Source organism: Rhinatrema bivittatum, chromosome 6 (genome assembly GCF_901001135.1).
Source record: "Rhinatrema bivittatum chromosome 6, aRhiBiv1.1, whole genome shotgun sequence".
In the NCBI taxonomy this organism is placed as follows: domain Eukaryota; kingdom Metazoa; phylum Chordata; class Amphibia; order Gymnophiona; family Rhinatrematidae; genus Rhinatrema; species Rhinatrema bivittatum.
Genome location: NC_042620.1, coordinates 249,218,953 through 249,363,131, shown reverse-complemented (window position 1 = coordinate 249,363,131; position 144,179 = coordinate 249,218,953). Strand labels below are relative to the sequence as shown.

General features: G+C 46.3%; 2 protein-coding genes across 5 annotated transcripts; both read right to left on the bottom strand.

The window, feature by feature from the left end:
• Nucleotides 1-5,526: 5,526 nt before the first annotated feature.
• On the bottom strand, nucleotides 5,527-6,320 carry LOC115093273 (claudin-9-like). Its single transcript, XM_029604933.1, has one exon. It carries the CDS (start codon nucleotides 6,209-6,211, stop codon nucleotides 5,549-5,551), a length of 663 nt encoding a protein of 220 aa, XP_029460793.1. The 5' UTR covers nucleotides 6,212-6,320; the 3' UTR covers nucleotides 5,527-5,548.
• A 23,432-nt stretch (nucleotides 6,321-29,752) lies between these two features.
• Nucleotides 29,753-143,103, bottom strand: LOC115094075 (sulfotransferase 1C4-like). Of its 4 annotated transcripts, none has more exons than XM_029606764.1 (8): nucleotides 142,280-142,553; nucleotides 121,505-121,680; nucleotides 104,013-104,141; nucleotides 83,637-83,734; nucleotides 53,258-53,384; nucleotides 52,018-52,112; nucleotides 43,653-43,833; nucleotides 29,753-30,043 (listed from the first exon to the last, which is right to left on the bottom strand). In XM_029606764.1, exons 2-8 carry the CDS (start codon nucleotides 121,674-121,676, stop codon nucleotides 29,931-29,933), a joined length of 915 nt encoding a protein of 304 aa, XP_029462624.1. In that variant the 5' UTR covers nucleotides 121,677-121,680; nucleotides 142,280-142,553; the 3' UTR covers nucleotides 29,753-29,930. The 4 variants fall into 4 exon arrangements, with proteins under 4 accessions (XP_029462624.1, XP_029462622.1, XP_029462621.1 ...); XM_029606762.1 differs by lacking the exon at nucleotides 142,280-142,553 and adding an exon at nucleotides 142,791-143,103 and having other exon boundaries at nucleotides 29,755-30,043; XM_029606761.1 differs by lacking the exon at nucleotides 142,280-142,553 and adding an exon at nucleotides 123,653-123,757 and having other exon boundaries at nucleotides 29,755-30,043.
• Between the last annotated feature and the right edge of the window lie 1,076 nt (nucleotides 143,104-144,179).

Genomic DNA, 144,179 nt, shown 5'->3' with positions numbered 1-144,179 from the left:
TCTGAAGACCAAGCCAAGGGGTTGATGGTGCCTATCATGGTGCAAGAAATCCACCTGGCCATCTCTGAATTACCCAAGGGTACCCTATTAAATTTTTAAAAAATGTTTTGCCTGATGTGCAATTTTTACATCCAATCTATAATAATATAGGTTTGTTGCGTGAAATGGCTGATGCCACTATTATCTTAATACCTAAGCCCTGGAAAAATGCAGCATTATATGGCTCTTATCGTCCCATCTCCCTCTTAAATTCAGACATAAAAATATTGGCAAAAGTATTGCAACTACGTTTGGAGAAAATATTACCTGGTTTAATTCGCACTGATCAAACTGGTTTTATTTAAGGGAGGGTATTCACTTCTAACACGAGGTGTTTATTCAATATTCTCCACTTGGCAAAGCAAAAAGGTATTTCTGGCATTGTACTATCCTTAGACACAGAAAAGGCCTTTTATAGACTGCCGTGGCCCTTCCTTTTTATTTTATTTATTTATTTATTTAGACATTTTTGTATACCGACCTTCCTCACGAGACATCAAGTCGGTTTACAGTACAGAAATAAATATCAGTACCTCGTATACATTAAACAAATAACTCTAATTAAAATACAATAAACATAATCTAATAATATAAAATCATAATTACAATATAAAACCAAATCAAATTAAAACATACTTTAACAATAAAACAGTACTAAACTAATACTACGCATGCCTTTCCTTTTCAATTAGCTAGCTAAAACAATTTTTACTAGTCTCTGATTTGACCCTTTTCACCAGCTAAAAGATACTAACCTATCTTTTCTAACTCCCCCCTTTATGAAATCTTCTAACTACACTTTACTCAGTAACCTAAAGTAGTAACAATAAATGCAGGACTGTATAGTGATTAACGGCTAGCCTCATTTGAGTCATTAAAAGCCTGTTCAAATAACCAGGTCTTTAGGAGTTTTTTAAACTTCTGAATGCATGATTCTGATCTAATCTCAAATGGTAATGCATTCCAGATTTTAGGTCCTGCCAGAGAGAGAGTCCTCTCCCTGACTGAACTCAAATGAGCAACTCGCGGGGAAGGGATTGTAAGCAGGGATTTCCCAGATGATCTCAAATTACGTGCTGGGGTATGAATACGCAGAGAAGCATTTAACCATTCATTATTACTGCCATATACCGTTTTATGCGTTAGCATTAAGCATTTGTAATGGATCCTTGCATTAATTGGCAAACTTTTTGAAGTTTTGACTCAAGTAGGCATACCTAATAGCGAGAATCCAGGCAATGAACCTAGGTATAAAATGCCTAGGGCTCGGTTGTTGGTTAATGGTCACCTCTCTCCCCTTTTTTCGATAGGTAGAGGCAGTAGACAAGGCTTCCCCCTATCACCACTTCTTTTTAATTTAGCTATTAAACCCCTTGCCAGGGTGGTCAGGCAAAATCCACTGATTTGGGGTATGCGATTAGGAGGACGAATGCATAAAATCTCCTTATACGCTAACGATGTGTTGCTTTATTTAATGAAGCTGAGAATATCCGGCCCAGTGCTACTGGCTATTCTTCAAGAATTTGATCAGCTCTCAGAGTATAAGGTTAACTATGACAAGTTGTTTTAACATTGGATAATAAATTTCCTCTGCCAGCCTGTCTGTAAAGTTGAAAACGGCTTTACCTACCTTGGTATTCAGGTTACTAAAAACCATCAAGATCTTTATCATAAAAATTATAGTCCCATGCTTAATAGCATCAAGCAGGATGTGATGGATTAGGAACATCTATCAGTCTCCTGGGTGGCTCAGATTAATTTGTTACAGATGTCTATGCTACCAAAATTGCACGCTCTCTTTCAACATCTTCCCTGCTATGTGCCTGCTCAAGTCTTTGTTGATCTGCATAAGGCCATGGATAAATTTGTCTGGAAACAACGTAAGGCCCGACTGAGGCTGAACGCTTTATGGCTTGCCAAATCTCAAGGTAGTATGGCTCTGCCCAATATTCATTTTTATTACTGGGTGGCTCGGCTGGCGGGAATGCATGAATGGTTGCACGGTGGGGATGTGGCATGGTTGGGTTTGAAAAAAGAGCAAGCTGAATTAGTCAATCCAGCTACTCTTCTGTTCTTGGCTTCTGCTTCCCCGTTACATCGCGGAATCAGCAGGCCCAGTCCTATTATTGCTCATACTCTCAAGGTTTGGGGCCAGATCCAGAAAGGTTTGGGTATGGACAGTGAGAGGTTATCCCCTATTTGAGAACCCGGTTTTAGATCCCTGTACTTTTTCTTCAAAACGGGTTGATCCTTCTCTCCAATTTATGGGATGATGATATCTTTATGGACTTCTCTGAGCTTGAAAGTGAATTTGAGCTTTTTTCAGTTAAGGAGTGCCATTTCAATCTGGCTGAACCAGAATAGTGTGGAGCAGTATCTGAGTGACTCTGGTGCTAAGAAAAGGGGCATTGTTCTACTATATAAGGGTATTTTGGTGGGTAAATATGGTCTTACTACTTCTCCTGCCTTGATAGAGGCCTGGAATGTAGATTTGGGGGTAAACTTAGACGCAAAAGCCTGGAAAGCAGCACACCGTATTTCTATTTGTGTGAGATGTACCCACTTGATGATTAAACTGCTTCATAGGACGTACCGCATGCCAACATACTACTCTAAGTTTATACCTGAGGAAAATCCTCTATGCTGGCAGGATGTAGAGACAGAGACTCTTATAAACCTTTGTGGTGGTCCTGCCCACAATTACGACTGTCTGGTCACAAATTACTCAGGAAATTGCAGATATACTGGGGCTCCCAGTACGTCTTACACCCTCATTGGTTCTATTGGGGAGATGGACGGGTTTGTCTATACCTTTGAAATGTTGCAAATTAGTTGCTCAGTTATTGCTGGCTGCTAGATATACGGTTGCCACTTTTTTTTGCCCCAATATAAACCATTGGAGATTCCAGGTGAAAGTAGTGGCTGATTTGGAAAAACTCTGTTATGTGCTGAAAGGTCAGACCTTTAAATATAATTTGATTTGGGATATTTACCATCAGTTTGACAGGGAGATCAGTGACCTTAAACACTTCCTTTCAGATGTGCCAAATGTCTGAACTCAGTGTCAGGGCTACACGGTGATACAGTGGTTGAAAAAGTGTGAAGAAGCACTTCTGAGCACACTGAGGAGGCAAAGAGAGGCAAAGCTTGTTCTTTCTCTCCCGGACAGGCCTGTGGGGCCTCTTGTGGAATGGGAGTCCTGGGAAGCTGCCATGATTGCACCCACCTAACGCTGGCCCAGGTTCCCCCATGTCACTACTGAGTCAGTTCCCATCTGAGACCCCAGGAGCCACCATGTTCATAAATGTCCCTCTGATATCATGCACTGGTATCTGATTTGTGACATCGTAGCAGATACAGATTGATTGCTTACCAGTGCATGATGACATTTGTGACTGTGAAATGTCACCTTTCTGTCTGAGAAATCAAACCCTTTTAGAGCATTAGGCTGGTCAGATATAGAAAGATTTGTGTGTAAGCTGTTTCAGCTGTTGCCAGCTAGAAAATCCCATTCCATTTCATCTAGAAATTAAGGATCCAGTCCTGGTTTCCCTAACTGTTCTCCCTCATATTGGAAGAAGGGTTTGATTTAGTTATATAGTGGGAGGGAATTTAGGTAAAAAAGTAAGCTCCACTCATATTTTCTAATTTTGTAGGTTGGAGAAAATACGTTTTATATATTCATACTGCAGAGTGACAGTGGATTGCATAGCCTAGTAGGTGTTTATTCTGAAGCTCATGTCATCATACAATAATCTGTGACATTGATAGGCAATGATGATCCTACTGCATTCTGAGACAGGTATACCATTTTCATTCTGTAGTATCAGAGTTATGAAAAAAGGATTGTATAACTGATAAACTGAAGTAGATATGAATTAGAAGTGACATAGTAGCATCACCCAGAGAGTTACATATATACATTGATATCTCATTAAGGGGTCATTTATCAAAGTGCTATATGGTGTTTTCACATGCAAAAAACACCTTTAATTTATGCAAAAACACCATTAACGTGTGCAAAAGCACCATAATGCATGGTGTAATACAAATGAGAAAAAGGGGAGGATATTTTGGCCAAGTGGGCTGGGGTCACAGTTTTGCAAAGCTTTATTGCACAAAGCCACATGATAGGGCTTGATGGGGGTGGTTTTTGTTGTGGTTTTTTTTTTTTTTGGGGGGGGGGGGGGGGGGGTGCCTAGCCATAAGGCCCTGAGCCTAGATATGTATTTATATTTGTATGGGAGGCCCACCTAGTAACTCGAGGTGAGGTTTAGGTATTAGTGTAGGGGTTAGGGGCCACTTTGACATTCAAAGTGAGACGTACAAACAGAACGGTGCTCTCTTGTGAAGATTTGTTGACCTTCGGAATGAGGAAACTCACCCAAAGATGAGATTTGTGCAGTGTTCTTTCAATCTAGCTTGATGTTACCCAGGTAGAGCATCATCAAGCTAGGTTGAGAGAACATTGCACAAATCTCATCTTTGGGTGCGTTCTCTCTCTCACTCACTCTCACTCAGCTTTAAACTACTAAACATGGTCCCCCCCAGTAGTTGTATGTAGGAAATACAACAATTCTGGCACTTATCGCAAAGTGCAAACTAAGATAGCACTTCACATATGTATTTGCATAAACTGTCTATTACCATAAAACACACCCCTTTTCCTATCGCATGCAATATTTAGTGCATTTTGATAAATCCAGGCCTAAGTAGATACTTATTTAGTAGAAGATAAATTAATCTGTAAAAGACAGATAAATGAAATAAAGCCTCTGTTATTTATTGTAATAACTTCAATTTTACAGAAAAAAAAACATGTGTATATTTTAGTATTATACTTTGCTCTGCAGTTGCCAAGAGTTTAAAGATGGGAGTTTTAGCCGGTGAACTGAATATACATGTGAACTTGGAGTCACAGAATAGTCAGGTATCGCTTGAAGGGATCATTTTACAAGTGCACGTTTGTCATCAGAGAAGGGCAGTTTAAGTTGCTTACAATCCTTAGTGAAACCAGAAATGGAGTGCAGAGCAAAATCCCTTCTTTTTTCATAAAATACTCTTTTTCAGCTATGCACAGTGACTTAAAGCTATAAGAATTATCAGCAACAAAATACGCATAGACAGATACATACGCACAGACATACAGACACATCCACATGCTGCACAAGCACAGATAAAAACTGACACACACACTAAAATGCAGGGCAAAAGCACAGGTGAACCAGGTGCCATGTTTCAATGGTCCTGAGACATAAACACAAGATACACACATTGAAAACAAAACTTCATTCCAGCCAAGCTTTAAAACCTCTTTTCCCTTTTCTTGTGCTTATATGTTCTGTATGTTGGAATTTAGTTTTTCAGTCTATAAAAATACCAGTCAGTGCCGCGATATTGTTGGTGGGGGTAAAAGCTGTAAGAAAATGCTTTGCATCTGTGTGATCCATTGTTTCTTCTTTCTCAGCGGTTTGTTTTTTTTTTTGGGGGGGGGGGGGGGGTATTTTTTTCACACGTAATCCCTTTTTTCAAAGGCACTGGGAGCTGCAGACCGTACGGTGCCAGCTGCAGCAGTGTAACCTGAACGTGGCTGGTACCGTTGTCCGTTCTTGGGCGGGCAGGAGCAGCAGAGGAGGGCGCCTCCCAGGAGCAGCAGCGCGGAAGCTGCCCACCCAATGTACAGCGAGGCTCCTAGCTCCCTTTTCAGGGCCTCCACCACCATGGGGTTGTAGAAATCCTGGATAATGGAGTTAGCAGACCAGCAGATGGGGATAAGGTAGAAAAGCCCTGAGAGGAGGAAGATGATCCCAGAGGTAATCATTACGCGGGCTTTCGCTCCTTCGTCATCCATGCAGTTGGTGCACTTGGCTCCAATGATGCTTATAAAGAGTCCCGGGACAGCAATCAGGATAGAAATGATGGTGAGGGCCCGGGCAGCCTGGAGGTCCTGTGGTAGGGCCAGCATGGAGTCATAGACTTTGCACTGCATCTGCCCCGTGCTCTGGACGATGCAGTTCATCCACAGCCCCTCCCAGATGATCTGGGCCACAACAATGTTGTTGCCAATAAAGGCCGTCACCTTCCACATAGGCAAGGCACAGGAGACAATGGAGCAAACCCAGCCCAGCACAAAAAGGGCCATGCCCATTATCTCCAGCCCGGCAGAAGACATTTCAGGTTCCAAGAGGGGCTTGTGGTGAAGATGCTGTAGCCAAAGGGAAGAACCCGCAACAGCTGCTCTGGTGGTCTTGTAGCCTGAAAAGCTGAATCCGGATTAGCCACCTGACGAGAGGAATGTTTCAGTGTCTTCTGCAAAAGTTCCTTAACCAAGACAAATCCAGTGAAGTACTTTAGTGTATAGCGTTTCTCTCTCTCTCTCTCTCGTTTTGTTCTTCCTTCAGACAGGTGCTCTCTCCGGAAGGGTTGTGCTCTGGGGATCAAGTTTTATACTGTAGGAGGATGGAAGGGAGGAGCTGAATGGACGAGTTTCCAACAGCAACCGGTATAATAATTCCCCTTTGTGTTTTTTTTTATAACTGGGTTGGCTGATGGCCCATTGCAGTAATGCCAGACAGAGAAAGAGAGAGAGAGAGATACAGGGAGAGAGGGAGAAAGAATGTGGAAGGAAAAGAAAGAGCGTGAGAGACACTCTCAAAGTCTTTTGTACTCTGCAATTCTTTTCTTTTGACACTAACTTTGGCCACACAAAAATTATCATGCCCAGAAAGTTCCTTGAATCTGAATCTGACAGAAAGAGGAAGGGGAAGCATTAATGGAGACAGAAAGCGAAGAGACTGTATGTGTGAGAGAAGGGGACAGAGAAATAGAGGGAAAGAGATACAGATGGAGGAAGAAAGGGCAATAGAGAAAAACAGACGGACAGGAACAAAGGGAGAGAAAGAGAAAAGAGGCTGATGAGAAAAAGCAGAGGTAAGGATAAGGGAATATGAAAGAATGAGAGGAGAAGAGTGATGTATTTTGTATAATGATGTTTATTGTTTGAATGTGCTGTAACATGCTTTGAATACAGTTTATAGAAAGGCATAAAACTAGTGAGATAGATTAGAAGGATGGCAAAATACTAACTGACCTGATCCTTAGCTTTGTTATATCGCAAGTGGATTTTCTTTTCCTTTTATTTGTTCTAATATAATTTATTGGGGGTCATATTCAGTAAGGCAGGTAGCAGACAAGTTGACCGGCTAAATTTGGCCGGATAACTTGTCTGGGATTTTCGGTGGGATAAATGTCCAGTGCTAACCTAACGTTATCCGGCTACATGTTTCAATATAGCCGGTTACGTTTTTAAATTCTCCATCTTTGTGTGGCCTGATATCTTTAACAGATATCTGGCTTAAGTAGCACTGTCAAAACCATCCAAAAAAAAAAGGGGAATGAAAGGGGCAGTGGCCTCATCCCCTCCCCCTTTAAATAGTCTCCGGGTTTGCAGGCCCCCACCACCTCCACCCTGGTTTTCACAACCAAGGAAGATCATCGGACTGACCCCCTTCCCTCCCCCGCCAACTGCAGTGCTGATACGCGAGGCCATCCCCCCCCCCCCCATCTTCCCCCAATACCTTACATTTTGCTGCCGGAAGTGAGGGGCTCACTTCCCCCACTCCCAGTATTTCCAGAGAGGTTTTGGAGGTGTAGAAAGCACGGCACTACATTGTATTTTTTTTTTTTTGCTGGGGGGGGGGGGGGGGGATTTGGGCCGCTGGCCCTTTTATTTCTTTTTTATATTCTTGTTGTTGTGACAGCGCTGCTTCGCCGGATATCTTTTAAATATATCCAGTTTACTAGCTCATCATCTGGCTGAGTTAGCTGATTAACGTTGAGTTAATCCCCGTTACGGCCACGGAATGCCCCTTTTTTTCATCCAGCTAAATTATAGCCGGATAACTACTTATCCGGCTATAGTTTAGCCGGCTATGTGACTCAATATGCCACATTTTCCATTTACACAGATAACTTTTGAGTTATCTGTCTAAATGGCTTCTGAAAATGGACCGCTGTCATATTTTTGAACCTTCTAAAAGAAAAAGGCGTGCAGCTTTTCTTACAGCTGTGTGAACCCTTTAAGTCCCTTTTCAGCAGGCCAGCGAGCAGCCAATATTCAGCGGGATAAATCTCTCATGGAATGCACTTGGCTAAAGTTATCTGGATAACATTTGGAGGAGTAGCCTAGTGGTTAGAGCAGTGGGCTATAAACCAAGAGACCAGGGTTCAAATCCCACTGTCTCTCCTTGTGACCTTGCGCAAGTCACTTTACCCTCCATTGCCTCAGGTACAAACTTAGGGGCGGATTTTAAAAGGCGCGCGAATAGCCTACTTTTGTTTGCGCTCCAGGCGCAAACAAAAGTACGCTGGATTTTAGTAGATACGCGCGGAGCCGCGTGTATCTGCTAAAAACCTGGATCGGCGCGCGCAAGGCTATGGATTTTGTATAGCCGGTGCGCGCCGAGCCGCGCAGCCTACCCCCGTTCCCTCCAAGGCCGCTCCGAAATCGGAGCGGCCTCGGAGGGAACTTTCCTTTGCCCTCCCCTCACCTTTCCCTCCCTTCCCCTACCTAACCCACCCACCCGGCCCTGTCTAAAACCCCCCCTTACCTTTGTCGGGGGATTTACGCCTCCCGGAGGGAGGCGTAAATCCCCGCGCGCGAGCGGGCCTCCTGCGCGCTGGGCCGCGACCTGGGGGCGGGTACGGAGGGCGCGGCCACGCCCCCGGACCGCCCCGGGCCGTAGCCACGCCCCCGTACCCGCCCCCAAAACGCTGCCGACACGCCCCCGAAACGCCGCGACGACCGGGCCCGCCCCCGACACGCCCCCCTCGGAGAACCCCGGGACTTACGCGAGTCCCGGGGCTCTGCGCGCGCCGGGAGGCCTATGTAAAATAGGCTTCCCGGCGTGCAGGGCCCTGCTCGCGTAAATCCGCCTGGTTTTGGGCGGATTTACGCGAGCAGGGCTCTGAAAATCTGCCCCTTAGATTGTAAGCCCTCTGGGGCTAGGGAAATACCCAGAGTACCTGAATGTAATCTGCTTTGAAGTGCTGAAAAAAGTATAAAAAGTCTAAATAAATACAGATAAACATACCTGGATAACTTTAACTCTACCCAGCTATATTCAGAATATTTATTTATTTTTAGTTTTTTTATACCGATTTTCCTGCATAAAATGCATATCAAACCGGTTTACAATGAAACAGAATAAGCAGGAAGTAAAATTCCTTAGTCTAATACATTTAAACATCAATAATGAAATAATTTTAAACAAAGCAAAAAGCTAAATAACGTTAATAAAAGTTAAATTCTTAACATAAACATAAATATAATTATATTAGAAGGAGCACAAAGGTTAGCACGATGGGAAGCACATCTCAGTTCATTTTTACTATTTTTATGTGTCTTTTTCTCACAAGATGTAGTTTTCTTTAAGTGCCCGATGGTAGTGGGCTGCCCCTCTATAACAGCGCCTGGTGGAATTGCGCTGTTAATCGGGTCGCCGCTGGCTGGTCGTCATGACGTCAGGGGGGGCGGGTCTTCACATTGCTGATTTTCTCTTTTAACATAATTGGGTAATTAAAAAAAAACATTTCTTCCCGACCAACAGACCAATCCTCATCAGCCCTCCCTCCCAAAAATTAAGTTAAAATCATAATAGAATAATAGAGCAAAGTGCACAAACCTCTCCCCCCCTACTTGCCCAGCCAAAAGAAGTTGCAGACAATAGTAGCCTCAGAATCCTTCTCTCACCCACTCCTTGCACCTTCTCTCTCACCTGCAATCCCTATCCCCATCCTTCCATCCCACCCAAAACCTCCCACGAGGCTGCTGGGTACGTGGTATATTTGAACGGTTCCCAGCAGGGACCAACATGGCCCTGAAAGCGCAGGTAGCAAGAGAGGAGATGACGTCATCGGACCGGGCAGCAGCCTAATCTCAGAGCTCCTCTGGCTAGAATAAGAATTCCATAAATATCTCAGGCATCAACATCATTTTCGCCCTAAAACTTACACCATAACTTTAACAAGAATTGACAGATGTCCATGAGACAAAAATCTGTGGAGTTTCATCATTTCTCCTATAAGAAAATGGAGATAGAAAAGGAGATGATTCCAGCCAAGATGGCGGCGAAAGAGGGCTTAGACTCAGAGCCTGACTGAGTAGCATGAGCTACCCGATACGGAAGCTCCAACACGCTTTGAATTTCGCAACTGGTTCTGCAAGATTTGAAAGCTCACAAACAATAGATAATGGAACTGAACAGAGACGGGTGGATGGAAACAAGATCCGGGTCGATGCTCATATAGAGGAAATGGTGCACCTCCGCAGCAATTGTGCAAATCTGAGAGCAGACTTATCCTCAAGGTTAGAAAAACTTGAAGACATAGAAAATAGAACTCGGTGTACCAATCTCCGCATCCGTGGAGTACCGGAGGCCTCAGACTTTTCAATACTGAAACCGTGATTCAACAAATTTGCCTATTCATCCTCCCCACGCATCACCGCCATCAGATCTAATGGCCTCGGATATTGAAATTGAGCAGGTTCATCGTACACTGGGAAAGAGAAATGACAATAAGCCACGAGACAGAGAAGGGCGACCAAAATGCTAAAGGGAATGGAACAGCTCCCCTATGAGGAAAGACTAAAGAGGTTAGGACTTTTCAGCTTGGAGAAGAGACGGCTGAGGGAGGATATGATAGAGGTGTTTAAAATCATGAGAGGTCTAGAACGGGTAGAATCGGTTTTTTACTCTTTCGGATAATAGAAAGACTAGGGGGAACTCCATGAAGTTAGCATGTGGCACATTTAAAACTAATCGGAGAAAGTTCTTTTTCACTCAATGCACAATTAAACTCTGGAATTTGTTGCCAGAATATGTGGTTAGTGCAGTTAGTATAGCTGTGTTTAAAAAAGGATTGGATAAGTTCTTGGAGGAGAAGTCCATTACCTGCTATTAATTAAGTTGACTTAAGAACATAAGAACATAAGAACATGCCATACTGGGTCAGACCAAGGGTCCATCAAGCCCAGCATCCTGTTTCCAACAGTGGCCAATCCAGGCCACAAGAACCTGGCAAGATAATAACCACCGCTATTACTAGCAACGGTAACATGGAATAGACTTAGTTTTTGGGTACTTGCCAGGTTCTTTTGGCCTGGATTGGCCACTGTTGGAAACAGGATGCTGGGCTTGATGGACCCTTGGTCTGACCCAGTATGGCATGTTCTTATGTTCTTATTATAACCTGTTTCCATAGCTTTGCGATGAAGAAAAGAATTTAGAACATGGCTTGCAAGCAGGAGCAGTGGAATTGGCAAGGGAACTCTATCTCCTTCTTTTCAGATCTCTCCCTACTCACTCTGCGCAAACGGCAAGAGGTGCACCTGGCCACATTACAACTGTGACAGGACAACATCCGCTATAGATGGGTTTTCCCATTTGGGCTGTGGTTTGCCGTACAAGGAGTGACTTACAAGGTAAAAAACATCGTAGAAGCGAATGAGGCCTTTATCAAAGCAGGGCTCACAACTATTCCTACCGCTCCAGTTGCGCAGGCTAGAGCCCTGACAAAGGATGACTCACGAAGATGGCAGCACGTTGGGAAAAGTGGCAGCCACCTCAGGAGGAATTCGGATGGTAACAGCACTGCAGCAATTATTGGAACATGAATGGGTTCGCAACGAACTTATCTGTGGTTCACTATTTGACTCACTAGGGTGAATATAAACGACAAATTCTTAATTTCGTTTTTTCTCTTTGGTAGCTCAGAAGACGGACTTTTTATTTCTTACTTACCTGGGAAGATATTGGCTTTGCCTTCTATATACAAACTAAAATCATTTGATTTTCAGGCAAAAAGATACATCTGGCTGGGGGAGGCTCCCAGACGGCCGTTGACCTCCTCCACAAAGACATATGGGTCTACGAAGCTGTTTAAGTAGAACATGTAGGATTCACGTTGAGGAGGGAAAACCCAGCATGTTGTTTTTTTGATAATGATGATAAATGGGCTGACTATAATTGAAACTAACTGCGCTGTGCAATATGTTGAATTTCTGTTACTTTGTTTTCAGTTGAATGGTGTGGGTGTTCTCTGGGGGTACTCCCTAATTATAGCAGTGCACTGTACCTTTGAAGGTAATGGCCTCAATTAAGGTTCTCTCTCTCAATGTTAAAGGCCTGAACTCTGAAAGCGGAAACTTCTTTACAATGACCTCTAGAGCCAACAGATTACAATTGCAATGCTTCAGGAAACACGAGCGGCTAATATGTAACCCCCTTTATCCTAAGCAATACTGGGCAACCCTGCTCCAAGGAAACTAAATATATGGGGGGGGGGGGGGGGGGGCATTATTTTCCACAAAGATTTCACCTTTCATTTAAAAAAGTGTATTAGGGACCCCAAGGGACCGCTACATTATCCTCATTATGACAGTTGAAAAGAAGACCTTTACCTTAGTCTCAATTTATGCCCCTAATTCCCAGCAGGGAGTCATTTTTCAGAGGCTTGATAACCTCTTGCAAGAAACCTCTGAGGGGTCAAAAATAATAGGAGGAGATTTCAACACAATATTAAATCCAGATTTGGTTATCTCAGCTAGAGGTTCCAGGGATCTCAGGGGAGGTCGCAACGAATTAAAGTGAGTTATTGAATATCACTCACTTGTTGATTATATGGAGGTCTCGCTTTCCGAGATCCAGAAATTAAACTTTTATTCTCATCCCCACCAAAAGTACTCGCGCATTGATCCATTATTAATAGACAGATTTCTTTCTAACAGAGTCTCACAAGCTGATATAGAGGCTATAAATTGGTTAGATCAGTCACTGATCTGGTGTACCTTACAATTAACTGGTCTTAACAAAGGCTATACTTATTGGAAATTAGATGATAATTTATTAGAGGACACTAATTTTTTTAAGATGAAAGAAATTATCCAGAACTACCTGAAGTCCAACGAAACACCTGAAATGTCACCAGTAACTATACGGGAGTGCTTGAAGGCGGTGTTACGGTGTGACTTTATTTCCCACGCCTCTTACAAGAAGAGGTTGCAGACCGCAGAGCGCAAAAACCTTTTGACCAATTGTGCAATTATGAACAAGGCCATAAGTTACATCAAACTGCTAGCAATTTATATAAATTGCAAAAGTGCAGGTCTCAAATAGCAGATCTAGACAAGCAGCAATAGCTTGCAGTCTGGAATTGACTAAACAACAATTTTTTGAGCGCAGCAATAAAGCAGGCAAACTATTAGCCCACAGGCTAAAACAAAAAATCTCCCAAAATAATGTAACCAGATAAAAGATGGTTCGGGCACCATGCTAACAACTAGTCAAGATATTAGGCGTTGATTTTTAGACGGCTTCACTCCGCCTACCTTTCTTTCTTTGCGCCTCCTCTCGCTATGGATGGATGCCTGGCTGCCGCGGCGTCTGCCTGCCGTCCTTTCCGGCGTCCCTGGACCGGCTTGGGCGCTGCCTCCCGCCATGCTCTGCTGGTACCTTAGGGTGCATGCCACACGACCCTCGCTCTTATTTTCTACTTGGCGCGAACCTCAGGGGCGTCCCCCTGTGATGACATCACGCTGCCCGGATATTTAAAGCCTACGATGTTTGCTAGCCTTTGAGTTAACAAGGGGGAATCTTATGGATGGGATTCGCTCTCCGTACCCAGCTACTCTGCTTCTCCAATTTCCCATTGGACTCTTAACACTAATGGGGTACCCACTCCTCGGGGGACTCACTTGCTTTTCAGGTCGCTATCAGGAAACCGGTACTCGCTCCTCGAAGGCCCATGTTCCCTAACTCGCTACCTGCTCCTACCTTCTCTTCTGCCTGGAAGGATTTGCTATCTTCAACACTACCATCTTCACCTCAGAGCTGTTCCCTGGAACCAGGTACTCGCTTCTCGAGGGCCTGCCTCCGTTCCAGCCCTAGTGCCATCTCCTACGTGGAACCGTTGTGTGAGTACATTACCTTCAAGCCTCTCAGCTCTCAGGAATCAGGTACTCGCTCCTCGAAGGCCTGCTCTCCCTATCCTGAGGTTCTCCATACAGGGGCTTTGTGCATATTCCACTGTACTCATTATTCTCAGTTCTTTCCACTACAGCACTGCTACCGGAGGAGTCGCTGTTCCAGCACCTGAGGGATACTAGCCCAACCAGGCAACTTCTGCTGCTCACCACTGCCACCTCTGGTGGCTTCACCACATTGTCTAATAAAAGATCAATCTCTGTGTTAGTGTGTCCTAAGCTGAGCCTGACCTGTGGCCCCTCACGGGACTTCCCCCCGTGGGCAGCTGCCACAGTGTCTAAGGGTCCACCCAAACTTCACTAATTATAACAGATTGCTAACTCCATGGATCCGGCACAGCTCAATGCCTTGCAGGTCATTCCAGTCCTGGCCCTGCGCATTGTTAAACAACAAGACGCTTTGGAGAAACTCACTTCAGCGTTTCATCAGCTACAAGCACAGAAGACGCAAGGCGCTACTTCCACTAATGTAGGTCAGTTACCTGAAGTAACTATAAAGACTATGGTACCTCTGGCTGCTCCAGTTTGTTTTTCTGGAGAGATTCAAAGAACTAGAGGTTTCCTAAACCAATGCTGCATGCATTTCGCATTGCAGCCTGCACACTTCCCCACAGCCTACTCCAAGACTACTTATATTCTATCTTATCTTGATGGAAGGGCCTTGTCTTGGGCTTCAATGCTGTGGGAATGTAAGGATCCAATCCTGCAGGATATTGATGGATTTCTAGAATTATTTAAATCCGTTTTTGATGATCCTGCTCGAGTGACTGTTGCTGGTTCTGACCTGGTGGACCTGAAGCAAGGCAACCGACCACTGACTGATTTCACAATAGAGTTCAAGACTCTTGCTACAGAATCATGCTGGGAACCTAGATGCCTAAAACCTCTCTTCTTCAGAGGTCTGAATACCCACTTGAAGGACGAGCTTGCCGCTCGTGAGACACCTGACTCGCTGGATGAACTAGTGGCTTTGGCTACTAGAATTGACCACTGGCTTTGTGATAAGGTGAAAGAACTCAAGCCTACTAAAGACCAGTTCAGAAAGAGACTCATGCTAAACTTGCACTTCGGATGGTTCCAGCAGTACCTGTTGCCAATGGAGACAAACCGATGCAACTAGGTCGCAGTTATTTGACTTCAAAAGGGAGAAGACTTCGGAAGAGGCATGGCCTATGTATGTACTGTGGACAAGCTGGTCACGATGTCCCAACATGCCCTATTTCGTTCGGGAAACGGACGGGCCTACGTCCTGCAGATGGACTGTTCTTAGGCCTTACCACGCCTTCTCCTCTGCTCTCTCTACCAGTCTCCCTGACTTGCGGACCGTCTACAATCCAAACTCTTGCCCTTGTGGATTCGGGGGCAGGAGGCAACTTTATACTTTGATGCCTAGTGGAACATTTGAGGATTCCCATTACTTTAGAAGCTCCACTACTCTTGTCATCTATCCATGGAGAGCCTTTGCCCAGTGATGTGACTTGTCACACTGAACCAGTGACTCTTCGCACTGGAACCTTCCATACGGAGACAATTCCCTTCTTTGTGTTAGAGAAGGCCATGCACCCTATCGTTCTGGGGTTACCCTGGTTGCAGTTGCATCAGCCTCAATTCGACTGGTCCTCCTTGGAACTCTCCTGCTGGGGCCCAGGTTGTTATGGCAATTGCCTCAAGGATGTTTCTCCTGTTCTCTGCATGCCTACAACTCCAGTGATGGCAGGACTGCCGTCTCAATACGCATCATTCAGTGATGTGTTTTCCAAAGAAGCTGCTGACATCCTCCCTCCACACAGATCTTATGACTGTGCCATTCGGCTGAAACCAAAACTGAACCTCCTAAAGGACGTGTCTATCCACTCTCTGCAATAGAGAATAAGGCTATGTCCGAGTACATCGAGGAGAATTTACAGAAAGGTTTCATTAGACTATCAAAGTTGCCAGCCGGCGCAGGATTCTTCTTTGTGGGGAAGAAGGACGGAACCTCATGTCCTTGTATCGACTATCGAGGTCTGAACGAGATTATGATTAAAGACCGTTACCCCCTGCCTTTAATCTCAGAGCTGTTTGACCGGCTTCAGGGGGCCAAGATACTTTTGAAACTTGATCTGAAGGGGGCCTACAACTTAGTCCGGATTCGCAGTGGTGACGAATGGAAAACGGCTTTCAACACTCGAGATGGTCAATTTGAGTACTTAGTAATGTCCTTCGGCCTGTGCAATGCACCAGCTGTGTTCCAGAACATGATGAATGACGTTCTGCGGGATTTGTTGTATAAGAGTGTCGTAGTGTACCTAGATGACATTCTGATATTTTCTCAGAATCTGTCTACTCATCTAGAAGTTGTCAAGCAAGTTCTATTAAGACTCCGAGAACACCGACTCTACGCCATAGACGAGCTAGATAGTCCTTATTTTTCAACTGCTTTGACAGCGTGCTCAAATATCGCCCCGGAGACAAGACTACCAGAGCCGATGACCTATCACGCTCCTTTCTCTCGGAGGATATTCTGTAAGAGCCGCAGCACATAATCGACCCGAAGAAAGTCGTCTTAGCGGCTATTCATTCTGTGCCCGCTGGTAAAACCATCATGCCAAAGCATCTCAGAAAGAAAGTGCTCTATTGGGCATACGATTCCAAGCTAGCTGGCCATCCTGATCAATGCCGTACCCTGCTGAAGCTACAGAAGTATTATTGGTGGCCAACTATCAAGAAAGATACACTCTCCTATGTGGCATCTTGTGCTAACTGTGCCAAGCACAAACCTATTTCTGGCCAACCATGTGGATTGCTGCAACTGCTCCCAGCTCTGGAACAGCCCTGGACGCATATCGCTACTGATTTTGTAGTTGATCTACCACTTTCTGGAGGTATGAATACCATCTGGGTCACAGTTGACCGCTTCAGCAAGATGGCCCACTTCGTGGCACTACCTGGCTTACCCTCAACCTCGGAACTTGCGAAGCTCTTCATAGTCCATATCTTTTGCCTCCACGGCCTACCGAAGCACATAGTCTTGGATCAAGGATCACAGTTCACGGCAAGATTCTGGAAGGCCCTGTGCAAACACTTCGACATCTCTCTAGATTATACATCTGCCTATCATCCTCAATCTAATGGACAAACTGAATGGATGAATAGGACCCTGATACAGTTCATTCGGGCCTATGTGAGTTGCCGTTAGAATAACTGGGCCGAACTGTTACCAAGGGCTGAATTCACCATTAATTCTCATCCAGCAACATCAACTGGATCAACACCATTTGAAGTGGTATATGGACGTTCCCCATCACCGCCACTTCCACTGAAGCTCTCAGTGATGTCCCCAGCAGCTCAATCCACCGCTGAAGAAATCCATCAATTATGGACTCAGATGAAAGCAATGCTACTCAAAGCGAGTGATCGAGCCAAAGGTTTTATGATGTTCATCATTCCCAAGTGCCTGTCTTTTAACCTGGTAACAAAGTCTGGCTATCCACTAAGCACCTTAGACTGAAGTTACCCTCCTCTCGATTTGCTCCTCGCTACGTTGGGCCATTTCCAATCCTCCGATGTCATGGCAATGTTACCTACAGTCTGAAGTTACCACCTGGATTGAACATCCATAACGCTTTTCATGTTTCACTGCTGAAACCACTCATCATCAGTGAATTCTCTTCTAAATCTCAGGAACCATCTCCTATCAATGCAGAAGATGACCTAGAATACAAGGTCGAAACCATTCTTGATGTCCACAAATGAGGCAAAACCTGGGAATACCTTCTCTCATGGGAAGGTTTTGGCCCCGAAGAAAATTCTTGGGAGCCTCTGGCTAATATCCTTGACAAAGAGATACTCCATCAGTTTCATTTCGCGCATCCTTGGAAACCAAAACCTGGTACCCGCAGAGGAGATCGCCCTTTGAAGGAGGGTACTGTTGCAACCGTCCCTTCCCGACGGCTTCACTCCATCTACCTTTCTTTCTTTGCACCTCCTCTTGCTATGGATGGACGCCGGGCTGCCGCAGCGTCTGCCTGCCGTCCTTTCCGGCGTCCCCGGACTGGTTTGAGCGCTGCCTCCTGCCATGCTCCGCTGGTACCTTAGGGTGCATGCCGGGTGTCCCTCACTCTTATTTCCTACTTGGCGTGAACCTCAGGAGCGTCCCCCTGTGAAGACGTCACGCTGCCCGGATATGTAAAGGCTACGATGTTTGCTAGCCTTTGAGTTAACAAAGGGGAATCTTATGGATGGGATTCACTCTCCGTACCCAGCTACTCTGCCTCTCCAATTTCCCATTGGACTCTTAACTCTAATGGGTTCTTAACGGGGGCCTCACTTGCTTTTCAGGTCGCTATCAGGAAACCGGTACTTGCTCCTCAAGGGCCCATGTTCCCTAACTCGCTGCCTGCTCCTACCTTCTCTTCTGCCTGGAAGGATTCGCTATCTTCAACACCAGTGAGTACTACCATCTTCACCTCAGAGCTGTTCCCTGGAACCAGGTACTCACTCCTCGAGGGCCTGCCTCCGTTCCAGCCCTAGTGCCATCTCCTATGTGGAACCGCTGTGTGAGTACATTACCTTCAAGCCTCTCAGCTCTCAGGGATCAGGTACTCGCTCCTCGAGGGCCTGCTCTCCCTATCCTGGGGTTCTCCATACTGGGGCTTTGTGCATATTCCACTGTACTCATTATTCTCAGCTCCTTCCACTACAGCACTGCTACTGGAGGAGTCGCTGTTCTAGCGCCTGAGGGATACTAGCTCAATCGGGCTACTTCTGCTGCTCACCACTGCTACCTCTGGTGGCTTCACCACATTGTCTAATGAAAGATCAATCTCTGTGTTTGTGTGTCCTAAGCTGAGCCTGACCTGTGGCCCCTCACGGGACTTCCCCCTGTGGGTGTGGTCAGCTGTCACAGTGTCCAAGGGTCCACCCAAACCTCACTAATTGTAACAGCTAGACGGCTACACGGCTAGATTTTACCAAAATTTCTCTGCACAATTAATCCCTACCCTCACAAAAATGTTTAATTCATTACGTGGCTATCATTCATTTTCACCAAATTCTAATATTGCTGGCATTACTATTATAGCTAAGCCTGGCCGAGACCCTATGGTCTGTGGATCTTACCATCCCATATCCTTAATAAATATCAACCACAAGATTCTTGCTAAAATTTTAGCAAACAGACTAAATACAATCATGCCCTCCAGTATCCATCCTGATCTGGCTTTGACTCTGGTAGAATGGCCCAGACAACGTGTGAAAGATTGCAGATCTGATGTGGTGGATTAGGAAAAAAGGGGACCCCTTCTTATTGCTCTCAGTTGATGCCGAGAAGGCGTTTGATCTTATACATTGGCCATTTTTATTCAAAACATTAGAAAAAATGCAGTTTGGTCATACTTTTACCCACTGGATTAGCAAACTCTATGAATCTCCTCGGGCTTGTATAAAAGTAAATGGAGGTTATTCAGATTTATTCCGGGTGGATTGAGGTACCAGGCAGGGATGTCCCCTTTCATCCCTCCTTTTTGCCATATTTCTAGAACTGTTTACTAGTAGGGTGAGAGCTAATAAGGCTATCACTAGTGAAACCATAGGGACATTCTCATCTAAAATGTCACTATTTGCTGACAATGTTTTATTTACCCTGACCGATCCAGTTATCTCAGTCCAAGCAACAGTGGTAGAAATGATTAATTACAGTACTGTCTCTGGTTTTACTATAAACTGGGACAAGTCAGAAATTCTTAATTTCACTATTGGTGAGTCTTAAGCATCACTGCTACGATCCTTATACTCATTCAAATGGGCTAAACACAAGATCAAATACCTGGGGGATATATATAGGTAACACCCAAGATCTTTTTCAATTAAATTATACTCCCTTACTAGCCAAAATATACAAAGAGCTAGAGGAATGGAACAGATATTGCATTTCTTGGCTAGGAAGAATAGCGTCAATTAAAATGAACGTATTACCTAGAATCTTATATCTTTTTCAAACCCTTCCCATCTCAATCCCTCTCCATCACATCAAGAGCTGGCAAAAACGAATAATGAGTTTTATTTGGAAGGGGAGAACACCAAGGATTGCCCGCTGTATTTTCTATCTATCTAGAGGGAGTCCCCAACCTTTTATGGTACTATGCAGCCACCCGTTTAAGAGGCATAATAGATTGGCACAAAACCGCCTCCCCAGCGTCTTGGGTTCATCTTGAATAGACAATGATTAGACCAATGCCATTGCATGCTATGCTCTGGCAGCCCAGAAAGATGTGGAGAACCTTGGAAATGGTTCCCCTCTGAGTGACCTCCACACTACAGTTCTGGAAAACCACTTTGATAGGAGACAGGATTTATCATTATAGCTCCTCATTATATTATAATATCTCCTTTGCCCCCGCTGTAGACTCTGCTTTGTTCCACTTGTGGAAGCGAAGGGGGATCACTAAGTTTGAACATATATGGGGGCTGCAAGGTTTCCTAGATTTTAGGGAGTTGCAATGAATTCATGACCTCCCTCAAGAGGCAATTTATACTTACACACAACTTAAACATTTCTTGCATGACTCCATTATTATTGTCAATTTACAACAGGGAGTACCTATGTTCAAATCCATGTGCCGGAGTGCTGACAAGATGGGGAAAATTCTATCGAAGATTTATAGTGTGCTAAACAAGGATCCCCCTTTAAACCTAAGCACCTCCTGAATTGGGAAAAGGATTTAGGTTGCATTTTGACAAATGAGGCATATTTGTGGATGTGAGCAGGGGTCTTAGCTCAGCCTCCCTGATAGAAACAGGCTACAAACTTCTACTAAGATGGTATCACACCCCGGAGAGCATTCATCGCTTTTATCCTATCACTAAAAATGCATGTTGGAAAGGATGTTTAGGGATAGGTTCATACTATCATATGTGGTGGGATTGCCAATTCTAAATAAATAAATAAATCCAGGCATTCTGGCAGAAAATATCGGATTGGCTGAATGATATACTCGCCCTTACCTTTACTCTGCAACCTGTAAATGCATTTCTCAATGGGCAAATCCCGGTGGGTGATCGCCTTCAACAGAAACTGGTACAACAAGCAATAGTGGCATCTAGAAATGTCCTAGCCAGGTTCTGGAGATCGACATAAGTAGTATTAAGTACCGTCCTTCTCTAAATAGATTTCCTACATTGTATGGGAGGAATATATGCACATAACCGTAATTTTGCTGATACATTTAAGAGAATATGGGCACCTTACATGAGGTGGAAGGAGAAAGATACCTAGAGAGACAGCACCTTAATTTTAATGTTGCAATATACACTGCTAAGTTTAAGTTGAAACAGGAAGCTGCTACTGGAGAGTTACTACACCTTACATTTATTTTAGGTTAGGTACTTTATATTGTGCTATTGATATACAATTTATGTTTTCACTACGAATTCAACATGCATATATTAGTCCAGACTATGTTGGCTAAGATTGAACTCATATAAAGCATGTATGGGAAAGGGGAGGGGGTGTAGAGTTACAGTTATGAATAACACTGTAAATAATGGTGAATTAAGATATGATGCTTCCCCGAGGGGATGACATCTATACATGCTGTTACGTAATGTGATATTCAATAAAAATTATGAATGGAAAAAAAAAAAGGTAGCGCAGGCAGCATATGCTACCAACGATGCTGTGAGAGTATTACATTGCAGAGCAATGCTGGATGCCGCTAGAAGTGGTACAAATGTACTGCACTCCCAACAGTCTTAGAGATTTTACTTTTGTGTGTGGGGGAGGGGGTTAGGAAAGGGTAGGGATTAGAAGAGGTTTTTATATTGGGGGATGGGGAGGCTTCTTAGGTCACCATGACCTTCAAATTCTATTAATTCTTTTGTAGAATTGGGGGTGGGACTTGGATGCTATCCCCAATATGATTTTAGGGGACATGTGCCAAAAATATTTTCAGTTTGGTTCATTCATTTGTGTCATTTGCCTTAATGATTCTTTTAATTTGGGCCAGGGCCAAAAAATATATTCATATTTTCATGTCACTTGTTTCTCATTAAGGTCAGTGGGCAAAGGCATGCTAGGTACTTAAGCATGAGCCCATGGCCTTGAGCTCAATAGTCTCCCCCTGAGATTTTAATAATTACAATCAACAGTCATGAGCAGCTGATTCCTTTCCCTTCCCAGTCCCACCACAGAACAATCCTGTAAAAACAAGGGTCACAAATGTTACTGTTAGGGTTGTGTTATGGTTATTGGTGTTTGGGTGGATCCTTGGACACTGGGGCAGCTGACCACGCCAACGGGGGGGAGGGGGGAGACAGTCCTGTGAGGGACCACAGTGTCAGGCTAAACTCTGAGCAGCAAACACAGATTTGAATCTTTTATTAAACAGTATATGGAGCCACCAGAGGTGGCAGTAGTGAGTAGTGGTTGTAGAGCCCGGCTGGGCGCGTCCCTTACAGAATGCTGGAACAGTGGATCCTCTGTAGGCAGTGCTGTAGTGGAAAGAGACTGAGAGTTATGAGCACACAATAGAATTAGCATTCAGAGTCCCAAGTAGAATAGGCAAGCTCCGAGACTGGGAGAGCAGGCCCTCGAGGAATGAGTACCTGATCCCTTAGAGCAGAGAGACTCGGTAGCGTTATACTCACTGGCAGAGATTGCACTAGACGAGAGGTCTGGCACCGGAGCAGAGGGCAGGCCCTCGAGGAGTGAGTGCCTGATTCCGGCGAAGCAGTACTGTAGAGAGAGATGTTTTCTGTATTCACTGATGGTGACTGTAGTTAGTCCTTCCAAGTAGAAGGTAGAGGTTGCAGGCAGCAAAACAGGGAACGTGGGCCCTCGAGGAGCGAGTACCGGTTTACTAACAGCACCTGAAAGAAGCAGAGAGACCCCTGAGGAGCGGGTACCCCGTTAGTGACCCCGAAGGGTAGTAAGAGTTCCAGTTAGAGCTGGAGTAGCAGAGTAGCTTAGGAGCAAAGAGCGAATCCCATCCGTACAAATTCCATTGCTAACTCAACGAGCTAGCAAATGTAGTAGGCAGATATACCCTGGAGTCATGACGTCAGAACAGGGGGATGCCCCCGAGGTTCGCGCCAACGTGGAAGTAAAGATGAGGGCGGCATGCACGCACGCGCCCTAGAGGTACCTTGAAGGAGAATGGCGGGAGGCAGCACTAAAGCCAGTCTGGGGACGCCGGAGAGGTCGGCAAGCAGACGCCACGTCAGCCATCCGTCCAAGGTGAGTGGAAGGAGCCGCAAGTAGAGAGAGGTAGGTGGGACGAAGCAGTTGAAGACTGATGGACGCAACAGTATCCCCCTTCAAAGGATGGCCTCCAGCCCTTTAACCAGAGTTAGGTTTGTGTGGATGCATCTGATGAAATTGAAGAAGCATCTCTTTGTCCAGGATATTTGCCATCTGCTCCCAAGAATTTTCTTCGGGGCCATAACCTTTCCAAGACAGAAGGTATTCCCAAGTTTTGCCATGTCTTCTTACATCCAGAATAGCTTCAACCTTAAATTCAAGGTCTTCTTCTGTGGAAACGGAAGTTGGTTCTGGAGATTTGGGTGAGAACTTATTGAGAATGAGTGGTTTCAAAAGTGAAACGTGGAATGTGTTCTGGATTTTCAATCCAGGCGGTAGCTTCAGACTGTACATAATGTTGCCAAGACATCGGAGAATTGGAAACAGTCCAACGTAGCGTGGAGCAAATCGAGTAGAAGGTAACTTTAGTCTCAAGTGCTTAGTTGACAGCTAGACTTTGTCACCAGGTAGAAATACAGGCACTTTAGAATGATGAGCGTTGTAAGATTTCTTTGCTCGTTCACTTGCTTTGGTTAGCATGTCTTTAGTCTGAATCCATAATTGATGGATATCATCAGCAGTGGATTGAGCTGCTGGGGACGACAGGTAGGTGGTGAAGGTAGTCATCCATAAACCACTTCAAATGGTGTTGATCCAGTGGATGATGCTGGATGTGAGTTAATGGCGAATTCTGCCCATGGCAATAGTTCGGCCCAGTTATTCTGATAGCAACCCACATAGGCACGAATGAACTGTTTTAGGGTCCTATTCACCCTCTCAGTTTGGCCATTTGATTGGGGATGATAGGCAGATGTATAATCCAGAGAGATGTCAAATAGCTTGCACAAAGCCTTCCAGAATTTTGCCGTGAATCGCGCTCCTCTATCTGAGACAATGTGCTTCGGTAGGCCATGTAGGCGAAAGATGTGGACAATGAAGAGCTTAGCAAGCTCCAAGGCTGAGGGTAAGCCAGGCAGCTCCACGAAATGCACCATCTTACTGAAACGGTCAACCGTCACCCAGATAGTATTCATTCCTCCAGAAGGAGGCAGATCAACTACAAAGTCTGTAGCAATGTGAGTCCATGGCTCCTCCGGAACTGGCAGTGGTTGCAGCAATTCCCAAGGCTGACCAGAAGTAGGCTTATGTTTGGCACAGTTGGAGCATGACGCTTCATAGGAGTATATGTCTTCCTTGATAGTAGGCCACCAATAGTACTTCTGTAATTTCAGCAGGGTACGGTGTTGACCAGGATGGCCAGCCAGCTTGGAATCATGAGCCCAGTGTAATAGTTTCCTTCTGAGGTTCTTCGATCCAATCGTTTTACTGGAAGGCATGGAATGGGTGGCCGCCAAGATGACTTTCTAAAGGTTGATGATATGCAGTGGTTCTTCAGGAACATCCTCAGAGAGAAAAGAGCGAGACAGGGCATCTGCTCTGGTATTCTTGTCTCCAGGACGGTATTTGAGCACAAAGTCAAAAAATCAATCAGATTTATCTGACAGGACCTTTCCCTGGTGAATCCATGCTGCCTTAGATCCAGCAACTTACTGAATAGTAGATAGTTCAGTATCCATTCTTTCAGCAGCGTCTCCATTAATTTTCCTATCAAGGTAAGGCTAACCAGCTTGAAGTTTCCAACTTCCTCTCTACAATCACTCTTATGAAATGGGGCTACCACCGCTCTTCTCCAATCTTGCGGCACCACTCCTGTTTCCAGGGATCTAATGAACAGGTCATTTAGTGGACCTGTCAGGACATCTGAATTCTTGTAGTATCCTGGGATGTACCTCATCTGGTCCCATGGACTTGTCCATTTTCAATTTTCCTAGCTCTTCTCATACATTTATTTATGTATTATTTTTATATACTGACATTTGATCTGAGATATCACATCGGTTTACATTCAGGTACTGTAGGTATTTCCCTATCCCCAGAGGGCTTATAATCTAAGTTTTGTACCTGAGGCAGTGAAGGGTAAAGTGACTTGCCCAAGGTCACAAGGAGCGACAGCAGGACTCGAACGCTGGTCTCCTGGTTCGTAGCCCACTGCTCTATAGCACTCTATAGCACTAGGCTATTCCTCCTCCTCATATATACTCTTCTGTAAAAGGAGTTGTGTCTAGCCCATTCCCTTCTACAGTCTTGTCAACAAACAACTGTCCTTCTCCAGAGGCTTCTTTAGTGAACACCAAACTGAAGTATTTATTTAATATTTCCGCCTTTTCCTTGTCTGTCTCGACACATTGCTCCTCGTAACCTTTCAATTTCACTATACCACTTCAGGCCTCCCTTCTTTCTCATATATCTGAAAAATGTTTTGTCACCTCTCTTTATCTCTTTGGCAATCCTTTCTTCCACTTGACTTTTGCTTTTCTGATTTCTTTCTTTGTCTCCCTCAATTTTACCAGGTATTGTTCCCTGTGTTCTGCTTTTTGGGATCTTTTATACTTCCTGAACGCTGATCTTTTTGCCTTTATTTTTGCAGCCACCTCCTTTCAGAACCAAAGTGGTTTCTTTTTCCTGTATTTTTGTTTACTTTTCTATCATACTGATTTTTTGCCTCTGTAATAGCTTGTTATAATTTAGCCCACTGTTGTTCCACCTCGCCCACTTTCTTCCAGTTCTCCATGTACATCCCCATTTTGTCAAAGTCTGTATTTTGAAATTCAAAACTCAGATCTTCGTGCGACTTCTTTGTATCTTATTCGTGATATCAAACCATACCGTCCAGACATTGAGGAGAAAATAATTTATTGTGCCATCTGCAGCTATCTTATACAGTAAATGTAAGTTTGGACACTAACCTAGTGTGTCTAGCGTCTTTATTTGGGAACACAGCATACAGAAAGAGAAGTGACCTCTTTCCCAGGAAGTTAGCCACCCCTGCACTGGGACCCGAAAGGACACTTTTCTTCCCCCAGCCAAAATGATTCACACCCTGGAGAAGAGGCTTCAGAGAAGAGCTAGTCATGGTTCCTGCCCCAAAGAACTTACAAATACTTGTATGGCCCCACCCATGCAGGACAGGCACACTGAGGCGAAGTTGCATTCTGGTTTGTGTGGCTAAGTAGCAACACTTGCCCAGATAAGTCTGAAAAGCACTACTTGTCCATCAAAGTAGCACTTTTTGGACTTATCTTGGTATGTAAGATAGATAAGTCTAAAAGAAAGTGCTATTTATCCAGATAAGTTCAAATATGTCTGTCAGAATTGAGCCATATAAGTGAGCGCAAATGATATACCCATGTATGTGTACTTCGAATTTTAAAGGGATATGCGACTAGATTTTATTTGCATTATTTAGATGCATTTATCCCCCATAAGTTGTCTTTTACTGTCATTTCACCTGCTATGCAGTCTTTCCGTGCCAAGATTCAGCCTGCTGCACAATCATCCCTCCACCAGGAGTCCTCAGTGAGCCTCGCTCCTAGCTCTGCCAGTTACCTTTACACTGATTACACAACACCCATTCCTCAGCCCTATTTAACCCAGCCTGTCCAGTGCCTCAGTGCCTTTTCATTGAGTCACTTTGGCTCTCTGACCTGGCCACTCTTTCCTTGCTATTCTACCTTGCCTTATGGCCCTACCACCTTGCTTTGTGGCCTATCTTGGCCTCTTATCTTGGTTTGTGACCTCTAGGCCTCTTGCCTTGCTTTGAGCCCTTCCAAGCCTTCTGGCCTTTCTCTGCGGCCTCTCAGGCCTCCATGCCATGTTCTATGTCCTCCTGGGCTTTTCTGTTTTACCTTGCAGCCTCCGGGCCTACTAGGATAACCTTTGGCAGCCTTGTGCCCTGCTGGGCTTTCTTATTTCCTGTTGCCTGTCTAGTCCTGTCCATGTCTGGTCCCTATCGAGTCTTGTCCTTTTCCGGTCCTTGTCTAGTCTTGTCCTTTTCTAGTCCCTGCCTAGTCCTGTCCTTGCCTGTCCTCTGTATCCAGTCCCAGCCTGTGTTCTGTACCCAGCCTTGCCTTGCCACCCTGTTGTTCTACAGAAGACAAGTCCTCAACCTGAGCAGCTAGGATTGGTTAGGCAGAAGACTAGCTCCAGTCCTGATCTGCAGCTCTGTATCGCCTTTGTGGGGGTGCTCCCTAACTCCGGGATGCCAGTCCTTGACATTTACATGCGTAAGTCAGTGGATTTTCTAACATGCGTGTAGCAATGAAATAACCAGTTTTACCAATTAGTCTACCAGTTCACCTAGCCCCTCTGCAGCTCATAAAGACCCTCCTGTCTCTTCAGCCTGAAGTCCCCCCATTTCACCCAGGCCCCCCAACCAATCCTGCTCAATACCATGTTTACACAAGGTATTGAGCAGGATTATACGCAAGTAAAAGACTTATGCATGTCACTTTGGTAGGTTGTAAAATGGCAACTTATGCGTGTAAATGTTGGTCCCTCCCTGGAATGCATCTGGCCACCCCTTTTTTACGCGTGCAAATTTACTTACAGTCCCTGATTTACACACATATATTGCAAGTTTTAAAATAGGACATACTCAAGTATATGCTATTTTACGCATACATGTGCTAGTTTTTATGTGTGCATTTGCAAAATGAGCAAAGCTTCTAGACTGGCTGGGAGTTCTATCTGAGCCAGGTCATCTTTGATGTGGGCTGCTAGACCTCATCAGAATTGTGCACACAGGGCCAGTTCATTCCAGTTGATATCATCAGCTAACTGGTTAAAATCCATGGAGTATTCAGTCATGCTCTGCTGGCCCTGTTTAAGCCCTGATATCTTATTGTTCCCCAACTGAATGTGATTTAAAAAATTGGGAGACGGCAGACACAAACAAGTCTATTCGGTTCAGGATTGGATCAACTCATTCCAGGAATGGTGTTACCCATGCCAGAGCCTTCTTTGTGAGCAGGCAATCATAACTCCACTTTGAGTGGCTCCAGCGGATACAAGTATGGGTATAAATGAAACTAGAATTTGCACCAATACAGAAATCCTTGCAACGTGCTCCTATTGTCACCACACTTTTCAGGAAGTGACAATCGGGGTTTGGGGATGGTGGATCCAGTCCTGATTGCTCATCTTCGGGCCGATACAGTACTATTGGACACGCGTTTTCGACGTGCTAGCGTTATCCCTTATTCAGTAAGGGGCCGAACATGCGCGTCCAACCCCCCCCAACCTAATAGCGCCCGCAACATGCAAATGCATGTTGATGGCCCTATCAGTTATTCCCGCGTGATTCAGTAAATAAAATGTGCAGCCAAGCCGCACATTTTGCTTTCAGAAATTAGCGCCTACCCAAAGATAGGCGCTACTTTCTTCGGGCACCAGGAAAGTACACTGAAAAGCAGTAAAAACTGCTTTTCTGTGCACCCTCCGACTTAATATCATGGCGATATTAAGTTGGATGTCCCAAAAGTTACCAAAAGTAAAAAATAAAAAAAATTTGAAGTCGGCCCGCGGCTCGCGGGTCGAAAACCGGACGCTCAATTTTGCAGGCGTCTGGTTTCCAAATCTGTGGCTGTCAGCAGGCTCGAGAACAGACACCGGCAAAATTGAGTGTCTGCTATCAAACCCGCTGACAGCCACCGCTCCGGTCCAAAAGGAGGTGCTAGGGACGCGCTAGTGTCCCTAGCACCTTACTGTATCGGCCCGCTTGATTGGTGGTAAGGCCTTGCAGAGTTCACCCTTGGCTGATTAGCATGAAGCTGAGTCTGTATCCCATGTACCGCATCCATATGGGTTTTCAAGAATTTAAGGTCTGCATGAGACTGCTCCATTCTAACCAGGCCTCCGTTTTGGGCTGGTCCAAGCTGTCACAGTCCACTCCACTAAGGGCAGGGAGAGGGTACTGCGCCTGGGTAGAAGCATACCTTAGAGAGGCTAAGCAGACTGGAGCTGATGTCTTCTGCCTAAATCAGTGACTGTTCCCTGCAGGTTGGGCCCTTGGGTGCAGGCAGCCATCAGGACTTACCAGGTGGAGTGAAACTGGAGGTGGAGCAGGATCCAGAAGTGGAGCTGAAGACCAGAATCAAAATCAAGGATCCACTAGGTACCAGGAATATGCAGGAAAAAAGACCAGGCCACAGGATATCAAGGAGCAAACTCTATGTGGACTGTTGGACCAGCAAAGCTGGGTTAGGCTAGTGCTGCTTATCTACAGCCCTCTATTTGGGACAAACCTAATGTTGGTACAATGGGAGTCTCTGGGGGTAGGTCTACCTAATGCTGTTTCAGCTTTATGGTTTCTTCAGGACTATTGCTGAGCCAGAGGCCCTGTGCTCCACTGCAAGATGTCTTGGCCTTGAATACCTGGAACTGCAGGTTTGACTCCACTACCCCTGACACTTATTAACATGTTTTTGCGTATCATTTAACTCATTTACATTTTAATGTGGAAATCCATGCCAATGCTGAGTTAATGAAAAAACAGTATTCACTAAATTTGGTGCTTTAATGCATATTAACACTGTTTTAATGCATGTTAACATCTGCCTTAGCACTAATGCAGCATAGTAAATGGGCCTAAATCCTTTGGAAACTGACCCCAATGTGACTCATGAGAGGAACCTTGCACAAACTCCATTCTCATCTTTCACTAAGAAGGTGTTGTTACAGCTGAAAACGAAAAGTCAAGGAGGTGTCTGCCATCTTCTGATGGTAGTATTCATCAAAGATCTCGTTCTGTGCCACAGTAAAGTGCTCTTTCCAGTTCCCCACTTTGCCTGTGATATAAAGAGGAAAGAGACAAGAAGCAGATGTTAGCAAATTTGGAGTTGTCCAACACAATGTTAATACAATACAAATTCAGAGCTTAATTAAATCAACCATTTGCTAGCACCAGGTTGATATTAAGGAAGGACATTTTCAAAACTGCGTAGGTAGGTGCAAAGTACTTTTGCCAATGGATTTGCCCCAATTCTCAAAGGGAGAGTATATGCATACATTCCCTTTGAAAAAAATTACTGCAGGAAAAAAATGATATCATAGAGATTTGCACATTCTTTTTTGGAAAATTGCTTCCATGTATGTTGGAGCAGATGAATTAACTTTTTATATAAGTAGGATAAGTTTATAAGTAAGATTTATAATTTTAATAAAATGCTGATTAATCTGCCCAACAGCATGTTGTATATAGATATTAACTATTTTATTTGTTACGCTATTTTTTAAAAAATTTTGATATGTTATTTTATGCTGCATAGCTCTAACTCACTCCTAGTGAAATGGTGGATGGGGTTGAGCTATGTGCTAAGGTTATCTTTTTGCATTTTTTTAGGACTGATCCAAAAGTAAAAATGAGATGAAGACTGTTAGGTTTTCCGGATTTCCACTATGAATAGGCATGAGATCTAGCTACATGTAATTGAAGTAAAGCATGCAAATAGATCTCATGCATGCACCTTTGTGCGGGGATGAGTGCTGGGGTGATGTTATTAAATGCTGGTCACTTTTTAGTCAATATGCATTTAAAAACTTTGGGGTAGATTTTCAAAGGGGTACGCGCGTATGATACGTGCGTACCCCCCGAAAACCTACCCCAACCCCCCCCTGCGCGTGCCGAGCCTATTTTGCACAGGCTCGGTGACGCACGTAAGTCCCGGGGCTTGCATGGAGGGGCGTGTTGGGGGGCGTGCCACAAGTGACGTGGCGTTTCAGGGGCGGGCCGCGAGTGACGCGGCGTTTCGGGGGCGGGCCCTGGGGCGTGGTCAAGGCCTCCGGACCAGCCCCCGGGTCGGGTGATGGCGCACGCAGATTTACGCCTGCTGAAAGCAGGCGTAAATCTGGCAACAAAGGTGGGGTGGGGTTTAGATAGGGCCAGGGGGGTGGGTTAGGTAGGGGAAGGGAGGGGAAGGTGGGGGAGGGCGAAGGAAAGTTCCCTCCGAGGCCGCTCCGATTTCGGAGCGGCCTCGGAGGGAACAGGCAACGTGCGCCGAGCTTGGCGCGTGCAGGTTGCACAAATGTGCACCCCCTGCGCGCGCCGACCCTGGATTCTATAAGATACGCGCGGCTACGCTCGTATCTTATAAAATCCAGCATACTTTTGTTCGCGCCTGGTGCGCGAACAAAAGTACGCCCACACGCAAATTTATAAATCCGGCCCTTTATGTTGTGAATATACAGATATTATTAATATTAGCTAGTTTGTTGAATATTTTGTTTGAGGCAGGCACCAGGGGTATAGTGAGCTTGTCTATTTTAGACTTAGTACCAAATAGCACAGCATATATTTCCTGTATGAATAATTTAATTCCAGTGATTACTGGAAGGGGTCACTATGGTCAACTGCTGACTGGCCCAAAGGTTGGTCCAGGGTTAATTAGGCAAAGGTGTTTTAGAAATGTGCAAGTTGTGGATGATCATAGTTTGTTGGGTTTTAAAGGGACACCTGCTACATTGTCTCTCTTGTTGGTGAATGGACAGGAGGTTTGGAGGAATGTACTAATATTGTTGGATCTATTAACAGTTACCTCCCCAGACGTTTTCTGTGTAACAGAATCTTGGCTTCTTTCATCTGATTCAGCATATTGACTGATTTGGCATTACTGAATTATGTGGTGTTTTCTAAACTATATAAATTTAAACGGGGAGGGGGGGGGTGTCTTTTGGTGATTGTGAAAGAATCGCTGCAATTATCTGTAGTAGACATTGATGTACCGATGCCTTTAGAAATGTTCTTTCTTTCTTCATCTCTGGACAAATATTTGGATATTCTGGTGGACAGGTTAATGACTCTGAAGGCTGATGTTAAAAATACAATATTTCTTGGGGATTTTAACCTTTGGATGGGCTGTAGTTCTTTACCAAATGTTTGTCAGGATATGCTAGATGCCTTACAGGTATTGGGATGGGTGAAATTAGTAAATTCCGTATGAGTTATTAATAATTCCACATGTTAGATTTAGTTTTTGTGCCAAATAACTGGATGGGCTCCTTTTGTGAGGATATTAGTGACGTACCATGGTTGGATCACTATCTGATTCATTGCAAGCTGTCTCATCCTAAGTTACAATTAGATGGATCAGCTAAAACATTTATTATTGCTAGAAGAGCTCTAATAGATATAGAATTATTAAGAGAAAATTGGATACTACTTCTTTCAAACCCCATAACTGAAGAGGCTGAAAGTTTAGTGGACCATTAGAAACCATCTTTACAGACATCTTTGGATAAGTGGACCCCAACTCAGACTAGAGAAGTTAAGAGGCAAAAGATCAGCTTTTTGGCATTCTCCTACTTTGAGGAGTTTAAAACAGGAGTTGCGTAAGCCGAGTGAAAGTGGTTGTTGGGTTTGTGGCATATTGTGGACTCTTGGTCGAAGTGGCGATGATTCTTCCCACAGGGAGGGGCCCCGTGGGGAACCACAACAATAGGCTAGACTCTAGTAAGCAGACACTGAAGAAAGAAAGCTTTATTGTACTACTGATGTAAGTTGAATTTTGCTTCAAGGAAGGGATAGTACTGTACTCCAGCGATATCACAGTAAGCTCAGACAGTCTCTATGATGATGGTCTCACCCGAATGTAGCAAGGTTGGGTAGTGTTCCACAGTGCGGGATAAGCCGAACCTGAAGGGTGGAATAAGGAGAGCAGGAGCGTAGCGATACTCATAGAGTGGCAGTGCTGGCAACTTCCTTGGTAGAAGAATGGAGAGAGGGAACCAAGGTCCAAGGTCCGAGGTGCAGGATACCCTGAGCAGGATAGGCTCTTGAGGAGCGAGTACCTAGGAGCGCCGAAGGATCCTGGAAGAAAGTAGATAGGACTCCCAAGGAGTGGGTGCCCTAGGTTAGGTAGTTGAACCCCAAAGGGCAGATAGAAGCGAAAAGCCCCCAAGGAGCGGGTACCCAGAGTTTCTGTAGGAGCGAGTTACACCAGAGGGTAGAGAGAAATCCAAGCGAGCAGTTTAGAAGCAGTCAGAGTAGCAAAACTGAACTCCTTGCTAACTCGTTGGGCTATAGCGGAATGGAGGTTTAAATACCCGGAGATACTGATGTCATGCGGGGGGGACGCCCCCGAGGTTCCTGCCGTGATGTATTCAAAGTGTAGGTGGCGTGCTCACGCGCGCCTAGGAGACCTCAGGAAGAAGCATGGCGGACGGGGACGCCCATGCTGTGTCAGAGACGCTGAGAGTTTCGGCAATCAGCACCGGAGGCAGCCATCCTTCCCAGGGAGGAGGAAAAGGGTAGAAGAGAGGTGAGGCAGAGCAGTCGCAGCCATCTGCGACCGACGGACTCAACAGTGGTGGAAGCATAAATCGGAAGAGACTATGAATAGATATCATGTTAAGTTAAACAAATATAGAGAAAGTATAGATCAGGCCAAACGTAAATGGTACTCAGATCACAAAAACTGTTTGACATCATACAGACAATATCAAAGGTTCCAATCCAAAATCCTATAGCCCACACGAAGGAATCGTGTGAGAGATTTGCGGTATTTTTCTCTTAAAAAACAGTTGACATAGTTAAGTCATTGGAGGATTTGTCTCAAACAGATCCAGAATATTCAAAAGATGTCTTAGTATCTTGGACAGAATTTACCCCAGCGGCACAATCAGAAGTGTCTGCTATATTACGTAAACAAAAGGGTAACTTCTGTAAATTAAATTCTTGTTCCCCTGCTATTATAAAAAGTCTGGACTCTGAGGTTACTCCTTTTATAACTAAATTGATAAATGCTTCATGGGTAGAGGGCCATATTCCTATTGAATTTAAGAGTTACAGTATATCCTTTAGTTAAAAATATGAGTGCAGATCTGCGTGAGCTATCAAATTATCGTCCAGTCTCTATTCTACCACTTTTATCTAAATTGTTGGAGAAAATATTATTTAATCACAACACAAACAGCCCACTGAACTGGAAACCAAAAAGTAGCAATACAGACCAAAAATCAGGTTGTCCAGAGTAATAATGTAATTCATATACGCCACATCTATTCAAGAAATATATATATGTTGGACGGCTGCCGTCTGGATCTGCTAATCAGTCAGACCCACTTGCGGCAAGGTCACATTAATTTATTTAATATATTTTTTTCATTTTACGAAAAATATTGCCTTGGGGAATAAAGAAGCCACACCGGGCTTTCATCACTTAGGTTTAGGCAGTAAAAATCTAGTCACCAAAAATGATAGCTATACTTAGCTTTAGCGGTAGAGATTATAGTCCCGACGTGATCACGTTTCGGACCCGATGGGTCCTGCTTCAGGGGTCGGTGTCTAAATCCTCCAAAGTAGCTGTGCAATGTTAATCCCACGCGGCAAATAAGACGGCGTTTTCTCAAATAATTCCTTGCAGGTCCGCCGCCAAGGAATTATTTGAGAAAACGCCGTCTTATTTTATGTTTAAAACACAGCAGAATTTGGTGACCCTATGTATTTCAGAAGCAGTTGGGGTATATCAACCTAGCCATGTAGTTCGATCAGCGAGTAAAAATCTTAGAGAAGTTTCTACTATAAAAGTAGCTCGACTGACAGAATGTAGAAATTCGATATTTAAGGTGGCAGGGCTTTCTTTATGGAATAATTTACCTGAGGATATTAGGAAAGAACAAGATTTAATGCATTTTAGAAAAAAGTAATTTTTTAAAAATACTTTTAAATGCGATGTTTTGTTTATTTTAAATGTTATGTTTGAATCAATCATTGTCTGTAGTTTTGTATAGACGTGTTTGTTAACTTAAAGAATGTATATGTAACTATGTAATCTACCAAGAGTTTTAGATTGGTGGAATATAAATACTCCTAAATAAATAAATAAATGCATATTCTTTGTGGAAATCCTGAAAACCCGACTGAGTTGCCGCTCTCAAGAACTGAGTTTAGGGACCCCCCTGTATTAAAGTTAATGGGGAAAGCAAAGCATGCATCATACCTAGCCACATCTCCCCCCTCCCCCCCATGGGCAACAGGAGTCGCATTTACCCAAACATCATCTCCTGCTGCCGCAGGGCCAGTCTCATGGCTCTTACCAAGAGCTCATCCCTGCAGCAGCAGGAGATGATGTTTGGGTAAATGCTACTCCTGCTGCTGCCCACCCCACAACTCAGTGGGCCATCACGGAGCCTGTCCTGCAACTCTGAAGAGAGAGATTGGACGCAGTAGCCACTAGCGGACCTCATCCCACTGGCAGCCAAAGAGAGAAGAACGCAGTGGCTGCCAGTGGATCCCATCCCGCTGGCAGCTGAAGAGAGAAGAAGGAAGTGGTGGTCACCAGTGGACCTAATCCTGCTAGCAGCCAAAGAGAGAACATAGTAACATAGTAACGACGGCAGAAAAAGACCAATTGGTCCATCCAGTTTGCTCAGCAAGCTTCCCACGGCAGTAAATGCCGCTCCGTGCAGGTACTCCATGTTTATGTTTAAGGGTAGTAACTGCCCTCTGTGCAGTTTGCCTCCATGATTTGCTGGCGGCCGAAGAGAAGGAGGATACGATGGCCGCCAATGGACCCCATTCCACTGGTAGCTGAAGAAGAGGTCAAGGCCCAATGTGTGTGTGTATGGCTGGGTGACTGCTTCTGTGTGAGTGTGTGTGGAGAGGTGACAGCCTGTGTGGGTGGATGCCAGTGGCTAGGTGAGTGTGGCTGGGGAGTATGATGGGGATATATGCATGTTTGACTGTCTATGTGTGTGTGGATGACTACCTGGGTAGGTGGGTGAGAGCCTGGATGGATGTGTGGGTGAGATATGGTTGTGTGTGTGTGAAAAAGGCTGGATGGAAGTGGGTGGCTGACTGCCTGTGTGTGTGTGTGTGGTTGGGGGGTGGGGGGGAGTGGCTGCTTTTGCGTGGATGGAGGGTGAGAGCCTGGGTGGATGAGAGGCTCTGTTTGTGTATGTGGCTGGGTAAAAGCTTGCTTATGTATGTGTGACTTTGTAGTTATGGGTGCGTGACTGCCTGTGTGTGTGTGTGTGGATGACTACCTGGGTGGGTGGGTGAGAGCCTGGGTGCATGTTTGTGGGTGAAATCCTGTGTATGTGTGGGTGACAGGCTGTGTATGTGTGCGTGTGTGTGAGGAGGGGTGGGTGGTGACAGCCTGTGAGTGTGGGGGGTGAGAGCCTTTGTGTATATGTGTGATTGCCAGTGTGTGGATGACTTTGTGAGTGTTTGTGTGGGTGAGAGCCAATGCATGTGTGTGAGTGAGAGGATAAAGTTTGAACAGCATACCATCCTCCAATCCACAACAATCTCAGAGTGGCTGGAAATCAAAACATCCCAGATATGAAGAGAGGGAGATTTTAAAAAGCCTTATTAGTTTCATTATTGGATGTTATTTGATATGTTTGCTGTTTTGAAATATTATATTGGTATTTTGGGAAATTTTATAAACATTTTTTATGAGGTTTTAATTACTGGGTATTCTATTCATCAGTTTTATAAATATGTATTCTTTTTATTAGCATGGCTTTTCTTTTATAATTGATGTTTTATATTTATTTTTTTGTTGGCTGGTCTCTTATTTTGCCTTTGTTAAGGGTCTGTCTGTGTTCTGTATGTATGATCGAGGTGGGGGATTCTGGGCACTAGTGTGTCACCAAACACCGGCAGGTGTTGTGTCCTGCGGCCGTGGCACTCCACGACCACGGCCCCCTACCTGATTCGCGGCGCTCTCTCGCCACGGGAGCCCTGGGGGAGGGCTCCGATTCGGGCTGCTGCGCCTGTGCAGCCTCCAATCCTGCTCGCTGCAGGGGAAGCCGTCCTGCTTCCCCCCTCGCAGCGTCTCCCCTCCACGGGGGAGATTCAAGATGGCCACCGCCATCCTTAGGCGCGAGGCCGCGCCTCCTCCACTGATTTAAAGGAACCTAATCCCTTTAAATGCCTTCACCTGTTCTCTATCAGGCAGAGCAGAGGAAGTATAAAAAGTAGCTTCCTCTGCTCATCCAGCGACTTGGCAACGTCCACTAGCGCTGTCTAGTCTGCTTGCTTCAGTGAGTCTTCAAGCCTTGGAGCTTGTTCCTGTTCCGTCTTGACGTTCCCAGTTCCTGACTCCAGATTGACCTTCGCTGATTCTCTGACTCCTGACTTCGGATTGGCCTTCGGTGATTCTCTGGTTCCTGACTTCGGATTGGCAAGTGGTGATTCTCTGGCGTATGACTTCGGACTGGTGAGTGACGACCCTCTGGCACTCGACCTAGGCCTCCTTCAAGACTACCGTCTCCAAGGGCCCACCTATGTCCCAGCGGCCCAGGTCCCTACGGCTCCTCCTGGGGGGACCGCGGGCTTCCAGGGTGAAGCTCCAGTCAGCCCTTGCACCGTCACCTGACCTCTCAAAGGTCCACCTAAGTCCCAGCGGTCTGGGCCCCTACGGGCTCCTCCTGGGGGGACCACAGACTTCCAGTGGTGAAGACACAGCGTCTCATCCTGTCTCTTCATCGCCTTCGCACTCGCCTCAGTCTCCAGTGCCAAGGGTCAGCTGGTCCTGTTTCCTGCTCTGCCTCGCCACCCGACGAGAGACCCTACGGACCCTCCGAAAGGTATACCATCCTCCCATCAGCCAAGGGTCCACAAGCCAGAGCATAACAGGTGTGTCGCGTTTCCCGGTGTCCCACTACCCCATTCTACTTTCCTTTTGTCTTTTTCCAGCCCCCGCAGGCCAATTGGAAGCCTCCTTTATTCCTACCCCCATTGCCCAATCGGAAGCCTCCTCCCTTCTACCTACCAGTGGGAGTAGGAAGAAGAGAGGAAGCCTTTGATTGGCCGGTGAGGCAGGCATCAGAATGCCCGGGGGTGGGGTGGGAGGAATAGAAGTTTTGAACTCCGACGAAGCAAGGCCGCCACGGGACTGTGGCGGCGAAGAGGAAATCTGACCCTGACAAAGCAAAGCCACCACGGGAGCCCATTCCTGTGGTGGCGAAAAAAAGAAGGCCCGCCGGAGTAAAGCCGCGGCGGAACTGGAGCCCATCCCTGCAGTGAAGGAAGACGTTTTTGGTGAGAACTGGTGCATCTGTGTGTGATTGAGTGCCTGGCTGAGAGCTGGTGTAAATGGATGCCTGGGTGAGAACTTGTATGTGTGGGTGCCTGGGTGAGAGCTTGTGTATGTGGGTGTGAATGGATGCCTGGGTGAGAGCTTGTGTGTGTGGGTGTGAATGGGTGCCTGGGTGAGAGCTTGTGGGTGTGAATGGGTGCTTGGGTGAGAGCTTGTGTATGAGGGTGTAAATGGATGCCTGGGTGAGAGCTTGTGTGGGTGTGAATGGGTGCCTGGGTGAGAGCTTGTGGGTGTGAATGGGTGCTTGGGTGAGAGCTTGTGTATGTGGGTGTGAATGGGTGCTTGGGTGAGAGCTTGTGTATGTGGGTGTGAATGGATGCCTGGGTGAGAGCTTGTGTGTGTGGGTGTGAATGGAAGCCTGGGTGAGAGCTTGTGTGTGTGGGTGTGAATGGGTGCCTGGGTGAGAGCTTGTGGGTGTGAATGGGTGCTTGGGTGAGAGCTTGTGTGTGAATGGATGCCTGGGTGAGAGCTTGTGTGTGAATGGATGCCTGGGTGAGAGCTTGTGGATGTGGGTGTGAATGGATGCGTGGGTGTGAATGGGTGCCAGAGTGACAGCTGGTGTGAATGGGTGCCTGGGTGAGAGCTTGTGTATGTGGGTATGAATGGATGCCTGGGTGAGAGCTTGTGTGGGTGGGTGTGAAGGGATGCCTGGGTGAGAGCTTGTGGGTGTGAATGGGTGCTTGGGTGAGAGCTTGTGTATGTGGGTGTGAATGGATGCCTGGGTGAGAGTTTGTGTGTGAATGGGTGCCTGGGTGAGAGCTTGTGTATGTGGGTGTGAATGGATGCCTGGGTGAGAGCTTGTGTGGGTGGGTGTGAAGGGATGCCTGGGTGAGAGCTTGTGGGTGTGAATGGGTGCCTGGGTGAGAGCTGGTGTGAGAGCTTGTGTGTGTGGGTATGAATGGAAGCCTGGGTGATAGCTTGTGTGTGTGGGTGTGAATGGATGCCTGGGTGAGAGCTGGAGTGAATGGGTGCGAGAGCATTTGTGTGTGATTGACAGCTTGTATATAAGAGACCATGAGTGTGATTGAGAGAGAGACTGGTCAGGGTGGTGATGTATTTCTGTGTGAGAGAGAGAGACTAGTCAGGAAGATGACTGGTGTGAGAGAGAGACCGAGACTGGTCGTGGGGTCTAATTGTGTATGTGTATGTGTATATGTATGTGTGTGTGTATGTGTATGTGTATATGACCGGTTGTGGGCGCTAAGGAAGGAGATTGAGGACAGAGCTTCAGCAGCCCTTGCTGCTTCTGGTGAGTGCTATTGGCCTGGAAGGGAAAGGAGTAGGAGAGATGCTGGAGAGGGTAAGTAAAGGTGGCTTTTTAAATTTATTTTTCTTGATTGACTGCCATTTTAATTATTGGGTATTATGCGATGTATGCTGTTTTGAAATATTTTATTAATATTTGGACATGTTTTAATCATTTTTATGAGTTTTTAATTGTTGGATATTATTCTGTTCAGCAGCTGTTTTGTAACATTTTTATTATAGCTTTACAATTATTTCTGTGTGGCTTATTCTGTTTTCCCAATAGGAAATGTATTAGTGTTTCGGGCCTGGTTTAATAGTGTTATTTCTTAGATAGGGTTGTTACTGTTGAGTGTGTTCCATAATACAGGTGTACTTTGTGCGGGTTAGTTTGTGTGCATTATTGCAAATCCTGAGAGTCTGTTAGGGGCTATATTTCTCTTTCCATTTCTCCAGGTTCGCACTGCATGCAGAGTGGCTTTTTTGGTTTTCCATTCCAGTTTCGGTCTCCATATTTATAATTTGTGGTTTTTCTGTACTTGGTGAAGGATGTGTGACTGAGGTGAGGTATTTTACTAGCATGTAGGCATTTGTATCAATCTTATTTGTTGTCTTTTCTCAATAGGATATGCATTAGAGGTAAATTACTGTCTTTTCATAAGGAAGGCTATTTTGCCTGGTAGTAAAAGGAGTTTATTTTGCTTTTACTGAGATGTCATCAGAACCAGAATCTCTTTTTTGTATGGCGAGTTGTACAGGGTAATGCCCTAGATCTGCTCTGCACTCATTGCTGGGGGGTCGAGGGGATTCCTGTGGATGCAGAGTGCAGTTTACATTTAGCCCTGTGACGGTCACACATGTTCAGTGTGTCACGCATGTGAGAACCATCTGTCAGGTGTGTCCCGGCCAAAAAAAGGTTGAGAACCACTGTACTAGTTTATAGTTTCTAGGGGGGTCTATAGCAGTCCATCTTGTTCTGTTTTCAATAGGAGGTTTATTGGACTTCTAGGGCCTGATGTAATATTTGCAGTGCTGCTCTTTCCTGGGTAGGGTTGTTGCTGTTGAGTCCTGGGAGTTAGTGTTGTGTTGAAATGGCAGGTTTATCTCTGGGGTAAACTGTATTCTTGGCAGGCTGTGATAGCTTTTACTGGAGCTACATAAATATTCTCCACGTAAGTTACCGAGACAATATAGGTCCTGTCTTTAGATGTGAATATCTCTGATCTGACATCTGAAGAAGGGACTTATGTAGTTTTGAATGTTTTTGCACAATATTTTTAGATATATGTATTTTTTTATTTTATTTTACAGGTATTTTAGGCAGCCTGGCTTGTTTTGCTTTCTAAATAGGAGGTATATTGGTGTTTTAGAGCCTAATGTAATATTTTCAGTGTTGCCTTTTCATAGGTAAGGTTGTAGTTTGAATGTTGGCATTTGGTGCTGTTTTTAGTATGGGAGGTTCACTAATTGTAATTGTGTTTTTCATAGATTTCTGGGGATTTAAAGAGGATCAGCTGGAGGGATGCAAAATGGGCTAGAGGGGATAGGCTAAGGAGGTGAGTGTAGCTGAGGGATCCCTCTAGAAGGGGTGGAGATTGAGAGAGAGGATCTGCTGGTGTATTGAGAAGGGGGGGGGAGACTGACCCCCCCCCCGTGAATGTTTTAGTGATCATTTGAGGATCATATACATTTTCAAGTGCTAGGATGGGGTCACATTGGCTAAAAATGTGGGAAGTCTTGAGTTAGGTTATATGGGTAAACCTACCTGGATAACTTTAGACTTGCTCTTCACCATGACTAGACTTACCCACCTAAACTTAGCTGAGTAGTGCTGAATATCAGCTAAGTTGAAGCCTCTCCCCCCTCTCCCCCAGAATGCCCTGTATTGCCTTTAGTCCATCTAGGTTTTAGCTAGGTATGGTTGTGGCTGGATCAGTGACAATGTATGATTATTGCTATATTTTTGTGATTATAACTCAATTCCCCAGGACTGTACCTCAGCTACTTTTAAAAACCCTTGCTTCTCCCCAGGCCTGGATTTGTCAATAGGCACACTAGGCCTGTACTGAGGGCAGCAGAAATCTGGAGGGGGAAGAAGGCTAGCTAAGGATTTGCTGCCTTTCAATAAAAATAATATAAATTATACTCATAAATATAGTGTAAAACTATTTTAGTTTCATAATGTTTGCCAATTTGCTTCCAAATTTTTAAAATGTTTGCCACAGGATCTACCCCTGAACTGCCCCAGGAAACTAGGGGGGGACTGTGCCTTAGATCTTCTGCCTCCAGTTGTCCAACCTTGGGAGGGGGAGGAAAGAAGGGGATGACAGGGGGCAACAGTGCCTAGGGGCGCCAAAACCCTAAATCCGTCACTGCTTCTCTCCCAGCCCTCTTTCCCTCCTTCTCTATATACAAATTCATCTACAAACTGTTTACATATTGATATTTAAATTTCTCAAGGCTCCTTAAGAATTGTAGTCTAAATACTGTTCAATCATTTCAGATCCAAGCATGAGGTAAGTAAATGCGAGATATGACTGAATTATGAATGTAGGTGAAAGACGCATGAATGGACAGTAGTCTGGGTTGCAGCCTTGACAATTAGTGCTACCGCTCACAAGTTTCAAACTTGGGCTAACTTGACCCTTTTTTGTGTCTGTAACCATGTGTACAATATAAGGTGAATTTTAAAAGATAGGCACGTGCCAAAATCGGGAGATATGCGTGCCTTTAGCATATGCGCGTGTCCAATCGATTTTTTTAAGCCTCCCACAGGCGCGCACAAGTACCGATGCACTAATACCTTGCATTGGGGGGAAAAAAGGGGTGGAATGTGGGCAAGGTCAGAGAGAGCAGGAATTAGGCCTGTGCCAGCTAAGAAAAGTAGGCCCCTATGTAAGGTTCTGATGTGATACTTAAGAGAAATCGTTTTCTAAATTTCCCAAATAATTTTTATTTATTTAAGAAGGCTTTACGAGCTTTTTTGTTAGCAAATTCTTCAATTACAATTGAAATTTGTATTTATACATGTCAGAAATAGATATATTTAGCCCAACAAAAGTAGGCCCCTTGACCATTGTAGGCCCTAGCCAAGTGGCCATGCTGGCACCCCCTCTCTCCTGGAGTGAATGTGGGTGGGCGTGGGTATGTGCGCAATAGCCTGGGTGTACACTCAGGTATATTTGAGTGCAGATTTACTTCTGCTATGGAGGAGGTGTGAGTCTTTATAAAACTAATTTCCAGGCATTTTCAAAGTGTTTGAGGGGTCTGGGTAAACTGGGCGGGGATGCAGGCTAAACAATCAGGGGCGTTTGGAGGACCTAGCTCTAAACTGGGAAAATTGGTGGACAAACTAGTGAAATTGGTCATGGCCTGGATGTACATCTGTTATAAAATTCTCTCACCTGCGCATCCCAAAGCCAACTTATTCAGCTGTGTGTGCACAAGCTTAAAATAAGGATCACACATATGCGTGCCAGGGCTATTTTATAACATACGCGCAGGATATAACATTGCCACATATCTGGCTGCACACTCATATACACATGTATATGTGCTCCTGCAAACCCATTTGAAAGTTACCATCCCTATGCACATGAATTTATCATATACACTGTAGACCCGATATAACATGGCTCAATTTGAAGCAAAGACTGGCTCCCATTTTTTCAATGTTAAAATACATATCTTGTTATTTCATGAATTTTTAAAATTGATGATAGAGTGTAGGTGTTTTTGTTTTTATTGATAAATTTTTTTTCCATGAAATCTGTATTTCCAGCATTCAAAAAATTATACAGTTTCACATCTTTATTATCTATTACAGCAAAATATATAAACTCGATATAACGCGGACTCACTTTATAATGCACACCAACTTTTTGGACCCCATCACCCGCATTATATCGGGTCTACAATATACTATGTAATTATGAATGATTTAAGCACTGAATTACAGCCATGGAAAATCTACTCCTAAATCTATAGGTAGAAACAGTAAATTATAAAACAGAGTTTGACTATTATAACACAAGTTTTCCATGAAAATATTAGAGCTCAATTTACTTACAAGAATGCAACAAAGAGAGCCTATTCTGCTCTTCCTTACCTTTCCTCATGAATGAAGATACCTTAGGGTCAAAAAGAAAAGTGGGGATGGTACTGTAATTGGCCATTGGATTCTCCTTCATGACTTCAAATGATGTGTGGTTAACGATTCTATCCAAGATATCTTCATTGAGATCCTTCCCTAGAAACTGGGACAATTTACAAATTTCTCGCTTGGGGTTCTGTGAATAGGAAAAGAGTTGATTAGCTACTGAGATTGTAAGATCTTTGTAGTAGCAACTTCCCTTTTATATTATACTTTTGTAATTTCTGTATGTCATTTATTGTAACTTCTACTGATTTATCTGATCCTGCCCCAACTACAGAATCCAACACTCAATGAGAACCCCAAAAATCATCAAATCCCACAATCTATATATAAACTCAGAAAATGTTTATTTAAGAATAAAACATCCTAACTAACACATATCTCTATTTAACCAACCATTCACCCTCATTCACACATTAAAAAAATCACAAATGTAAATAACATGGGCATAATTGTAGACAGTATCGCTCACATCAATACTCAAAATAATTTTACAATCTGATCTATCACTTTTAAAATATATTGCACTCAATTTTAAATATATTGCACTCAATTTTAAGTATATTGCACTCAGTATTGAATATATTGCACTCAGTATTGAATATACTGCACTCTCGATATCTCCTGTCGCAATTCAAAAGGTACTCCAATACTGCATCCTTTTCCGTCATCCACTGCCACAATGTTAATTACTCAAGATCAATCCCTGGTCAAATCTCGATCCCAACGAAGATCTCCGTTTCACCCGTCTAGCGGGCTTCCTCAGGGGAAACCTTTTCACCACCTAAAATTCAAAAACGATATACTAATCCAACGAAGATCTCTGTTTCACCCGTCTAGCGGGCTTCCTCAGGGGAAACCTTTTCATCACCTAAAATTCAAAAACTATCAAAAGTGATAGATCAGATTGTAAAATTATTTTGAGTATTGATGTGAGCGATACTGTCTACAATTATGCCCATGTTATTTACATTTGTGATTTTTTTAATGTGTGAATGAGGGTGAATGGTTGGTTAGATAGAGATATGTGTTAGTTAGGATGTTTTATTCTTAAATAAACATTTTCTGAGTTTATATATAGATTGTGGGATTTGATGATTTTTGGGGTTCTCATTGAGTGTTGGGTTAATTGAATATTAGAGAACCTGTTTGTACATTTTGCCCTAGTGTTGTTTTACCAACTACAGAATCAGCATTTAAATGCCATATTAGAAGCAAACCCAGAACAGCCTCAGGAAGGATAAGAACTTTTTCTGTCCACATTGGTCTCCCCATCTGCTTGTAATGCATCTTATAGCTGTTTTTGTATAGAACTTGCACTTTAAGTCAGTTTCTTGGAAACAGGGCCTAGAGGCCCCATCTACTTCAATCATCTGACCAGTTCCAACTACAGAATTGGCATTTAAATGTAGGTGGATCACCAAGGCATATATGAAAGGAATGTTCCCCTTTGTGTGATCCCAAGTAAGACCCTAAGCATGATTGGAAGATATAACTTCTAGTTAGTAATCCTTGAATTATACTGTTGTTGGGCTAGTTTGAGTAATGAATATCCTGGACTATCTTAATTCTCTGTAAATAGTAAATGATTACTTATTTGAAGTGGTAATTGTGTAATGGTTTTCTGTGACTTATCAATATGTGTTGGTCTAAATTGAAAAGCAGAATGAGTTTTGAAGGAACATTAGATACTAACATTTCTGTAGTTATTGGGTGATGAAATTTTGTCCCATTTAAATCTCAAAGGTCTAAAAGGTGAATTTTAAAAGGGATGCACGTGCCAAAATCAGGAGATGTGTGCACATGTAAGACATACGCGTGTCTACCCAATTTTAAAAGCCACCTACATGTGTGCACATTTCTGAAACATGAATATCTCACTTCAAACGAAAAAGGGGCGGGGTATGGGCATTCAGGGGCAGAGCCAAGAGATGTAGATGAAAGTATCTACATGACTGGGCATGTGCTTAGGTCCACCAGAAAAAAACGTTTCAAAATAAGCAGCTGCAAGGAGAGATCACACAGCAGCCAAATCGCAGGGCCCGCCAAAAATCTCAATACCAGATTAAGGTCCCAAAGAGGCACCAGTAGATGTAAGGAAGGATGTAGATGCTTGACTCCCTTTAAGAATTTAGACACATCTGGATGGGAGGACAAGTGCCTTCTATTAATCTGCCCTATATAGCATGCAAGAGCTGCCACCTGCATCTTCAGGATGTTTAGGGCCAAGCCCTTAACCAAACTCTCCTGCAAAATTTCCAAAATTAGTAGAATCTCTACTCTAAGAGGGTGAGAACCTCTCATCCCATACCAGCTCTCGAATACTCTCCAAACCCTAATATAAGCCAGAGAAGTAGAACACTTTCTAAAGCGAAGCAATGTAAATATCACTGCCAGAGGAGCCCTCTCAAGGGCCAAATTGTAAGACAAAACCAACCCAGATCATCATGCACAATCGGCTCCTGATGCAGAAGATCTCCCTGATTGGCAGCTTTATAGAAGATCAGTGAATCATGGTCTCCATGGCCAATCTGGATCCACCAGAAATACCGTCTCAGTATGATTCACAATCTTCTGAATTACCCTGCCAATTATTGGCCAGGGAGGGAAACATATAACACCCCACTACGCAGCGTTCTCTGGTCTTTTATGTGACTGTAGAACTGTGGCATCTTTGTGTTGCTGTGGCTCGCTATTATATCCAGGTATGGCCAATGAAACACTATAAGCTAAAAAGCTTCATCCGCCAGCCCCCTACTCTCCTGGGTCTAAGACTGCCTGCTGAGAAAGTTGGCCCTCACACTGTCCTTCCCAGCAATATGAGAGGCGGATAATTCCTGAAGATGTTGCTTTGCCCACACCATGAGTGTATCTATTTCCACTGGCACCTCATGACTTCTAGTTCCGCCCTGATGATTTATGTACGTGACTGTCCCGGCATTGTCCACAATTATTCTCACTGCTTGACTTGCCAACTGCTTGGTGAACCATAGACATGCCAAGCAAACTGCACGTGCTTTCAAACAATTGATTGTCCTCTATAGTTCCTTGGCATTCCACCAATCTTGCGCCACCCACTCTTGACAGTAAGCACCCCAACCCAGAAAGCTCATGTCTGTCATTAGCCCCAACCAGTCTGGTGTCTCCAAGAACACTTCTTTCCTGAGGTGGTCCACTTGTAGTTACCACTGCAACTGCTCGCCCACTTCCATTGGCAAGTGGAGCCTTACTGTGAACTCCTATGATTGCAGATTCCACCAGGAGAGCAACACACGCTGAAATGGTCACAAATGCGCCCTCACCCAGGGTACTACCTCTAACGCTGGACAAATAGCCATCCTCAAGGACTGGACTTCTCTGGCAGGGACACTCTACCCCGCTCCATATGGAATCGCATTCAGAGGTATCCTTGGGTCTCTGTCAGCGGTAGACTGCTTTTGGCTAAGTTCACTACCCAGCCTAGCTCCTGAAGTAGGCAGATCACTTTTCAAGATGCCAATTGACTCTTCTCCACACTCTTGGTTTGAATCAACCAGTCATCCAGATATGAATGGATTAGAATGTCCTCCTTGCGCAGAGATGCTGCTACTACCACCACCATGACCTTGGAGAAAGTTCAGGGCACTGTAGCCAGACTGAACGGTAGAGCTTAAAATTGATAATGGTGCCTTCTGTCGAAAGGGGATATGTAGATAGGCTTCCTTCAGATCGAGAGACATAAGGAATGCCTCTTTTTGTACTGCCATAATTACGGAGCATAAAGAATCCATTCTGAAGTGAGTCACTCATAGATGCTGGTTGACTCCCTTCAGATCCAGGATCAGTTGGAAGGAACCCTCTTCCATTTCAGAAACTACAAAATAGAATATCACTCCGTATTTTCCTTCAGTCTGGGAACTGAGATCTATCAGCCTTCTCAATGTAACCTTCGCTTCCACTTTCTTCGTTAGCGAGTTGCATGAAGAGACCAGAAAGGCATCCGGAGGAATTTGGAGAAATTTTAGAGAATAGACATTTCTTATTACATCCAGGACCTGATTTGGACTCAACTGAGATAAAAGCGAGATAGATATCCACCTATCTCCGAAACCGGTAGGTGGGCCCCTGTACCTTCACTGCAAAGATCGAGATGTTGTGTTCCTGGAGCTTGCATCCTTATGTGGATTCTTAGGCTGAAAGGACTGAGATCTTCCGAAGGGACACAACTTCTGAGTCGATGCCCCTCTGTAAGGGCGAAAACAACAGGAATCCCTGGAGCGGCCTTTTACATCATTCCCCTATCATGGAAGCTACATCTCTAGCTGCCGTATGCACCAAGTCACAGCCCACATCAGCTAAAAATGTGACTCCTGGTTCCATCACCAGCCTGCTGTCAGCTCCCACTCCTTGAGCCTCCTGAGACAGACACAAACCTGTTCGTGTACTAAGCAGCAGCAAGAAGCTATTTGCAAATTCATTGCTATTGCTTCAAATGTCTGCATGAGGATGGCCTCAGACTTCTATCCTGGTGTGATGCAGCACAACCCAGCCAGGGGTGAGAAAAGCCTGGGTGTAGTAAGAAAAAGCCAAGTTGTACCAGAGACAAACCGCAGAGGGCGATATGAAAGGCAGGGAGAACTACAACTCCCAGGTTTCTAGAGCCACCACCTGACCCTTGGGCTAAGCAGGAGCTGAAACAGGTGTCAGAATTGAGAGGTAACGATTCTGACACAGCTGAATCCATGGAATTAGAAGAGGAGGGCGTGCCAGCGTGGAGGCAGTGGCCAGATAAATCTAGCCCCTCAGAACAGGAGGAGGAGGAGATGGAGATAGGCTCTCTGATGCAGCAGTTCTCCAGCTTTTGGATGGACACAGAGTGAATAACCCTAATGGGGGATGGTAGAGAAAAGTTTGTTTAAAAGGATGTTTTGAGTTTATACTGGAGGACTAGTTAAACACTAGCTTTTTGGCATGGGAAGTCCCTAACCATTGCACAACAAGAGCGGAGAAGGGGAGTGTTGTGTTTTCCCACGAGTGGTAGTGGTAGTGGCTGGCTAGAGTGAACACAGTGCTGGAGGACATTGTTTTGGGAAGCTGTTCGCTGAGCATGAGAGGATAAAGGAACAGCACTGTGGAACTGCAATATAAACTGTTGTTCTTTCAAACTTTGTTTTGTACTGCTTGGGAGTGACGGGGCTAGGCCTTGTACTCTCATTGAGAGAAACCTCAAGCCCAGATAGGGGGCGGCGGGGCTGAGCCAAGTCCTGGGCAGCCTGGTGGACCTCAGGACAGCGTGGAGAAAGCGGTGTGACTCAAGTGGGAGGTGTCTTGGGACCGGGATGAGCAGCAGATTGGCGGAGCAGTGGTGAAGGGCCCTTACACCAGAGCATCCTTCAGAGCTGCTTCCTCTTTGCCCAGGATGGTGGTTCATTTGGTGACAGTGCACACCAAGGCATCAACCTTTGGGAATCACAACTGCTCCCTTGCCTTCAGCCCACCAAGGAACGCCCACATTTAAAACTCGCTTCCGGAGCGTTCCACTCAAGGTCAGTTAATCTTACACTGTTTCCAGGAGGGGAAAGAAACAGGAGACCTTGTACAAGGTAACCAAGATGGGATCTTTCTTTTGTACTCCTGTGGTGTCACCCCTGTTTATTCCAAGCGTTTTCAGGGTCTGAGTCAACAGACCTGGCAACTCATCCTTGTGAAAGAAGCGGAGTAGAGTCCTAGAGTCTCCCCTTTTCTACAGATGTGGAATCAGTCAGCACTAGAATCATCCGAGAGGTCATGTTCCTCATCCTCCTCTACCTCATCAGGGACAGCTATCTATGGCGCGTGCCCAACTTGAACACCAAGTGGGAAAACCTATGCCATGTCTCCTACTTACGGGGCTGCTTCACCTCCTCTGGAAACCCTTTCAGAAAGGCCTGTAACCCCTGGAAAAACTTCACCCAGGATGAGGATTAATCTATACTAGTTCCCATAGGAATGAACATGGCACTCTTTGAACCCTCCCCTGGGGATGTCCCTCCCATCAGGAACAAGGGGGAAGGGAAACTGTCTATTGTATCACCTCAAGTGCCCCCCTCCACCAAGTCCTCCATCAGTAGTGAGGATGACCCAATGATGGCAAAATTCATGGGAGGTAAATCACCTTGAGCCTCCAGACAGAAAAGTGAGAGCAGCGGCTGGATTGTCCTTATGTGGCAAGCTGCACAAATAGCAAGGTGCTTAGAATTTTTAGTCCTCGGTGCCATTATCTATCACCAAACAGGCCACTCTCCTTCCATGCGATCTCCTGCATGCGTATCAATGCACATCAATTATATGCTCAAACCTAGGCTGCAGGCTTGCGCACATACATGCACACGTATGTGTGTGCCTACTCTAAGCCACAGCCACACTGCATGTACTTGTGCATGGGAAAAAAATATCCGCTGCAGTCTAGCCACCCACCAAGCAGCTGACCGACAGGGCCTGCCACTTGGGCTAGGAGCGAATGCTGCTGTACCCGCTGATCTGTGCGCCTCCACTCTCCAAATACTCCCCGGTAGTTTGTGTGTATGGGGAGTTTAGTTCTGAGGGAGAGAAACAACCCAGTAAGGAAAAGGGAGACCTAAATACTCTCTCTATTTTATCTGAGTTCAGCCCTTCCCTGGCTGAAAGCACAATCGGGTCAGTGGCTACGGAGGGAGAGGGACAAGCCTTCACCACCGAGCTCTCCCTTGTCTTGTCCTCTGATGCTCTCTCTTGTTTTTTCTTTTTGAAGCCTAAGCCTGGCCAGACATTGAGGCTTAACCACTCAACTGAGGGAGGGACCAGCCTGGTGTCATCTCAGGAGCTCATCTTCTCTCTTTTTTTTCTTCTACTTATCTTCTTTCCTTTTTTTTTTTTTTTTTCCCCACATGGGCAATCCCCACTAGGGAGATGCATGTCTCCCATCTGCTGGAGACAGAGAATACTGGCAGGTTGATGTTGGGGCAGGGCTATATGTCTGTGATGCCAGCGAGTCAGTTATCTCCATCTGCTGGTAGGAGTGCATATCCCACCAGGGTGGACCGGCCTGCCTGAGTGCAGAGGAATCTTTATTTTCCTTACCCATGCTGAAGAAGGCCCTTACAAGATTAAGGATATGCTGATTACCTCTATGCCCTGATCAGATAGGGTTACTGGATCATCAGGTAACCTTAAAATTGCATAAAGTTCATCTGACCAGCGATTTAGACCTTTCGAGTTTCCAAAGAGCATTAGGGCCTTTCCCTGAATGTTACACTGCTCTGTGGGCTGCAAATCTGGCTGCTAATTGGAATGCTGATGTAGGCTCCGTGCTAGTTAAATCTACTCCATTGAAGACAATTAGGATTGGTCCAAGGTAGCCTTCCCTATGGCTCTTTGTGGCCTTGCAAGAGCACAAGGGGGCAGATTAGAAAGATACTAGTGCAAAGAAAAATCATTGGAGTCCAAAACTGAATGAAGGAACCACCACAGAGCCTAATCTAAAGCAGTTACATCAGATAAACATGGCTTTATAGACTAGCTAATTAAGGAGGCCCAGAATAGGCGGAAGGAGGTCTAATCAGCAGTTCAGTGCCTGTTAGCTAGGTCAATTAATTCCAGCCTTTCCGTTGCTTTCTGTAATGATTTCACTGTCCACTTTGGTCAGAAGATGACGTTGATAGTGCTACTTTTGAAAGATCTGAAAGATGTTATGTTTCTCAACAGAACCTAGAAGGTCAAGGTGGGAATATAAACTCCCCCAGGTATGTTACCCTTATCTCCGTCAGGATGGTAATTGCCAGTACCTGATGCAGGAACATGTTGTGCCATCCCCTGCTCAGAGTAGCTGGGAGATTGCATGCTGGTTTGGTCACGAAAAAACAGAGGATTGTTTTTCCAGGGTGTCAGAGGGACGACGTCTTGACATTTTGAAGAAACTGAAGCCTTTCTTTTCTGCCCTTGACATGTGTAACATTTTTATTAAAGGTTTCCAGGTAAGGTTGGGAAGGGTTCAACTTTTGATGAATGTTTTTCTGTCTGCTGGGGTTTTCCCTGATAGATCTAAGCAAACCTTTATAAGGCCTCCTCAGAAAAAAACCTCTCCTGTCAAAGACAACTCCAAACCTATTTCTAACTTTGCCTTACAGAGAAAGTAATTGAAAAGCTTATGGCTGCCCAGATGGTTGATTTTTCAGACAGTAGGTCCACATATGTATTGCTATTTTATTTATTTTTTTAATAAAAATATTTATAGTCCTCTAGATCCAATTAATATTCAAAGCAGCTCACAAAATCAAAACATCTAACATAATATATCAAACAGCAAAACATCACTGCTTACCTCTTTCATATCTTCATAGAACAGGTAGAGGATTTGATGTTTATCCTTCCCTGACCACCAGCCCTTCACATGGTCAGACCAGGATCCCCAGGCAACTAGAGGAAACAACATCTTCTTATCAACAGTATTACTATAATCCTACTGCAAATTTTCACTGGAGTCTCACTGAATAGTATCAGCTCAGTCTCCCTGCATATAATTACTGCATTTTAGCACCACAGTCTTACTGTAAATTATCTGCACAGATCCACTGTATTTTACTATATCATACTGAATTACTAATACTGTATATTCTATCTGTAAATTACTTTGATTCCATATATAAACATAGAAAAATGATTGCAGAAAAAGATCACATGCCTTCTCGCCTGCCCAGATCTACAATCCCTACCACTCCCTCAGAGATCCCCAATGTTATCCCATGCTTTCTTGAAATCAGATATTGTCCGTGTCGAATCATCTGCACAGAGGTTGTTCCATGCCTCCACCACCCCTTTCTTTTCTGTAAAGAAACATTTCCTTAGATTGTTCTGAATTTACACCTTTCACCTTCATCCCATGACCCCCCTCATTCCAGAGCTCCTTTCCCTTGAAAGAGGCTCACCTTCTATGCCTTGATATCAGGTGTTTAAATGTCTCTAACATATCTCCCCTTTCTTGCCTTTCCTCTAGAGAAGTGGTCCCCAACCCTGTCCTGGGGGCCCACCAGCCAGTCGGGTTTTCAGGATATCCACAATGAATATGTATGGCCCCCAGGACAGGGTTGGGGACCACTGCTCTAGAGTATACTTGTTTAGATCTTTTAACTTTGTCCCCGTATGCTTTATACTGAAGATCACTGATCATTTTGGTAGTTTACCTTCTGGAATGACTCTATCCACTTTCATATCCTTTTGAAAGTACAGTCTCCAGAACTGTACGCAGTAGTCCAAATGAGGCCTCACCAGGCATTTATGCAGGGGCAATATCATCTCTTTGCTGACCATAACCTCTCTTTCTGTTGACCATCACTACAGTCTAATTACATACTTATAGTCTCTTTGTATTATAACATAACCATGTGGCTTTTTATCATATTGTCTTATAAATATTACATTCAGTAGTCTCCCTTTATATTATCACCACAATCCTACTGCATGTTATCACCACAGTCTTGCTTCATGTTATTAACATAGCCCCTTTGGATGAAGCCATGACTTCTTGAAGATTTGGCTTATCCCATTGTGCAGGCCTTTCTTACCATTTCCTGCCATAAACTTCATGATGTACTGCTCCCAGGTCCCTGGGTCTGGCTGCTCTTTGTTCATAAGATCAAAATGGTAATAGGACACCAGGTTATCCTTACCATTACGGGCAATATAAATAGCCTGGAGAAGAAAGCTAAAAGTAAATAGTAGTTAAAAATAAACTTTGCAAGTTTGAATTACAGTAATTTAGTGTGGTTTGAGTATATCTTTGTATGCTGGGAAGGTGGGTTACAAGTTTGAATTAATCTTGTATGTTGTTTGTGTGTACATTTGTGTGCTGGGAAATAGTTTATAAATTTGAATTAATTCTATGTGCTTTCTTCTGGAAAGGTCTGAGAGCTGGTTCCTAGACAAGTACTCAGTGGTGTTTAATTTCCACCCACCCCAGTCACATTTTTTGATATATAGAATGTTAACCAGACTTAGAAGGAAGCATTTTTTCACAATAAAATCCAATTAGGAATTTACATTAATGTGTAATTAATCCTGATTTTAGTAACTGATCAATGACAAGCTAACATAAACACATCTAAATTTGATGACGTAAACCCATTTCTTAAATGACTTTAAATAACTAACAACTCAGTAACTTTAAGATGAAAACAGAAGTCAGCAGCAAGAAAGGAGCTATCAGTTTTTTTTGTACCATGGTGAGAGGTTGTTTGTGTGCACTTGATGCAAAGAGCTCCTAGCTCTCAGATAGCTAGAATGATATACGAGGCCTGGAAGAGATGAGGAAAACAGAGGTATATAGAGAAGACCTTCAGTGATAGAATAGAGTAGTCCCAACTCCAGTCTGGCAGTCTCTGTGCTACTTTGGAGGACCAAAGTCACCTGGAAGTAGACCATCTTGGTGTGGCAATAACTAATCTTGTAGATAGGATCTGCCTTCCAACTGATGCCTTATTCTCTTGCTCTGAGGATGTTTCTCCAGGCGCATGAGCCCATGAGGGAAGGGTTAGGATTGCCATTGCAGTTGATGATTCAGTCATTAAGAATGTAGATAGCTGGCTGGCTGGTGGGCATGAGGATCTCTTGGTAACTTGACAGCCTGGTGCAAAGTTAGCAGACCTTAAGCGTTACCTAGATAATATTTTAGAGAATGCTGGGGAGGAGCTGACTGTTGTGGTTAGGGATGTGCAGAGGGACGCCATACGTTGCATTCGGGATTCGTATTCGTCGGGGGGGGGGGGGGCAGATACGTTGCATTCGGCAAGGGGGGCCCCCGATACGTTCATGCGTTAATTCTTATTCATTTCCCGGCTAAAATTGAATTAACTACAATCCCCCACCCTCCTGACCCCCCCCAAGACTTACCAAAACTCCCTGGTGGTCCAGTGGGGGTCCGGGAGCCATCTCCTGCACTCACACCCTCGACTGCCGGTATTCAAAATGGCACCGATAGCCTTTGACCTTACTATTGTCACAGGGGCTACCAGTGCCATTGGTTGGCCCCTGTCACATTGTAGGAGCACAAGATGGCGCTGGCCATCCATTGCTCCTACCATGTGACAGGGGCCGACCAAGGGCACTGGTAGCCCCTGTGACATAGTAAGGGCAAAGGCTATCGGCGCCATTTTGAATACTGGCAGCCGACGGCCCGAGTGCAGGAGATTTTTTTACATGTTACTATTGGGAATTCTCAGAAAAGATGCACAGACATTTTCCCCCCACTTTTGGGGAAAAAAAGTGTGTCTTATGGAGCGAAAAATACAGTATATACCCCTGCACTGACATCAGCCCACCAGTATTCTCCGTCTTTAGCAGATGGTGGATGTGCATCTCCCTACTGGGGATTGTTTAAAAATAAATTCAGAAGGAGAAAGAAAAAAGAAATTAATTCGCCCTGCTCTCCTGTGGTGATACCTTATGGTCCCACCCTCGGTCGAATTTTCTGGAGGTGATATCTGCGGATCCCTCCCTCAGTAGAGTGCCTTGGTCCGGTAGCTGGTTTTCTGGCATGGACTTAGCTGTAGAGAGACAAACAGCTGAGAGGCTAGCAGGTGCAGGAAGCCAAGCGTGGCAGTGAAGGCCTTTGCCCTCTTAACCCCACAGCCAGAGACCGTCTCTGTACTTGGCTGGGGCAGGCTGAGCTCAGGAAAAGTGTAAATATATAAAAAGAAGAAAAAGAAGGGGAGATAATTTTAGGGATTCTATTCCCCTTCTGGTCTTCAAACTTAGTGCGCTGATCTGACGTCTGTTCCCTTCTCCGGAGGAGCTTAGGAAGTCTTGGCAGCTTAGCGTGTTGAGCTGCCTTTTTGGCTAGGCCCCGCTCTCAGGCTTCGCATAGATGCTCCGTGGTAGAATGCAATGTCATTCATGTGCTTTTCTACGCACAAGTCTGCCACTAAACAGTGTTTGATGTTGGTTTGACGGGTGTTGCTCTCAGGTGGGTTCCTACCTGGACCGTTGTTGTGTCCGTCGGTTCCCGACGCCCTCTCTCCGCCCTCCTTACCTCTTTGGCGCCTCCCTCTTTTGTCCACGGGAAGATTGGCTACCACGGCGTCCTTCTGCCGAGGTCCTCCGGTGTCCCCGGACCGGCTACACGTTGCAACCCGCCATGTTTCCTGGAGGCCAAGGAGCATGCGCGCGGCCCCGACAGAAGTATCGGCAATGGCGCAAACCTTGGGGTGTCCCCCTAAGATGACATCACCCGCGACGGATATTTAAGGTCTTGGAAAGTGCTAACAGATTGAGTTAGCAAGGATAAGGATTCGTTCTATCTACGCTACTCTGCCTCCTCGGACTAATCAGGGGTACCCGCTCCTCGGGGGCCTCGCTCTCTCTTACTTTGTAGATTGCAGTCTGGAACCGGTACTCGCTCCTCGAGGGCCCTTGTTCCCGGACTTCTTTGAATTCACTTCTGCCTGGAAGTCATCGCTGCCTATTACATCTGTGAGTTACCATCGCTCTCTCAGAGCTTTCCCTGGAACCAGGTACTCGCTCCTCAAGGGCCTATAAATTCCAGCTCCTGGGCTCCTATGAGACATTGTGTGAGTGTTACCATGTGGTTCGGTACAAGAACTCTGCATACCCTGCCTACTCACTATATTTCAGTTTCTCTACAGCTCAGCCTCCAGGGATCGCTGTTCCAGTATCTGGCATTCCATCTCTACTGCCACCTCTGGTGGTTCAGTATACTGTCTAATAAAAGAACTAGTGTGTGTCTGTCTCCATACTCTGAGCCTGACCGGTGGTCCCTCTCGGGAGTCGTGATCCCAGTGCCCATGTCACAAGTAAATACGGGCCAATATTCCATTTACTTCATTGTACCCAAGAAGGAGGGTTCCTTTTGCCCATACTGGTTATCGAGAGAGTCAACCATCATTTGCAAATGACTTGTTTCTGCATGGAAACCTTACACTCTGTGATAATGGCAGTACAGTCAGGGGAATTTCATATGTCTCTAGATTTGTCAATGACATATATGTATATTCCCATCAATGGTTTCTGCATTTCACTGCTTTGGGGGTGACATTATCAGTTTTGAGTGCTATCCTTCAGCTTAGCCACTGCTCCCAGAACCTTGTCCTAGTTCATGGAGGTGGTAGCGGCAGTGTTGAGAAAGGATGGCATTCTGGTCTACCCATACCTAGACAACTGGCTAATTCAGATTAAGAGCATGAAAGGGAGCCTTAAGGTCTTGCACAAGGTGATCACCTTGCTACAGGAAGTAGGTGGGTGGTGAACTTGGCCAAGAGCAATCTGCAGCCATACCAGACACTGGAGTTTCTCAGTGTTCATTTCGACATGAAGCAAGGCAGCGTGTTCTTACCGAAGAGCCACATTCAGAAACAAATGACACAGGTTTGGCTATTGACAGAAACAATACGCCTGATGGTATAGTGTTACCTACAGGTGCTCGGATTGATGGCAGCCACCCTAGAGGTGGTTACATGGGCAAGGGCATATATGCAACCTCTTCAGCGCACACTGCTTGCACATTGGAGTCCACTGTGTCAGGACTACTCTATACGGCTTCATTTTACCAGTGGAGATCAGCATCCAACTACAGTGGTGGTTTCAAGTGCATCATCTAAGGTAGGGCATTCCCCTTCGAACACCGGACTGGCTATTACTAACGAAGGATGCGAGCCTCCAGGGTTGGAGGGATCACTGTCAGGAGTTGACAGTGCAGGGGCGCTGGAGCAAAGAAGAATCTCTGTGGAGCATCAATCGGCTAGAAGCCCATGCCATTCATTTGGCATGCTTGTGATTCGTTGACCGCTTGCAGGGTAGAGTGGTTCGGATAATGTCAGACAATGCAACAACAGTGGCCTACATCAATCGCCAGGGAGGAACCAAGAGCCACAAGTGTCACAGGAAATAGCCCAACTCAAGGAATGAGTAGAAGTACATCTTTAGGAGATCTCAGCTTCACACACTGCAGGAAAAGATAATGTAAGAGCCAACTTTCTCAGCAGACAGAGTCTGGATCAGAGAGAATGGGAATTGTGAAACGAAACATTCCAGCTCATAATGGGCCACTGCAGCCTCCTGTTTCTAGTCTTGCTGGCAACAGTTGCAGGCAAGATCTGAAGTCTTTTGGCATCGATGCCCTCATGCAGGAGTGGCTGGAAGGCAAGCTTCTATATGTCTTTCCCCCGTGGCCCATGTTGGGCAGAGTGATTCAGAGGATCGAGAGATAAACGGGGATGGTGCTTCTGGTGGTGCCAGATTAGACCAGGAGGCCAAGATATGCAGATCTGTGGAGGCTCCTGGTGGACTCTCCTCTCCGATTACCAGTCCACAAGGATCTGCTGTGGCAGGGGCCTATTTTTCATGAACATTCGACTTGATTTTGTCTTACGGTATGGCCCTTGAGAGGGCTCGGTTGCTGAAGCTTGGATACTCCACTGCGGTGATTTCCATCTTGCTTCGAGCACAAAAATTATCTACTTCTTTAGCCTATGTTCAGGTTTGACAAGTGTTTGAGGCTTGGTGTGAGGAAGTAGGGGTTCATCCTTGTTCGGTTAAGGACCTGCTCATTTGGGATTTTTTGCAGAATGGGTTGATTAAGGGTTTGCCCTTTAATTCACTGAAGGTACAGGTGGCGGCTCTTGCCTGTTTCCGAGGTCAAGTGAATGGTGAATCCTTGTCGGCCCCTTCAGATGTGGCCTGGTTCTTAAAAGGAGTGAAGCATCTTCATCCTCCTTTGTAGCTGTTGGTACCCTTGTGGAGTCTTAATCTAGTTCTGGATTTTCTGGCAGGTCCCACCTTTTGACCATTGCGTAGCCGCTCCTTGAGGTTATTTACTTTGAAGATGATGTTTCTGATGCCAATATGTTCTGTGCATAGAGCTTCCGAACTGCAGGCCTTGTGTTGCTGGGAACCATTTCTATAAGTGACTCTGGGGGCGGTACATCTGTGAACTGTTATATTCTTTTTGCTGAAGGTGGTCTTGGATTTTCGCTTACATCAATCAATTTCCTTGCCGACACTGGACAAGGAGAAAGATATGGAAGAATATCGCCTGTTATTGGATGTCAAGCAGCATATCATGAGGTAATTGGAGGTTTCTAAACTTCTCAGGAAGAAAGACCGGCTATTTATACCCATGGTGGGAGTAAACAGGGTGAGCCGGTGTCGCAGGCTATGATAGCCTGCTGGATTAAGGAGGTTATCATGGCACTGGCTGTGTATATGGATGCTGAGCAGCTGTTGCCTAGTCAGGTTAGGGATCATTTCACTAGGGCTCAGGCAGGGTTATGGGCAGAGATCATTTTGTTGTCTCCTGTCAAGATTTGCAGAGCTGTGACATGGTCCTCCTTACATACCTTTTTCAGGCATTACTGCCTGGATGTGCAGGCCCGGGAGGATGCAGCCTTTGTGCGTTCGGTGGTGATCAGACCACGGGCCCCATTCCTGCCCCATTCAGGAGTAGCTTTGGTACATCCCACAGATGTGGATTAACCTGTCTGAATGCTAAGAAAGGAGAAGCTACTACTTACCTGATAATTTCCTTTTCTTTAATGAAGACAGGTTAATCCACCTTCCTGCCCTTGGCTGCCGGATGGTGGTGCTATTGTCCTCCTGTGTGGCTGTGTTTCCGGGGATTACTGGTAAGTGTCAGATCCAGTCCCTAGATTAGTGATATTACACTCATTGTCTGAGCTCATTGTTTTCCTGTTAACAGAGTGCTTGAATGGTTTTCTGTTAATAGTTATGTTCATGTATTATTTAGTTGTCCACAGTTGGCTTTTGCAGAGAATACTGGCAGACTGATGTCAGTGCAGGAGTATTTATACCATGACGTCAGCTTTGCTCAGTCTCCAGCTGCTGGTAAAGGTGCATAACCCACTGGTTAACCTGTCTTCATTAAAGAAAAGGAAATTATCAGGTAAGTACTAATTTCTCCTTTTTCTTTAAAATACAATAATCAACACCAATAGAGAAATGACCACTATCACAGTCCCTACAAGGGTCCCTTGCTTTACCACCTCCTGTGGCTTCTACAGGAGAACCATTCAAGAAGAAAGCTCTGTGGGCATGTATTAGTATTAAGATGATGACATCTATGCTAGATAGTATGCACCTTTGGAACATAAGAACATAAGAAAATGCCATACTGGGTCAGACCAAGGGTCCATCAAGCCCAGCATCCTGTTTCCAACAGTGGCCAATTCAGGCCATAAGAGCCTGGCAAGTACCCAAAAACTAAGTCCATTCCATGTAACCACTGCTAATGGCAGTGGCTATTCTCTAACATATTTCTCAATATTGTATTCTCAGATGTCTGTGGTTTCGTGTACTCGACCTCCATGCTGACATTTCTAACTGCTTTCTACCCCACATTCAGGGCTGGCGCATCCCAATAGGCGAACTAGGCAGTCGCCTAGGGCGCCAGGTATTACAGGGTGGCAAACAGTAGCCATATGGAGCCACGAGCGTAGCCCATCCCACTCACGGTCGAGAGGAGTAGAGACTCGGTGGGCCGCAAGCTGCACCCATCCTGCTCGTGGCCAAGAAAAGCAGAGACTCAGCGGGCTGCGAGCAGCACCTCTGTTTGTGTGTATGTGTGAATGACAGGGATTGTGTCATTTGTGTACAAGAGAGCAAGGATGTTAGTGAAAGAGAGGGAGGGAGCCTATATAAGGGTGTGTGTATGAATGAGTTGAGGAACCTAAGTGTGTGTAAGAGAGGGGGTTTGCCTGAATTAAATGAGGTCGGGTCTGGACCGGGGGGGGGGGGGGGGGGGGGGGGGGGAGGGGCCCAAGGCAGAAGGTTTGCCTAGGGCACCTAATACCCTTGCACTAGCCCTGCTCACATGCTCACATTTGTCTTAACAACAACCTTGGGATCTGTATATAAACTAGCACAACGGTTACCTACCTAAAATACAATTTAGTAATTGCACCAACTCTATAGAATCAAATATCATTCACAACTAACTCTACCTATCTTTTGAGCCACTATTTCATAATGTATCCATTATGCTCCAAATCACCAAATTCTTGTATATCACCAAACTTCTCTACAAATGCAACTCAGAAATTAGTTAAATATACAATCTCATACTACTTGGTGAGTTTTTAAAAGCCCTGCACGTGCCAAAACTGGGAGATTCGTGATTATCTCAGGCCCGCGCACGCCGAGCGGATTTTAAAAGCTGCATGAGTATGTGAATATCTCCCGCTACGCGCACAAATACATTTTGCCGAAAAGGGGGCAGGGAATAGGCGTTCCTGGATTTTTTTAACGAATCCAGCGCGTAAATACTTACGTGCATATCCTGCGCCGGGATCCCCTACCAGATAACTTTACTTCGGCTATGGATAGTGTGTAAGTAGTAAAATAAAAAAAGTCTAGGCTAGTCAGAGGGATTTTAAGGCTCGGGGCTAACAGAGTAAAAGGGAGGCTATTTAACTAGGGGGGGGGGGCGGGTTAAGACGTCCTATCCCTTACCTGGGCAAATTGGGAATGAACTGGGAAACTGGACAATTGCGTCGGCTCGCGTGCCTTATAAAATTCCCCCATGTACGCGCTGGAAGTGGCATTTGCGCGCCATGCGTATGTCCATTATAAAATTGTGTGCACATGTACGCACAGTCCGGTCTATTTTATACCATGCATGCATCTTCTATATGTGTATGTTATAAAATGGCCACATCCTTTTACGTGAGCCAGCATATGTGCGTACACGTGCTGGTTTTAAAATTCACCTTTGTATCTATGAACAACATGCCACTAGCAGACCCATTTGTTGACTAATATTTACCACTCCTTTACTCTTCAAAATGAAACCATCTTTACCATCCATCCGATCATCGGCTGTCCAAAGTTCAAAAAGACGCGGTGCATGCGCACTCTAATCATTCTCTTTGTCAATCAGGGAATTACATGGATGGTACTCACCACTTCATTTTCAAGACCAAATGTTTTTTCCCTGATCGGCCCTCCTCTAAATGACTGCCCTGATAATCTATATATCTTATCTAACTCCCACATGATGCTCTCAAACTCAAAAACTGGATCCTGGTTTTTCAGCCCAACCCACCCGCACAATACATTCTGTATGAGGAGCCAATTGCTTAATACTTAACCACCAAGCCTTCAAAACTCACGACTATATTCGTACTGTTCGCTAATATATACGCGCACCCCCTTTTGTTGTTTTTAAAACTCATTCACAAGATTTACTCCCTCTTGTCCAAATTTAGTAAAGAAAAGATATCTACTGTTTCCAATTTTACCCTGTTTTGAACTGTGCTGCCCGCGGGTCTCCCCCACGAACAGGCTCACTCACCGTTGCTGCTGCTGTTTCCCCAACGTGGCATGGATGCCGCCATTGGGCCTCTCCAATGCGGCTGGAGCCGCGGTCTCGCCTGACTCCCACGGCCTGGAGGCCGCCCGGATTCGTCCTCTTCACCATGGCCGGAGCCGCGGACTTTCCTGCTCTCTTGCGCAGCCAGGACCGCCACCAATGCCAGCGTCTTCTTCGCGGCGCTAGGCCGCAAGCCCCGGTCCCATCCGGCGGCTGGAGCCACCCCTGGGGCTCCCTGCAGTGGCTGGAGCTGCTGCGGACGTCAGGGCCTGCTCCTCAGGCCCAGCCTGCGTCTACACTGTGCAGGCCACTGTCCACGGTCCTGCACAGCCTTGCTTCTGCTGCTTTTTAGGTGCCGGCGCGCGCCTCTTCACTGGATTTAAAGGGCCAGGCACAGGAAGTGTGTTGGCCCCACCTAGGGAGTGGACTTCCTGCTTTAGCCCTATAAAGGGCTGCTCCGTCAGTCTGTTGGTGGCCTTGCATCTGAGTGACATCCCTCTGGAGGCTCCTGCCTGCCAGAGCCTTGTAAGGTCTTCTGTTCTTCGTGGAGCTCCTCGTCTCATCTGCCTTCGTACCATGTCTTCGTGTCTTGATGTCTTGCCTGAGGTCCCTGACCATGTCCTGATGTTCCGTCATGATCTTCCACCTCCTGATGTGCCTGCCTTCCAGGATGTTCTTCCCTGCGTCTTCGTCTGGTGCTCCTGAGTCTTTTGTTCCTGTAGAGCTGTGGTTCTCGGATGATGTCGTGCCCAAGAATGGAGCGGCCTGCAGGTGGGATTGGTCCCTGTGCTCCTGAGCCTCTGTTCCCAGCTCCGTCATTGGAGTTCCTCCTTGCCTGGATCTTCCCCGCTCTCCTCATGGTCCGTGACCAGCCTCTTAGGGCTGTGTAGGGCGCGTAGTGGGACAGGGTGGTCCGCGACTCAGTCCCGCGGGTGGGTTGAGTAGGGCGCCCTGAGAGACAGTGCAAGTGTCCTTCCTCCCAATTGTTGTCAAGTTTAAGTCTCGTCTGTGATACCGTTGCATCAACCCAAGTGTCTTCGTCCGTGATGCCGCTGCATCAACCCAAGTGTCTTTGTCCGTGATGCCGCCGCATCCATCATAGTCCTGTCTACATGTCAAGGCCTCCGTCTGCCCTCAACCTCAGGCCAGGCCTGCTGCTCCATGCTGTTCCAAGCAGCAGGTCCGAAAGGGCTCGGAATGGTCGGAGGACCATTCAACTTCCAACATCATCCTGTTGTTGGCCGTGGGAGCTTGCAGGCCTGGCAGAGGGTCAGCCCGTCAGCCATGCTGAACCACGTCAACCCACGGGTTGGTCCTGGACGCATCTGGGGCTGGGCTGAGGCCTAAGGGCACACTAAAACACCAGAACTCAACAGAATGCAAGGCCTTTTGAGGCCCCGTCTCAACATACCCCATAGGGTACAAGGTATTCCTATAAAAAATATTACCTCTGTTTGCACTGTGTTAATAATTGGTCACCCGATAATGTCGGGCATTGGCTCTCTGTCTGAAGCTTCATTAAAATACATCGATTGTAAGAAACTATCTTCAGTCATAAATATTTTATCATATATTAGGGATTCAGCACACTTTATAACTTTGTTGCAGGGTCCCAACAGGGGGCCTCAGACAGACCCAGGCTTGTTTCTGCAACCCAACCTGGAGGCCGGGTCCTGATGAATGGGCCACAGCCTAGGCTGGAGCTCAGACCCAGGTCCGCCGTAATGACCAAGCACAAAGGCCAGGTCCCGACACTGTGGATGTTTTAACACAAGAGAAGTGTTGTGTCCGTCGTGTCTGGACGCCCTCACTCTGCCCTCCTCACCTCTTTGGCGACTCCCTCTTCGCCCGCGGGAAGTTTGGCTGCTGTGGCGTCCTTCTGCCGAAGTCCTCCGGTGTCCCCGGACCGGCTAGACGCTGCAACCCACCATGTTTCCTGGAGGCCTAGGGGCACGCGTGCGGTGCAGCCCCGACTGAAGTACCGGCGTTGGCGCGAACCTCAGGGGCATCCCCCTGAGATGACGTCATCCGCTACGATATATAAGGTCTTAGAATTTGCTAACAGATCGAGTTAGCAAGGGTAAGGGTTACTCTACCTGAGCTACTCTGCCTCCTCGGACTTACCAGGGGTACCCGCTCCTCGGGGGCCTCGCTCTCTCCTTTGTTTTTCAGGTTACAGTCTGGAACCGGTACTCGCTCCTCGAGGGCCCTCGTTCCCAGACTTGCTCCGTATTCTCTTCTGCCTGGAAGTCATCACTGCCAACTACATCAGTGAGTTACCATCGCTCTCTCAGAGCTTTCCCTGGAACCAGGTACTCGCTCCTCGAGGGCCTATTCATTCCAACTCCTGGGCTTCTATGAGACCATTGTGTGAGTGTTCTATCAAGGTTCCTTACCTGAACTCTATATACCCTGCCTACTCACTATCTTCAGTTTCTCAACAGCTCAGCCATCCAGGGATCGCTGTTCCAGTACCTGAGGGACTACTGCCCAGCTGGGCACTTCAGCTCACCATATAAGGAACCACCTCTGGTGGTTCCTTATATGGTTTAATAAAAGATCTAGTGTGTGCCTGTCTCCAAACTCTGAGCCTGACCGGTGGTCCCTCTCGGGATCTTCCCCCGGGGGCATGGTCATCTGCCACCGGTCCAAGGGTCCACCCACTACTCCCTAACCGATTGCCAACTTTAGCATACCAGATGCTAACTCGCCAACAGATTCGCTAACAGATTGCAAACTCCCTAACAGGAAGTTCCAAAGAAAATTTAACATGGCATATATCACGGTCTTCGCTAAACTGGGGAAAGACCAAGAACTACCAGCAACATACAGGTCAGTCTCTTTGTTGAACTGTCAAAAGGTCTTCGCCAAAATTCTAGCAGATAGATTGAGCCTAGTATTCCCCTCAATCATCTCTAGTAACCAAATGGGTTTTGTAAAAGGTAGGCTAGCTAGTACCCATGTAGTTAAAGAAACTACAGCTATGACCTTATGAAAGATGCAAAACACATAGGGGCAGATTTTCAGAGCCCTGCTCGCGTAAATCCGCCCAAAACCGGGCGGATTTACGCGAGCAGGGCCCTGCGCGCCGGTGAGCCTATTTTACATAGGCTCACCGGCGCGCGCAGAACCCCGGGACTCGCGTAAGTCCCGGGGTTTTCGGAGTGGGCGTGTCGGGAGGCGTGTCGGGGGGCGGGGCCGGAGCGCGCGGCGTTGCGGGGGCGTGTCGGCAGCGTTTTGGGGGCGGGTACGGGGGTGTGGCTACGGCCCGGGGGCGTGGCCGCGCCCTCCGTACCCACCCCCAGGTCGCGGCCCGGCGCGCAGGAGGCCCGCTGGCGCGCGGGGATTTACGCCTCCCTCTGGGAGGCGTAAATCCCCCGACAAAGGTAGGATGGGGGTTTAGACAGGGCCGGGCGGGTGGGTTAGGTAGGGGAAGGGAGGGGAAGGTGAGGGGAGGGCAAAGGAAAGTTCCCTCCTAGGCCGCTCCGATTTCGGAGCGGCCTAGGAGGGAACGGGGGTAGGCTGCGCGGCTTGGCGCGCGCAGGCTATACGAAATCGATAGCCTTGCGCGCGCCGATCCAGGATTTTAGCCGATACGCGCGACTACGCGCGTATCTACTAAAATCCAGCGTACTTTTGTTTGCGCCTGGAGCGCAAACAAAAGTAGGCTGTTCGCGCTCGTCTGAAAATCTACCCCATAAGCTATGGCTATTGGATTTGACTCTGAAAATGCCTTTGATCAGGTCTTGTGGCAATATATGTTTTCAGTCCTTCAAAGGTTTTGGTTCCAAGGAGATATTATTAAGAGTATTTCACTTCTTCATAAAGACCCAGTGTACTTCAGGGCTGTCCCCTCTCACCCTTATTTTGTTTTGTTATTAACATTTTGATTGTAGGAAAAATGCATACAAACAGTTATACATGGTATTCAAATGAAAGAACCCAATCTGGCAAAACATAACCAAGTATTGTGAGCCAAGAAGACAATTGCATACAGCATTATTCCACTAGTCTATTTTTATCCCATATTACCCCCCCCCCCCCCATCTACTCATCCCCCCTGTGCTCAAGGGAGCCATGTTGGTCATAATACACTAGATAAGGAGCAGAGTCTATTATAGTGTAACATCTTACCAAACACTGTATCAAAGTAAAACTATGCATATGATAATACTACATTAGGGATTCTCTCTATAATTCAGCAGCAGCAATTATCCAATCCAGAGGTGACCAAATTTTATAAAATTTAGATAGCTTGTCCCTGCGGATAGCTGTCAATTTTTCCATATATGCAACTCTTTGCATCCTGGTTAATAACTGGCTTCTAGTAGGGATCTTGTCACTTTTCCAATTTGCCGCTACCACTAGCTGTAGCTATAAGATAAGAAAACAAATGTTTTGGATCTTGGTTTAGTTTTGGGTGTGATAGCCCCAACAGCCATGAATCTATTCATAGAGAAACCTGGGTGTCTAACACCTCACCTATCAGATGCTGAGAATCCTCCCAAAAAGGCCTAATTTTGGGGCAGTCCCACCACATATGTAGGAATTTTCCTTCCAGGGTACAGTGTTGTCAGCAAGTGGGTTTCTTTAAAGGGGACCTTTGAGCCACTCTTATCGCTGTAAGATACCATCTAAAAAGTACTTTATAGTTTTTTTCTGACATAGAAGCTGATAAAAAGGACTTGCTCAAATGCCCAAAACATTCCTCCCATTTTTCTTTCTCCCGTTGTACACCCATATCTTCCTCCCATGCTGCCATATGTTTAGCCTTGAAGGGAATCTGATATATTTTTGTAATCAATTTCTTCATCTTCTCAGCCTCTACACAGTAGCCTTCAAATAATGATCGTCCCCTTTTCAAATCTTTCTGGACTTCTTCTGTTGACATAAAATGTCTAAGCTGAGCATATGCTAAAAAAAAATCATTAATTTCCAACCCATAAGTCCTCTGTAATTCTGAGAAGGAGACTATTTTTTCATGAGCCCAAACTTGCCCCAAACACATCAGGCTCTTCTCTTCCCATATACGAATATTCAGGTGTTCTGCCCCTGCTGGAAATTTCATCACATGGCGAATAGGGGTTAGACCTGATTATAAAATCGGTCCCACCAAAAATCCTTTCCAAATATATGATAAATGTATAAGACAAGGTGACACTTGTCCCAATCCACTACAGATGGTGTTTTCAACTAAAACAATGAATGAATGGGAATCGAATTTAAATGGTACTATTCAATTTGAACCCCTCTCACCCTTATTATAAATTCTATCTATAGACCCTTTGCTAAGAAAAATTGAAGGAAAAGCCAAAACTTTAAAATAGCAATCTTTGCATTTGATGTCCTCGTTTTTCTCACTAACTCAACCACTTCTTTACCCAAAGTGTTAGTACACCAGCTATTACTTGGGAAATTCGCAGGATTGAAAATTAATCAAGATAAGTCGGAGACTCTGGTGGTGTATGGTAACTTGAAAGAACAGTGGGGGAGCAATTTCCCATTGTGATGGGTGGAGGAAGAAATGAAATATTTAGGCATTAAAATCTATGTAAATATCAACTCGATATACAAGGCAAATGTGTTACCTTTACTGAGGAGAATGGGTAGATATTTGAAACTTTGGAGTTCCTTACCCCTATTGCTAATTGGTAAAATACAGTTATTGAACATAAGAAATTGCCATGCTGGGTCAGACCAAGGGTCCATCAAGCCCAGCATCCTGTTTCCAAATGATGTTTGAAAATGATGGAGGTCCCCAAATGGCTCTACTTGATGCAAAAGTTGCCTATTTGGTTATCTCAGAATGATCTTAAAGAGATAAACAGATGTTTTAGGACTTTTTTTCTGGAATGGGAAAAATGTGAGGCTGCCTTTAAATATTCTGATGAAGTCTACAACCCATTTAGTACTAAACTGCCTGAACTTACATTATAATCTAGGATGCATGCTGAGACACATTACAGATTGGCTTATGGGGACTTCCCATTTCTCTCCTCATGAACACTTACAGAGCTGGTTGGGATCCAGGATGCTCAAATAGAAGACAGAGAGGTTCTGCAGGACCTTAAGTCTCATTTAGTGGTGTCTTCATGTAGGAAAGAGGAAAATTGGTTCTCACCTGCTAATTTTCGTTCCTGTAGTACCTCGGATCAGTCCAGACAATGGTTTGAGCCTTCTGTCCAGCAGAGGGAGACAGAGAAAAACTGATAAGGTATCCTATATCATGACAGTGCTTACCCTGCGTCCCTTCAGTATAATTGATATCAAAGCAGCCAAAATAGCATAGAGAACCAGGATAAGATCAAGCAAGTAAACTAACTATCAAAATGAAACAAGAAATTCAAACATGTATGAAAAATAGAGATGTGAATCGTGTCCTCGATCGTCTTAACGATCAATTTCGGCTGGGAGGGGGAGGGAATCGTATTGTTGCCGTTTGGGTGTGTAAACTATCGTGAAAAATCATTAAAATTGTGAGCCGGCACACTAAACCCCCCTAAAACCCACCCCGACCCTTTAAATTAAATCCCCCACCCTCCCGAACCCCCCCCCAAATGCTTTAAATTACCTGGGGATCCGGCGGTGGTCCAGAACGGCGGCGGTCCGGAACGGCCCCCTCAATAGAATTGTGTTGTCTTCAGCCGGCGCCATTTTTCAAAATGGCCGCCGCAAAATGGTGGCGGCCATAGACAAAAACGATTCGACGGAGGAGGTCGTTCCGGACCCCCGCTGGACTTTTGGCAAATCTTGTGGGGGTCAGGAGGCCCCCCCAAGCTGGCCAAAAGTTTCCTGGGAGTCCAGCGGGGTTCCGGGAGCGATTTCTTGCCGCGAATCGTTTTTGTACGGAAAATGGCGCCGGCAGGAGATCGAGTGCAGGAGGTCGTTCAGCGGGGGTCCGGAACCCCCGCTGAACGACCTCCTGCACTCGATCTCCTGCCGGCGCCATTTTCCGTACAAAAACGATTCGCGGCAAGAAATCGCTCCCGGAACCCCGCTGGACTCCCAGGAAACTTTTGGCCAGCTTGGGGGGGCCTCCTGACCCCCACAAGACTTGCCAAAAGTCCAGCGGGGGTCCAGAACGACCTCCTCCGTCGAATCGTTTTTGTCTATGGCCGCCGCCATTTTGAAAAATGGCGCCGGCTGAAGACAACATGATTCTATTGAGGGGGCCGTTCCGGACCGCCGCCGTTCTGGACCACCGTTGGATCCCCAGGTAATTTAAAGCATTGGGGGGGGGGGTTCAGGAGGGTGGGGGATTTAATTTAAAGGGTCGGGGGTGGGTTTTAGGGGGTTTTAGTGTGCCGGTTTTCCTGCCCTCCCCCTTCCCCCGATTTACGATTTTTTAACGATAAATCGGGGGAATTGGTATTGTATCGTGGCCCTAACGATTTTTTGACGATTTAAAATATATCGGACGATATTTTAAATCGTCAAAAAACGATTCACATCCCTAATGAAAAATGCTCTTACACAGCTATCAATATATAGTTAGCAGATACCTCCAGTGCCTTACAATTCAGATGAACTTCCAGTGTCTTAAAGCTCAAATAGGAAGTAGAGAATCCCAAAAAGAACCTGTGAAAGAAAAACACCGAGCGGATATAGCAATGTAGATGTATTCAGGGCAGGAGTCTAGACTGATCCGAGGTACTACAGGAACGAAAATTAGCAGGTAAGAACCAATTTTCCTTTCCCTGTACGTAGCTAGATCAATCCAGACAGTGGGATGTAACAAAGCTTCCTTAAACAGGGTGGGACCGAGACAGTCCCGCTTGAAGTACCTGTCTGCTGAAAGAGCCAAAGATTGGTGCCTGAACATCAAGGCGATGATGACGTGCAAAGGTATGTAGGGATTTCCAAGTAGCTGCTCTGCAGATTTCTTGCGGCGAGATTGACCGTAAGATTGAATGTAAAGAGTGAGCATTTAAGCCCTCCGGAACCGACTGGCCCCAACAAATATACGCCGACGCAATCGCCTCTTTTAGCCAGCGAGCGATAATAGTTTTAGAAGCCTTATTCCCCTTACTCGGCCCGCTCCATAAGACAAAGAGATGATCAAAGACTCGAAAATCATTCGTCACCTGCAAATATTGCAGTAGGACCCTCTTCACATCAAGGTGCCGTAGATCCGCGCCAGGTGTGTTTGCAATGTCCTCTTGAGAAAAAGCAAAGAGCTCCACTGACTGATTTACATGAAAGGAGGACGCTTGACAGGGAGGATGGGACTGTTTGGAGGGAAACACCTGAATCAGAAAAGCGAAGGAAAGGCTCCCTACAAGACATGGCTTGGAGCTCGGACACTCTCCTGGCTGAGGAAATAGAGACCAGAAAGACAGTCTTAAGGGTCAGATCCTTAAGTATGACTCACCGAAGGGGTTCAAAGGGCATCTCACAAAGAACACGGAGAACCAAGTTAAGGCTCCACAACGGACAAGTAGCCCGGGCAGGCGGGTTCAAGTACTTAGCCCCCCTGAGGAACCAAATGACATCCGGATGGGTCACCAATGTGTAACCATGGCATCGACCCACCCAAGGAGGGAATTGAGCGCCAAAACCTGTACCCACAAGGAATTGAAAGACAAACCTTTGGAGAGACCATTCTGCAGGAAGGAGAGAACCTGGGACACAGAAGCCTTACGCGCCGGAACTCCGTGGACTTAGCGCACATAGTCTCAAACACTCTTCATACCCGAATATAAGCCAGAGAGGTAGAAGTCTTACGGGCCCGCAACAGAGTGGAGATAACCTCCTCCTTATAACCCTTCTTCCTTAGTCACCGCTGCTCAAAAGCCAGGCCGCTAGACAAAAGCGATCTGCCTGATCTCCAAGGTGGAGAGGACCATCCATAGCGAAGTTCACCAGATCTGCGAACCACAGTCTCAGAGGCCACTCCAGCGCCACGAGGATGACCAGCCCCCTGTGGAGTTCTATTCTTCTGAGTACTTTTCCCACCAGAGGCCAAGCTGGGAACATGTAAAGGAGGACATCATGAGGCCAGGGTAGGACCAGTGCATCCACTCCTGAGCAGTACTCCCTTCTGTGGCTGAAGAATCTGGGGGCCTTTGCATTGCTCAGAGTAGTCATCAGGTCTAAGTGAGGGACCCCCCACTTGTGCACGTTCAAATCCATCGCCTCTCTGGACTTTCCGGGGTCTAGATGCTGACGACTCAGGAAGTCGGCTTGAGTGTTCTCCTTCCCCGCAATTTGGGAGGCTGCTAGCCGTTCCAGATGGCGCTCTGCTTAGGCCAGCAGCTTGCTGGCTTCCAGGGCAACCGGATGACTCCTGGTGCCCCCCTGGTGATTGATGTAAGCTACCGTGGTGGAACTGTCTGAGAGGACTCGCACAGCTTTGCGATGGATCAAGGGCAGAAAAGTCTTGAGAGCCAGATGGACCGCTCGGGTCTCCAGACGATTGATGTGCCACTGAGACTGGATTGGGGTCCATCGCCCCTGGGTAGACTGATTCTGACACACTGCTCTCCAGCCGGAGAGTCTGGCATCCATTGTCACAATAATCTACTGAGGTGTCTGCAAGGGCATCCCCTTCAACAGGTGGGCGAGAGAGAGCCACCACTGCATTCTGTCGATGGTATCATCGGAAAGTGGTAAGGGTGTCTGAAACTCCTCCGAGACCAGCATCCAGTGGGATAGCAAAGCTTTCTGCAAAGGACGCATATGCACAAAGGCCCAGAGAACCAAATCTATAGTTGAAGCCATAGTGCCCAGAACCTGGAGATAATCCCAGGCCGTGGGGACCGTGAGAGATAATAGATGTTGGGCTTGACCCATGAGCTTGAATGCACGGGCCTCGGGTAACAGAACTTTGCCCACACGAGTGTCAAAGCGTGCTCCTAAGAATTCGAGGACCTGAGAGGGCTTGAGGTTGCTCTTTGAGAAATTGACTATCCACCCGAGGGAGGTGAGAACCGACAAGACCCGGTTGACTGCTATCATGCACAGGTCCTCCGACTTTGCCCGAATGAGCCAGTCATCCAGGTACGGGTGGACTAGGACTCCCTCCCACCGGAGGAAGGCCGCCACTACCACCATGATCTTGGTAACTGTACGTGACACGGTGGTGAGACCGAATGGGAGTGCTCAAAACTGAAAATGTCATCCCAGGATGTTGAGACAAAGAAATCTCTGGTGTTCCTGGTGGACCGGGATGTGAAGGTAGGCCTCCATCAGATCGAGAGAGGCAAGGAACTCCCCTGAACGAACCATCGCTATGACCGCCCTCAGGGTCTCCATCCAAAAATGGGGAACCTTGAGGGCCTTGTTGACTCTCTTGAGGTCCAGGATCAGTTGAAAGGAGCCATCCTTTTTGGGGACGACGAAGTAGATGGAATATTGGCCGGATCCCTGTTCCTGGAGGGGGACCGGGACTATGGCACAGAGCGCTTGAAGCCTGTCGAGAGTCTGGCACACCGCTGAGCACTTCTGAGTTCCGCAGGGAGAGATCAAGTAGAGGTCTGGGAGATCCCGAGCAAACTCTTTCGATGACTTAGAGGACCCACTGATCCGAAGTAATTTTGGCTCATTCCTCAAGAAATAGGGGCAGCCGACCACCTAAGTCTGGAACGGAGGAATGGGCTGGCCGTATCTCATTGTGAGGACTTTGCAGCGGTGCCTTGATGGGTACCGTCTCGGAAGGGCCGTCTGCCCCGAAAGGAGTGAGACCATGTGTTACCACTCACGATCAACAGGGTTCCGGGTCCTCGGCGTTTCCAGCACACAGCGTCACCAGCAGGCAGCGGCATCACACTACGCGCTTCGGGCTGAGGCTCTGCCCCCTTTAAGCGCGTCATCCCCGAGAGTCTGGCAAATTGTGCGGGAGAACTTCAGTATTTAAAGCCCCGACTTCAGCATAACCTCGCCTCAGCTACAGGCTCTCTTGTGCTGGTGCTCTTTCAGATTCTGTTGTTTCGCTGCCTGACTTGGATTGCCTCTCCAGTTATACTCTTGCCTTGCTGCCTGCCTCGAACCGGACCGGACTTGGATTACGCTTGCCTTGCTGCCTGCCTCGACCCGGACCGGACTTGGATTACTCTTGTCCTGCTGCTTGCCTCGACCCGGACCGGACTTGGATTACTCTTGTCTTGCTGCTTGCCTCGACCCGGACCGGACTGGGATTACTCTTGCCGTGCTGCCTGCCTCGACCCAGACCGGAGTTGAACTATCCCTGGTGTACTTCACTGGCTGGGTGGATATCACCATTCCTACCACCCGATATCCTTCCTTTTGGCCTAAAGATAAGACTGTTAACCATCAAGGATTCACTAAATCATAACAGTTAGGTGAGGCCATGGATTCCGTGGATTTAATAGCTCTACAGGCCATCCCCGGGTTAGCTTCCCGCATTCAGCAACAGCAGGGGGAGCTTAATCAAGTTACAGGAGTACTGGAGAGACTGGTGGCAAGAATGGACGCGTTGTCAGTCTCGAATCCGGCTGCTCCAACCCTCCCCCCATAGTACGTCTAACTCCACCACCACGATTCAACGGGAATCCGCAGCTATGCCGGGGGCTTTATCAACCAGTGTCGTATGCACTTCTCTCTCCAGCCGACAGTATTCACTACGGATAGAACCAAGGTCATATTTATTTTGTCACTATTGGAGGGACCGGCCTTGGCCTGGGCCTTTCCTTTTTGGGAGCAAGAGGACCCACTTTTGGACAATTTAACTCAATTCTTGAGAGACTTTCGTCTAATCTTTGATGAACCCGGCCATTCTGCTTCAGCATTGGCAGAATTACTTCAAATAAGACAGGGGTCTTGCTCAGTGGAGGAATATGCGGTTCAGTTTTGTACATTAGCCGCTGAATTAAGTTGGGGAGAGGACAGTCTCACGGCCATTTTTCGACAAGGACTCTCTGAAATCATTAAAGATCAACTGGCAGGCGGTGAGATACCCGACAGTTTGGAGGAATTAATTCATCTGGCCATTCGATTGGATCTACGAGTTCAGGAATGCTCTCGAGAGAGAGGCATGCTGCGACGACCAATTCATTTGGCGCCGACCTTTCAAAACCTCTTACGAACCCTCGAGTTTTGGAGACTCCAGCAGCATCCGAGGAACGTATGCAAATCGACCGATGTCACATAACTCCTCAGGAACAGCAATAGCGTAGACTGAACAATCTCTGTTTATACTGTGCGGGACCAGGACACTTTGCTAACAAATGCCCGAATAAGTCGGGAAACTCTCGGGCCTAGGCTTGGTGGGAGAGGCCTCCCTGGGTCCAATTAGTCCCTCTCCACAGATTCTGATTCCTGTAGCTTTAAAGTTTAGACTAGAGACACTTCAATGTCAGGCCTTTGTAGACTCCGGAGCTGCAGGCAACTTCATCGAGGAGCAATTGGTCAACAGATTCCATATTCCCACAGAGAGTCTCAAGACTCCTTTGGTAGTCTCATTTGTTTCTGGACAACCCATGGGAGAGAGGATTACCACCATAACTCAACCCATCAACATGACTATGGGAGTACTTCATCACGAAACCATCCAATTATTCATTCTGCCTTCTTCGGTCAACCAGATTATTTTAGGTCTACCCTGGTTGAGTCAACACCAACCCCACTTAGACTGGGGGAACTTGCAACTGGCTAAATGGAGCTCCCACTGTCAACGCAACTGTTTAATGATCGTTCATCCACCCAACATTATCACATCTGATTCCACAAAGATCCCAGCTGCTTTACCCAAGCATTACACAGAATTTATTGATGTTTTTAGCAAACAACAAGCCGAAACTCTACCACCACATCGTTCCTACGATTGTGAAATCGAATCACTGCCGGGTAAAGAGCCTCCCAGGGGGAGAGTTTATACCTTATCAGAACCAGAATCGAGAGCCATGACACAATATATCCAAGAAAATCTGGCAAGAGGATTCATTAAATCTTCCTCCTCCCTGGCGGGAGCGGGATTTTTTTTTGTCAAAAAGAAAGATGGCTCATTACGGCCGTATATCGACTATAGAGGACTAAATGACATAACTAAGAAAAACTGGTATCTGATTCCTTTAATATCAGAACTTTTTGATCGTCTAAAAGGAGCCCAAGATGGCTCATTACGGCCGTATATCGACTATAGAGGACTAAATGACATAACTAAGAAAAACTGGTATCTGATTCCTTTAATATCAGAACTTTTGATCGTCTAAAAGGAGCCCAAGTTTTTACTAAACTCGATCTGCGAGGAGCCTATAATTTAGTCCGAATTCTGGAACAGGATGAATGGAAAACGGCCTTTAACACGCATGATGGACACTACGAGTATCGGGTCATGCCTTTTGGCCTATGTAATGCTCTGGCGGTTTTCCAGAATATGATTAATGACATTTTTCATGATCTGCTATATTCCCATGTCATTGTTTATCTGGACGACATCCTAATTTTTTCTAAAGATCAACAACAACACCAACATCATGTCAAGCAAGTATTACAACGTCTCCGAGACAACAAATTATTTGTTAAATTGGACAAATGTCTTTTCCATCAGGAGGAGTTACCATTCCTGGGGTATATTGTTTCAAAAGAAGGCCTACGCATGGATCCGGAGAAACTTAAAGCCATTTTGGATTTGTCTCAACCCACAGGACTGAAGGCCTTACAAAGATTTTTGGGGTTTTCCAACTATTATCAACAATTCATTTCCGACTACTCTACGTTGGTAGCCCCCCTTACCGCCTTAACGAAGAAAAAAGCCCCAATTCATAACTGGCCTGTGGAAGCCAGTCAGGTGTTTCAACAGCTAAAACAAGAATTTACCAAAAATCCATGCCTCATACGACCTGATCCAGCAAAGCCTTTCATTGTGGAGGTTGACGCTTCAGCCATAGGTGTTGGAGCCATTCTATTACAACCCTCTGTCTCTGGAATATTATTTACCTGTGCCTATTTTTCCAAAATATTTTCTCCAGCGGAGAGGAATTATGCCATAGGAGAAAGGGAATTATTGGCAATCAAGGCAGCACTGGAGGAATGGAGACATCTTCTAGAGGGGGCCAAATATACTATCAAGATCTATATGGATCACAAGAATCTCGCCTACCTATCACAGGCTCAACATTTAAATCCCAGACAAGCTCGCTCGGCATTGTTTTTCAGTCGGTTTGTCTTCAAGATACATTTTCAGGCCGCTAAGAAGAATGTTAGAGCAGATGCGTTGTCTCGAAGTTTTATTCCAGAGGATACTTTGGAACCATACAATTGACCCAGTCAAGATAATGGTGGCAGCCACTTTTACGGTTCTGGTGGGGAAAACAGTAGTACCTAAGAGACTTCGACAAAAAGTTCTTCAATGGGCTCATGACTCCCAGTACGTGGGACATCCATGATTAATAGAAGTAGAGACCTTGTCTCACGTTCTTATTAGTGGCCACGATGGAGATCTGATGTGAAGAGCTTCGTGGACTCCTGTTTTACATGCGCTGCCCATAAGATTCCGCGACAACGGCCAGCTGGACTACTGCAATCGCTGTCTATTCCAAAGATACCCTGGTCACAGATTGCCACAGACTTTATAACAGACCTTCCTCCATCTGAGGGGAATACTGTGATTTGGGTGGTCATTGACCGATTTTCTAGAATGGCCCATTTTATCCCACTCCCTGGAATACCCACTGCCTCATAATTGGCCCAACTTTTCGTACGACACATTTTCCATATCCATGGGTTATCCTCTAGTATTGTGTCAGATAGGGGGGTACAATTTACGGCAAAATTTTGGAGAAATTTGTACAAGAAATTTCAGATTAAGTTGGAATTTTCATCAGCTTATCATCCTCAGTCCAACGGATTAACGAAATGCACCAACCAGTGTCTTAAAACCTTCTTACGATGCTATGTGAATCAAAGACACGATGACTGGGCATCCCTGTTACCTTGGGCCGAACTTTCACATAATAACCATGTTACCCAAGCAAGTGGAACCTCACCTTTCTTTTTAGTCTTTGAAAGACATCCACGGATTCCTCTTCCCATTGCTACACCCTCATCCTGTCCAGCTGTGGACAAAACGGTGCAATCTATGACCAAACTCTGGGGGGGAAGATGTGAAAATTGCTGCTACGAACTTCCAGTAAAATCAAGAAACAGGCTGACAAAAGGAGGAGAAAGGGACCTTCCCTCCAACCAGGAGATTTGGTGTGGTTAAGCACTAGGAACCTCAAGTTAGGTACCCCATCTCTAAAATTTGCACCTAAATATGTAGGATTGTTTCCAGTGATTAAACAAATTAATGAAGTCACCTTTAAACTCCAGTTGCCTCCCACTCTTCGTATCCATAATGTGTTTCACATCTCTTTACTGAAACCAGCAATATTGTCCTGGCCCTCCTAAAGAATCAAGAAAATCACTCCGTCTTTGATACAGGATGACACACAATATGAGATTAAAGAAATATTGGACTCCAGGAGACTTAGAGGAAGAATACAATATTTAATATCATGGAAAAATTTTGGTCCTGAGGAGAATTCTTGGGAGCCACGTGAGAATATCCAAGCATCTCTTTTACTTCGATTTCACCAAAGATTTCCTCATAAACCTGGTCCGGGGAATCTGAGGAGAGAGCCTTGCGGTGGAGGTACTGTTACCACTCATGATCAGCAGGGTCCCGGGTCCTCGGCGTTTCCAGCGCACAGCATCACCGGCAGGCAACGGCATCACACTACGTGCCTCGGGCTGAGGCTCTGCCCCTTTTAAGCGCGTCATCCCCAGAAGTCCGGCAAATTGCACGGGAGAACTTCAGTATTTAAAGCCCCCGACTTCAGCATAGCCTGTAGCTGAGGTGAGGTTTTCTTGTGCTGTGCTCTTTCGGATTCTGTTGTTTCGCTGCCTGACTTGGATTGCCTCTCCGGTTATACTCTTGCCTTGCTGCCTGCCTCGACCCGGACCGGACTTGGATTACTCTTGCCTTGCTGCCTGCCTCGACCCGGACCGGACTTGGATTACTCTAGTCTTGCTGCCTGCCTCGACCCGGACCGGACTGGGATTACTCTTGCCGTGCTGCCTGCCTCGACCCGGACCGGAGTTGGACTATCCCTGGTGTACTTCACTGGCTGGGTGGATATCACCATTCCTACCACCTGATATCCTTCCTTTTGGCCTAAAGGTAAGACTGTTAACCATCAAGGATTCACTAAATCGTAACATCATGTTAGAGACCTAGCGGAGGTGTTTCGTTGAAAAGCTCCACTTGGCTTGTTGTACCTGCGCTGCCCCCGGAAACGAACCTGCGCTGCCCCCGGTAGCTTATGAACCTTGCTGTCACCCAAGGATTTGATAAGCTGGCCCAAGTCTTCGCCAAAAAGTAACTTACCCTTGAAGAGTAGAGTGCCCAACTGCAATGTAGAAGAGGAGTCTGCAGCCCGATTGCCTGGCTGACACCACTGAGACCATAGCTCTGGCTTGCACCCTGAGGAGATCATAAGAGCATCAGCCCCAAATGCAATCGCGCCTTCCAGCCTTTCTGCCTGTTCCTCCTCTGCAGACGGGAGGTCCTGGGTGCTGAGGCTTGCCTGTTGCATGAGACTGCTACAGACTGTGGAGATCGAACCCCGAGCTCCGCCAGACTGCAGGAATGAGGGGTTCCAACTCCTCCCTCTGGAACAGACATACCACCTGAGGGTCATCACCCTCCAAAGAAGCCTGTTTCCCTTGCACCTCATCAATGCACCCCCTCCCCCCCGGGAGGGGGAGGAGAGGCTCCTGCACCTGCACTGCCTGGCACGTCTGGAGTGCAGACCCTTCTGAAACCACCGTGCCTTTTAACTTCGCGACCCTTAAAGATGCGGGAACATTGGCATGCTTGGCTACCTTGGGGAGCAGTCCTTGAATAGGTCTGACTGGCAAGGCACCACCTTGCAGAGACCTGGAAGCCAAAAAGGCTTTATGCATAAGGAGGACAAAATCTAAAGAAAAGGAATCAGAATCAACATCCTGATCTGGAAAAGCAGGGTCCTCCTGTAAAAACCTGATCCTGAGCTGCATTCTCATCAGGAGTTGCAGGGACTGGATACAATGTTGGAAGCTCCCCCTCCCCCACAGCTCTTGCCTGAGCTGCATGACATGTGCTTAAGACATGTGCTTAAGATGGCTGCCATCCCTGCACTGAGGGAGAAAGGACCAGGTCTGAGCTCCTGCGAAGCCTGATGTTTTTGAGCCCCATGAGGCTTGGCTGTTGCTGCAGACCCTGAAAAAGAGCTGCCCACCTCCCTGGAAGGCACCTCGAACAAATCCCAGTCCTAGAAAACCGCACGGCCAATTCCTCACATGCTATACACCAGGATGGCCGCAGCATGGTGGGGGGGGAAAATAAAATGGCTCACAAAACACGAAATTGGCCAAAAACACAGCGATTCAGGTGGACAGGGGTCCTGGATTGCAGCTGACCAAAAAAGAAACTTTTTTTTTTTTTTTTTTACACAGTGCTTATGTAACCGGATACTCTAGGAATGAGGCTCCAGGCAACTGGTCTGACAGAGAGAATTTTTATTGCCAGCAAGACACAGCTGACTCATGTCAGTAAAACTGCATGACCCCGTCTAGCAGGGTGCTGCCTTAAATACATTTCACAGTTCTTTGTTTCTTTACACATGCTCATTACACATTAGTAAGCAAGCATCACATTAGAATCAAAGCTTTTGTTAGGCTGGGTGCTGCCCCTATTGCCAGCGTGGCACTTCCTGATTCCTGCTTCCGTTTCTGCTTTGTTTCATGTAGGCACTGATACATCATTCACAGGAAGTGAGAGTTCTGTTGGGAGTAGTAGTCCTGTGGAAGGCATAATGATTTACGGCTTCATTTACTCCTTCATCCCCCCCTTTGATACTTTATCATCCAATACGGGATGGGAAGTATCACTAACACCTAGGAGTCAGGAGATGAGAAGACAAAGTTAATGTAGGAACTTGAACAGGCCCTAAACCTCGGGCAGCCAGCCGTTTCTTCACCGGTTTGAGACGAGGGGCTCCTAGTGAGATCCCCCCCCCTTTGTAGCCGGACTTAAACTGCCGGAGGGGTGGCCTGCATAGCCTTCTTGAGGGAAAAGAAAGAGAGATTTAGTCTGCTTCAACATCTGTATCTACATCGATAAACGTGTCAACAAGCGGAACTGGAGAGTACATGCGTAAGGGCATAATTTGAGCGATGGCGTGGCGATCCGCAATGGATGCCATCATGTTGCGGAACCCTTGCAGGAGGAGAGGTAGCAAGCATGGTAGGACAAGAAAAACAACCACAATGGCGGCAAGGATTGCGGCCATAGTCTTTAGGCCCCCAACTTGGGTGAACCAATCTCCCAGATTCTTCGTCCAATCCCAGCCGCTCCTCCAGGTCTGGACCGGAATGTGGGCTATCTTTACCATGCAATTAGTGATGTCCTGGATGACTTTCACTTAGACACACATAGGTGAAGAGAGGGACTGGACCACCAGCAATCACTTCCCTGGCTGCTTACCTTGCTGGAGCCTGCAATGAAAAGCGTGGGTAAGCTGTGCCTCCGATGGTCTTTTTTTTTTCTTTCAAAGAAACGAGCAAAGGAATGGGAGCCTCTTTGCTAAAAGACCTGAGGCAGGCGTGAAAAGGGGGAGTGACTGGACCACCAGTATCGCCCCTTTAAGCCAGGCATGTGGTCACCGGGAAGAGGGGTCCCAGGCTGAGTACTTAAGGGAAAATCCCCCCTGGGACCCTGTAAGACCTGTGAGACAGAGCTGTCTCACATAGACAAGAAGTTTGATTTCCTTCAAATTCTTTTTTTTTTTTTTTACATATAGAAATTAATCAATACTTGCTTGATCCTGGAAACAATCAGAAGGAGAAAGAAAGAAATCACCACAGTGTGGAAAACAGAGAAACAGAGAACCGCAGGTTCAACTGCCTGCCTCTGCTGGGAGACAGAGAAATACTGAAGGGACGCAGGGTGAGCACTGTCCTGATATAGGATACCTTTTCAGTTTTTCTCTGTCTCCCTCTGCTGGACAGGAGGCTCAAAGCACTGTCTGGACTGATCCGGGTACGTACAGGGATCTTGGTCATTGCTGTGTACACTGTTGCAGCACAAGGGGAGAGTTTCCACTTTTTGGTCTATTTGCGGGAACTCACAGTTCTCCCCAAGGGATGAGAATAAGGTATTTAATAGAGATGTGAATCGTGTCCTCGATCGTCTTAACGATCAATTTCGGCTGGGAGGAGGAGGGAATCGTATTGTTGCCGTTTGGGTGTGTAAACTATCGTGAAAAATCGTTAAAATCGTGAGCCGGCACACTAAACCCCCCTAAAACCCACCCCGACCCTTTAAATTAAATCCCCCACCCTCCCGAACCCCCCCCCAAATGCTTTAAATTACCTGGGGATCCGGCGGTGGTCCAGAACGGCGGCGGTCCGGAATGGCCCCCTCAATAGAATCGTGTTGTCTTCAGCCGGCGCCATTTTTCAAAATGGCCGCCGCAAAATGGCGGCGGCCATAGACAAAAACGATTCGATGGAGGAGGTCGTTCCGGACCCCCGCTGGACTTTTGGCAAGTCTTGTGGGGGTCAGGAGGCCCCCCCAAGCTGGCCAAAAGTTTCCTGGGAGTCCAGCGGGGTTCCGGGAGCGATTTTTTGCCACGAATCGTTTTCGTACGGAAAATGGCGCCGGCCATACACGTATGGCCGCCGCCAATTTGCGGCAGCCATTTTGAAAAATGGCGCCGGCTGAAGACAACACGATTCTATTGAGGGGGCCGTTCCGGACCGCCGCCGTTCTGGACCACCGCCGGATCCCCAGGTAATTTAAAGCATTGGGGGGGGGGGTTCGGGAGGGTGGGGGATTTAATTTAAAGGGTCGGGGGTGGGTTTTAGGGGGTTTTAGTGTGCCGGTTTTCCTGCCCTCCCCCTTCCCCCGATTTACGATTTTTTAACGATAAATCGGGGGAATTGGTATTGTATCGTGGCCCTAACGATTTTTTGACGATTTAAAATATATCGGACGATATTTTAAATCGTCAAAAAACGATTCACATCCCTAGTATTTAAAGAATAGTAAAAGAAAGATCTTAAGGGGTAGATTTTATAACATGCACGTGCACATGTACGTCTGATTTTATATCATGCTTCAAATGAACTTGTGAAATTGCGATAAATGTGGTGGTAAGGGAAACACAAAACAAGTTCTTGTGGCAAATCTACTTATCCCAAGAACAAGCATGTAAAGCACAACTCAGCTAGGTGCCTTAAGTGTGATGAAGAGAGAGGTGATTATGTATATGGGTTTTGGAGTTGTCCTAAAATACAATGATTCTGGAAAGAGGTTGTCACATTGTGTTCCAAACTCCTGAATGTACCTCTTGGGATTAACCCAAGAATTTGGCTGTTTGGTATCTATGCCAATTGGCATTTTACACTGGTTGCCAAACAAAGAATGTTTATAGATAAACCAGGGCTAATTGCAAAGAAAACAATTCTAGCAAGTTGGATAGATAAAGAAGAACCAAAATTAGCTCAATGGGAAACTAGAAATGGTTAAATTATTAACTTTTGAATATTTAACTGCAAAAACAATCTAGATGCCTGGATGATAATATGGCAGAACCTTAGATTCACTTTGACCTTTGATTCAGAACACGATACTGATCTTGGAGGAGAGGGGAAAGGAAACACTGAGTGTATTGTGTAATGATGATTATTTAAACTATAATTAATGACACGGAACTTGTCCATAAGCCAAAGTGTCACAAATGGTTGTTTACTGTAACTCATTGTTTCAAAACCAATAAACAAATTTAAACTAACATCCTGAGATCCTGTTCCCCCTCAGACCTTCCCACCCATCCCCCTGCAGTCCCAATGGCCTGGCGCCTTTGTTTTTACAAGTTATTATCCTTTTTTTTTTTTTTGATGTGCGCATGTTATAGAATCGGCGCGTCCATGAGCGTGCGCTGGGAACCGCGCACACAGACGCCCACACGGCCCTTTTAAATCTTACCAATATTGAGGGCCATGGCAGGATCAATGGCAATGTATGATCCCTGCTATATTTTTTGTGATTTTTAATCCCTATCCCCAGACAAACATCCAACATACTTTAAAAAAAAAAGTGCTTCTCTCCCAGCCTCCTTCTCCACCCCAACCCTCGCCCCACCACAAGACAATCACATTACCTGTTCACCTATTGATATTTAAATTGCTCAAGGTAGCTCCTTAATACTTTCAGCCTGAATGCTACTCAGCTATTTCTGATCCAAGAGTAAGGTAAGTGACTGTTTTGTTATAACCTCCACTTTAGACAGTTTTTCAAAAGACGATCAAGTTATAGATGGATATGAAAGATGAGTGAATGGACAGTAGAAAAGATTGAAGTCTTAATGTTTGTCACTACTGCTCACCAGTTTCAAACTTGTGCCAGTTCAACCCCTTATTGTGTTACATGCATTTTTTTGTGTTAGTACTGATTTATAATGATGTGCTGGTATTTTGTATTAAGTAAACAAGAAACAAAAGAATTCCATCAATATAATATTCAATCTTACTTGATAGGAAAAGGGCTGACTTGTGGCAAAGGAGGAAAAGACCTCAGACACTAGGTATGCATGTAATTTCTGTATTAAGTGACAGAGCTCTACCTTGCAGTCCTGCTCCCAGAAGGACTTTGGCACCAGCTGGAAGGGAAGGTGTGTCTTTATCACCCTGGGAGGGGTCAGGGCTGCAATTTGATCCAGTCCTGAAAGGAAGAATTGTTATTTCATTATATGCAAGTTATTCAATCACTATTAACTTAAAATAGCAAAAGACAAGCAAGACACGTCTGGTGTATTAATGCAGTGCATTTGGATTCCTGTTTTTGCACTTCCATGTTTATAATGCATTGTTTAGGGTAAAAAAACGCAACAAAATGGAATCAGCTAAAATACTTTTCTCATGACCTGAAGCAGGTGACACAAGAGATGAAAAGGCTGTTAGTCAATCACATCATTGGACTGGTTGATCATTCCATGTCCTGTTAATTGGTTTCTCCTGTTATATTGTATATTATATTCCCCTGTTATATTGGTTTCCCCTGTTATATTGTCCTGTTAATTGGTTTCCCCTGTTATATTGTAAACCGGTACGATAAGACCTCATCTTGAGTATTGGTATAGTAAAAGATTTAAATAAATAAATACATAAATGTCTTATCCTCAGTGCAAATATACATATTTTTCAAATGCAATATGGCATATGAGGAAAAGCAAATAAGGCAGTACGAGGAGAAGCTGTGCAATAATAACACCTTAATGAGAGAAAAGTGTTGGAAAGGTGGACCCTTGATCCGAGATGAGGTTGTTGCTTCCGCCAGGGGAATGCCCCTGTCAGTCCTCATCATTGGGAGGCAGTTCAGGGAGAGAAGACCCAGTTGGAGCTTCACCTATACCAGCCCATGTTCCCCGCAGGTTGAGCCCTTGGGTACCGGGGCCGGCAGGACTTAAGCGTGGATCTCTCAAGGTGAAGAACCAGAAGACAGAAGGCTGAAGCAATGTCGGACGTAGGTAGTGGTCAAGCAGAGGCGGAGACCTGGTCAGGAGGTCAGGGCAGGTAGTGGACAAGCAGAATCAGGGAGCTAGGCAGAAGGTCAGGGCAGGCAGCGGCCAGGTGGGAGTCCAGGAACAAGAATGGTCAGAACCAGCAGAGCAATCCGAGGAAGCAGGGATATTCAGTGGCATGCTGCTGATTAAATATCCAGCTAACGTTAATAAATCTGTCAGTTACTTATGTATGACAGACTTTCCAAATATGCCACAAATAGGCGATGTACGCAACGTGTGAATATAGGGGTATCATCGGGTAACGAACTGACTCATAATAAAGTATAGACTAGAAAAGCTCTATTATAATTCTTTTACCTCTTTGCACTCTGACTTTGTTTATAAATGGTTAATCAGCTAATAAAGATAAAGAAAATATTTTTTGTTGATTCTAAGAGTTTCTGTGCATGTAGAGCCAGGACGTTGTAAAACCAAAACTGAATAGAAGGGCAGAGATCAAAGTGTAATCTTTAGTGCTCTTTAGGAGAGAAGGAACTGGAGGGATTTGCTTGCCCTCCATTCTTAAATGGTACCATGATCGGGATACCTTGCAGAACGATTAGAGATGTAAAGCTATTTTCATGTTACACAAAAAAATTGAGAATGATAGCTGGAATAGAATTGAGAAAGAATGGAATAACTAGGTTTCAGAATAAGCAAGTTTGAAGAGTGATATTTTAATCTATACCTGAAGTACTGCGTGTGCTTCCTTTATGTAAGGTGTGAGAACTGTCCAGAAAAGAGTGCATGATTGAGAGCACAATGAGGCAGTTTTCAGAATGATGATCAAAGAGAATTTAGGGGATGCAAAACCATGATTGCATTTGTAGGTATGAACAAGGAGCTCCATATTCAATAAGCTGGTAAGCAGACACATTATCTGGCTAAAGTTAGCTGGATAACTTGCCAGGGATATTCAGCGGCATGCTGTTGATTAAATATCCAGCTAACTTTTAGGGCTAGGTTTGTTATATTAAACTGCTGCACAATTCATTGATGTATTGTAATGTCTATCTTTATATGTTGATTTTACGAGTGTATTTTCTAACACACCCAGAATGGTGGATGGGTGGAAGTAAATATTTTAAATAAATAAACAATGATTAAGTTAGTTGGATAACCCTGTATAATCTGAGTTATCTGGCTAACTTCATTCCTCCCCAAAATGCTCCCAGAACACCTCTAACTTATCCAGATAAGGCTTATCTGGCTAAGGCCTTAGCTAAATATATGTGGCTAACTTGAACGCAATGATAGCAGTGGGAAATTCTAAAAACAAAGTTGGTCTGGCTAAGTCCTACATCTAAATGGACAAAGTCCTTTGACTATGGATTCCCAGGAGTTAAAATACAGCATGTTACTTGATAGTTAACTAATGGAAAGACCTAAAATATGTATTGTGAGAATAATGAGGAAGAGAGTTATGGAGGATATGAAAACAATGGGGAATGGAGTCAGAGGGTCAGCATAGGAGCATTCATGAGAAAATAAAGGAGAAAAGACTATACTGTGTATAAAGTGATGACAGATACCACAAGTCAGAACAGAACAAAACTGAAATATATTGTAAAGGGAAGAAAACATTGACAAAGTATACATGTGCAGAGAGAAGATTATTATTATTTATTAGATTTATATTTTGCTTTTCAGGCACTTCAGAGTGGATTACAGGATAGGATCATGGAGACTGGAAGATTTAGCAGAGTTGGAAAAGGAGACAGAAGAGAATGGAAGAGAGGGAAAATTCTGGGGGTTTGTGAGTCTGGAGCAGGTGAAGGGTGATAGGGTTTACGATGAGACAGGGTAGAAAAGAATTTCAGTTATGGATAGATTACACATTAGAAAGCAATAATGTATTCAAGAGCAGACAACTGAAAGGGAGAAAAATAACTTAGCCGATATAGATGGCATTAGGTGAGGAAAATTAAAAAAATATTTGTGTGCCATAATTGATATGAATAATCAAAGGATATAAGAGAACCCAAAGGGGCGGATTTTAAAAGCCCTGCTCGCGTAAATCCACCCGGATTTACGCGAGCAGGGCCTTGCGTGCCGGCACGCCTATTTTCCATAGGCCTGCCGGCTTTTTGTCGGGGGCGGGGCCGATCGACGCGGTATTTTGGGGGCGGACGCGGCGTTTCGGGGGCGGGCCCAGGGGCGTGGTTTTGGCCCGGGGCGGTCCGGGGGCGTGGCCGCACCCTCCGGAACCACCCCTGGGTTGCGTCTCGGCGCGCCAGCGGCCTGCTGGCGCGCGCGGATTTACTTCTCCCTCCGGGAGGCGTAAATCCGCGGACAAAGGTAGGGGGGGGGGTTTAGATAGGGCCGGGGGGGGTGGGTTAGGTAGAGGAAGGGAGGGGAAGGTGAGGGGAGGGCGAAAGAGAGTTCCCTCCGAGGGAGGGAACGGAGGCAGGCTGCGCGGCTCGGCGCACGCCGGCTACCCAAAATCGGCAGCCTTGCGCGCGCCGATCCTGGATTTTAGCAGATACGCGCGTATCCACTAAAATCCAGCGTACTTTTGTTTGCGACTGATGCGCCAACAAAAGTTCGCGAACGCGCATTTTTTAAAAATCTACCCCAAAATGTGAGTATATACAATGAGAAAGGAACCTAGGATACAGCCTTGTGAAACAGTCACACTGACTGAGGAAGAAGTCCCAAAATGTAAGGTTAAATTATGTAGTTTTTTTTTCCAGAATAGAGCAGAGTGGCTGATTTGAACAGATTTGCAACACTGTGTGAAAAACATGGAGGAACATAAGAACAGAGTTACTAGAATAAAGGGGAGGACAACGATTCCTAGATGGCAGAGTAGAGGAAAGACGCGTTGAACGCTCTCTCTCTTACCTGAAAAGTTTTTCCCTCGCGGTGGAACCTGCTATGCCGCACACTAAGAGGAAAGGTAAACTGAGGAAGGTAATTTCTACATCCTCCCTAGTAAACCCAACTCAGCCAAAAATAGCTTTTTTGGTGCGGGACCCGACAAACCTCCTGAGATAGGAAATGCTGAGAGTACCGCTACGGAGCCAAATGTGGCCTCACCTGCTTCGGTCATCTCTCTAAGCCCGGGAGCGCCGACAACCCCTACCCCCCTCTTTGTGGAGAAAAACATTGATGAAAAGATATTGGACACTGAGAAAGGAACTCCCTCTGAAGAAAGAACACTTGAAGTAAGTGAAATTGCTACCTTGACTGCCTTGATACCAGGGGGAAAGGCCCTCCGAGGAGATCTAGGAGCAGCGTCCACGCTAAGGGAGGAAGGAGGAATCTTCAGTGCACACAGTAAAGTTTTGGACACTGAAGGATTAGAAACAGCTATCAATATTCCTGGGAAGAAATTGGAAAAGCCGTTGGTTATAACGGACAGTGTATGGACTGCTATTATGACTCTGGAGAAATCAATATCTACACTAACAAATGTGATAATAGATGTGAATAAGCGTGTGGTAAAATCGGAACATCAGAGTGAAGCACAAAAAGTAAAAATGGAGGAATTAGAACAGAAAGTGATCCAGGTTCAGAAAGTACAAGTAGGTATAATTCAAGGGGAAATGGAACAGACAAAGAAGTTGGAAAGGCTGGAAAATGAAATGAAATATCTGAACTTAAGAGTTATACATTTTCTCCAAATTAGAGGTGTATAAATACAAGATCAATTTAAACAATATATGCAGGAGGTACTAAAAATACCTTTAGAAGCTATTCTGTTAGAATGAACTATAGTACGCTTACTCCAAACTTACTTATGTGCCTACTTGTAAACTGTTGCGATTGTATATAACTTAGCGACGGTATAGAAAATACTTTAAATAAATAAATAAATATTCCACCATTGGCTAAAATATAATATGTGTCCTATGAAAAAGCAAATGAAGAAGAATTGCCTCCTTTAAATGTGATGGATTTACTCAAGACCTCAGAAGAAGATATGGTTGAAAAACGTGTCAGAAGTTCGACTTTACATTAGACTACACGTCGGCATACCATCCACAGGCCAATGGTCTTGTGGAGAGAACGAACCAAACCTTAAAGCAGTTCCTCCGAATTTATGTCAATGAGAAACAGGATGACTGGGCAAGTCTGTTACCTTGGGCAGAATTTGCGCTTAATTCTCATATCTCCACGGCTACTGGATCCTCGCTATTTCAGATAGTGTATGGGAAGCAGCCACATCCGCCGCTGCCAGTTCCCATTCCTGTTATGTCCCCGGTAGCCCAACTCTCTGCGGATGACTTACACCGCCTGTGGATCTCCACACGGCGCGCGCTGATCAAAGCTAGTCAGGTGGCAAAGAGGTATGCCGATCAGCGGAGAAGACCATACCTGCCTCTCAGATCGGGCCAAAAGGTATGGCTAAGCACGCAGTTCATCCGCCTGATGCTGCCATCAGCGCGACTGGCCCTGCGATTTATTGGGCCATTTCCCATCACCCGACAGGTAGGTGCCATTTCATATCAGCTTCGTCTGCCGCCTTCTCTCAAGATACACAACACGTTCCATGTTTCCCTCTTGAAGCCTCTGGTGTTATCGTGGCCTTCCAGCACGCCTCCGACTCCCCAACCTGTTGCTTCCGAAGACGACCTCAACTATCAAGTCCGGGAGGTCTTGGACGTGAGAAAGCATAGGAAGAAATGGGAGTACCTGTTAGCGTGGGAGGGGTTCGGCCCCGAAGAAAACACCTGGGAGCCGTTGGCCAACATCTTAGACCGGGGCTTGCTTGAGCAATTCCACAGAGACCACCCGTCTAAGCCCAGGCCTCCGGGGAGGTGCCCTAAAGAGGGGGGTACTGTTGTGTTCCGCACTCGTGGAAGGCCATGAGCGTGGCCCCCTACCTTGCCCGCAACAGCGACCCGCCGTGGGACCTCCAAGGGAGACCCCTGACCAGTCGCTTCGGCCGGTGGCCAGTCGCTTTGGCGCGGGCTCCCGCTCTGGCCACCGGGTGGGGAGCTGCCCCTGCTCCTCCCTCGTGGTGTCCTGCAGCATGGCCTCCGGAGGAAATCCAAGATGGCCGCCGCCATCTATAGGCACGAGGCCATGCCCCCTCATTAGATTTAAAGGGACCTGATCCCTTTAACCAGGTTCAGCTGTTCCCTATGAGCCAGAGCAGAGGAAGTATAAAAGGAGGCTTCCTCTACTCATTCCTCGACTTGGCAACTTCAGTGGTTGGTCAGGTCTACTTGCTTTGGTGAGTTCTTGTGTCTTGAATCCTTGTTCCTGTCTTGTCTTGGTGTTCCTGGTTCCTGACTTCGGATCGGCTAGCGTTGATTCCTGGTGTGTGACTTTGGATCGGCTAGCTGTTATTCCTGGTGTTTGATTTCGGACTGGCAAGCGGTGATCCCTCGGTGTGTGACCTCGGACTGGTAAGCGACGACCCTCTGGCACTTGACCTTGGACTTCTTCTTGACCATCGTCTCCAAGGGCCCACCTAAGTCCCAGTGGCCCAGGTCCCTATGGGCTCCTCCTGGGGGGACCGCGGACTTCCAGTGGCGAAGACACACTTCCTCAACGTCATGACTATTCGTCTGTCTCTACAGTCGCCTCTGCCTCCAGTGCCGAGGGTCAGCTGGTCACGTCTTCTGTTCCTGCCTCACCACCCGACGGGAGAACCTACAGATCTTTCTCCTAAGGTATTCCATCCTCCCGTTGGCCCAAGGGTCCACAAGCCTGAGCATAACACTCAAAGCTTAAATGGAGATCTGCAGATTTAGGAAGCAGTTGAAGACTTGTTTATTTGTTCAGGTATTCCAATCTATGATATAATAAAGAATAAAAATTCAATATGGTGGGCACTATTGAGTGCACATGGTGATGGTTGCTCATTGCTAGAGCTCCATCTGCAACCACAGCATTATTCCACTATATAAGTGCTATCTTGCCACCCAATTAAGGTAAATCTGATCTTTATTAGCTGGACATGTAATGGGGACCGGGGGGGGGGGGGGGGCAAGAAATCTTGGCAAAAAATCAGTTCAGATTACTGACTATTACCGACAGATAGGAGAAACGGATTACCAAGGAACTACATGTGCAGATAGCATGACAGGTGCTAGGCCACTGATACCTAAAGAGGCTGATTCACAGTGTGAATAAGTTATGCTGGAGATTTGGGATTTACAGGACGAATTCTCAAAAGACTTTCAATCATTAAAAAGCTTGATCACTGAAGTAAATGATAAACTTGATAAGCTTGTCCCTTAAGTGGAAGAACTCGAGAAAAGAGTTTCCAATTTGGAATACTGGGAAACAAAGGAACTGAATTCTTTGGTAGACCTTTAGAAACAGATCATTGATCTGCAAGGGAAGGTAGTATATCTTGAGGATAGATCCTGGAGTAATATTAGGATCCTGGGGATTCCTGAGAAGAAGGGAACAACATTTGTTTATTTGTGAAAAACATTTTGTACAAAGTGTTAAAACCAAGTGAATCCACCCAAAAGTTTCTACTAGATTTAGCACACAGGTTGCCAAGCACTTGAAGAGGTGGCAAACCTTGTGCAGTCCTAATTAAATTTCTTTATTATCAAACAAATGAATGAGTACTATTATGAGCAAGAGAACTGGAGAGCATGCATTACAAAAATCATCATGTGTACCTATTCCCAGATTATAGCATGGATACTGTGCATAAACGGGCAGGGTATGCTGAGATAAAAAAAAATGTTGCATGAGCAACAACTAAAATTCCATTTACCCTACCCTGTGAAACTCTCAGTTCAAATAAAACGGAGAGTGGAAGGCCTTTTACTCACCTGCAGTTGCAATAATCTCTCTTCGAAGCTGGTCAGAGTCTTCTCATGAGGTAGTAGATGTTGTGGCACCACAGTCACGTGCGGCCTCCTCTTCATCTGGGTGCTCCTATGCTAGGGTATATAAAGTCACTGGGAGTAGATGTGAAAAAAGATCTGCTTCAACTGACATTATTTGAGGACAGGGGGCAAGCCAAACGCTGATTCTGGAGACAGCTGACAGAAAGTTGGCCACAACTCAGCTTCATGGAAAGTAGTCACTACTATTGAATGAGATCTTGGTGATTTGAAGAAGTCATGGGGCTGGGAAAAACGCCTCTGTTATTCTTCTTTTGAGGGTGGAGGCTGAGAATTTAGGTCTCTGCCCTTAGCTGATTTGTGAATGGTGAGACTGTATTACTGAACACTGAAAGTTAGCAGATTGACTTAGTATGAGGCCTAGAAATAGAATGTTTAGTGCAGTGGTTCCCAATCCTGTCCTAGGGACCCCCCAGCCAGTCGGGTTTTCAGGATATCCACAATGAATATTCATGAGAGAAAATGTGCATGTTATGGAGGCAGTGCATGCAAATGTTCTCTTATGCATATTCATTGTGGATATCCTGAAAACTGGGAAATAGGATAGGGAAAAGGGGGGGGGGAAGTAGGGGATTAAGGAACTGGGTAAACAGTTTGGAGGAAGGGTATTTGGGTATGTTTGGAAGATTTTATGTTCTTTCAGGGAATGAAAACCTTTATGGGGGAATATGCATTGCTATTGATAGTATGAGCATGCTTCTTAGAATGGGTTCTCTTAAGCTTTGCGTCTGGAATGTGAAGGGATTTAATCGCCCGATAAAGAGGAGGAAAGTGAGCGACAGATTTACATAACTGGAAAAGGATATAGTTTTCTTTCAAGAGGTTCATTAGCTAGAGCAGGGCTTCCCAAACCTGTTGTGGGGACCCCACAGCCAGTCATATTTTCAGGATATCCACAATGAATATGCATGAGATACATTTGCATATACTGAGACTCCATGATATGCAAATGTATCTCATGCATATTCATTGTGGATATCCTGAAAACCTGACTGGCTGTGGGGTCCCCAGGACAGGTTTGGGAATCCCTGGGCTAGAGGCCACTGAGAAATATGGGGTGAATTTTAAAAGCATGGCTCATGCTAAAAGATCCATTTATGTGAGTATCTGGGCCGAGCTTGAATGCCGCATATTTTAAAAGCCACTAATTATGCACGTATATGCGCATGCTCGAGCCAAAAAAGGGCCGGAGGATAGGCGTTCTAGGGCAAGGCCAACAGTTATGTAAAAATGATGGCCACAGTGCACAGCAGCATGTTAGCTGGGTACCTTTACTGCTGCTACTGATGCAATGTAATTATGCAGAAATCACTTTTAAGGCCTATCACAACAGGGTGAGGGACCTGGGACAACTTGGAGGAGTCTAAGCAGAAGAGCCAGAGGGGTCTGGATGACCTTGAGATAGACTGGGCAAACTGGTGGACTACTTGGTAAAACTGGGAATGTCCTTCACGTGAGAATGTTTTAAAATCCACTTTCATGTGCATATTAAAGCCAACAAAGTCCTAAGGAAGATATACAAAGTATGTTTGCTTGAGTAACAGCTTAAAATTAGGAGCACACATATGCATGGTAAGTGTATTTTTAAATTATACATGTGCAACTGAACGCATGATTTAAAATTCCAATGTATGTCCGCTCACAAGCCCATTCACACATATATAGGTACCCATGCATTCATTTTAATGTTACCATCTATATGCTCAAGGCAAAATATGTTGCAGAATGTTTTTCCTTTACAGGAAAGAAGAAAAGAGATGTTGCAATTCTGACTGGGAAAATTGTTAATTTTAAGTCTCTGAAGATAATACAGGATCCTGATGGGAAATATTTCTTGGTTAGAGAGTTGCTGATGGAAATATGTTAACTATGTTAAATGTCTTTGCATCTAATGAATGGTCCAGGCCAGCGATTCATGACACAATAGTGTCACGGCACACTATTGTGTCATGAAGCACCGGCAGGTGTGTCACGCACCCACTGCTCTTCCCACCCCCCCTCCTTTCACCACAGCGAGATGAACACTGCTGCCTTTCCTGCCTGGGCTATCAGCACATTCAAGCCCCGAGTTGAACGGCAGCAGTGTTTTGTGGAAGTCGGCAACAGGAACGTGACCTTTTTTTTTCCCCACCCCTGTGGCCTGGAAGAGGAAGTGATGTTTACCGGGCACTTGGGAAGAAGAAAAGGCCACGCCTGCATGCTGCTTCTGCAGAAGGAGCACAGCGGCACCGCTGCCCCCCTCATCCCCGGCTCTGATCTCCCCTTCTCTCGCCAGCACTACACCAGCAAGAAAATATAAAATTAATAATAATAATTTAAAAAAAAGGCTGGGGTGGGGAGAGAAGCATAAAATTACATTCTCAGCTGATTGCTCTGTGCCGCGATCGATAGCAGCACAAACAAACAGCTGAGTGCTGCCTTCTTAGTGCTGTGGGGCTGGGGAGGTCACTCCTGCTGGTTTCCAACCAGACAGGACACTACTTTTAATAGCTGCATACTGGCTACCTTGTGCTGTAGCTGCTATGTGTGCTGTGGGTGGGGGTGAGTGAGACAGAGAGTGAGTCAGCATGTGTGTAAGTGTATGAGAGAATGTGTGTGTAATTAAGAGAAATGTGTGAGTCAAGAGACTGCTCAGGAAAGTCATAGGTGTGTGTGAGAGAAAGAGATTGGTCAGGGATGTGACTGGTGTATGTGTGTGAGAGAGAGAGAGATTGGTCAGGCAGGTGTCTGGCGTGTGTGAGAGAGAGAGAGATTGGTCAGGCAGGTGTCTGGCGTGTGTGTGTATATGTGAGAGAGAGAGATTGGTCAGGCAGGTGTTTGGTGTGTGTGTGTGAGAGAGAGATTGGTCAGGCAGGTGACTGGTGTGTGTGTGTGTGTGAGAGAGAGATTGGTCAGGCAGGTGACTGGTATGTATGTGTGTGTGAGAGAGAGATTGGTCAGGCAGGTGACTGGTGTGTGTGTGTGAGAGAGAGATTGGTCAGGCAGGTGACTGGTGTGTGTGTGTGTGTGAGATAGACTAGTCATGGGCCCTAAGGAAGAAGAGTGTGAGGACAGAACTTCAGCAGCCCTTGCTGCTTCTGGTATGTGCTATTGGCGTACAGGGGAAAGTAGTAGGAGAGTTACTGGCGAGGGTAAGTAAAGGTGGCTTTTTAAGTTTTTCTTGATTGACTGCCATTTTAATTATTAGGTATTATGTGATGTGTCTGCTGTTAGAAATATTTTATTGGTATTTGGAGAATTTTTAATAATTTTGAAAAGTTTTAATAATTTTAATAAATGTTCCATTTATTAGTTGTTTTGAAACATTTATTATATTCTAGTTTTAGAATTATTTTATATTTTTCGGGGAATGTATAAATAGAAATGGGGACAAAAACTGAACTGGAAACAGCAAGAAGCCAAACTCTGCATGCAGTAAAACAACGCAAAAACAAAAACATTAGCTTTATGGTCACTTTATTCTGTATTTGGTGAAGGTCTGTCTGTGTTCTGCATGTGTGACCCAGCTAAGGATGTTCTGCGAGCTTGAAGTTTCTTGGTAGGGATCTATATCAGCTTGGCTTGTTCTGTTTTCCTAATAGGAGGTGTATTGGTGTTAAGGGCCTGGTGTTATTTTTGCAGTGCTGCCTTTTCATAGGTAGGGTTGTTACTGTTTGAATTCCATAATGCAGGTGTAACTTTGTGCACATTGGGGCGGATTTCAAAAGGGTTACGTGCGTATATTACACACGCGTAACCCCGAATACCCCCTCCTGCGCGCAAGCCCTGGGACACGCGTATGTCCAGGGGCGGGACCTAGACCTCCGGCACAGTGGCTGTGCCGGGGGATTGCGCGCCGGCACTTGGCCGGTGCGCGCAACCTACGCCTGCCCAGAGGCAGGCGAAACTTATTTAACAAAGGTCGGGGGGGGGGGGGGGTTAGATAGGGCTGGGGGGGGGGGGGGGGGGGCGGAAGGAAAGTTCCCTCCGAGGCCGCTCTGGAGAGAATGGAGGAAGGCTGTGTGGCTCGGCGCGCGCAAATTGCACAATTGTGCACCCCCTTGCATACGCCAACTCTGGATTTTATAACATGCGCGTGGTTGCGCGCGCATGTTATAAAATCAGGCGTACATTTGTGTGCGCCAGGTTGCGCGTACCTCTTAAAATCCAGCCCATTAGTTTGCGTACATTATTTCAGATCCTGGAAGTCTGATAGGTGCTATATTTTTGTTTTGCACAGAATGCAGAGCGACTTTTTTGGTTTTCCATTCCAGTTTCTGTTTCCATATTTGTAATTTGTGGCCTTTCTGTCCTTGGTGAAGGTTGATTCTATGTGTGTGACCGAGGTGAAGTATTTTACTAGCATGTAGGCATTTGTATCAATATTATTTGTTGTGTTTTCTCAACAGAACATGCATTGGTGGTAAATTACAGTTTTTCATAAGGAGGGCTATTGCACCTGCTAGGAGAGAGTGTTTATGTTGCTGTTATTGAGATGTCACCAGAAATATCTTTTTTTGTATTGTAAATTGAACGGGGAATGTCCTAGTTCTGCTCTGCACCCATTGTTGGGGGTCGAGGGGGTTCCTGTGGAATGCAGAGTGTTTGTTTACATTTAGCCTGGTGATGGTCACATGCTCAGTGTGTCATGCATGTGAGAACCATCTGTCAGGTGTGTCCCGACCAAAAAAAGGTTGAGAACCATTGGTCTAGGCAGTTCTTTCAAAATAGTTTTTATTTGTTATGCATGGAGAGGAAAGGAGTCTTATTGGTGGGAAGGAATTTTAATATTATTTTGGACTCTATAGCTGATAAATCAACCCTGGGGAATTACTGGAAGGAGATATCTAAACGTCTACAGAAAAATATGAGGGATATTATGACAAAGGTGCCATCTGATGCAAAAAAAAAAAACTATATCCTTTTTGCTGTCCCGCAAATCTCATATACAAGAATTCATCCATGGTGGATGGGGAAAGAGGATTTGTGGCGAGTTAGACACTGTTAAATTGATACTATAGTGATTTTAGACCATGTACCTGATACTATTGATTGTAAATGTGAAGCGTCTTCTTGGGTGAGAAGTGGGCGATAGCATCTTGCAGGAGAGATTGTCTATTTGTCAGAAAATTATTGATAGCTGGGAAGAATTCCTGAAATTTAATAATTTGCCTGAGATTAATATTAAGACCCTTTGGGAAGCAGGAAATGCCACTCTGAGAGGCTGTCTTATTTCAACTGTGGCCTTTAAAAAGAGAGAAAGGGAATCTAAGCTTAGTGTATTACTGATGGATATGGGAAACAAAGAAATGGAGCACAAACAGACGGTGTGGGAAACTGTATTTAAAGAATTATTTAAGCTGAGAGCTCAATATAATGCTATATTGAAATCATTTCCTCTACCATCTCAGGCTATTATCTGACCTGCCCTCTTCTTTCTTCCTCCAAAAACTTGATTGGAATCCCCACTGTAAAGCATATCCGTCTGGTTGAATCTAGGGCCCGTATCTTCAGTGTGGCTGGCCCTGTGCTCTGGTACAATCTCCCTGATGAAATTAGGGCTCAGCAGGACTTGTTCCATTTTCGCAAGCTCCTCAAGACCCATCTGCTCACCTGGACTTTCAACCACTGACCATGCTGGGATCAGGAGAAGTGCTTTTCTTTCTCTTCCCTCCTTGTCTACAGTAACAAAGTGGTAACACAAATGATGCTGGATGTCCTTTGAGTTGTTTGTCTGCTCCTTTCCCATTATTGTAATGTCAATTTTGATTTTTTTTTTAATTCTTTATTTATTCATTTTCTAATAAATCACACACCATATGATTTACAAGTAAGGAAATATATGGTTTAGTAAAAGGAAATTTAACTTAAAACAAAAGAGGACAAAATTCCTAAATATACCATGGTATTCTAATTATATTTATCTAAACCATTACATATCAAATCAAAGATGAGAGGATTTTGCGGACAAAGAAATCAAGGGAGATTTTTACAACAATATACCAATAATCAGATTATATGCATAGAACTTGCATTCAAATAACTAACTTAAATGTTGGACACTGGGGATGAGGTTGTTAAATGGTGCTGAGCTAGAAAATTTTTTAACTGATCGGGTATGAAAAAAAATATAGAGTTCCTCTTGCTTTTTAATTAAACACTTACAAGGAAATCTCAATGTAAAAGAGAAACCCAAGGCAATAACTTCTGGACGAAAAGCCAAAAAGGATTTTCGCCTTCCTTGCGTGGATAGTGCCTGGTCAGGAAACACTTTAACTAATTTCCCCAGGTGGTTAATAGGGTATTTGCTGAAATATCTCTTCATTATCAAATTGATATCATTTATTGATGAAAAGGTTGCCAGCAAAGTTCCCCTGTCAATCACATGAGCAGACGAGTCTTCAAGAAAATTCGTTAAATCTCCCTGAGACATCTGATTTGATCCATTTTGTATTTCATTTCTGGGTTTATGTTGGTTTTGTGGATCCTTGGGCCGATCGGAACCGAGGGATGGAATACTGTGCGGGTTGCAGCAGGGGTCCCGACCGGGAGGCGGCGGAGGCAGACTCGTGGATGGCCGAAGGGAGAAGCACGGAGGATCCTATGCGACCAAGGGCTCCGAAGAGGAGTGACGTGGAAGTAAGGCTGACCTGGTGGTAGAAGATCTTCGCCCTGGAAGCCGATACCCCCCCGAGAGGAGCTCGTAGGAGTCCGGCCGCTGGGACTTAGGAGGTTCGCCCTGGAAGCCGGTGCCCCCCCAGGAGGAGCCCGTAGGGGCCCGGCCGCTGGGACTTAGGAGAGTCCTCAGAGATGGAGTCAGTGGGTCGTACCTCACCAGGCCAGGGTCGTGTGCCAGAGAATATCCGCTTGCCAAACCAGAGTCAGAAGCCAGGGAATCACCGTCAGCCGATCCGAGTCAGGATCCAGAGAAACGTCGTCAGCCGATCCGAGTCAGGAGCCAGAGAAACGTCGTCAGCCGTTCCGAGTCAGGAGCCAGAGAACGCCGTCAGCCGATCCGAGTCAGGAGCCAGAGAAACACAAGGAAGAAGCCAGGAACTCCGCAACAGGAACTAGAAAACCAGAGAACCTTGTTGCAAGGCAGGGAGGTGCTGGGCTGCAGGGCTTAAGTAGCCCTGCAGCGTCTGACGTCATCCAGGGGTGGATCCGGGCTTTCCCGCGCTGGTCCCTTTAAGTGAGGGGCAGGGACGCGCGCGCGTCTAGGGGCGGAGCCAGCCGCGGGGAACGCCGGCGAAGAAGAGGAGGCTGGGACGTGGTGCCCGAGGGCCCTGCAGGCCCGAGTGAGGACGGCTCGCGCCGCGGACACTGCGCCCGAGGTCCCTGCAGCCCGGCAAGCGGGGAGCCCGAGGCGGAACCGCGGCAGGGTAAGCGCCGGTCCCGGGGCCGTCCCGGGACCGCAACAGTTTAGGTAGAAAATAATTTATAACAGGAGACTCTTCACTAACAAAGCCCAGGTTTTCATTAAGAAACTTTTTCAAGGAAACTAACGGTACTTCCCCAATTAACCTGGGGAAGTTTAGAAATCTTAAATTTAAACGCTTGGCATTGTTTTCGAGAGTTTCAACTCTCCTACTAATGCTTTCCCTATCCTTAACCACTGCGAAATAAAGATCTTGATTCTTTTTTTTCATTAGCCTCAAGTACTTTAATTCTATTAATAGAATCTTTAATTTGTTTTTGTGTCTGGTAATATTCCTGTTGGTTCCCTGACCTTAGTGTGTCCACTTTAGTTTCCAACCCTTTAATATTGTTCATCATTCCAACCATCATCTCCCATAAGGTGTCCAACGTTACCACCGCAGGACGGGTGAGTGGAGCTGGGGGTATTCTGCTGGTCAGATGTCTTTCAGACCCCTTAGGGGAAAGTTTTGCCTCTATCCCTCCTTCTGCTCCTGATGGAGACAAACATTCAATACCCAGAGCTACCTGTGCTCCCAGTCCATTACTGTGGGTTTGATATCCCGCTCCAGGGCTGGCAGAGATAGTATCCACAGGGGCTTCTCCAGTTTCCACTCCTCACCTACTCTCTGCGCTGGTGGAAGTCCAGCATGTGGACTTAGGGAGGCCTCCTCTGGGGGCTCAATCAGTCCTCCCTGACTGATTAGCACATCAGGCTCCTCGGTACCTGCCTTATGTGATGCAGGTGAGATCATGAAGCGGCTAATTTCTTGATGTATGGGTGAGGGTAACGGAAGTGAGGGAATAACCCTCACCTTTCTTTTCCTTTTAGGGGGCATATTTCAATATTCAAACACCTATACAACTGAATCTGCGTTGCTTCCACTCTGAACTATGCAATTATTAATTATTCACCTGCAAAGATGGTCCGTGGAAGAAACAGGTAGGAGATAAGGAAACACCAATACCTTTAGAGAGGCCAGTCCGTCAAGCAGATGTCCCAGGCAAGATCCAGGTGAAGCCAGGCAAAGCCTGTCATGCCGCGCGCCCCCTTAGGCGGCGCGCCGCACCCAGCCCGATTTTGTAGGGCTTCCTGGTTCTGCCTCCGGGTCCGTCCCTTGACGTCGCCGGGTCCCCGGCTGCGGCTCACTGTCGGGTTTGGCAGGCTCTGCTCACTCCGGATAGCTTCAGCTTGATTTTACAGGAAGATGTTCCGAACCAGTACCTTCTCCACGCTCTCAAAGGAGGTTTTCACCCAGCCCGATTTTGTAGGACTTCCTGGTTCCGCCTCCGGGTCCGCCCCTTGACGTCACCGGGTCCTCGGCTGCGGCTCACCATCGGGTTAGGCAGGCTCTGCTCACTCCGGATAGCTTCAGCTTGATTTTACAGGAAGATGTCCCGAACCAGTACCTTCTCCACGCTCTCAGTCAATTTGATTTAGTTATTGTAAATTTTTGACTGTAGTCCACCGAAATCTGTGGAATAGCAGCCTATATATTATATAAATAAATAGATGAGAGAACTGGATATTTAATGAAGCTCACAAAAGCACATTTTGAGAAAAATAATAAACCCGGGAGAATACTGGCACATCTTAGGGGGAGGAAGGTAAGTAATATAATGAGGGAACTTAAGGAGGGTGGGAGGATGATTGATTCTTCAGTGGCAATTGTGGAAGCTTTTACAAATTTCTGTCGAGACTTATATTCTTCTCAAAAGGGGAAGGATGTGGAAGAAACTAGGACATTTGTGAAAGATATTTAGCTTCTTAAGCTTAGTATGGAGGACAGGGATAGATTAGATGCCACAATCACATTCCTTGAGGTATTAAGAGGATATTAAAAAATTGAGAGTGGGGAAGGCCTGTGGTACAGATGGCTTTGGCATAGAATATTATAAGAAATTTTCTGAGAGACTGGCTCCCATTTTAGTCAGACTTCTTTCAAAATATATTAGTGGATAGTATACTTCCCAAGATCCTATATGAGGTGACTCAAAGATGGGAAGCCAAAGGAAGAATATGCCTCCTACCAGCCTATTTCTTTGTTAAATAAGAACATGAAGTATTAACAAATAGATTAGACTGGTTGATGGGGAAACTTATTCATAGGGATCAAATGGATCTTATTTCATGTAGGCATTTTAGATTTGAACATGGCAGATCTATTGTAGAAGGAAGCTGAGGAATATTTTAAAATCAATTCTGTTTTATATATTTTGAGGTCTTGTGGGAAACAACGGTGATTCCCACAGACTTAGAAATAAACTTGTCTGATTCCAGCCTTCTTAAAACAGTATCTCTTTATTATAACTTCACACATGCACAATAATAGACTGTCTTCTCCTCAGACAGTGTACTCTCTTTACTTACAGTGTGTTGCTTTGTCTCAACTCAGTGTTTAGACTCAGTTGCCTTCCTCCCGTAGACTTGGCCTGGTCTGATTCTCCCCACCTGTATCCCAGCTTTTGTTCCTCCTTTGCTGGGCCCCACTCACAGAGCACCGGTGTTTCTTTCACTTTTCTTTTCAAGGCAAAAAAGTTAAAAAAAAGCCTGCTTGACCCTCTGGGTTCTCTCCAGCATTTAGAACCACAGATCCTCTTCACAACTCTCTGCACTCCACACAGACACTTTGCTTTGAAGGTTGCTTTGTTGTTTTTTTTTCTGTGCACTGCTTAAAAAAATTCCATGCATGAGACCATATGTAGGAACGAGCAGTGATTCCCACAGGCCTGGAGACAAACTCTCTTTATTATAACTTTACACGTACATAACAATAGACTGTCTGCTCCTCAGACAGTATACTCCCTTTACTTACAGTGTGTTGCTTCATCTCAACTCAGTGTTTGGACAGTGTTGCATAAATAAGCTAACTTCCTCCCGGAGACCTGGCCTGGTCTGATTCTCCCCACCTGTATCCCAGCTCTTATTCCTCCCTTGCTGGACCCCACCCACAGACCACCGGTGTTTCTTTCACTTTTCCTTTCAAGGCAAAAAGGTAAAAAAAGCCTGCTTGACCAGCAATAATGTATTCACTGTTAAACCGCTGTCTATCATCCAGCAGAGCTTCTCCCTTTAGCTGGTTCAACCCTAAAACTTCCTGGCTGTCCCTGCAACCAGGCCCACTTACTGTTTCCTCTCTACTTTAAACTTTGGGGGAGTTTTTTCTGCAGTGCAGCTTCTGCCACACCCTTTTACAAACCACCATGCACTCCTGCACTCTGTACTTTAAGAGCCACAGACCATCTGGGTTCTCTCCAGCATTTAGAACCACAGATCCTTTTCACAACTCTCTGAACTCCACACAGACACTTTGCTTTGGAGGCTGTTTTTTTTTTTTTCTGTGCACTGCTTAAAAAAGATTCCATGCATGACACCATATGTGGGAATGAGCAGTGATTCCCACAGGCCTGGAGACAAACTCTCTTTATTATAACTTTACACGTACATAACAATAGACTGTCTGCTCCTAAGAGAGCACATTCTCTTTACTTACAGTGTGCTGCTTCATCTTAACTCAATGTTTGGATAGTATTGCATACAGGAGCTGCCTTCCTCCTGGAGGCCTGGCCTGGTCTGATTCTCCCCACCTGTATCCCAGCTCTTATTCCTCCCATGCTGGGCCCCACCCACACAGCTTTCTCTTTTAAGGGGAATTAAGGTGGACTAGGCATCCAGCCTGGTCCCACACAGGTTTAAGGAGTAAAATAGGGGCACTGCCTCTCAGGTCCATATTCGGCTGATGTGTGGCTGTGCTAGATAGCCAGTTATACTGTTATATATAGCTGTCCTAAAGTTAGCTGGTTATATTTAACCAACTAACCTGCAGGGTATATTCAGTGGTGCGGTTGGGCCGCTGAATATACTCAACTATCTTAAAGTTAGCCGGTTATCTATAATTGCTAACTTTAGGACAGCCCTATGGCTCAACCATAGTTAGACATAGAAAGTAACCAGCTAACTCTGCTCCTCCTTAGAACATCTCCTGCCAGCCCCCGGAACGCCCTCATCTTATCCAGCTAATTCTAGCTGGCTAACTTGTTATCTGGCTCAAATCTAGACAGATAAGGGCTGAATATAGCCAGGTAAGCTTTTTAGATGGATAAGTATTACGTTATCCATCTAAATGGCTTTTGAATATGGGCCTCTGTACGTCTTTGATTCTGATGTCTTTTTTTGTTTTATGGAGAATGAATATATTTTGTTAACCGCCTCGAGTGGGTGATAGTGTGGTATACAAATTTAAAAAATAAATACATTTGCATGTTTCATGACCTTCTGATTACAGGTAGGATCGCCCCAAAATCTCTGGCTTGTTTGATGTATCAGTCATCCTATATTGCTCTCTTGGATTAATAGAGTGGCCCTCATCTCCTTTTAGTAGGATCACTGAAACTGTGTGTTTCTTCGAGTTGTACAAATGTGAGAGAGGAGAAAAAGGGATTACTGTGGGAAAGATGAGGATTATCAGTGCTGTAAACTCCTCAGTATACAGCATTGTGAAGGAGGGTATTAGGTACCCTAGACAAAATTTTAATCTTGTGTCCTTTGCTTTACTTGTCTGCTTATGTGTAGCAGCTCTGGCACAGCAGCCCACTCTCATCTCTCTCACTCTCTGCCAAGTCCTGCATCACCTTCCCTTTGCCCCCTGTCTAATCCAGCATCTCACTTCTCTATTCCCCCTACCCAGCAACTTTCCTCTCTTATTCTCCTCCCTAGTATTCTCCTCTTTCTCCCCTTCATGCCCTGCTCAACACACCAGCTTCACTCCAAAATCTTTTACCTCTTTTTGCAGTATCAAGCATCTACTCTTACACCAGCCCCTTCTTGCCCAGAATCTTCTCTCTCAACACCCTAGACTCTCCTGCCTAGCATGCTCTCTTTTCACCCACCCAGCACCCTCTCTCCACTTCTCCCTACCCACCCAGCTTACTCTGTGTTTATGTCCTCAGCTTCTTCTCCATCTCCATCACCAGCATCCATTCCCTTCTCTCTTGTGGTGCTGTGCCTTAAAAGTGGATAGGCAGCACCTAGAAATTTCTGGCGGTTATGCAGCTACCCATAATTTTGGCACCCTGGGCAACTGCCTAGTTTGCCTAATGGGAGAACCGGCTTTGGAAGGAGGAAACATTATTGTGGAAAGGATGAGGATTATTAATGCTTCTCAGTGCCTTTGTAAAATTTCAGAGGAAATGGAAGAGGAGGAGGATGAGTAGTACGCACCAGAAGGAAGAGGTTTTGGCTCCACAATCTCTAGGAAGGGGATGCGGTCATAAATTGGTGCTCTTCTGCACTTTTCCAAGTCCCCATCATTCAGTACCATATCTGTGATCTCCTGCAGCCATGTGGTTCCTGCATAGGATACACAAGTATTTAAAACATTGCAGGCGAGGGATATGATTGCCTCAGTATCTGTTTGTCTTTCATAAAGTCAATTATTTATGTTTATTTTACATTTTATTTCTGTATCTGTCTTTATATGATGTAGAATATTCATAATTGTATAGTTTCTGGGGAAACCTGGATTATTTTCAGATTATGAGAGAGGGGAAACCGGTAAAAAAAACAAAACACACATACACACACAGAAAAATGAGAGCTGAAATAGAAAAGTTAAAACCAGAGATGTCGTTATCTAGGTGCATATAGGCCTGTACCCAGAAAAGGAGGCCCAGCAGGACTGCCAACCTTTGCCCTCCTGACCATAGCCAAAGGAGGCTGAGCAGAGCCACTGGCACCTCCCCTCCCTCCTGTAGACAAAGAAAAGGCTCAGAGTGAATGCCCACATCCCCTTCAGCAGGCAGCAGAATAAAAGGACTAGTGGGGCCACAAGTACCTCCCTTCCTGTCAGCAGCCAAATAAGAGCCCCAACTTGGCCTGGGGACTATCCCTCCTGCCATCAGATGAACAGGAGGTCTGCTGGCCACCTTCCCTCATTCCTGTGATTGAAGGCCAAGAATGAGAACCTATGTGAAAGGGTAAATGAGAGAGCTAGTGTATGTGGGTGTGTGGGAGAGAGTCTTTATGTGTCGGGGGGGGGGGAAGAAAGAGCCAGTGTTTGAGTGTGAGGGGGTTGTGTGTGTGTGTGTGTGTGTGTGTGTGTGTGTGTGTGAGAGTGAGTGAAAGAGAGAGATCCCAGTGTGTTTGTAGGCTGGGGAAGAGAGAGCCTCTGTGTGTGTGTGTGTGTGTGTGTGTGTGTGTGTGTGTGTGTGTGCGCGTGTGCGTGAGAGAGAGACAGTGAGCTTATGTGTGTATGTAAGAGGAGTGTTCATGAGAGTGAACATGTATTAGTGTGTGTGTGAGAAAATGAAAACATGCATGCTACAGAGTGTTTACTGTATATATATGAGAGAGAATAACATTTGTGCATCCCCACTGCCTCCACTAATCCATGACAATCTCAGGGTAACTAGAAATCAAATGTTCCCAGGTATGGAGAGCGGAGGAATTATTTTATCCCTGTTAGTTTTAATTATTGAATGTTATTTGATGTGTCCGCTATATTGAAATATTTTAGTGTTTGGTAAATTTTTAAAATTCTTAACATGAGTTTTTAATTTTTTGATGTTATTCTATTCTTCAGCTTGTCTACCACACAACTTTTGCATTAGGCATCTATGTCTACTTGCAGGTTGCCCTAGCACCATGGTAGCAGCTGTGTACCAACTGAGGAAGAGTGAGGGAGTTGTATAAGTTTGAGAATCCCCACAGCCCAAGAGCAGACAGCTAGGAGGCCTATTGTTGCTTGGGACCAGGCCTACCTCCACAGACTGGCTGCCCCTAACCCTGTACTGGCCTAGCATATGGATATGTATAATACCCGTTTGCCATGCCAGTATAGGGGGTGGGTAGCCAGTCTGTGGAGATCTGCCTGGTCCCAAACAACAACAGGCCTCCTAGATGTCTGCTTAAAGGATTCTCTAACCTACACAACTCCCTCTCTCCTCTTCAGTTGTCACACAGCTGTTGACACGGGTTAGAACAGCATGCAAGTAGAAGACATTTTGTTTAGTGTGAAACCTAAAAAGGGTTTGGTCCAGATAGTCTTTCAAGTGGAGTGAGGACCCAAGTAAGGGGCCCAATGTTAAGTCTTGTAGGGTGATTAGTGTAACTTGCCCTTAACACCACACAAGTTTTACATGTACACTCTGTACTCTCTGGCACCTGCAGATTTATGCTCCCTAGATATAAACCACACCTAGGGTTTTATATACTTTTCAAGTAGCCCTCTGACTAAAGACTTATGTTATGATAGCATTCAATGTCAGAGCCAGAGAAAAGGCCCAATGTTTGGTCAGAGGTGATATATCTTCACAATAGAAGAGGCCAATGGTTTGTAATAGCTGCTCTATGATCTTCAATAGAGTAAAGACATAGCTACTGCATTTCTAGCCAAGCATTTCTACACCACTGGACTGCATATGGAGGTGAACACTAGCTAGCTAGTACCCATCTCACATACATGCCCATGAACCCAAGAGTTAGCTAAGAGTATGCTCTCTTGAGAAGGTAACTGGAGCCAATAGTGAAGCTTCACAGTATGGAGCCTCCTGTTTAGCTCTTGCTGACTTCCTTGGGAGCATACAATGAGCTTTTGGTTGTATGCCATAGGGTCTTGCCTGCCACAAAAATGCCTACTTTATGGTCAATGGCACTCTAGCATGCAAGGACATGGGGATCCCAAACCTTTGACCTAGTGAATCCTTAATAAAAAGCATACAATGAAAACAGACAAACAGAAAGTGTTCTTTCAAACCTGTGACCATTTTATTATACAACAAATGTCATCAATAGATTGAAAAGAAATCAATATCTTTGGTAATCACATTCTGCAAGGACAAGATATCTAATTGCACATGACATTGTAACTGAAATGAACAGCACATTGAGCTTAGACTTGTACACACATTGTTGCAAATGGCAAATTACATATACAGTATGAGCATCTTATCCTTTTGCACAATCATGATTACAGCAAAGAACATAGATTGCGGAAGTGGTACCCCAATAGCTACAGTACAGCTCTAATGTTAGAGCTGTTAGCAGCACAACTATGTGATGTTAACCAAAAGGCCCCAGACAATTCATGTTGAAAGAGTACACTCAAGGGGACAGCCTAATGGCCAAGACAGCAGAGTTCAACAAGAAGGCAGCAGGAACAGGACCATAGAACGCAGCATGGAGGCTGAGGACTAGAAGAAGACAGTGCAGCACAAGGCTGAGGACCAGGAGAAGACACTGCAATATGGAGGCAGGAGCCCTAGGAGAAGACACAGAGCAAGGACGCAAGAGCCCCAGGAGAAGATACAGCAGGATGAGATGAGATGAAACATAGCAGCATGGGGGCAACAGCTGGATGAGATGAGATGAGACAGCAGCATGGAAGCAGCAACAGGATGAGATGAGATGGGACACAGCAACATGGAGGCAGCAGCAGGATGAGCTGAGCTGAGACACCAGCATGGGGGCAGCAGTAGGATGAGCTGAGTTATGACATCATCATGAAGGCAGGAGCAGGATGAGATGAGATGAGATGGACACCAGCCTCAGGAATAGGAGATGAGACATGATGAGAATAGACAGCAATTGGAATGTGACTGGACACTGCATCAAGGAGGCTGGAGTATGGGCAGAGCATCGAGGAGGGCTTTAGATCTAGTCAGCAGGACAATAGTGACGGAGAGCAAACCATCCCCTTCACCAAGCCAGCACAGGAACTCTATAGTGAGGATGGGCCCAGCAGTCTTCTTCCATCTAGCCGACCCAGGAATTTTGTAGTGACGACGAGCCCAGCAGTCTTCTTCCATCTAGCCAGCACAGGAACTCTGTACAGAGGCCTGGCCAGGTTTCTTTGGGCAAGTCTTGTTAGTTGGCATTCACTGTCAGCAAGTCTGCTCTTTCATGACAAGGCTTGCCTCTTGGGGGTGGCATGTCTTTGGGGGGCCTACTCGCAGGTTGTCTCTCAGGCCAGGGACTTCTGCAGGGCATGGAGTCCTGGGATACTGAGGAAGGCGGAGGCTCAGGCATACATTGTAATATCTGAGTCAGTATGCTGGTCAAGTTAAATGTCACCACCATTATCAGAGCTTGTGTGTATGCTGCCATCTGATCATGAAGGGCCTGGATTTGATTGTTGACAGTCCTCCTCATGTGCATTAGCTCTGCTTGTATATGGTGGAGGTGTACCCTGTGCCTTCTTTCCAGCTGGTCCAGCTGCTCATGCATTAAGATGGCTGTTGGTGCTGGTGTCGGTGGCAGTGGTGGTATTGTGCTGGTCGTGGCATGAGCTGATGTTTTGGCCTCCAAGAGTGGCATGATGGGGCTGTTGGGCTGCTCCTGCTGAGTGCCTGCTGCTGGCAGTGTGATGTACTCGACAGAGGTTGTGGTGGTTCAACTAGCTCCCACTGCAGGCTGGATTCCTCCTTGAAGGCTGAGATATTTAGGTTCACATTGAATGGGCTTGCTGAACCGAGGGGTTCCTGCATCTGGCAGTGCTCAGGAGGCTGGTTTTGCTGCTCCTCCTCGTCGACCTGTGTCTGTGTGTCCATCAGCAAGGGGGCACAGGAAAGTGCTGCTGCACTGCTGGTCCCTGGGGCTTAACAGCTGTGACCAGCAGACTCCTGGGCAAGAACTGTGGAAACAAAGAAGAAACTATAAGTAACAAAGCCAAGAAGTACCCATGTACCATTTGGAATGAGACTCACACTTTGTATTTCAATCAATGTGAGCATCTTATGCCAAATGATGTGGACAACTTAGCAGCCTTGCCATTTACAGGTGAGGTGAACATACCGGCTGCAGCTCGCGTGGTGTCCAGCCACTCAGCCAGTCCCTCAAACACATCCGGTCCCAGCTGTTGGATGAAGTGCTCCTCTATCTGTGTCAGCACTATTGGACAAGGGGCTCCTCCTCCAGTCTGCTGCATATACTTGTTCCTGTTGGACACCTTGGTTTTCAATTGTGCCTTTATCTCATGGTATCTATGGGCCACCTGTTCCCCACTCTGCTTCATGCTGTTGTGCCTGGATATAGCCTGGGGAATGGAACATCATATCTTGTCCTTAGATGTTCATGAGATCCTGGCTGCACAGTTCCCAAAGAGCATGATGTAATGTTTGAGGACTCTTGCGATAATCATTTCATTATCCTCCATGCTGAACTTCAAAGCCCTCAGACAAGCGTGCCCTGCTGCCTGGCTGCCAGAACGGGGTGACACTTCCACTTCCAGAGAGGTGTCTTCCCTTTCCTTACTCTTGCTCCTACTCCCCTCTCCTCTTCCTTCTTCCCCCCCCCTACTCCTGCCCCTGCCCTACAAACTCCCTTCCCCTCTATCAATCCCTAGCCTGCTGTCCTCCTCCCTCCATACTCACCTGCCTATCCCCTTCATCTTCATCTTCATCCCGGCTCAATTAGGCTTTCATCTTCATCTTCATCCTGGCTCAATTAGGCTTTTGCAAATCCCACAGTACCGAAACTCTTCTTTTATCTCTGTCAGACAACATTCTCATGAATCTAGAAAACAAACATCCCTGCTTGCTCATCCTCCTTGATCTTTCGGCCGCCTTTGACACGGTCAACCATGATTATCTCATCGAAAGACTATCCGAGATCGGCATCAAAAACAAAGCTCTAAACTGGTTCAAATCTTTCCTCCAGAACAGATACTACAAAGTTAAGATCAATAGCAAAGAGTCACCACCGTTCAGTTCCACATTAGGGGTCCCACAAGGCTCTTCGCTATCCCCTACGTTATTCAATATCTATCTTTTCCCACTTTGTCATCTCTTTTCCAATCTAAAGTTAACCCATTACTTATATGCAGATGACGTCCAAATCCTTATTCCTATCACTGAATCACTTCAAAAGACCGTACTTTTTCGGAACTCCTGCCTCTTCTCCATTAACAAACTCCTGTCTAACCTTAACCTGATACTCAACACTGACAAGACAGAATTCCTCTTGATCACTCAAGATGGCACCCTTCCATTGAATAGCTCTCACCTTCCATTGAATAGCTCTCACCTTACGCCGCTCCCAGTTCTCTCCCCACGGGTCAGAAACCTTGGGGTGGTCATGGATAACCATCTGAGCTTTTCTGATTTCATCAACACTACGGTTAAAGAGTGCTACTACAAACTCCAAGTTCTAAAAAGGCTTCGACCCCTCCTTCATTTTCACGATTTCAGGTCAGTGTTACAATCCATCATCTTCTCGAAAATGGACTACTGTAATTCACTGCTTCACGGTCTCCCAGTCTACACCCTAAAGCCTCTTCAACTGCTACAGAACGCTACAGCAAGGTGTCTCACTAAATCCAACAAAAGAGCTCATATAACACCAATTCTAAAGAAGCTCCACTGGCTCCCAGTCAAATCTCGAATCCTGTTTAAACTTCTATCAATCACCCACAAAGCCATATTCAACAACACTCCACTGGACCTCAGAATCCCTCTTCAGCTTCACATGTCTTCCCGACCGCTAAGATTAGCACAAAGAGGAACTCTACATGCACCTCCCATGAAAACATCTTTAAGTAAAAGAGCTCTATCCACAGCAGGCCCCAAACAGTGGAATCTGCTTCCTCCGGAGCTAAGGCTGATACATTGCCCCAACACGTTCAAAAAAAGACTCAAGACATGGCTATTCGGTCAAGCATTCCCTTAACTTACTTAGTCTTCCACAGCTCCCATAGACTGTTTTCATACTGTTGACGTCCAGAACCTATGCTCATGTTTTTACTCATCAATAAGAAATTTCTCCCTCCTCCCCCCCTCCACGAACAACCTTCCTTCCCCCTCCTCCCCCATTAGCAAACCTCCCTCCCCATGTGCTAGTCTCGCTCTAATAGTGCATACTGCTACTGTTCCTAGTTATGTTATGTTATATTATCCAAGTTGTTCACTCCCTTGTTCATTGTAGACATATGTTGTCATTGTTTTCTACTTGTTATAATGTAAATCGGAGTGATAAGTAATTCTCTTACCTGAACTTCGGTATAAAAAAAGTTATAAATAAATAAATAAATCTTCCCCCATCCCCCTCCCGCCTCCTCCTATCCCTTCCTTCCTGTCTCTACTCCTGTCCCTACTCCTACTCCTCCACCTAGCACTCCTGCCCTCGTCTTCCCTCCCCCTCCTCTCTCCCCATGCCTCTCAAGCAGAGAGGCACAATCCTCTCCACTCCTCAACACCACTACGCCTCTCTACTCCTCCTCCGCCTCTCCACCCAAACACAAAGACAGACAGACAAACAGGGCAAACTAAAAAAAATTTTCACACGCACAGAACAAGACAATAGACAAAGGGAAACAGATGAGAAACAAGCCACAGAACACCTCACTCAGAACTTGCTAAATACCTCCAACGAACTACCAACTTCCACCAACTCATCTACTCTCCTCTCCTCTTTCCAAACCTTTGACATGCTCTCAAAGATGCAGTCGCCTGAAGCCGGTATATATAAACCAGAAAAATAAAGCGCCGTGCATAAATCAACGTATACCGTGTAAAATGACATGTGATGCGCTGACGCAACATGTGATGCGATAATGCAATATGCTTCGCAAAAATTGTCTATGCATTGCAGTACACAGGAAATTTATCCTAACCATGCCCTTTTTTTTTTAATCACGGATGCTATTTCTGCTATATTTACAGCATTTTAATGAATCTAGACCTAAGTTAGCTGGTTATAGTGGAAAATCGGCTACGTTAGCCAGATTGCTTTGTCATGCCCCCAGAACACCCCTTTTTTATCCAACTATAACTTAGCCAGATAACTATCTGAATATTCCAAAACTTGCCATTTAGATGGATAACTGATGCTAGTAATAGCAGTGGCTATTAAGAGAGATTTATGCAGACTTACACCTCATCAAGACCAGAAGTAAATATGTGCGGATAACAGCCTACTGTGCACTGTGGCCGCCGGATTTAAAATATGGATTTACACGCATAACTGTTGAGCCTCCTGCAATGCCCCCAACATGCCCTAAATTCTGCCCTTTCTTTTTAAACTCATGCCCATGTAAATACGCATATAATTTGTGGTTTTTAAAATACGTGTTGCTTGGGCGTGGCCCAGAGCAACACTTAAAATTCATCCCTTGAAGCTGATTTAACTTGTTTTTGCTGCTGAGGTTTTTGTTGACATTGTTCCCTTGGCTAACCTCTTGTTTGCATTGTTTGAGGCTGTTAGGGGTTGGACTGGAAAGAAGGCAGATGATACTAGTGATATAATCTTTATGATCTCCTTGGGAAGTACAGCCATTTATAGGATAAACCCTTAGCACGATGTTCTGCAGATGTTGTTAAAGTCTGCACTGCCACATTTTGTTCTTTTATTTGGGTGATTGTTTCACAAAGCTTTTCTCCAAAGAAGTTGTCTTCTAATCATGGATGATCAGTTAATTTCTCATGTACATCTCCTCTTATTCCACTTGCTCTAAGTCAATCCATGAGACATGCTCTTATGAATGCTGCAGATATGCATGTAGTGGTGTTGAAAGATTTGTAGACTGATCGTAGAAAATGTCAAATGGCTTCTTTCAGATCAAAGAGTGGCTTGGGAAATATTTATTCTCCTGATTCTAAATGGATGAATGGTTGCAGGTTTTGAACATACTCATAAATGTATAGCACCATGTAAAATTAATATTGAGAGATTCTCACTATTAGCATGGTGTCTTGAAAGACTTTTTTGCCGAAGTTGTCTAGGATTTGATGATTCTCTTCTGGAAGCATGTTAGAATGCAGGCGAATCTTCTACCACCATAGAGTTGTGTGGAAGCTGTGCGACTCTGTATATGAGCAATTTTTTAAAATTCAGAATATATTTGCTATATTTTGATAAATGCTCAGTCCATCACAAAAAAAACCCAGTTTTTTTTTGTGTTTAATCTCTTTATTAACATTTCAAGAAATTAACAAGAACAGATATTAACACATGATATTAATGTATACTTTTATGCAAGGGCGAACGTTCTTTGGCCCCAAATCCCCCTATAACTATCCAAGCCCCCCCCCCCCCACTCCCTTTGCTGAGAAGGCTTACATCATTTTAAAGATGGGACATTATAAAGGGCATTCCATAAAGATGCAGTCCTTTTCTTGGATAATAAAAGAAGTATGTTTATTTGAAAGAGTTTCCATGTTTAGAAGGTTGAGAAAATTGTTCCAATGTGTAATAGAGGGTTCCTCAGTCTGTCGCCAAACACGTAGCTATGGCTACTAAAATAAAAAAACTTTGTTAATCCAGAGTTTGAGCTTCAAAGTATCCAAGAAAGACATCGGAAAGATCCCAAATAATGCAATTTGTGATGAAAATGGGATTGAAAGGTCCAACACCTGAGCAGCAAAATGAAAAACATTTTTTCCCAGAATGGTTGGACTAGGCTGCATCTCTAAAAAGAATAACCCAAGTGTGCCATCTCCTTCTTGCATTTTATACATAGATCAAAGTCCGTAATCTTAGCCAGGTATGCTTGATGTTGAGAAAAATAAAGCCGATATAAGATATTCTATCGGGTCTCTCTCATAAGGACATTGCAAGTAGTTTTGGAATGGTCAAAAAAGAAGCAATAAAAGTTGAGAGTGGGAAGTGACTCTGCAGTTCGTTACTTTTTAGTCAACGCCATATCCAAAAGCCATGTTTTATATTTAGTTTTCAAGGTCTTATAAAAGAAAGATACAGAATGACACTTAGGGTCTTCAAAGTCAAACCACTCCAAGAGGAAATTGCCTGTTTGGGTCCTGCAAATCCGCAATCTTCAGAGTTTGAAGATAGTGTCTCATTTGGTAATAGAAAAATAAATCTGTTGGAGATAAGTCATACTGAGTACACAACAGAAACCCGTTAGTAGTAAGCAATTGAGAAAGACAGATCAATCCCTTCATTTCCCATTTTTGGAAATAGGATGTACCCAATCCCGGAGAGAAGTCCTCATTACCCTGGATAGGTAGGAAAGGAGATAAACAAGGAGCCAAGGAGGCCTTCATTGCTAGCCATCTCCAGGTTTTATGAAGAGAAGATATAAGTAACATAAATTGTACAAGGGGAGAAATGGATGAATATTTAGTCTGAAGAATATATTGTAAAGATAAAGGGGAAACCAGTTGCACCTCCAAGTCTGTATCAGAACAGAAAGTGGTATTCATAAGCCAGTCCTCTATATACCTTAAATTAATTGCATGATTATAAATCTGTAAATCAGGTAAACCAAGCCCTCCCTTAGAAGTGGGTTTCATCAACAACTTCAAAGCCAATCTAGGTTTCTTTCCTCTCCAAAGAAAACAACTAATTGTCCCATGAAATCTTTTGAGGGTGGAGCTTCGCAAAGATAGTGGGAGAACACCCAATACGTATAGCCAACATGACAGGACAGTCATTTTAAGTAAATGAGTATGTTCTGTGAGAGACGGAGGTAAGTGCATCCAGGAGAAAACCGATGACTATCTTTTCTTGTAGTTTTGACATATTTGTAGTATATAAAGCAGAGATATCTTAGTAAGCCACACTCCCAGATATTTAATTTGATTCCCTGCCCATTTTAAGGGGAATTCATCCCCCCACTCTGTAATATGCCCTGTACCAATTGCCATGGCTTCCGATTTGTCCAAGTTCAATTTGAAACAGGCTAAAGGTCCATATTCTCCAATTGCTTCAAGGGCTTTAAGTACAGATCTAACAGGATCTGTGATATTAGCAGATCATCAGCAAATGCTGCCACCTTAAAAGTGATTTTCCCAAACTTTATCCTACAAATTTAAGCAGAAGAGTATAGAATCCACAAGAGAGGATCCAGGGATAGAACAAAATGTAAAGGGGAGGGGGGCACCCTTGATGAGTACCCCTATTCATTGCTAAATAGCACAGATTCCATCTGGCTATGTTCCATCTTGCGAGTGTACAGACCTGGGAGAGAATTAAGATCAGCAGGAAAAAATCTTTTAGAGGTTCCCACAGTGAAAAAGGCCGCATTAAATATAACAAGGCAAAGAGCGTTTTCTGTCGCGGGCCCTATTCTGTGGAATGCCTTGCCTGACGCTTTGAGACTAATTTCGAATCGAAAAGAGTTTAAGAAAGCTTTAAAAACTCATTTGTTTAAGGAAGCATTTGTGAACATAGAAACTATGAATTAGTAACCTTATAGCCATGAAGTTAGCTCTTCCTAACTACTACCATTATTACCATAGTTGCTTTTTCGTTTTTCCTTCTTTTAGTTTTTGTAACGCAGCAGCCAATTATTTACTATCCTAGTTCATCAAAAAATGTTTGTTATTGATCATGTCATTAATTGTATTTTTATTCAAACTTTGTTTAGATGTTTATTTTATATTTTATTTAGTTTATTTTATTTATATTATTTCAGTTTTATTTTATTTTAAATGATTTTGATTATAAGTACATTGCTGTAAAACCGTTTTGATCGATTTTTGTATTGGTAAACGGTATATAAATACGTTAAATAAAAAAAAAATATATAATACAAAATCTTTAGAGAATTCCCTATTTACCAATATTGCTGCCTGAGGACTCAAGTACAATATAGTAAGGAAGAGAAATGAACTGGCCATGAAAACTATATTTCCTAAGAACCTCAAGCATCGAAACTGACCAAAAAAGAGTTGAGCTGCCATTTGAGAGAGAAATCCAGGGAGGCCAGAACCCTTTGTACATTAATAACCGCCTGTCTTCCTTTAATAAACCCCACTTGCACAGGTGAGATTTGGGAAGAATAGAGGACAAGCGGTCTACGATGATCTTAGCCAATAGTTTAAGGTCACAATTTAAAAGTGAAATAGGCCTATAAGAACTAGGTAAAGTAGGGTCACGTCCCAGCTTAGGAAGAACTACTACAGTGGCTTTGATAGCATGCCAATTAGAAAAATTTGGATCTGATAAAGTTTCAAATAGTTGACCTAGAGGCAAGCAGACTTGGTCAGACAATATATTATAAAATTCATTAGCAAGCCATCTGGGCCAGGTGATTTACAAAAAGCAGAGGCTTTATTTGCCATGACCAATTCTGAAAGCCAAATCAGGGCATTTAAGCATTGCAAATCCTGATCTGTCATTTGAAGTAGAGCTGCTTTAGCTAAATACGTTTGTATAGATGAGAGTTCACAAGGCTCAGCTTTATATAAATCTTGATAGTATTGATAAAAAATATCCCCAATGTCTTTAGTAGAATTCCTCATTTGACCCATATCATCCTTTAAAGCTAAAATATGGGTCCTACCCTCCCAGGACTTTATAATGCTGGCCAGTACTTCCCTGATTTATTTCCATATTGGAAAAGCTTGTATTTATAATAAAGTAGGCTTTTCTGTGTTTTCTGGTGAATAAGCTCATCACCAGCGCTTTGGATCACAAAGAACTGTGTGCTGGTTGAAGCTGAAGGATTCTGGCAATATCTTCATTTTGCTATATCTAGTTAGTTTTCTAAGCATAAGATTCCATTAGCAAGTTCTTTTTTCCGCTTTGTAACATAGGCAATCACCTCCCCCCGTAATACAGCTTTCGCAGTCTTCCAGTAGAGAACTGGCTCATTCTGATGTTCTTGATTAAAATTAATGAATTCCTTCCATTTTTCCTGTAGATAGTCCTGAAATTTAGTATCATAATAAAGAAAAGCTGGGAATTTCCACCTCTGACTTCTCTGTAATGGGGAAAGCCCACTTATATCCACCCATATGGGACAGTGATCAGATATCGCGAGTGGACCAATCTCAAATCCCACCACCTTGGAAAAATAATCCCAGCTGATCAACAAATAATCCAAACGAGACTTGGAACCATGAGCCTTGGAGATGTGAGTAAAGTCCTCCTCCATGAGGTGGAGGGCTCTCCAGACATCTGTTAGATCTAAATTGTGGCAAAGAAAGGGGAGTCCTCTGGAATAATCCACCCATGAAGTGGGTCTCGGTGGTTGCCAATCCATAATGGTATTAAAAACATTGAAATCCCCCCAAGAATAATTGGTAAATGGGAGTATGAGAAGAGAATATTAAGAATATAATTGAAAAAGGTCTGGGAGTAAGCATTTGGGGCATAAATATTCCCCAAGAGAAGCTTTTTACCAAAAATGTCAATTTCTAAAAAAATGTACCTCCCTACAGAATCGACCAGGGAATGTTGTAGTGTAAAAGAGAGAGCTTTGTGAAACAATATGACTACACCTGCTTTCTGAGAATTAGAGGAAGCAGAAAAAACATTTCCAACCCATTGCTTCTGTAACTTATCTTCATCATCGTAGAGTTTAGTTTCCTGTAACATGCCGTTATCAACATTGTGACTACGCATTGCTTGCAGTATCATATCTTTTGGTAACTGACCCAATTCCACAGATATTCCTGGTACAACAGTGAATACCTTCCATGGAATTGCAACCACATTAAGGGGCGGATTTTAAGAGCCCTGCTCGCCGGTGAGCCTATTTTACATAGGCCTACCGGCGCGCGCAGAGCCCCGGGACTCGCGTAAGTCCCGGGGTTTTCTGAGGGGGGCGTGTCGGGGGCGGGCCCGAACCGCGTGGCATTTTCGGGGCGTGTCGGGAGCGTTCCGTGGGCGGGCCCGGGGCGTGGCTATGGCCCGGGGGCGTGGCCGCGCCCTCCGGACCCGCCCCCAGGTCGCATCCCGGCGCTCTAGCGGCCCGCTGGCGCGCGGGGATTTACGTCTCCCTCCGGGAGGCGTAAATCCCCCGACAAAGGTAAGGGGGGGGTTTAAACAGGGCCGGGCGGGTGGGTTAGGTAGGGGAAGGGAGGGGAAGGTGAGGGGAAGTGAGGGGAGGGCAAAAGAAAGTTCCCTCCGAGGCCGCTCCAATTTCGGAGCGGCCTCGGAGGGAACGGGGGTAGGCTGTGCGGCTCGGCGCGCGCCGGCTATACGGAATTGATAGCCTTGCGCACGCCGATCCAGGATTTTAGTGGCTACGCGCGTATCTACTAAAATCCCGCGTACTTTTGCTGGCGCCTGATGCGCCAGCAAAAGTACACCAAATCGCGCGGTTTGAAAATCTACCCCTAAGAATCTTAATATGATTGTCCTGAGGGTGTAAGATCCCCCATCCTAGACCCCACCCCAATAAAGAGGTAGCAGAACAAGTAGTATGGCAAATCTTGAGAGCCAATATATAACGCGAGTAAGATGCTTTTCTTCTCAATGAAGATTAATGATGATTCTTATTCCTTCATATAAATCATCCTCCGTATAAATGGTCCACCTCCATACAACTGATCCTCTCCATACAACTGGTCCTGGTCCTTCTTCATACAACTGGTCCAGTTGTATGAAGAAGGACCAGTTGTATGGAGAGGATCAGGTTGTATGGAGAGGATCAGTTGTATGGAGGTGGACCATTTATACGGAGGATGATTTATATGAAGGAATAAGAATCATCATTAATCTTCATTGAGAAGAAAAGCATCTTACTCGCGTTATAAATATTGGAAACCCTGTGAAGTACAGTGATTCTATTGAAAAACAATTTGAGGCACTTGTGCACTTTATTTCTGTAAAACATTATATAGTGTCTTTTGGATGTGGGTTTTATGGTGTGAATGGGAGTGACTGAGTTTTGTACATTTTTAATGGTGTAAGAGTTTATATAAGTAACAATAAAAAGCAAAATTTATATATATGATATTTCTCTATTAAATTGGGTGTACATTTGTGTGCTCCGGGTAGTGCGCACAAATGTAGCCCGCGTGTGCTTCTTTAAAAATCTGGCCGTAAGTCAACTTGATTAATAGCAGTTAATGGACTTCTCCTCCAAGAACTTATCCAAACCTTTTTTGAACCCAGCTACACTAACTGCACTAACCATATCCTCTGGCAGCAAATTCCAGAGCTTAATTGTGTGTTGAGTGAAAAAGAATTTTCTCCGTTTAGTCTTAAATGTGCTTCTTGCTAACTTCATGGAATGCCCCCTAGTCCTTCTATTATTTGAAAGTGTAAATAACCGATTCACATCTACTCGTTCAAGACCTCTCATGATCTTAAAGACCTCTATCATATCCCCCTCAACCGTCTCTTCTCCAAGATGAACTGTCCTAACTTCTTCAGTCTTTCCTTATAGGGGAGCTGTTCCATCCCATTTATCATTTTGGTTGCACTTCTCTGTACCTTCTCCATTGCAACTATATCTTTTTTGAGATACGGCAACCAGAATTACACACAGTATTCAAGGTGCGGTCTCACCATGGAGCAATACAGAGGCATTATGATATATTCCGTTTTATTAACCATTCCCTTCCTAATAATTCCTAACATTCTGTTTGCTTTTTTGACTGCTGCAGCACACTGAGCCGACGATTTTAAAGTATTATCCACTATGATGCCTACATCTTTTTCCTGGGTGGTAGCTCCTAATATGGAACCTAACATTATGTAACTACAGCAAGGGTTATTTATCCCTATATGCAATACCTTTCACTTGTCCACATTAAATTTCATCTGCCATTTGGATGCCCAATCTTCCAGTCTTGTAAGGTCCTCCTCTAATGTATCACAATTCGCTTGTGATTTAACTACTCTGAATAATTTTGTATCATCCGCAAATTTGATAACCTCACTCATCGTATTCCTTTCCAGATCATTTATATATATATTGAAAAGCACCGGTCCAAGTACAGATCCCTGAGGCACTCCACTGTTTACCCTTTTCTACTGAGAAAATTAACCATTTAATCCTACTCTCTGTTTCCAGTCTTTTAACCAGTTTGTAATCCACGAAAGGACATTGCCTCCTATCCCATGACTTTTTAGTTTTCTTAGAAGCCTCTCATGAGGGACTTTGTCAAATGCCTTCTGAAAATCCAAATATACTACATCTACCGGTTCACCTTTATCCACATGTTTATTAACCCCTTCAAAAAAATGAAGCAGATTTGTTAGGCAAGACTTCCCTTGTGTAAATCCATGTTGACTGTGTTCCATTTTGATCTTGAGAATAGTTTCCACTATTTTTCCCGGCACTAAAGTCAGGCTCACTGGTCTATAGTTACCCGAATTGCCCCTGGAGCCCTTTTTAAATATTGAGGTTACATTGGCCACCCTCCAGTCTTCAGGAACAATTGATGATTTTAATGATAGGTTACAAATTTTAACTAATAGATCAGAAATGTCATTTTTTAGTTCCTTCAGTATCTTAGGATGCATACCATGCGGTCCAGATGATTTGCCACTCTTTAGTTTGTCAATCTGGCCTACTACATCTTCCAGGTTCACAGTGATTTGGTTCAGTTCGACTGACTCATCATCCCTGAAAACCATCCCCAGAACTGGTATCTCCCCAACATCCTCATTAGTAAATATGGAAGCAAAGAATTCATTTAGTCTTTCTGCAATGGTCTTATCTTCCCTAAGAGCCCCTTTAACCCCTCGGTCATCTAATGGTCCAACCGACTCCTTTACAGGTTTCTTGCTTCGGATATATTTAAAAAAGTTTTTATTATGAGTTTTTGCCTCTATGGCCAACTTCATTTCAAATTCTCTCTTCGCCTATCTTATTAATGTTTTACACTTAACTTGACAATGCTTATGTTTTATCCTATTTTCTTCAGATGGATCCTTCTTCCAATTTTTGAAGGATGTTTTTTTTGGCTAAAATAACTTCTTTCACCTCACCTTTTAACCATGATGGTAATCATTTTGCCTTCCTTCTACCTTTCTTAATGCATGGAATACATATGGACTGCGCCTCTAGGATTGTATTTTTAAACAATGTCCATGCCAGTTGAACACTTAACCTTTGCAGCTACACTTTTCAGTTTTTTTCTAACTGCCTTTTTGACAGGATTGGCACTGAGTATGTCAAATGAACCGAAAAATCCAAGTTCTTACTTTTAGCTGGCCTTTGAGTCAACCCTACAGATTCTTGTTGAGTCAGAGTTGCTTTGGAAGTTTATTTTATTTTATTTATTTATTTAACATTTTTTATATACCGAGGTTCTAATAACAATGTTACTAATCACTTCGGTTTACATATAACATTGAAATGACTTAACACGTGTGTCTTACAGAGAACAGGGAAATGAAAGGGAAGTCTTGCTGCAAGTGCTTCAAAAGGATGTGGAAGACGGACAGTTCCCAGAGGTGGACCTGGTCTCTTCCTCAGGTCTTAGGGCTGCTATCTTAGCAGCTCTGAATCTTTGTGCCCCTCAATGACATCCTGCCACACTCTGGACAATTGGGTCTTGGCATAGCTAGCAGTAGTTGTGGCCATCTGTTATGGACATTATTTGTCTTCATGAGCAGTATTTAAAACTGCTAGGGTTTTTCGGAGGCCATTATTAATTAGCACTGAAAAGTGCTGTTGGTGGGATGCATACACAAGAAAAGTGAGGAGAAAAAATTATTTCTATGGAAAGACAGAAATAGCTGTCCATGCAAAGAGAGGACAAAAACAGATTTGAGGCAAGCTAGTAGAGCTCTAAGCTCTACTAGCTTAGAGAGACAGTTCTGATGATGTCACCCACAGCTCATGGCTAATTCAGCCTACTTATCAATGGAAAACACAGAATTTCAAATATTTTACCACAGAATCTAAACAATGAGCTGCCACAGGAAATTATACATCTTTCTCTTGTTCCCTGTTTCTCTTCTTCTGTCTTTCTCTTTATTTTTCATGCTCTGTTTCTTTCCCTCTCTTTGTGTCTGTGTTGCTACTGAGTTTTATCTCTCCTTTTTGTGGCATTCACCTCTGAAGCCCTGCTCACCTGCTTTTGGGTACGATGCAATGAGGAGGTCATCAGGATGACAGTGGAAGTTCTTCACATTCTCCCAGTTGAGTTGTGTAAGGTCAAGGAAGGGCACGCCATCCAATGTCACAAGCTTCAGCCTTTCAACTTTGTCCCGTTGATGATTCTTCAGAGCTTCATTTAGGGACATTGTGCTGAGAATCCAGACATTAAACAAGTTAGAGAAATGAGCTTCCTGACTAAATGACAACTCAGATATCATGAAGAACAGGAAAAATCAGGGAAGATTCTACAGAGAGCATAGGACGTCAAAGTACATACAATGAAAAACTTTAGAATTCAGTGGATATGCTTCATAAAATATGCCAACTGAGAAAAGATACCATTAAGAACAGAAGCGTCTGGAGCCGATATCACAGAGAACCTAAAAACTTAGTCAATATACAATTGAGCACATGAGAAAACGAAACCTCTCAGAGAATATAAGAGAACTGAAAAAAAATACCATAAAAAATATGAAAATGTAATCCTTTTCCTGCCATTAGGATACACATTTACATCTAACCAGTTATGCTGCCTCCTTGTGGCATTTTGTGATATTGCACAGCTTAGTTTGCATGATGTGGAGCTCTCTTCTTTTTTTTTTCTTATTGGATATAATTGAATGTTGCTGAACCCTTATTGGATATGTTCTTGTTTGCTAGCTATCTCTGTGTAATCTCTCTCCTCTTCCTATTAGTCCAGTGGCTCATGGTAATCTGGGACTATCTAACTTCCTGCTGAGGTTTCAGTTAGAGGCATCTCTTGCAAGCTAACAGCTCTCCTACATCCTCTTCAAGCTCCTAGAAAGCCATCATCTTTTCAGCTCTCTACGTCTATTTCCCAACTGCTGCTAGTCTACTCTATTTATTAGTAACCACAAATTCTACTACAGCTGCAGTTGTCTTTATCTGATTGCTGAACTCCAGAGACTCATAACAGCTGAACCAAGCTGCTGTCTGTACATCTATTCTTCTCGCCTCACAAGTCAAGGTGAGTGCCGAACTGTTTTCTTCATTCTAATAAACATTATTTGGCATTTAAGAACCGCCTTCTCTAATATTTGAAGTTGGGAAAGAGAAGGCTTAGTTGTCTGTCTAGAAAGTCATACTAAAGAATGAACGCCGAGGGCAGGACACCCAGGTTTCCATGACTACGATTTGCAGTAGTTGTAAGACTAGTTTATATACTGGCATGCCACTGGCAGAGGTTTTGGGGATCAAGGCAAAATTCCAAAATGTGGAAGGCAACCAGAAGGAAGATCTCCCTTGTCACTCAAGGGGTGGGGGGTGTTATAAGGATGGAAGACAGACTACTGGGGAGGGGAGAGGAGGGGGCGAGAAGAAAAATGAATAAAGCACGAAAAGGTGCAAAAAAGCCAGGAACAGGTGGCAAGATCAGAATGAACTGTGAGGTAGAAGGACAACATCAGAATGTTTATGGCAGCAGGATGGGTTCTGGGAAAAGTAAGTAGATAGGAAGCAAAACAGGAGGGAAGTTGGGCTTATGAAAAGCAGGAGGAGGAGAAAAAGGAGTGATAGGAAAACATCAGAAAGAAAGAAAAAGAATGAATGCATAAAGGGAGAATTTGCTCCCTATGTTCCTGTGCCTGCTCTGGCTAAAACCCTGTGCCCATGCTGACTTCATTCACTTCCAGTTCATGCTGGCTTCCTTCCAGCTTGCTATTGCATGTGCCAAACAAGATGACTGTGTACATCTGACAAACGCCCTTGCCTACAACCTTTGCTGTCTCTTTGCCACCCTTAACTCCCTCCTCAAATTGCCTTCTTCATGCTCTGCCCAGACTATGGCTGACTACTTCCAGGGCAAGGTTAACAAGATTAAACACAAGGTCACCTCCCTCTCCCCCACTTCATTACTTTTCACCTTCCTTTGGTCTCTTAACACCCATTCTGAAATCACAGAGGAGGAAACTGCACATCTCCTCTCCTCCTCTAAACTAACTTCTATTTTCTTTTAGAATAGATTACATATTTATTAACAGTGTTTATTTAATTTTATCACCTTCATTTCATGTATATTTAATCTGTTATTATTTGTATACATGATGTAAACCGGTATGAAGCTACCATGAATAGCAGTATTTAAAAATAAAGAAATAACTACCTGTTCATGTGATGCCATTTCCAACCAGCTCTCTCTCCCTTGCCATCATCTCCTCCATCTGTCACATCTTCAGTGCATCACTTTCCACTGCAGCTGTTCCCGTTGCCTTCAAACAGGCTGTCATCACACCCCTCTCAAAAAAAACCCCTCACTAGACTCCACCTACCCAGCTCCCTCCTCCCTTTTACATTCAAATTATTGAAACATGCAATCAACCTCCACTGTCTTGACTTTCTTTCATTTCAAACCATTTTACAGCATCTCCAATCTAGCTTTTGCCTTTTATGTTCCACGGAAACAGCCCTTGTTAAAGTTCCAGTGACCTGTCCTGGCCAAATCCAAGATCCTTCATCCAATTTTTATCCTCCTTGACCTATCTACTGCTTTCAAAACTGTTGATCACCACCTGAACCTTGATGCTCTGTCCTCGCTTAGATGGTAACTTTAAAACAAGCACACAAGCGTCTAAACGCGTGTATGGTTGCACAAGTGGACATATGCTGTAATTTTAAATCATGCTCGCAGTTGTGCGCATAGGATTTAAAATATGCCTACTGCACAAAAGTGTGCTCCCAATTTTAAGCCATTACTCGAGCAAACATTATTTTGCGTATCTGCCGTAGAACTTTCTTGGCTTTAATGTATGAAGTACATTCCCAGTTTTATCAATAACTTCACCAGTTTGACCACTCTATTTTGAGGTCATCTAGACCCCTCTTGGTTCTTCAGCCTGCACTTCCCCCCAGTTGACCCTGTCGTGTTAGGCCTAAAACGTGATTTCTGTAGACCTACACCTCATCAGGAGCAGCAGTAAACATATGCGGCTAACAAGCCACCGTGTGCTGTGGCCTCCGATTTTAAAATAAGGATTTGCGCACACGTCTGTTGGCCCCTGTCCTGGAATACCCATGCCCTGCCCCCCCTTTTTTTTTTTTTTTTTAAACTTGTGCATATACACGTGTGATTAGTGGTTTAAAACATCTGCGTCACTCACGTGCAGCCCAGATACTTGCATATATGGGCCTTTGGGCACGAGCAACATTTAAAAAAAAAATTTGCCTGTAGATTTTGGGACCCTGTTCTTATTCACTTTCAGTCAAATAAGTTGCATCACATGACCTTCAATAGTTTTTTTTTAGACTATTTTCAGAAATTGTCATTCATAACTTAGGATCTCATTTACTAAGGCTTTTTTCTCAGTGGGTCTCTGGGAAAAATGTTTAGTAAATTAGACCCTTGATGCTTTTCAGGTCAATATTCAAAAGATCTAGACTTAGGGAATTGGGTGTCTAGAGCTTCCTAAATAAAAATTTCACTTTATTGAGCATCCAAAATTAGGAACCAATTTTATTTAGAGCCTAGGGTTGCCAACTAGCTCCAGATTTTCAGGACAGGCTGATCCAGTTCTGGTTTCATCCCACTGTATGCAGTGACTTGTTGACTTGCTTTTCAAAGATCTGAATTAGAGAAGTCAAAACTACAAGTCTCTGCATGCCATGGGGTAAAACCAGTACTGGATCAACCTGTCCTGAACATCTGGAGCCAGTTGGCAACCCTGTAGATTCCTAAATTTAGGAATCTAAAAATGGGTGAGACTGCAGGGGGGGTCAGATTCGGAGAAGTAAGTTAGCACTGATTTCCATCTTTAGACACCTAATTTATGGGCCGATTCAGTATGGTGAGCTCGGCTGAGCGCACCTTTAGCCCTGGTTTGGCCGTGCATTTTTGACACGCTATTTTTACCCTTTATACAGTAAGGGGAATAGCGCATCGAAAAAGCGCGGCCAACCCCCCCAAAACTAATAGTGTCTGCAACATGCAAAAGCATGTTGATAGGCCTATTAGTTATTCCCGCCTGCCCAAAGGCAGAAGTTAATTTCGGCCGGCACAGGGAAAGTGTACAGAAAAGCAGAAAAAAACTGCTTTTCTGTACACCCTCCGACTTAATATCATAGCGATATTAAGTCGGAGGCCCCAAAATTAAAAAAAAAAATAAATAAAAAAAAAATTTAAATCTGCCTGCGGGTTGGAAGTCGGACGCTCAATTTAGCCGGCGTCTGTTTTCCGAACCTGTGGCTGTCAGCGGGTTCGAGAACCGACGCCGGTAAAATTAAGTGGCAGCTGTCAGCGGGTTTGTCAAAAAGGCGCTAGGGACACGCAAGTGTCCCTAGCACCTCCTTTTACAGTGGGCCCTCATTTAAATACTCGATCACGCACCCAGGAGAGTGGCCTGGGCGTGCGTCGGGAGAGCGGGCGCTCACTTCGGAGCACCGGCTCTCCCACGGTTTTTACTGTATCTGCCTGTGTGGAATCTAAACGTAGGTAAATAAATAGCAGGCCAAATTTAAGTGCCTCAATTTAGGATTCCTAAATTAAGAAACTATTTTTAGTTGAAGTTAGGCTCCTAAATTATATGCTGAACAGCTTCATGAGATTTTTCACCCTCCACTCTGAATTCCAGTCCAGCTTTAGCCTTAAGTCTCCTCCCTTGTTTAAGTCCTGCCGGCCACCAGAACCCAAGGGATCAGCCTGCGGGGAAGGTGGCTGCTATAAGCTGAAGTTCCCCTAGCCTAGTCTGTCCATGGAGCCCTGGATGTACTCACAGGGGTTCCCCAGCTGAGCTGGGTCCCAACCCTAACAGAATGACAAGGCCACACTATCCCTGCGGCAGTGGTTCCAGGACTCACCGTCTGTCTGGTAAGCTCAGCAAAAATTGTATTCCCTGCATTTGCAAGCACTGCCAGAGACATACCCCTCCAGGGTTTTTCAGGTGTTGGGAATGTGGGTCTCCCAATCCTGCCATGTGGGAGTGGGAGTAGTGCACTTGTGCAAATCCCACCTTTCGACAGACTTGTATGGATTGTGAAGTACATAAATTGACCTTTGATAAAAAAATGTCTGTGTTAAAATGTCCTGTCTCCTTCCCCTGCAACAAGGGGCAAAAACATAAATCAATAAAACCTGTGCCTAGACAGACCTCTGCTAATTGATTTACAACCATGTAATGTTCCTAGCAGACAGGCAGCAAAAGAGGAATGTTATAACCCAGGAATAAAAGGTATCTGTTGTGTCAGAAAAACTGTGTGTGTCAGAGAAACCTTGTTTGTCTTTTGCATTTAAAAACAGGGAAAACCCTCAACAAGAAAAACCAGTTCCCTGCCTTCTGCCCCTGATTACTGGGAATGTAAAAAATGTAAATGGCTGAATCCCACTTCCCAAGGGAAGTGCTTTATGTGCAAGGTGCTCAAAAGATTTACTGGCAAAGCACCTGTCACTTCTGTGGGAGATCTGTTTCAGCAGAGCCCACACACAAAGGAAAACTATTGTCAAATTGAAAGGGTAATTGCCTTGCTGCAGGATCCTGGTGTTTCTGCTAGTGAGAAAGCACCTGTGCAACAGGAGCTTGGTTTCACACTGGCTTTAATAAAAACTCACTTACAGAACCTTCAGCTTAGCACAAGAAATGGATCTCAGTGTCTAGCATTGGAGAGGGGAACACAGCTTCATTCGGCTCCCAGAACTCCTGCTCTCACTACCCCTAAGAATAACCCTGTACTGAAAGCGGAGAAAAAGAAGCATGAAACAGGAAAACAATCAGTTTCAAAAGTGCCTGCTTTATTAACGTGTTTCAGCATCCTCTACTACCAAGTTAACCATTGATACCTGCCTGTATTCTCTCCCCAGCACTGCTTGGTAGAAATGATGCCTGCACAGGAGGTGGTAAGATTCCCTTCTACAGCCTCTGATTAACACAGGTACTCGGGACCAGTCGTTCAGGCACTCGCTCAACATTACCCTTTATTACCTTTACAAATTGGACGCTACAACTGATTGGATAACAAATAAGGCCGCAGTTTATTAAACCTAACCCGAGCCAAACTTAACATTGTTCCAAAATAACTCCCCCGCCTCCACCTCCTCTGCCGCATGTCCTTCTTCACTTACCATCGCGGCCCAATGGCAAGCAGCTTGGAGCTCCGCCCCCCCCCTTCACCTACCCCGCCACGTCGTCGGCGAGGGTAGGCTTGCGGCCTGAGCATCGGCCCCCTCTTGCTCTTTAGGCCTTCTCGTGCAGCAGCCCCAAGCTGCACGAGCATTACCCCCCCCCTCCAACGTGCCCTTCCCAATTCCACATAATACACAACTAAATAGGGCTCGGGTTTCCGCCTACTGCGACATTCCAATAACATAACACAAACAAAGCGCAGAACGACATTAGGGCGGGAGGGAGGGAAGCAAAATCACCTCCTCTTGCTTGGCTGCCGGATCCCTCAATGACCGATCAAAGCTTACCCAGCTCCTTCCTTCTAACTTTGCCCAATGGCAGCGCAGCAATTCAAATTGCCACGCTGCCATTGGTTCCTTGTTACTCCCTCCCCTGCTTGCCCCCGCCCCCCCCCTTCTATCCCGGCTGCCTTTCCTCCCGCCCGATCCCGCGTTACTATCGGCGACACCGGGACAAGCCCGGTTCGCCTCCTTGTGTCTAATCCGTAGCTAAATGCTCAAAGCAGTGCTTTGAAGCCTGAATCTCCACCTATGCCTAATCTGCAGCGAATCAGTGTTCTAGCTCCACAGCCTTCAGCCTGCACCCTCTCCTGCTTAGGATCTAATCCAGGAGTGCACTCCACTCCAGATTTTTTGCCTTCCGCCGCTGGAGAAAGTTCGGTGCCTGAGAAGGATTTGGTATTCAGCACCGAGAGTTCACCATCACCTTATGAGAGTTTGTTATGCCTGTCGGTCGCAGACGGCTGCGACCACAAGTACTTACGTCCAGCACTACTCTCCTGTCCTCCTCAGGGCTGCTCACTGCGCGGGCTTGTCTACATCGCCGCGTTCCATGGGACTCTCCTCAGCGGCATGGACGCCGCTGCTCCCTGCTCCAACGCTGGGCCCTCCTAGGTGTGTGTATCATAGGCCCCGCCTTTGAAGCCTCTTCGGGGGGGGGAACCTCAGGGGCGTCCCGCTGTGATGACATCATTGGCTTCTCATTCTCCACAGTCGCCCCCAGCAAACTGACTTGGCAACAAGTTCCATCCTGAACTGAGCTCCTGCGGATTTCTGAGACATCGCCTGCTGCCGTTCTTTGGAGCCTGTCGGGCACCCGCTCCTCAGGGGTGAGTGTGCGCCTTGTTGCGGACTTGCTCCCTTGACCAACCCCGCTCCTCGGGCTGGCTCTGCACCTTTTGGGTCCAATCCTGCCTTGGCTCCAGCTATATGTGTCTCTTCTGGATCATCGCAGTATCAGTGAGTTCTACGCTCGGTCTCCTCGCTCCTGGAGGCTGTGCCTGTGTCCTTGTCTACTGACAGTGCTTGCCTGCTCCTCGAGCCGCGCCATCACTCCAGAGATCTACCTTGTCCTGCCCCACTCCTCGGGGCTGGATTCCAGCTTGTCCTTGCCTGGCAACTGTCCCGCTCCTCGGGTCAGCTACTGCTTTGTCTCTGGCATCACCTCCGCCCTCCGGGCTCCTATCTACACCAAGCAGCTGAGGCTGAGATTGGACTCTCCACCTGTGGGTGGTCTAGGCTCGTCCTACGTTCACCACAATGCAGCTGTGCCCCCTGGGGGCTGACTTCCCGGAGAACCTCTTTCGGTCTACCATCCTGTGGGGGTTAGCTACTGGTCCTTGGGGGCCTCACCATCACTGTGCCTAGAGCTCCCCGCTGTGCCGATAACCCGCCTCCTGATGGCGCGGACCTGTGGGGCTCCTCCCCACGGGCTGTAACAACTCGTGCCTCGGGCCAAGGGTCCACAAACCCACAAATCATAACAGAGTTTTAACCCTGTCTCAGTTTCCATCCTAAGTTCAGAGCCTGCTCTGTTCAGATCTCAACGGCCCAGGAGGGGAGCAGCTCCAGCCAAGACCAGCTGCCCCAGGAGTGGCTAAGGTTCAAGCAGTCCCTAGAGGAGTACAGCCAAGTTTCGCTACCTGAGGAGGAGTTCAGCTCCATCTCAGTTCTGCTACCCCAGGAGGGGAGCAGCCTAGTTCTGCTACCCCAGGAGAGGCCTAGTTCCAAGCAGTCCCCGGAAGGGTGAAGCCCCAGCCAATTTCTGCCACCCCAGGAGGGGTGCAGACTAATCACGCACCTCAAAGACTATAGTCCCCCTTTCCTGTGGGACACGGGCGGGGTGCTAAGTGGGGGTAGTTGTGATTTTGTTTGTCATGCAGCCTCCCAACCACCAGAGGTCCTCCGGGAGCTGCTCCTACCCTCTTTCCAACTTTAGTCTTGGTGGCCTCATGACTTGGAAAATCCCTGCCTCTTTAGCCCTGCCTCCATCTACACTCGGGGCCTTGTCATTGAATCGGCTCGGCTCCTTGCTTGGTTTCTCTTCTCTGTATACCTTGTGGCTCTCCACAGCCTTCTGCCTTCCCTTAGCCTTCCTGTTTCCAAACTTGCTCTTTGGCTCCCAAGTCTTCTGTCTCACGCTGGCCTTGCGGCTTCCCTATTCCTTTGTCTATAGCTTGCCCTCTGGCTCTTTAGCCTTTTGTCCCAAGCTTGCCAGTATTAGTAATCTCTGTCTTGCTCCAATGTTGCACCCCTGACCTTGGTTCCTGCCTGTGCTCCAGATGTCAGCCTGCAGCCCACACCCCCAGGCTTGTTCAGCTTCCCCTGAATTTGTTCCCCCTTCACCCCGGTTTCCAGTCCAGCATTGGCCTTGGGTCTCAGCCCTTGTTTAAGTGCTGCAGGCCGCCAGAACCCAAGGGCTCAGCCTGCAGGGAAAGTGGCTGGTGTAGGCCGAAGACCTCCTAGCCTAGTCTGCCTCTGGAGCCCTGGACTGTTCCCATGGGGGATCCCCAGCCGAGCTGGGTCCTCAGCCTTAACAAGTTGGTTGAGCATATGGGATTTATGGGGCTGCTCTTCCTATTAGCCCTCAATTACAAAATGTCCTCCAGGATCATTTTTAATGTGTGTGATCACTATCCTATACACTTTGTACTGTTCCCGGCTGCAGGCACAGCTGGCCATGGCAGAGGACGTGAAACAGGGTCAGGCAGCAGCTTTAGCGGGAACACACTAACAGGGTATGGATGGGCTGTGCTGCACATCTAAGTGATGGATGAGATCCATACCTTGGCCCATATCTTAGAGGCAATCAGGAGGATGATGGAGACAATACTAGATCAGAGGGACATGAATACTCCTGTTTTTCCTTTGTTATAGATGGTGACAGGAACATGATCATGGCAATGATTGATTGGAGCTACAAGAGAGCCGATGCTTTGTGCAAATGCTGCATCTCGCAATAAAGACTGCCCTTTGGGCTGTGTGCCAAGGAAGCCGATAAGAGAAGTGCAGGAACATAGCAGGGCATTTTAACCAGAGCACGAAGTGTGTGCAGCAGCTTTAACAGAAGCAGCAAGCGGTGGGGGGTGCCTCTGAACCACTTTATTCAGGATGCAGGCACCAAGAGGAGCTCCACCTATTTCACGACTCATTGGTTAGGGTAGCATCAGATGCCTGTGGATGCCTTTGGGGCAACAAAATTGATTACACATGACACAGGTGATGCACATTTTGAAGCCCTTTTACGGATACCCATGGAGGCCTCCAGTTCAACAATAGTTAGCCTGGGTAAGGTCACCTCCATAGCAACCACCTGGAGACATTACAGGGTTTCTGGCAGGAGCACAGAATGGTGCTTGAAGTTGCAACTGCAAAATGGGCTCCAATCCCTCATCCAGCTGGATTCTTACATGCTAGCCATCCTGTGTGACCAACAGATAAATGGGAATGTCATCCTGCAGTTCAGCACTCTGACTTGTTAGAAGGAAAAGGTGGCTGGGTTGCAGGAAGTACAAAAAGCAGAATAGCAATGCAGCAAAGGAAAGACTGGGCTCTCCTTGAAGTGCTGCCAGCATTAGCAGCTGTCAGCCTACCACTTTCTTCCTGTTATTGTTTGTAAGGATTTTGGGTGGACCCCTGGACTCTGTGGCAGATGACCACGCCCACGGGGGAAGGTCCCGTGAGGGGCCACAGGCCAGGCTCAGCTTAGGACACACACAGTTAGATCTTTTATTAGACAGTAATGGTGAGCCACCAGAGGTGGCGGTAGTGAGCTGGAATATAGCCCGGCTGGGCTTGTAGTCCCTCAGGCTCTGGAACAGCGATCCCTCAATGGCTGTGCTGTAGTGGAGAGAAACTGAGATCGTGAGTAGCAGCAGTAATGCAGGGTTCAGGATTAGAGCCTCGTTGGCAATGTACTCACGCAGCGGTCTCTCGGTATGGAGCACAGGAGCTGAAGTAAAGGCAGGCCCCTGGGGAGCGAGTACCTGGTTCCAGGGAACAGCACTGAGAGATAGAGATGGTAACTCACAGATGGTATAGGCAGCGGTGTCTTCCAGGCAGAAGTGAGGTCCAAGTAGCGAGTCCAGGAAAATGGGCCCTCGAGGAGCAAGTACTGGTTCCAGACAGCGACCTGAAAGAGAAGAGAGAGAGAGGCCCCCAAGGAGCGGGTACCCCAATAGAGTAGTCCAAGTGGAGGCAGAGTAGCTAGGACGGAGAGCGAATCCCTTCCATAGACAAATCTTTGCTAACTCGTAGGCTAGCAATCGCGTAGGCTATTTGTATTCTGGATGCATGACGTCATCACAGGGGGACGCCCCTGAGGTTCGCGCCACTGAAGGTACTTGAAGCAGGGCTGTGCGGTGCGCGCACCCTAAGGCAGCTGAACAGCATGGCGGGAGGCAGCGCCCAAGCCGGTCCGGGGACGCCGGAGAGGATGGCAGGCAGACGCCACGGCAGCCAAATGTCCATCAACCGCAGGAGGTGTCGCCAAAGAGGTAAGGAGGGTGGAGTGGAGACGTCGGGCAGCAACGATCGCAACACTTCCCCAGCTTTGTCTGTTACTCCCCTCATCCACGGCCACTACAGAGCAGGCTCTCTCGACACTGACCACAGCTTCAGCAGTTGGCAACAAAGAGCAGTATCCCACTCTATCAAAGAAGACTTTTGCACAAACATCAGTTCTGCAGTACCTTGCAGAGCTCATCAAGGTCACAGCCAATGCTATCAAATAATGAAACAGAAAATTCCTCCTGCTGGGAGACTATTATCAAAGGCACTAGCCTGGGGATGCTGGAGAGAATGAGACGTGACTTAAGGAAGCTGGTAGAGTGGTCGAAGATATGGCGGCTGAGATTCAATGCCAAGAATTGCAGAGTCATGCATATGGGGAGTGGAAATCCGAAAGAATTGTATTTGATGGGAGGTGAAGGACTGATGTGCACGGAGCAGGAGAGAGACCTTGAGGTGATTGTTTCGCCGACTTCAGATTGTTAGACACTATGTGACAAGGCGATAGCTAAAGCCAGAAGAATGCTGGGCTGCATAGAGAGAGGAATATCTAGTAAGAGAAAGGAAGTGATATCCCCTTGTACAGGGCCTTGGTGAGGCCTCATCTGGAGTACTGTGTTCAGTTCTGGAGACCGTATCTCCGAAGGGTCAGAGACAGGATGGAGGCGGTCCAGAGAAGGGCGACCAAAAAGGTGGATGGTCTTCATAAAATGACTTATGAGGAGAGATTAAAGAACCTAAATATGTACACCCTGGAGGAGAGGAGGAGCAGAGGTGATATGATACAGACTTGCAGATACTTGAAAGGTTTTAATGATTCATGGTCAACAACAAACCTTTTACAATGGAAAAAAATCAGTAGAACTAGCTGTTATGTTGTGAAGAAAGTCAATAGTGGACCCTTGGGCCGGCTGATATGGACGACGTCCACAGTTGGTAATGAGCCGGGAGGCGGAGCTTAGCTGGAGCTGAAGGATGACGTCTTCACCCTGGAAACCCGAGACCCCCCCAGGAGGGACCCGTAGGGGTCCGAGTCGCTGGGACTTAGGAGAATCGTGAAGAAATCCGAGGATCGCAGCTGGCTGAGGGTAAGGAGAATCGTGAAGAAGTCCGAGGATCGTGGCTGGCTGAAGGCAAGGAGAATCGTGAAGAAGTCCGAGGATCGTGGCTGGCTGAAGGCAAGGAGAATCGTGAAGAAGTCCGAGGATCGTGGCTGGCTGAAGGCAAGGAGAATCGTGAAGAAGTCCGAGGGTCGTGGCTGGCTGAAGGCAAGGAGAATCGTGAAGTCGGAGCTGGAGTCAAGGCGCAGCAGGAACGAGCTGGAACCTGAGCTGGAAGCAAGGCACGGCTGGAACAAGCAGGAACCAGAGCTGGAAGCAAGGCACGGCTGGAACAAGCAGGAACCAGAGCTGGAAGCACGGCACGGCTGGAACAAGCAGGAACCAGAGCTGGAAGCACGGCACGGCTGGAACAAGCAGGAACAAGGCAACTAACCACTCAAGGAGCGACCACGTTGCAAAGGCAAGGTAAGGCAGTCAGACGCTGGTTTAAATAGCCAGCCAGCGTCTGACGTCAGGAACAGGGTGTTTCAGCACTTCCGGGTGCTGGACCTTTAAGAGCCCCCTCCTCGCGCGCGCGCGTGCCCAGGCAGTGGGAGGAGTCAGGCTCGGCCTTCGGCGGCGTCTCCACGTGGAGGGAGACGCTGCCATGCGGCCCTACAGGCCCCAGACGCGGCGGATCGCGGCAGCCCCGGGGGAGCCGGCAGAAAGGTAAGGACCCGGTCGCTAGCCTGGCGACCGGGACCGCAACACTAGGGGTCACAATTTGAAGCTCCAGGGAGGAAGACTCAGAACCAATATCATGAAGTATTTCTTTACGGAGAGAGTGGTGGATGCCTGGAATGCCCTTTTGGAGGAAGTGGTGAAGACTAAAACTGTGAAAGATTTCAAAGCGGCGTGGGATAAACACTGTAGATCCATAAAGGCTAGAGGATGGGAATGAAGAGTAGAGCCATGGGGGTGGCTTGTGGGAATGTTAACTACCTACCTGGTGATTACTACCCTTACTCAAAAAAATCCCTTGCAAGGTTAATGCAACCCCAACATTGCTCTCTGCTTCAACAGCAAAGGGCAATGTGGAAAAGGGGATTTGCATTCGGATATGAACCGAAAAGGACTGAACTTCACAATCTGGGTAAAGAAATAAACGTGGGGGTAGCTTGCTTATTACGGCGGTTACTACCCTAAACCAATTAAGCCTGATACATCACGCTGAAAGCATATACAGCATTGCTATCTGCTTCAATGGTAGGGGGAAGTGAGGAAAACAGGATTTACATTCAGACATCATCCAACAAGGCATCAATCTGTACAATCTGAGTAAACAAGCATCAGGGAAAGTTGCTTGATGCGGCGGTTACAACCCTTAACCATAAGCCTTATGCTCACCTTTAATGCAACTCCAACATTACTCTCTGCATCAATGGCAGGGGGTGGCAGGAAATTTGAATCAAACAGTTACCAACAAGAGCCCTGAAGTTGGTGGCTGGTGAAACAGATAAGTATGGGAAAATAAGTGTGGAAGCTTGCTGGGCAGACTAGATGGGCTGATTGGTCTCTTTCTGATGTCATTTCTATGTTTCTATGAAAGGGAAGCTATGTTTAAATGCTTTCATGGAGCCTCAGTCTAGCAGATATGCAAAACAGATTGTTAATGTATTTAAAGAAGAAAGTAGGGACAATGAAATTAATGTTATAATCTAATGGAAGCCCAGTGAGCATGCTAGAAACAGCATCTCTGTAGTATACAGAGATTTCCACACCTTGGGAAAGGAGTTTGGGCACTTGGTGAAAGACCATAGCTTTTTCAGAAGTTCTACCTGTTCACGGAAAGGGAGAGGAAAGGTTACACCATGTAAACAACTTCACTATATGGCTCAAAAACCGGCATAAAGCAAAGGCTTTAGATATAAGAAAATTATTACTTACCTGCTAATTTTCGTTCCTGTAGTACCATGGATCAGTCCAGACCGTGGGTTATGTCCCCAATCCAGCAGATGGAGTCAGCCAAAACTTTGAGGGGGCGTCACCATAAGTAGAACTACCCCCTCTGCAGGAGTTCAGTATCGAGTATATCAAAGCCCGAGTAGAAAAACCCGAACCCCCTCATTGAATCAAGTTTATAGAAAAGTGGCAACAACCAGCCATGTAACTGTAAAAACAGACTAACAGTGGGCGTCCTACAACGGGTAGGAGGCAACAAGGACAACACGTCAACTTGTGAGGCACTGAGGCTGGGACAACAGTGAAAAATGGACAAGTGGTGAAGTACAGAAACCCTTACCGTTCCCACGAGCAAGATGAAGCAGGAGTAGAAAACCCAAAAGCGGTGGGCGTCTGGACTGATCCATGGTACTACAGGAACGAAAATTAGCAGGTAAGTAATAATTTTCTTTTCCCTGTACGTACCTGGATCAGTCCAGACCGTGGGATGTACCCAAGCTTCCCTAAATCGGGTGGGGTCCTGCGAGGCCTGCTCGGAGAACCTGTTCACCAAAATGTCCCGTGACTGAAGAGGCGAGGTGTAGGCGGTAATGCCTCGCGAACGTGTGCAACGACTTCCAGGTAGCCGCCCGACAGATCTCCTGGGATGAGACCGAGCGCGCCTCCGCCCAGGAGGCCGCCTGAGACCTTGTAGAATGCGCTACAATGCCAGGCGGAGGCGTCCGCCCCGCCCCAACATAGGAAGCGGCAATACCCGCCTTCAGCCATCTCGCAATGGTTGTCTTGGAGGCCTGGGAGCCTTTCTTCGGACCGGACCAAAGGACAAATAGATGGTCGGAAGTCCGGAACTCGTTGGTAGCCTCCAGGTATAGACGCAGTGTGCGTTGAACATCCAAGAGTCGGAGAGACTTCGGCTCGGAGGCGGAAAAGGACGGCAACTCCACCGTCTGGTTCACATGAAAAGCAGAGACCACCTTCGGTAGGAAGGAAGGGACGATGCGGATCGAGACTCCCGAGTCGGAGAACCGGAGGTAGGGTTCCCTGCACGATAGCGCTTGTAACTCTGATATACGCCGAGCGGAGCAGATTGCCACCAGAAATACCGCCTTGAAGGTGAGATCCTTGAGTGTCGCGGTGCGCAAAGGTTCGAACGGAGGCCCCGACAGGGCTCGCAGCACCAGGTTGAGACTCCAGGAGGGACAAGGATCCCGTAGCGGAGGCCGGAGGTGCTTGACACCCTTGAGGAACCGAGCAATGTCCGCGTGCTGCAAGAGAGAGCCCCCATCACGCAACAACGACCCAAGAGCGGCAACTTGGACTCTCACCGAGTTGTAGGCTAGTCCCTTGTCCACCCCGTCTTGCAGGAACTGAAGGATCTGAGGGACCGAAGCCGTTGTGGGGCTAGTGTCCTGGCTGGCACACCACCTCTCGAACACCTTCCAGACGCGAACGTAGGCCACCGACGTGGACGTCTTGCGCGCCCGCAGCAGCGTTGATATTACCGCCTCCGGGTACCCCCCTGCGCCGAGGCGTCGCCTCTCAAAAGCCAGGCCGCAAGACAGAAAGAGTTCTGCCTGCTCGAAAAATACCGGGCCCTGGGTAGGAGGAAGGGGAGGTGGCCCCAGCCTGATCGGTGCCGTCGACCACCAGCTGCAGCAGGTCCGCGAACCAAGGGTCGCCTGGGCCATTCGGGGCGACGAAGATCACCGTCCCGAATGTCCTTCTATTCTGCGGAGCATCCGGCCGTACTAGGGGCCACGGTGGAAAAGCGTAGAGCAGGCAGATGTGCCGGCCATGGAAGTGCCAGGGCGTCCACCCCCTCGGCACCGCGCTCTCTTCGCCGCTGAAGAAGCGGGGAGCTTGGCGTTAGAGCGGAGCCATCAGGTCTAGGTGGGGAGCCCCCCACCGATGAACGAGAAGCTGCGTCGCCTCGTCGGACAGAGACCACTCCCCGGGATCCAGCCGTTGACGGCTGAGGAAGTCCGCTTGAACATTGTCCACCCCGGCGATGTGTGACGCTGCCAGCCGGACGAGATGACGCTCCGCCCATTGCATGAGCAGCGCTGCTTCCAGCGCGACTTGTGGACTGCGCGTGCCTCCTTGGCGATTGATGTAGGCCACGGTGGTCGCATTGTCCGATAGCACTCTGACCTCGCGGTTTCGGAGGAGCGGGAGAAAGTGCCGCAGGGCGAGCCTGACCGCCCTGGTCTCCAGACGGTTGATGGACCAAGTCGCCTCCACCGCCGACCACGTTCCTTGCGTGGCGCTGCGATCGCAGACCGCGCCCCAGCCCGCTAGACTGGCATCGGTGGTTACCACCACCCAATCCGGTAAGTCGAGGGACACGCCTCGGGCTAGGTTCGCCGGATCCAACCACCAGCCCAGACTGTCCCTGGCCTTCTGAGGAAGTGGCAGAATCATCTGGTAGTCCTGCGAGACCGGCTTCCAACGGGAGAGGAGCGCCCACTGCAAGGGCCGGAAATGTGCAAACGCCCAGGGGACCATATCTATGGTGGATCCCATCACCCCCAGGAGTTGCAGGTAATCCCAGGAGGTGGGTTCCGGTAACACAGAGAATCGTCGTATGTGATCCCGCAAAGAAAGCGCCTTGTCCTGACGCAAGAAGACTTTGCCCAGCCGGGTGTCGAAGGTCGCCCCCAAGAAATCCAAGCGCTGTGAGGGTACGAGGGAGCTCTTGGAGAAGTTCACCCCCATCCCAGGGAATGCAGAAACTGTAGCACCCTGGACACGGCCGCCTGGCCATGGGTGAACGACTTCGCGCGAATGAGCCAGTCGTCCAGATAGGGATGAACCAGGATACCCTCCCTCCGGAGAGCCGCAGCCACGACTACCATAATCTTGGTGAAGGTGCGTGGTGCCGTCGCCAGTCCGAACGGGAGAGCTATGAACTGGAAATGCTGGTCCAGTATCTTGAATCGCAGAAGACGGTGATGATCCGGCCGAATGGGGATGTGTAAGTAAGCCTCCGTGAGGTCCAAGGAGGCAAGGAACTCCCCCCGATGCACCGCTGCGATCACCGACCGCAGCGTTTCCATGCGAAAACGGAGCACTCGGAGGGACTTGTTGACCTCCTTGAGATCCAGAATGGGCCGAAACGACCCGTCCTTCTTTGGCACAACGAAGTAGATTGAATAGTGGCCCAAGCCCACCTCTCCGAAGGGCACGGGCGCAATAGCGCCTATCTCCTGAAGCCTGTTCAGCGTTGACTGCACCGCCTGCCGCTTGAGGGCCGAGCCACAAGGGGAAAATACGAAGCGACTCTTCGGTGGCCGGACAAATTCCAACGCGTAACCCAGCTTTACGGTGTCCAAGACCCACTGGTCTGAGGTAATCCGCGCCCACTCCCTGTAGAAAAACTTCAGACGCCCCCCGATCCTGGGGACGGTGAGTGGGCGACTCTGGCAATCATGTGAAGACTTGGAGGAGGGGTTAACCTGTCCGAGAGCGGGGCGCGCGGGCCTGCGGCGCGCAAGGAGCGCGACCAGGGTGTGGGCCCGGGAAGCGGGCGGCCTGGAGCCCCCCGGCCTGTAGCTCCTTGTAACGCCGCTGCGCCCTGGCTCTACGTCCGGACGACGCAAACGCCCCTGGGAAGGGCGATATCTATCCTCCGGGAGGCGGTGAACCGCATTTTTCCCCCAGCGACTTGATGAGCTGGTCCAGATCCTCCCCAAAGAGGAACTTACCCTTGAAGGGTAGGGAGCCCAGACTCGACTTGGAAGACGTATCTGCCGCCCAATTGCGAAGCCACAGCAGCCGTCTGGCCGCCACCACCGAGACCATCGCTCTTGCCTGGACGCGGAACAGGTCATACGAGGCATCCCGCCCCGTACGCCACTGCAGCTTCTAACCTGTCCGCCTGGGCGGCCTCCGGCCGCTGGCAGATCCTGGGAGGTGAGAAGTTGTTGAACCCACAGGAGGCTTGCCCGCTGGGCGAGTGAACTGCACATCGCTGCTCTCATACCCAGCGCGGAGACCTCGAAGACTCTTTTCAGGAAGATCTCCAATTTGCGATCTTGTGTATCCCGCAGGCCGTGCCCCCTGTCACCGGGATTGTCGTCCTCTTCGTGACCGCCGAGACTGCAGAGTCAACTCTCGGAACCTTGATGAGATCCAGGAAATCTTGAGGTAGCGGGTACAGCCGTTCCATGGCACGACCCACTTTCAGAGTCGCCTCGGGGGTATCCCATTCCCTCGTGAGGAGCTGCAGGAACGAGTCGTGAATGGGGAAAGCCCTCGCCCTCGGGCGCAGGGCCGCCAGGACCGGATCTCCTTTCTTTGAGGATGTGACCACCGCCGGCGCTACTGGGCAGGCGGGTCAGGCGGCGGATCCAGATCCAGCTCCTGAATGATGCGTGGGATGAGCTCGTCCAGCTCTTCCCTCTGGAAAAGGCGCAGCGTACGCGGATCGTCCCCCTCCGTCGTGGCGTCCCCTTGCCCCAGATCCATGAAGTCCGGGTCAGGGTCCACTGGGTCCGGCGCCGCTCCCCCTGTCGCTGGCGAAACCCGAGCACGTGCGGGAAGACGAGGGGCCCCCGCTCCCGCCGCAACGGGGGGGGCCTGAGCCGAAGGCGAGGTCCGGCATATCTTGGCAGGGGGGGGGTCCACCGGTGTATCCAGGCCCTGCAGGTATGCCGTGTGCATAAGAAGGACGAACTCCGGGGAAAACCCGGTCGCCGCGGGGCTCTGGAGGGGGGCACGTCCGCGCTCTCCTGCCCCTGCGGGCCCTGCTCCGGCAGCAAGGTCGGGGGCGAGTCCGGCTCCGACTCCCTGTCATTCGCTCTCTCCTGAGGTGCCGCGGGGCGCCGAGCGCTCAAGATGGCCGCCGTTCCCGCCAGGCCTGTGGGAGGGGCCCGCCCCCGGCGTCCTGGCAGAGGCGCTAGAAAAAAGAAATCGGCAACGGGCTGTGAGGTGCCTTCCCCCCCGGGAAGACACCGGGCACAGATGCCCTCCCTGGAGATGCGGGACCCCGGTTCGCCGCAAGCCGCGCAGCGCGTCGGCCGCGGCATCGCAGTGCCGAAAAAAACCGCGAAAAACGAAAGTGCTCAAAAAGATAAAAAAGTGAGCCTCGGGGTCCCGCGAGCCGAAACGCCGCCGCCGCGGGGGGGCCCGATGGCCTGCACTGCCCGCCGACGTGAAGAATAAGAAGGCGCGGGGGGGCCCTCCTGGCCGCACTACCCGAAGAAGAAAAAGCCTGCCTGCCTGCCTTTCCGAGCCGCCCACGAGGCGCTCAAGATGGCCGCTGGCAATGTGGCAAGCGCGGAGAGGCCGGTGCTGTCGGCCTCCGCGAGGTAGCAGGGGAGTTTGGGGAGCTGAAAGTAAAGAAACACCAACTTACCCCGTCTGTAGATGAAAACAAGGAAGACACAAACAGAGGGTAGAGAGAAACAGCACCAAAAGGAAGTCCCCGCCTCTCAAATGTAAATCAATTAACTTTTTTTTTTTTTTTTTTTCTTTTTTTTTTTAAAGAACAAACTTGATCCAAAACAACTAACTATAATAGACAGAGAAGAAAAACCCAATCAAGGGAACAATGGTTACAGGTAATCGGGAACAAGCCCAGATTCCCCTACTCGCATCTGCTGGAGTCAGAAGATACTGAACTCCTGCAGAGGGGGTAGTAGTACTTATGGTGACGCCCCCTCAAAGCTTTGGCTGACTCCATCTGCTGGAATGGGGACATAACCCACGGTCTGGACTGATCCAGGTACGTACAGGGAACGCACCGTCTTCCGTGTTGATTTATTGGATTCCATAAATAATGACAGTATCTCTAACGCCTGAGCAGGTGCGCGCCTAAGCACCAGTGATCGTCCGTCGGTACGGCTCGATATAACGGCTGAGGCAGGGAGCTCAAAGTCCTTGATCTAAAAAAATACCGACTTTGGAAAAATTGGAAAGTACCTGCAGGAGGAGCTGGAACGCAGGGAGAAGAAAGATGAAGTGGGCTAAACTAAAAAGATCTATAATAAGGACAACTAATCTTTAGGTACCCCCCCCCCCCCCAAATCCCCATCCCTCCCCCAGGCTAGTTTAGGTTTCCGATGCCAAGGAAGGGGTAAGTTACCAGAGAAGAAACAATATTACAACTTCTTTCCAGGTCTGGTCGCCTGAAGGGGATAAGACAATATCCCAAGTCTCCCCCCCTCCCCCCTCCCCGATAGCCTATCCTGGTCTCCCCCCACCTCCCTTTCCACAGATTTAAATACAGGGACACCCAGGTCAAAAGTTTTCAAAAATTTACTAGTGAACACTCAAATAGGACAAACGGGAGAACAGAATAATTGTAAAATTAAACAGCATGTAACTTAAAATGCGATAGTGAGACAGAAACGCACTGATTCACAACCTGCCAAAGTGTTAGTTAGGCAATAGTCTCATTCGCATCTATGCTGTTTCATTTATAACAGTAACCATATACATAAATAAGGTAAAGCTGGGTATCCAAAAGGAAAAAAAAAAAAAAGACTAAAGACTTGTCCACCACACAAAAAAAACACAACTGGGACCCAGTCCTGGCCTGGCTTAGTGGCAAGCTGGGGTTTTATTTTTCCTGGGCTTTGATGCCCACCTCTCAGGGGGTTCTATTCCTAACTCGCTCAAAGCTCCTCAACGCACTTCCATGGGCAGCACAAACCCGCCTTAGCAAATCAGTAGAGTCCGAATTTCTGGGGGACCCAGCTGGAACTAGTGGGGTTACTTTCCCTCTCTTCAAAAGTTGTCCATCTACTCAGGCAGGGAAAGATGAAAGACTTCTCTATAAACATGCCACCCCCCCCCCCCCCCCCCCTCTGGAGAATCTCTGATCACTTACCTGGTATGTTTTCGCCTTGGCAGGGTGTACGGGCAGATCCCCTTTCCAGCCAATCTGAGATGGTTGCAGCCGTTCCCTTCTACTCGCTGGGTTCCTAGGAACAGCTCCTTTAACACCCAACACAGCAAAGAAAAGCGCTCCTGGTCTGTAACCTTGTGGCGTGTCCTCTGTCTCTCTCTCTCTCTCTCTCTCTCTCTGCCCACAGCTGCCCAGGATTCAAACTGCAAAAAGGCACTTATTTTCTTATCATTTCTTATTGGGCTGGGACTCCCCAGCTCCCATTAGCACCTTGAGGTTAGGTGACTTCTTGGCTCACCAGCAAAACTATAATCACAGCAGGGAGTACAGAGTACTTGTTGTTAACCCCTTTGGCTGCTAGCTCAGCTGTAAATCAAGCTGCTTTAAGACACAAAGTTGTTGTAGGTCCAAGCTTCTTTCCAGCTCACGGCAGTCAGACGCTGGACAATCCTACGCTAATGTGAATGTGGTGAAAATGAAAATGTAAATTTACCTGCTCTGCAGGGTCCCGTTGCGCTGCTGCCACCCCTGGCGCTCTTGCTGTGCCCCTGAAGCAACGCTGGGGGTCTGTGCCCATGAGAAAGATGGGCCGATTTTTTTTATTATTTATTTAAATGAAGGTGCCCCGAGGTGATGGGGAGGTTTGGAACAGTCCCGGGAGCTGGATCGCCTGATTTTTCTTTTTTTTCTTGTGGTCCGAGGCGGAGGAAATGGAGGGGAGAGACTTGGCGGTTTCATGCCGGAGCGGGAGGCTGTGAGTGCTGCTGCCGCTCCGGGGACTTCCCGATGAAAGTGTGTCTGCCTTGCCGCCAGTGCCCGGCAGCCTGGGGAACTCCTGCCGGCACATGGGAAATAAAAAAACTTGCGAGTGCGGGACAGGGTGGCCAGGGTTTCATGAAAGAACAAGCACTTTTTTTTCCCCCCAAAAAAGCCCAAAACACGTGAGATTGAAACGTCAATCCCCTCACGCTCATTGCCCCCCCTCCTCTCATTGCTGACAGCAGGCTGAATCCATGCTTTTAGTTCACGTTCCTCTTCCCACGCTTTGCAGTACCTTTCACCCTACTTAGCCCAGTTCCTTACTGTAGCCATAGTAGATCAAAACCATTTAGTAGTGTAGCAGCCAATGACAGAAACAGTAGGTATGGACTGGCTTTCTTACAAAGTTGATCTTCTGCAAGGAGAAGAAATGAAAGAAAAAAAAAGCAAAATTAGATGAAAGCAAAAGTGGTGTAGAACAAATAAAAAAAATAGCATTACAAGTCTCCATGTCACATTTTTTTTTACCTGTAGTCAGCAGGTATGGACAAGCTTTTTGTCAAAATAAGGATTTCTTACAAAGGTGATCTGCTGCAGGGAGAAGAAATGAGAAAAAAAAATAGATGAAATCAAGAGGTGTAGAACAAATTAAAAAACACCAGCCCCACACCCTCATTCCCTCCTCCGAGCACATCCCTGGCCCCCACACACTCATTCCCTCCTCCGAGCACATCCCTGGCCCCCACACGCTCATTCCCTCCTCCGAGCACATCCCTGGCCCCCACACGCTCATTCCCTCCTCCGAGCACATCCCTGGCCCCCGCACGCTCATTCCCTCCTCCGAGCACATCCCTGACCCCCACATGCTCATTCCCTCCTCCGCGCATATCCCTTGTCCCCATAAGCTCATTCCCTCCTCCGAGCACATCCCTGGCCCCCTCACGCTCATTCCCCTCTCCGAGCACATCCCTGACCCCCACATGCTCATTCCCTCCTCCGAGCACATCCCTGGCCCCCGCACGCTCATTCCCTCCTCCGAGCACATCCCTGGCCCCCGCACGCTCATTCCCTCCTCCGAGCACATCCCTGGCCCCCGCACGCTCATTCCCTCCTCCGAGCACAT

Coding starts and splice junctions, on each gene's coding strand:
- LOC115093273 (XM_029604933.1), bottom strand. CDS start 6,211: ATGTCTTCTGCCGGGCTGGAGATAATGGGCATGGCCCTTTTTGTGCTG.
- LOC115094075 (XM_029606761.1), bottom strand. Junction 104,142..121,504: donor TGCATCGTACCCAAAAGCAG/GTGAGCAGGGCT, acceptor TATCCTATGCAG/GAACCACATGGCTGCAGGAG. Junction 53,385..83,636: donor TCTGGGAGCAGGACTGCAAG/GTAGAGCTCTGT, acceptor TTTCTTCTCCAG/GCTATTTATATTGCCCGTAA.